Raw genomic sequence first — 144179 nt, forward strand, 5'->3', positions numbered from 1 at the left:
GGGGGGTGGCAACTACCTACAGCAATACCCAGTCAATAGTAGGGGTGGCAACTACCTACAGCAATGTCCAGTAAATCGGAGGGGTGGCAACAGCAATGTCCAGTCAGTTTTGGGGGGGTGGCAATTACCTACAGCAATGCCCAGTCAACAGTAGGGGTGGCAACTACCTACAGCAATGGCCAGACAATAGGAGGGGTGGCAAGAGCAATGTCCAGTCAGTATGGGGGGGTGACAACTACCTACAGCAATGTGTAGTCAATAGGAGGGTGTCAACTACCTACAGCAATGTCCAGTCAATGGGAGGGGTGGCAACAGCAATGTCCAGTCAATATGGGGTGTGGCAACTACCTACAGCAATGTCTAGTCAATAGGAGAGGTGACAACTACCTACAGCAATGTCCAGTCAATAGGAGGGGTGGCAACTACCTACAGCAATGTCCAGTCAATAGGAATGGATGCAACAGCAATGTCCAGTCAATATGGTGGGGTGGCAACTACCTACAGCAATGTCCAGTCAATAGGAGGGGTGGCAACTACCTACAGCAATGTCCAATCAATAGGAGGGGTGGCAACTACCTACAGCAATGTCCAGTCAATAGGATGGGTAGCAACAGCAATGTCCAGTCAAAATGGGGGGGCAACTACCTACAGCAATGTCCAGTCAATAGGAGGGGTGGCAACTCCCTACAGCAATGTCCACTGAATAGGAGGGGTGGTAACAGCAATGTCCAGTCAATATGGGGATGGCAACTACTTACAGCAATGTCTAGTCAATGGGAGGGGTGGCAATGACCTACAGCAATGTCCAGTCAATAGGAGGGGTGTCAACTACCTACAGCAATGTCCAGTTGATAGAAGGGGTGGCAACAGCAATGTCCAGTCAATATGGGGGGCAACTACCTACACCAATGTCTAGTCAGTAGGAGGGGTGGCAACTAACTACAGCAATGTCCAATCAATAGGAGGGGTGGCAACTACCTACAGCAATGTCCAGTCAATAGGAGTGGTTGCAACAGCAATATCCAGTCAATATGGTGGGGTGGCAACTACCTACAGCAATGTCCAGTCAATAGGAGGGGTGGCAACTACCTACAGCAATGTCCAATCAATAGGAGGGGTGGCAACTGCCTACAGCAATGTCCAGTCAATAGGTTGGGTAGTAACAGCAATGTCCAGTTAATATGGGGGGCAACTACCTACAGCAATGTCCAGTCAATAGGAGGGGTGGCAATTACCTACAGCATTGTCCAGTCATTAGGAGGGTGGCAACAGCAATGTCCAGTCCATATGGGGGGTGGCAACAGCAATGTCCAGTCAATAAGGGGGGGTGGCAATTACCTATTATTATTATTATTTATTATTATTAGCATTTATAGAGCGCAACAGCTACCTCCAATGGAGGTGTCCTGGCGCTAGCATCCATCCAAAGAGGGGGGTCAGGGAGAGAGACTACAGGAAGAGATTGTCGCTAAGGAAAGGGCATTCCTAAAAGGCAGTTCCGCACTTACCTGCTGAAGGTCATTGGGCAGTATGTTCCACAGGGTCGCAGTTCTCACGGAAAAAGCACGCCCTCCCGTCCTTGCTTTTTTGAAGCGAGGAGTGACCAGGAGATACACATTGTTGGATCTGAGTGTTCTGGTGTTCTGATATTTCTGGAGCCTTCACTTTAAGTAGAGAGGACCCACGCCTCTCAAAGCTTTATGAGCTAAAACCAGAACTTTGAACATTACTCTTTTCCTCACTGGGAGCCAGTGCAGACTGTGCAGATGGGGAGTGATGTGATAGCGTAGGGGCACATTTCTAATGAGCCTGGCTGCTGCATTTTGAATCCGTTGAAGTCTCCTCATGAGATAGTCAGGAAGACCAATGAAGAGGCTGTTGGCGTAGTCAAGCTGGGAGGTGATGAGAGCATAGACCACCATCTTCCTACAATTCATAGGAAGGAAGTGAAGACATCTGCGCAAAGACTTCAGTTTCCAAAAACACTGAGAGGAGATGTGCGATATTTGGGCCTTGCGTGTCAGCTGGGTGTCAAATCTAAAACCCAGATTCCTTGCCGAGTTAACCGGAATCGGAGGTGGGTTTAATTCTACTGGCCACCAAAGCTCGGTTTGAGGCGGGAGGGGCTGATTAAAGAATAGAATTTCAGTTTTTTCAGTATTTAATTTTAGGCAGCTATCTGTCATCCAGGAGGAAATATCCAGAAGACACTGCCTGAAATTCGTGAAGGCATTCTTGCTTTGTTCTTTAAAAGAAAAAATAAGTCGTGTGTCGTCTGCATTCTAGACAACACGGACACCTGATTTTTCAGCAATAGATGCTAGAGGGGCAAGATACACATTGAAGAGTGACGGGCTGAGTGCCGAGCCCTGTGGGACCCCTTGTGACATTGCCCTAGAACTGGAGACATGGGGATGTAGAAAGACCTGTTGAGATCTGCATCCTCTTTTTTGAGGATAGGTTGAACAAAGGCTTTCTTCCAGTCAGTTGGAAAGATTCCAGTTTCCAGAGAGGTGTTCCAAAGAGTATTCAAGTTGTTATTGACTATAGGGGCTAGAAGTTTAAGAACTCTGGCCGGGCAAGGGTCAGAAGGGGAACCGGACTTGACTTTCATAAGTCCCTGCAAGGATGCTTCCTTCTCAAACCGTCGAAAGTCTGACCATTTAACTGTAGTGACGTCTAACGCCAGGTCCAGCTTATCCGTAGTTGGAAAAATCGAATAGATGGTCATAATTTTATTGTGGAAAAACGAAGCCAATTCTTCACACAATGTGAGAGACGGTGGGACCGTACTTTTTAGAGACTGAGGTTTCATGAAGCTCTCAACTATCCTAAAGATCTCCCTTGGAGAGTTGTCTGCCTCCACAATTTGTTTTGCCATAAAGTCTCTCATGGTCCTACGTTTCAAGGTATGAAATTTCCTCATATCTGCCTTGTATATCTCTTTAGCTGATGCCTCATAGTCCTTTCTCCAGATTCGCTCCAACCTCTTACAATGACTTTTTTCTATCCAGAGTTCTGTATTAAACCAAGGTGCTGAAGGTCTACTCCTAGGCACTTTACAAGGTCTAATCGGGGCTATCTTGTCAAGGGCTGCCGTCATCCATGAATTAAAAAGGGAAGCATCAAGGGTTGGATTCCCGGAAGGGACCGGAGAAGTATTAACTAATTCATCCCTCATTGAAGCAAGTGTAACCTTCCTCCAAATTCTTCTGTTTTCTACAGTGGGCCTACAGTAATTATCAGAGCGCTTAAGTCCCATCATGAACGTGACCAGCATGTGGTCCGACCAGGTTACAGGTATATACTCTTCCACTTTGATGGCCATGTTATTGGTAAAGATAAGATCCAAAACATGGCCAGCAGCATGAGTGGGAGATTGTACTTTTTGGATCAAATTTAAACTTTTTAAAGCATCTCCTAATAAGGTGGCTGAGGAACAATTCGCCATATCCATATGTACATTGAAGTCTCCTAGCACGGTGAGATTGGAGTATCGTAGGGAAAGGTTTGCGATACAATCAAACAATAATGGCCAGAAGGAGGCCGCGGTGTTTGGGGGTCTGTATATCGGTAGCCCTGCCATCGAATGATTTTTAGAAAATTTGATATGGAAGGACATGGCCTCTATAGGCCCCAGGTCTTCGATTTTCTTGTGGGAGATTTCCCAGTCCTCCCTAAGAATTATGGCAAGGCCTCCCCCAAGCCTATTGTCTGCCCTGTTAACCGTAACCACTCTGTAACCCATGGGAATGGCTATACAGAAGTCAGGGCTTGAGCTTTCTCTCAACCATGTTTCTGTCACAAACAGCAAATCCCACTCAGAGGTTTTTAGAAGCAGCCAGATATCAGCGGCGTGTTTAGGGAGGGATCTGCAGTTGATCAGAGCAGCCTTAATTTGTTGTTCACAGTTGGCATTGCATGGAGAATCCACACGCGGCAGTTTTTCATGAATGCCAGGGCCATTCGTTTCCGACTGGGATAAACTATTTAGATTAAATTTGCAGGATTCACACTGCGACTTAAAGTGCCTTCCTCCTCCTATCAACAGCCTATCTAGCGAAAAACAGGTGGGCATTAGGCAGTCTAAATTTGCCAGATCAAGCAGTTGGTCTCTAGACCATATCCTTCTCACCTGGGGGGGATAACGAGCAGCGTGGCAGGCGCTGAGCGTGGCAGGCGCTGAGCGCGGCACGAGCGCGGACGGGCGCAGACGGGCTTGCCTTAGGCGCGCCTTTGGCGCGCCAGCGGCACGCCCGCTGGGCGCGCGCGCCAGCCTGCAGCTAAAAATGCCCCTAGTGGTGCGTGATTGGTCCTTTGCACGACACACCCCCTCAGCAGCCCAAGCGTCAGCGCGCATGCGCAAAGTGCAAACACTGCCCCCACGCTTCTGCGCTGTTTCCGGGTGGTGTTAGCGTGAAGACACGGAAAAAAAACACGCAGTAACACCAGCGTTCAAGGTAAAAACTTGATTTGTTAAAAAGATCTGTGCAAAAATACAAAGTTGTGGCAAGCAATACAGCGTCTCTCCCGGCTCACGCCTCAGGAGGATGCAGTGGTGCGCGCTCGCGCCAGCCTGCAGCTAAAAATGCCCCTAGTGGTGCGTGATTGGTCCTTTGCACGACACACCCCCTCAGCAGCCCAAGCGTCAGCGCGCATGCGCAAAGAGCAAACACTGCCCCCACACTTCTGCGCTGTTTCCGGGTGGTGTTAGCATGAAGACACGGAAAATAATACCACGCAGTAACACCAGCGTTCAAGGTAAAAACTTGATTTGTTAAAAAGATCTGTGCAAAAATACAAAGTTGTGGCAAGCAATAAAGCGTCTCTCCCGGCTCACGCCTCAGGAGGATGCAGTGGTGCGTGCTCGCGCCAGCCTGCAGCTAAACATGCCCCTAGTGGTGCGTGATTGGTCCTTTGCACGACACACCCCCTCAGCAGCCCAAGTGTCAGCGCGCTTGCGCAAAGCGCAAACACTGCCCCCACGCTTCTGCTCTGTTTCCGGGTGGTGTTAGCGTGAAGACACGGAAAAAAAAACACGCAGTAACACCAGCGTTCAAGGTAAAAACTTGATTTGTTAAAAAGATCTGTGAAAAAATACAAAGTATAATACATAAAAAAATACAGCAATGTCCAGTCAATAGGAGGGGTGGCAACAGCAATGTCCAGTCAGTATAGGGGGGTGGAAACTACCTACAGCAATGCCCAGTCAATAGTAGGGGTGGCAGCTACCTACAGCAATGTCCAGTCAATAGGAGGGGTGGCAACAGCAATGTCCAGTCAGTATTGGGGGGTGGCAATTACCTACAGCAATTCCCAGTCAATAGTAGGGGTGGCAACTACCTACAGCAATGGCCAGTCAATAGGAGGGGTGGCAACAGCAATGTCCAGTCAGTATGGGGGGTGACAACTACCTACAGCAATGTGTAGTCAATAGGGGGGGTGGCAACTACCTATAGCAATGTCCAGTCAATGGGAGGGGTGGCAACAGCAATATCCAGTCAATATGGGGTGTGGCAACTACCTACAGCAATGTCTAGTCAATAGGAGGGGTGAAAACTACCTACAGCAATGTCCAGTCAATAGGAGGGGTGGCAACTACCTACAGCAATGTCCAGTCAATAGGAGTGGTTGCAACAGCAATGTCCAGTCAATATGGTGGGGTGGCAACTACCTACAGCAATGTCCAGTCAATAGGAGGGGCGGCAACTACCTACAGCAATGTCCAATCAATAGGAGGGGTGGCAACTACCTACAGCAATGTCCAGTCAATAGGATGGGTAGCAACAGCAATGTCTAGTCAATATGGGGGGGCAACTACCTACAGCAATGTCCAGTCAATAGGAGGGGTAGCAACTACCTACAGCAATGTCCACTGAATAGGAGGGGTGGCAACAGCAATGTCCAGTCAATATGGGGATGGCAACTACTTACAGCAATGTCTAGTCAATAGGAGGGATGGCAATGACCTACAGCAATGTCCAGTCAATAGGAGGGGTGTCAACTACCTACAGCAATGTCCAGTTGATAGAAGGGGTGGCAACAGCAATGTCCAGTCAATATGGGGGGCAACTACCTACAGCAATGTCTAGTCAGTAGGAGGGGTGGCAACTAACTACAGCAATGTCCAATCAATAGGAGGGATGGCAACTACCTACAGCAATGTCCAGTCAATAGGAGTGGTTGCAACACCAAAGTCCAGTCAATATGGTGGGGTGGCAACTACCTACAGCAATGTCCAGTCAATAGGAGGGGTGGCAACTACCTACAGCAATGTCCAATCAATAGGAGGGGTGGCAACTACCTACTGCAATGTCCAGTCAATAGGATGGGTAGCAACAGCAATGTCCAGTCAATATGGTGGGGGCAACTACCTACAGCAATGTCTAGTCAATAGGAGGGGTGGCAACTACCTACAGCAATGTCCACTGAATAGGAGGGGTGGCAACAGCAATGTCCGGTCAATATGGGGATGGCAACTACTTACAGCAATGTCTAGTCAATAGGAGGGGTGGAAATGACCTACAGCAATGTCCAGTCAATAGGAGGGGTGTCAACTACCTACAGCAATGTCCAGTTGATAGAAGGGGTGGCAACAGCAAAGTCCAGTCAATATTGGGGGCAACTACCTACAGCAATATCTAGTCAGTAGGAGGGGTGGCAACTAACTACAGCAATGTCCAATCAATAGGAGGGGTGGCAACTACCTATAGCAATGTCCAGTCAATAGGAGTGGTTGCAACAGCAATGTCCAGTATGGTGGGGTGGCAACTACCTACAGCAATGTCCAGTCAATAGGAGGGGTGGCAACTACCTACAGCAATGTCCAATCAATAGGAGGGGTGGCAACTACCTACAGCAATGTCCAATCAATAGGAGGGGTGGCAACTACCTACAACAATGTTGAAGAAAATATGTGCTTTGGTTGGTGGATACACCATATATGTATATGCATATGTGGTTTTCTGTAGAAATACCCCTATACATGAAGATCCCAAACCTGATCTTGTGGCCTATCCCCCAATACATGAAGATGCCTATCTTGTGTTGTAGGTAAATACACCCATACATGAGAATACCTAACTTGATTTTGGAGTAAATATCCCCATACATGAACATGCCCAACTAGTGTTGGGGTAAAGACCCTCATACATGAAGATGCCTAACATGTGTTGGGGATAAAGACCCCCATACATGAAGATGACTAGCTTGTTTTGCGGCAAATACTCTCATACATGAAGAGGCATTCCTTGTGTTTGGGGTAAATACCCCCATATATAATTATGCATATCTGGTGTTTGTGAAAATACCCCTATATAATAAGTTTCAATACCTGGGTTGGGGGTAAAAAGAAAGTATTACAAATGGAAATGAAAAATAAAACTTCTCTTCCAAAAATGAATTCTCATATCAGTACATGTGGAGTACATGCTGCAGGTATGTCCACAAAGAAGAAGCTCACACAGTATTGTCAATGAAAGGTATTTACACATTGTTGCACAAAAAAAAATGCTAACCTTGAGGGATGGGTAGATTGGAGATGCAAATGCACCACAGGGTCACCTGCAGACCATGGTTATGTGGGCCTTCATAGACCAGCACAATGGACTCACACACTTACACAGTCCCAACCAGGACAATGCAATATCATGTCACAAACTAAATGGAATATCATCTGTTCTTTGAATAGAGGCTGCTTGTCAGCCTTTGTGACAGAACCACCATGGTGCACTGCCTTACATGAATTGACAGAGGTAGTATTATGTTGAACACACAAACTTCACTGTCAGCGCATGACAGGTGCAGAGATTTGGCCTCAATGTAGGGACCTTGCAGGGAGGTAGGTCACAACTGGTCAGTCTGACCTACATACCACAACATTGATCTGCAGCATTGTTCATTTAACTACAAAACATTTGGCCAGTAAAAACATACATGCCATGTCAAGAGATGATCACAGATTGTGCGTAAAATATATTTGAGTGCCTGAGCATCATTGTGATCACAATCAGAACATGGGTCAACAGCATATTGTGTATGCAGGTTGAGTGATTTTCATCATCAGGTAGTTACAGTCAGCATCCTAAATGCTAGGGGAATAGCACATTTGATGCTAGACCAGGAATATTGAGAAACACACATATGTGGGGGAGAGGAGTTGGCCTAACGGCTAGGACGCTCGACCTCAAATCTGGGGAACTGGATTCGAGTCTTGGCAATGGCGCTGAACATCCTGTGATTCTGGGTAAATCACATAATCTCCCCCTGCCTTTAAAAAAAATGAATGTGTCCTCATGTAATGCAACTGGTGCTATGTAAAGTGCTCTGATACCCGATTCGGGTCAAGTTCGAGTTATATAAAACTCTGTCAAAAAATAATAAAATAAAAAATGTGTGATCACACAGTGAATGCATAAGTCCACCACAACACACACAGAAACATTGCAGGACAACACCACTTTTATTTACTAACAAAAGTAAGACCTTGTTATGCATTTCACACTCTGATCCAAGACATAATTTGGCAATGACAACCATGAAATGCAGACCCCACATCTTAAAATACCTTCTGTCAAAGTGCACAAACTACATGTAACATATGCAAAACATGCCCCACTAATATCATCGTATATATAACAAAACAATTCCACTTGTCACACAGTCAACTCTGAAACAAGTTGTTGAACAATAATGTTTTTATTTACAAAAAAATTTGCTTTGTTCTGCAGCAAGATAAATATATCTCTCGTCATAAACAAAAGGCCATTGGCCAGTCCATCACTGGTTAATGTCCATGAGACTTTGACCATCAGGCCAAAAGATTCTTGCCATCACAATTCCTGCAAGGGGACACCTCCCCTGAGAGGGGCATCTTGGGGGTATGCCATGCACCAAAGGGGACAAACTATTTGGGACTGGGTTGTGTTTTGGGAGGGATGGGAGCAGGTGGGGTTTCAGGGTCTACTGCAGTGGTAGGGTATGATGGCGAGGTGTGGGACTCCACTGCAGTGGTTGGCTCTGATTGTGAGGGGGTGCAGCTGCAATGGGATGGGCAGTGTGAGCTGAGGATGGTGTGGCCTTAAGTAATTTAGTGATTTTAAATTTTTTGAGGGGTGAGTCTGCAATGGGGAGTGGAGGTGTCTTTTTGGTGGGTGTTTTAGCCAATTTGGATGTACTGGGCTTGTCTGGGGATCTAAGGGGTGTAGGAGTGGCTGCTTTGGAATGGGACCGGAGGGATTTTCTATGGGGAGTTGATGCTTTCTGTTCCTTGGAGGATGTGGTGGGGCTAGCAGATGCTACAGGTAGGACATCCTGTAGATACCGCCTCTTCTTAGGAGGGGGTGCAAGTCTGTGGAGGGAAAAATTAAATGGGAACAAGGTGGGGAGCCTGAGTTGAGGGTGGTACAGGAGTGGAAAGGGTAGGGGTTGTGGAGGCAGAGGTTTGTGAGGTATGCAGAGTGTCACTGGATGCATGTGTCTCGGGTGCTGTCACTTCCTTTGGTGTCTGTGCTGTCTGTAGCATGAGTGTGCTTGGGTGTGGCTTGTGACTTTTGTCTGTGTGTTTGTGTGCTGTGTGTGGATTTAGCAATGTTTAACTGTGTGTTTGCATGTGCTTGGGTCAGGGAGGGTGGTTGCGAAGGTGGATGATGAAGAGGTAGGAGGGGGAGGTACTGCTGGAGGTAGTGTTGAGGCCATCGCCTGATTTGATCTCAGTAGGGCAGACATGTTTGAGTGAATGCTCTTCATGAACAATGATATTTCTGTCAAAAGATTTGTGTGTGCATGGAGGACACTCAGCATTGATGTCTGCCCCACAGAGATCTGCCTCAGGAGGTCATTGGTCTCTACACTAAGGCCAGCAGGGGAGACAGGTGCCAGGGGTGAGGTGCCTGGCCCAAAGGATAGTTTGCCCCTAACACGGTTGCAGTCAAAGACAGTTGAACTGGGAGCAGCAGGTATGGTGGAGATGGTAGGGATGGTGAAGGTGGACTCTGATGTTGTAGATGCAGTCTTTGTGTCCTCCACCACCATATGGGAGTCCTTACCAGGCTGTGATCGGATTCAGAAGCTGCAGATGTTGTTGCAGATCCACTACCAGTGAGACTCCCCTCACCCTCTCCGTCACTGGGTCCCCCCTCCGATGACTCTTCACTGGACCCAGTCTGACGTTCTGCTCCCACAACATCCTTGGCACTCTCTGCTCTCATCTCAGCTGATGATGCTGTGATCAAGTAATACAATTATTTACATGAGTCATCCATACCTAGTGCACACATAGTTAAGACACAGATGTAACTAGATATCAGACATCACATTGAGTTGTGCTATTAGCACATGCTGCATCCACAGAAATGGTTCTTGTTAGCCTGCCACTTTCACATTGCTCAATGACACATGATGTGATCAGCAACTATGCAAGTATCACATCAAAGTACAGAACAAGAATGTTCACTAATGGAGTTTGTGGAAGGGGATGTTTTGTCCTGTGCCCATGATGGACTTGTGGAATGGTATTAATTTCTCCTCTTCTTCATGTGAGTAGAGCCATCAAAAAGTTGATATGAATCTCAGATGTCACTGAGACATGGTACACATCCTGAATCATGAGTCATCTATAGTTAAATCATGGCTCATATGTCACGGCTCACATGTCTACCTTGTCAAACATGCACAATACATACTCATTGCATGGGTCATGTGACACAGTTCACAGTGATAACGTGTTGAGTAGCTGTGCATACCCAATGTCAGTAGACACATCTGAGGGTCATCATGGAGACACCAAGGCAATAGGCATAGCTGGCCCGACAGGCATGTAGCACACTGTCCTGTGTCATCTATGCAAGGTGTCATGTATCAGAATCATATATATTTGAAGAATGAAAACAAATAAAGTTTCATAGATGTAATTAATGGTCTACAAAGGGCACGTCTGAAATTTTCAACTTCACAATGCCTCAGGCGGGACACCATTCCACTGGCACATCTGGGTGCAGTGACTGCATGGATTGTTGTGACTGAACTCATTTCCAGCATGAGTACAGTCTACACAGTTGAACAATCTTGCCTACACTGATCAAGTCCAACATCATATGGACAGAGTCTGACTGTCCTTCCCTTTGATAAAAATGTATGCACTCATTCCACTACTGAGATTGCACATGTCTTACGTACCATGTGGTTAACAAATTTTCAATTGGTGCACATTTTACATCTCAGAAACTGACAGTAATTCAAAATAAAGCTTGTTTACAAAATCATCATGTTTGAGTAATCAAGACCAGAAACATACATGTCAACAGTTGTAACTGTGTAGTTCACATCATACCTCAACAATCATAACATGTTGCAATCAGTGACAACCTGTGTTTGACAATGAATGGCTTCTGATTTCACCATCACATACTCCTACACATGTAGTCACTTTTCAAAATGTAGTCTGTATTTTTTGACATGACATCATGGGAAGGACATTGTGACATGTGGTCCGAGTCACCCTAGCTGTGAATGTCGCCTGGAATACATGTGGTCACAATGGCAGCATGTCAGTGAAAAAAACCTTGCACATGAACCAAGACGAACAAATCTATGTCTCTACATGGAGAAATCATTTGTCACAATAAGTTTTGCATGTGATTTGCAAAATTGGAATCACCCATTACAACACACTTCAATGATTTGTTAAAACCACTCTGAGAACAGGATCACACATCAGTGGATGTACAAACACTTTTAAAGCCATGGGATTCATCCAGAAACTCATACACACGTTTTGTGTAAATTACTAAGCAAACATGTGCATGTCAATACTGTTCAAATCCCTGAACATGACTAATTCACATGTCCATGACGAATAGGTCATTACCTGTCAACTATTGCTCCATCGTTTTTTTTAATAGAGTATGAAATGCCTGCATATTTGGCAGACATACAATCACTAAACATGCCATCAAGCTCAGATCACAAGAGCTGCTGGGATAAAGATAGACATGCAACATGTAAGTGAATCACCCCCTCCCTGCTTCTGTTGGGCCTTCAACTGCCCATCCAGGTCAGGGAAGACCACTGCTATGATGCGTCGCATATGGGGGGGTCAATCTTCACCGGCCGCCTTGCTTGCCCAGTTGTGACGGGCCCAGCTGGACCTTAGCAATCTTCTTGACCCAGCCACGAAGGTCCTGCCACCTCTTGCGGCAATGACCAAAACGACGATATGCGACCCCCACGTCACGCACCTTCTTGGCGATGGTCAGCCACATTCGGTCCTTCTCATGGGTGTTGACCTGTAAGGATGACATGGTGATAGTCCCTTAGTCCACATATGTCATGTGTCTCTATCATACACTAATATACCTAGCTCATTACATGTTTTAACAAATAAGTACGGGTAATTCATGTGGCATCATGTGCATCAGTTGTGTGTACAATCTAATCTCTGTTGCATTTGGGACACTGGTGACATGTTTGACCCAGGAAACACACCTCTACAGCAGTCTGCCTGTCAAAATCAGTTCCAGACACTCGGTTATGTTTTAAAATAACATAAATGAATATCTCGGATGGAGATTCCTACTGCCAGTAATGCACAGTTGTCACACATGTCCAAGGGCAATGCACTGTCAATCTCACTCATCTGCTCCTCTGGTTTGTGTCCAGCAGGGCCTGATTCTCCTCCTTATTGAAAGCTGGGGCCCTGGGGTGTGTCCTTGATATTGTGGCTACCAGAGGATGTTGTCATAGCAGCAGAGAGATGGGGAGGTGCAGGAATGAAGCAGGTAGTGCTGGCAAGTAAAGTCTCTAGGAAACAGACAGACTTATATTTAAACAGCAGAGCAGGTCTCAATACATGCATCAAAAGTGATAGGTTCGCGTCGGTCGCATTGTACGAATTGGGCCAATGCATGACTTTATTAGCAATTGACACACCTACTGCGACGTTCAAACACTCTACTTTTGAAATGGATACATTGGTGATGTGAGGTAACACAGTAGCTTTTCTTGCGCTGCAGAAAGGAGTCGAAACACACGTCGCTCACCATGCCAACAAACAGCCAATGGCTTTTAACGAATCATTTCGGATGCGGATGACGTGTCCTTTGAATTCTCACCTGTGTCACCATGACAACAAATGGCTGTAAACAAATTGTTTCGGATGCAAAGGACGCCTCCTTTGAATTCTCACCCACGTCTTTCACCATGACAATCAAAGGCTGTAAACAAATCGTTTCGGATGCGGAGGACACGTCCTTTGAATTCTCACCCGCGTCTTTCACCAGGACAACCAATGGCTGTAAACTAATTGTTTCAGATGCGGATGATACGTCCTATGAATTCTCACCCGCGTCTTTCACCATGACAACAATTGGCTGTAAATGAATCATTACGGATGCGGAGGACGTGTCCTTTGAATTCTCACACACGTCTTTCACCATGACAACCAATGGCTGTAAATGAATTGTTTCGGATGCGGAGGATGCGTCCTCTGAATTCTCACCTGCGTCTTTCACCATGACAACCAATGGCTGTAAATAAATAGTTTCAGATGCGAAGGACGCGTCCTTTGAATTCTCACCCGCGTCTTTCACCATGACATCCAAATGATGTAAACAAATCGTTTCGGATACGGAGGACAGGTTCTTTGTATCTTCTCCCGCATCTTTCACCATGACAACCAATGGCTGTAAACTAATTGTTTTGGATGCGAAGGACATGTCCTTTGAAAAATCTGTTGTCAGTGCACACACTGGTGTGGATGATGTATTTCAGTACAGTACATGTGTGTAATGCACCATACACATTAAAAAAATTAAATGTACATTAATGGAACATACTCCCATGAGGAGCTAACCTTAAGGGACACATGCCACACTATATGATTTGCATGTAAAGCATGTCTGGATTGGCAGTGCTGTTTTCTGCTTTGTATTGGTCACAGTAAGCATGATTTTATGTGTGGATGTACATGTTCAATTTTGCCTTGGCACTGCATTAGTGTCCTGTCTGAGCAATTGAACAATGTAAAAAAAGATTTCAGACTGTAGATGTCTGTGGTGTCAGTCATGGCTTTTACCATATGATGATTGGACAGTGAAATCATCATGCATGTTCTTCTGGTTTGTGCAATGTGAATTAGTAGTCCATCTGAGTGTCCCAGCCTGCAGTGCATGATATTGTTACCCATTTCTAAACCCATTACCTGGAAAAAAAATCATTGTATGTGAATTTATGTGTGAAGTAGACATGAATGAATGACAGTGTCCAACCTGTGACTGTGTTGTGCATGACTGTGTATTTGAGATGATGTGTATATCATGTGTTACATATCTCTTGAATGACATGTTCCTATTCAGTCTTATTAATGTACATGTAATATTTTAAACACATTAAAGTGACATATTTTAACTACTGATCCTTAGAATGTGTGCTGTTTGCCGACATTCATAATGTCAGACTCTAGTGACCTATACATTACACCACTATAATTGCTGTGTCACCATACCCTGATAACATGTCTGTGTATGCTACAGATGCTGGCATATGTATATAATTATATTTTTTTTAAATGAAATCATGTATTTGAAGGATCTGTAGGTTCAGTTGTGTTCACATTTCATGTTCCCTTTGTCTCTAAGCATGTTGCATGGTACATTATGACTTGACAACAACTGTGTCCATACTCTACACATAGGTATCGCAGACAACCTGCAGTCCACAGGCCCTTTCCAGACCTGGCAACCATGGAAGAATGTGACACCATCAGGAAGTGCCGCTTCACAAGGCCAATCATTGAAGACTTGACTGCGCAGTTGCCACCTCATCTATAGCCTGGTCGGCCATATCCAACTGCACTGACAGACAAAGTGAAGGTTATGGCAGCTTTACACTTCTTTGCCACTGGTACATTTCAGTACACAGTTACAACATCTGGTGGGATGTCACAAACCATGTTCAGCTGTGTTCTGCGAGATGTTTTGACTGCATTGATGAGTTTTCTGTACCAATACATAAAATGTCCAACACCTGGAGAATCAAGGGTGCATTTTATGCATTGGGGCACTTACCCCATGTAATTGGCTTCATTGATGGCACCCACATTGCATTGGTGCCACCACAGGCTTCTGTTCTGGGGTAGTGTACTGTGACTGCAAACATTACCACTCAATTAATGCCCAGGTGTTTTTTTGGCAGACATGACCGTCCCCCATGTCTGTGCACGTTTCCCTGGATCTGTACATGATGCTTACATCATGAGGAACAGTGCCATCCCCCATTTCATGACACGGGCACAACATGACTGTGCTTGGCTTGTTGGTCCGGTGATGTGACATGTGTGCTGTGTTGTGTGTAGATTGTATGTCTGATAATGCTCTGTTAACCAAACTACAGATCATATTTTTCTGTTTACAATGTAGGAGACTCCGGGTACACCAACTGGTTACTGACGCCACTCAATAACCCATTCACCACTGAAGAAGTGCTGTATAATGAGGCACATGGTAGGAGTTGGAGAGTCATTGAGTGGTGTTTTGGCCTCCTGAAGACAAGTTTCCGCTGTCTCGACCGGACGAGAGGAGCCCTACAATATGCACCTTTGAAGGTGTGCAACATTATCAATGCTTGCTGTGTGCTCCACAACCTGGCTATACGGAGGGAAATTCCACTTATACAGGACGATGTAGACCAGCATCTGCCAGCGCAGTAAGATTTGGTACTGGGACAGGATGACAGTGAGGACGATGAAGGCGAGGATTTGAGGCGACAGCTTATCAACAATTTCTTCACATGAGTGCAGGTATGCAATGAAAGTAGGGGAGTACCCCCAGGTGTCTGTTGTTGTGTTGCTGGTGCACAATGTGTATGTATTTTTGTGAGTGTATACAAATTGCCAAGATGTTAGTTGCATGATAAGTATTTGTGAGATGGAAAAGTTGAGATGTACAGTGGTACGGTGAATCGATAGTTTACACACTGACAATCTTGTGCTTCAGCTGACAATCTTGTCAAAATTGAAGAGGCTCAGTCCTGTGTGCCTAACTCTGGGGCATATTTACAAGCAGGCGATAAAAAATTATCGCCGCTTTTCCGGCCGTTTTCGGCCGAAAAGCGGTGATAAAATTATCACCTAATTAGTAAGGTCACGCTAACGCATGAAACCTTGCTTTAGCGTCAGGATTCCTAACGCCCAGCTTTGCATCTCTAATGAGATGCAAAGGGGGCGTTCCTGACCTATCATGACAGGAGAAATGTCGCTAAGCGACATTTCTCCTATCATCAAGCCCCACGTTATGAAGCATAGCGGCAGGAAAATTAGCGATAACCCCTGTTATCGCTACTTTCCTTACACCTGCTTCAGGACTGACTTAGCCATGATATCCTATGGAAGGTGGATATCATGCCTAAGTTTGTGAGTCCCTATCAGCAAGCTAACGCCACATTGCGTGAGATTCTCACGTTAGGCAGTTAGCGTGAGGATTTTTATCGCTGAGGAGATAAGCGTTGCTAATAGCAAGCTATTTCAGCGATAAAAATCCACGTTACCCGGCGATAATTATCCTCACGCTAAGAGCGCTGAGCGATAATTATCGCGGGGTGTTGCTGATATGCCCCTCTGTTCTATGTTTCTCCTTACCTGGGTACAAGGCTGTGTCTACCATGCAACTTGTGAGCCCATCAGACACCTGATGCTTGCACCTACTCAAACATTGGACCTATTTGGAATTCCAGGATACGCTATTACTTTTGGACTGATGGAACTTTTTATTACAGCTACAGCTTTTTCTTACGGTGTGACGTCCATTTAAATAGAGTTAATGTGCAAGGTTGTGTCAGGGAAAAAATATTAAAAATTAAACATGCTTCATGATGCACTGTTATGCTAACAAAAGTGTGTTTATTGTTATACTTAAAGTGGCGCTAGTATTTTGACTAATATACTTGCTTTGCATCTGTGACCTGTCCAATGGCTTGGGCCATGACCTGGTTGTGTCCCTCTATCATGTTGTGACAATGTACATATACTCACAAGACAGTAATGTACTCCTTCAAAGGGATGTGTTACCAATGTTGAGCACACTTGCTTCTTTGCCTTTTTCAACATCATTACAGTTATTACCTTAGGTCTTCAAAGTAACGACATTACCACTTTTATGGGTGCAGAGTGATTTATTTGGGTGCATAATGTGAAGATATCAGTGCACATCATGGGGGTTTTATCAACAAACCAAAATAAATTATATAAGTGAAGATAGTAGTTGGTAGTGTTTGTAGGTGAGGTATTCCGATATTCCGAAGTAGATGCACAGTTATGTGAACCCATTGTCCAATTTAGACCCTCCAGCCAATGTGGCAGAATTATGTGATAGTCAAAAAAGTGAATGGTTGGCACACAATGGAGGATATCAGGAGCAGTTAGTCACTTCCTGGGTGTGATGCGTAGACCTCTGTCTCTCACCCTTTCTTCTTTGGACGACCGACTCCATGTTTTTCAGGGGGACCCTCAGGTGCAGGCAGCTGCGGGGCAGGTGTCTCTCCACCAGAGTCCACATCCTTCCCTGTGGCCATTGCAGATGCTGTTGCAGTGGAGTTGGTAGGCACACAGGGAAGTGTGGAGATGTTGGTGGTAATCTTGAGGAGGGAGATGACAATGTCCCTGTACACCTCAGTCTGTTTATCAATGTTTGACGTAAACCTGTCCAATTTTTCATTTTAGGCTGCCTGCTGCTGTTGAATAGTCCTGAGGATCCCTATGACCTGGCCCATATGCCTTGAGGATCCTGGAGAGGTTTTGGATCTCCACATCATTGGCAACAGATGTTGATGATCTGATGTTGCAGATCCCCACGACATCTCCCACCACCTCTACCCACCCGAGCAGGACCAGTTGGTGCTGGCACAGTTAACACAGAGCCAACTTCATAGTTGACATTGGTGTTGTTTTGCAACTCCAGAGTTCCCTGTGTTGCTGTGGTGTTGTTGGTCTCCTGGGATGCTGTGTCAGTCCGGGTAGGGGTCAGCTGGGTGTTGGTAGCTGAGGCAGGAATGGTTGCAGAGGATCGCGGTCTTTCTGCCACTGGTGCTGTGGGGTGAGCCATACCAGAAAAGCCAAGTCTGCCGTCGTCATCAGAAGAATGATGAGAGTCATCAACACCGGAGGGCTCTTGGTAAATCGGAGTCTGTGCCTGGCTGTCCTGGATGGTTCCAGTGTTGTCCTCAGCTGGCACTGTAGGTACAAACATAACACAATGACTGATGTGAATGTCCATTGCAGCTTAAATCAAACACATTACATAGGCTAACTAAGCTCATGATCAGTAACTGAAAATAGATTGGACTCTTTGATCCATGATGCAGACATATATTTTGTGATGACTCTATTTTTCAGACAAGAGGGGTATTAATGGACATGTCCAGGTATGTGCATTAATGGGCCTGTTGTGTCTGATTCACAGAGCATGTTGTTCGACATTGACTAGTATTGATACATATTGAATGACACAGGTGTGTTTTGGTTGTCCACATATTTTCTTGCACAGTGAGATACATAAACTTTCTTGCCCTTTGTGCGTACTCTTCTTGTGCCTGTGTACAGGTCTTAGTACATGTTCCAGCAGTCACATTGGTGTGTCTGCCTACACAATCGCATTCTGTTGACTTAGCCTGATAGGTGTGGGAATGGAGTGATTGAGGTGCTTCTAGATTTCATCCCATTTTACACATGTGAATGGCTGTGAGTAGGAGAATTTTATGATAGTTTAACTTTGTGTCTACACAGATGATGTACTTTGTACATTGACTTCATGGTCAAATGATTTCACAATCTTACCTTTGTGCCATTTTGTGGCAAAGAACTATGATTAACTGATATTTGAGTGAGTGTTGTATATTTGTGAAAACTACTCCCCTCCTCCCACCCAGCCCCACCATGCAACACGGAAGAGTGTTATGCAGCTAATGTTTGTGAGTGTCTGTGAAAAGATATGTGTCAATGTTGGGTGGTCTTTGTGGCACAAAGGCAAATGTGGAGGTTGTGATAGGTTCAGACAACAGTCTCAAGTGTCTGCCATCTTGCAAGTACACTTGAACTCACTGAGAGATAGACATTGTCCACAATACAGTGGTTGTGATGTGTGTGTAGGAGTGTTTGCTGTTGTTCCAAGTCCCATCAGTGCCACTCCTACATACACCTTCATGCCCAGTGCTAACAGGCAATCAGAACATGAGCTTAGCTCACGTTGTGTCCAAATATAATGGTTGGCTGTCTAGCACTGGGAACTTGTTTCTGACTTGTACACAAAGTTGAAGGACTGGGTTTTCTTAAGACCCAGCGGTGCCAGGGGACAACACCTGAAACCTTCGTGGGTTACCTGTTCTGGCGTACAAAACACAGAGACACGGGACACTTCCAGCGACGTCAGAGATCAGCGTTTATTTACTGCAGGGATACAGAGGTCACAAGAAGTACACAGCGTGTAGGTTCTCGGAGACTGCTTCAAATTCGTAGAAGTGGGTCGCTCCTTTTATACACATTTTTGTCATAGGACAGTATGGCAAACAAAGGTTTAACTCAGTTCCCACAATAAACTTCAAAAGGGTTGCGTTCATGTTTCAAGAGGCCGGAACATAATTACAACAGTCCTTGCCGGTTCCCAACTGTAAAAACATATTCCCTCCGCAATAAACACATTTCCTCTTAACCATAAACACATTAAGGAAGGACGAAAAACAGAATGCGAGGAAAAGGGCAAGGATGCACAACAGGTTAGAAAAGAGTGTTAGGGTAATAAAGGAAACTCGATAGAGGGATCAAAGACCTCGTGTCTAATGTATGCGTGACTGAAACAATAGACCGGAGCGGCAAGATGAGCCTCGAGCGGGGCCATCTGCCTTACTCGTGTCATTCCCCTCATCGTAAAGTCACCTCAAAGAAACACGTGTCCTTCGTACTATCTTGGAAGTCCCAGGGTCACGAAGCGGACAAAAAGCCCGTTCGCTGGCTACTTGAGGGCAAGAAACAAAATGGACGCTGTATCTAAAATGGAACCCGAGGGTTCGAATGAACGAACACAAAAATGAGACGAACCGTACAAGGCTGCATAGCGAAACTTCGCACACCCACTGTACTCGTCATTTGCGGTTCATAGATACCACACTCGTCCATATTCGTCACCACTCAAAAAGTGCCGTCCCGTCTCACACGGAACCTCAGACGCTCCTTTTGCCCTCATGTAGGCAAGCACTAGTCTAGATCAGAATCTATATCGATATTCATCAGATCGTTCAGATGCTGCTGAAACATCATTCTATCCATCAATGTCTCCTTGGTAACAGATGGCCGCCTTATACACGTCGCAGCACATAGGCCACATAAGGCAGGACCACACTGCACACAAAGACAACACGTGAACAGAAACGCTACAACAGCCCCTACAATCATCAGGATACTCCAACCCCAAGTTGACATCAGGCCCCAAAACCATCCTAGAAGCGTCCAATTACCTTCGTCCACGTGTATGGACTCGGAAATCTTATGCAACTTCGAGATGGCTTGATATACAGTCGGAGCATTGTCAGGGATGAAAATGCAACAACTAGAATGGATAATTTTACACACACCCCCTCGATCTGCAAGAACAACGTCTAGAACCATACGGTTCTGCAACGTCATGAGTCTATCCGCCTGTAGTTCCGCTGTTAGATTACCAAGGGCGTTTGCCGTAATATTAGCAGTCGATTCCACCACACGGGTCAACTGTCTTAGGTTCCTACTATTGACCATAGGTCCCCAAAACGGCAGGAAACCCTTAAAGAAGTCTCCTGCTTCTTGACCAGCAGTATCCTCTTTGCTAATTACGCCTCTCACGACTCTGGTTTTGTGATAGTCCGAAGCAACTGTGAAGGTCGGAGGCAAGAGATTCGCAATATAACAGGTACCCGAGAAATCGCGGGGTAACCATGTATATGCGCGCTCATAACACACAAAATAGGTGCCCTTGGCGGTCAGAAAAACAGGGGAGGAGAGCATCGGGAGGACATACGTTTCAGTGCAAGCACTGTTCCCAAGTTGTGCTCTCGGGTTTCGACCCAAACCTTGCAAGCAGAAATTACCAAGGTGCGGTACAATCCATATCGGGGACGAGCTCTTCAACTGTCTATCTCCCACTAACGTACCATACTCAGCCTCACTCAGATCCTTATAAGCCTGCACTTCTTCGTCTGGAATGAGTGATGGATCGAAAACATCTCTGTCCAGATCTGCTATGGCTATCGCCAGAGGCTTGTGGTACGGGCCAGGACCAAGTACGGAATACCCCTATCCATGGTGTGTGGCATTAACCCACATACCCAACAATTTGTAGTATTCACCACTAACTGATGCTGATGTAGGAGTTGGACAAAAGAATTATTCCTAAATTCCGCACGTCTAACCTGTTCGTGTTGGGGCAAAGGATGAAAAGAATGTGAGGAAACAGTAGTGAGGGAACTTAGATTAGGAGACAAAGTGGGTGAAACAGAAGGCAAGAATTGCGATACCCCAAAATACACTCCGCCCACCAATAACATAGATACAGTTAGGAATAACAAAAACATCTGAACCAGAAAACATTTTGTTCGTGCGACCCTTAATAACTCTGATCTCTGTGACAATACCCTTTCTTCTTCCACCAGCTTCGAGAATGCCATCCTCTACAAACCGTCCGTGACGTTCTTGACGCACTTTGTTCTGAGCAGCGATTATCAATCCCCAGGAGTTCCCAGGAATCGACAAAAGTAACCAACCTAGTGTCAGAAACCTGCTAAACAGAAAGAAGTACCCGCACGGCCCTACGGTAACCCGGATGGAGAGGTTCAAGTTCGTTACAAGTCTCTTAGCAGTGGAAACACAGAAACTCACAAAGAAAGGATACAATTGTTCATAATATTCGTAACGTCAAAACCACTATACTATCAATTTTTATTAGTCCTTGAATTCCTTGGACGAAGAAAGTATCGACTTCTTCCAGGTTGAGTTTGCTCTACGAACAATTGTTCAGGTGGCGCAGCAGTGTTCAATGAGGCAGATGACGAGTCGGACCTTGGGTTTTCTGCTACTGATGACTCCACTTGTGGATCTGGCAACAACGAATCCTCCACAAGTTGAGCGTCGCTGAATGGCACGAAACGCAAAGGAGTCTCAGTCTCTTCTGCGGGAATCCCAGTTCTCACCCAACCGTCGGTTGGTAAGGGGATCGGTACCTTCTTTGTGTGACTGGCGTGGACCCAATGTCTACGGCCCTCCAGTCGAACCGCTGTCCTCGTTGTCAATAAGACTAGATGGGGTCCAACAAATCTTGGCTCCAGATTACGCTTCCGACCGAAATTGCGGGTGACTACCCAGTCACCTGGCCGGAGCTGATGTCCAGGACCCTCTGTCTGCGCCGGTAGAGCTTCAAAGACCTGTTGATGAATTAATCGTAGTTTAGTGGTCAAATCATACAAATAATCGATCAACATTGGATATTCAAGACTATCAAAAGCCCTAGGTCTCGGGACTCCCCAAATATTCGCAGGGCGACCGAACACAATCTCATATGTGCTGAGCCCTACTCGAGAGTGTACCGTCGCTCTGGTCGATAGGAGAGCCAGAGGCAAGGCATCCGGCCATGACAGACCAGTCGAAGCCTGAATCTTAGCGAGCTTCAGCTTCAGGGTACCATTGTACCCTTCAACCAAACCCGCTGCCTGAGGATGGTTGGCACTGTGGAATTTCTGCTTAATTCCAAGGCCCTTACACACACTCTGCATTACACTTCCCACAAACTCACTTCCATTATCTGACCACACAATCCGCGGCATTCCATACCTAGGGAAGTATTCCTTTAACAGGATTTTCGCTGTGGACAGGGCAGTATTATCCTTGAGAGGATAGGCCTCGATCCATCTGGAGAACGCGCAAACCACAACCAAAACATACTTCAGGTTATTGCATCTCTCCATATGGATGAAGTCTAGCCGGATAACCTCAAAGGGACAAGTAGGAGGAGCGAAATGACCAGGTGGAGTGGGGGTACCCTTTCCGGGATTGTGCATCAAACACACCATACAATTCTTAACCACTCGTTCGGCACACTTAGCAATACCATCATTCCTCCACACAGGAGACAAGAACTTGCATATTCCTTTCGCACTGATATGTGACAAACCATGAGCCATCGTCACAACAGCTAACACGTATGCATCTGGAAGCATCCATCTCTGACATTCCGTCAGATCAACCCAACATCCATGCATATCCAATTTCCCTGTACTTTCTTTCCACTTGGTCTTTTCGGCTTCAGTAGCTCCATTCTGAATTTCTTTCACACTTTCGACAGTGTTTTCACACATACCAGTCTCTTCCGGCCATCTCACTGAATTCGTAACATACATTCGAGTCGCAAGATTCTTAGCCGTTTCTTTAGCAACCTCATCCGCAAATGCGTTACCACGACCAACATCATCCGTCACTTTCCGGTGCGCACTACATTTGACAATCGCCACTTGTTTAGGCAATGTAAGCGCATCCAAAAGATCATTCACTAGTTGCCCATGTTGGATCTTCGTACCATGCGATGTCATAAATCCTCTCTCTCTCCACAGTCTTCCGAAATTGTGCGCAACACCAAATGCATACTGACTATCGGTAAACACATTCACACGCTTTCCTTTCGACAGAACACACGCTCTCGTTAATGCAATTAATTCTGCCGCTTGCGCTGAATTCTGGTTCAATCTCGCAGTTTCCACAACCGTGCTCAATGTCACCACAGCATACGCAGTCGTCACATCACCATTCGGCAACTTAAAGCAGGAGCCATCCACATACAGAGTACCATCGGGATCTGACAAGGGAGTGTTTCTCAGGTCCACACGACCTTTTGTTTCTTCCTCAGTTCGTAAATAACAATCATGGGACAGCACATTATCTGATTCCATATTAATCGGCAACAATGTCGCCGGATTCAGTACGTTACAGCGCTTAATCTGAATATGACTTGCCAAAAGGGTAAGCTCATACCCAGACAACCTTGCACTCGTTATATGTTGAGTCTTTGTCCGATTCAAGAGCGTATCAACTGCATGCGGAACCATTACTATGAGCATATTGTCCATGACCAAACCTGCGGACTGTCGAATAGACGCCGCAGCTGCCGCCGTCGCCCTCAAGCAACTTGGCAACGCTCTAGCTACCGGGTCTAAGGTCGAGGAAAAATATGCACACGGACGCTGCTTATCACCAAATTGTTGCGTTAAAACACTCAACGCACAACCGTCCCTCTCATGGACGTATAATGTGAAAGGCTTACTGTAATCAGGGGTACCTAACACAGGAGCCGAACACAGTGCATCACGCAGTTCAGAAAAACTTTTCTGACATTCCTCCGTCCAAGGCAAAGGAGTCGAAACGTCCTTGCACGTGAGAGCTACCAATGGTTTCGCTAGCAGTGAAAAATTCGGGATCCACTGTCTGCAGTACGATGTGATACCTAAAAAGGCACGTACATCTCTCTGGGTTGTCGGCACAGTCATTCGAGAAATTGCTGCAATTCTTTCAGGGGTCAACCTTCTTCCCGCCTTTGACAATAAGTGACCGAGGTAGGTTACTTCTTGACAACAATATTGTAGTTTGGAAGGTGACACTTTATGGTGCAAGTCGCACAGGTAACAAAGACACTGTAGCAGATTGACAAAGCTGTTCAGTATCAGCAGCAATTAGCAGATCATCAACGTACTGAATCAAGGCTGCACCAGCCGGTAACACAAACGCATCGAGCTGACTTTTAAGAGCTTGACTGTAGATTGATGGACTCTCACAGTAGCCCTGTGGAGCGCGTTTGAATCTAAAGCTACGCCCACCTAATGAGAAACCGAACAAGTCTCTGCTTTCCTCAGCAATCGGAATACTGAAGAACGCATTCTTCAGATCGATGACCGAGAACCATGACGCAGTGGCCGGAATCAGAGTCAGTAAAGCCGTAATGTCTGGTACTACAGGAAACTGTGGAACAACAACTTTGTTTACCTCTCGCAAATCGATAACTAAACGGTACACGGGAGGTTTGGAGGGATCCGTTCGTTTCAGAATAGGCAACACGGGACTATTGCACACATTACCTCGTGTCTCCTCAATAACATCTTTACCGATCAGATCGTAAATGATCGCTAACAATGCCCTTTCACCATCAAGGGAGATACGATACTGAGGTATACGTGGCAAACGCGCGCCCACTTTCAGTTGGACAACATAAGGTGGTATATCTAACAGGCCCACGTCATTGGGACCTGTCGCCCACAAGGAATCTGGAAGAGACCTCAATTCCGATGGGAGCTTGTCGATCGATAAATACATAGGGGAAATCACACTCTTACCCAACGTAAGCTCCACACCCGTAGGAGAACAGTACAAGGTCGCATGTAGCCTCTTCAACAGATCTAAGCCCAAAAGATTCTCACCACAACCAGTAGTCAAAATCAAAGGAGCTTCCAGCTCATGAGACCCAATTGTAAGGGGCAATGGGCTAGAGACCGGATTGCTAACGGGGGCGCCAGAAAATCCAACGGAAACATTCGTTAAGCCAGACAAAGGCGCGCCAGGGAGTTTCGAATGCATGATGGAGCTTTTCGCTGCACCAGTGTCCAACAGAAAAGGCTCAACAACACCCAAAGTGGCTACTGCAACATAAGGCCCTATCTGATCAACCGGAACTGATACTTCTCCCTTCCTTTGTCTATGGCTGTCCTAGTAGATACCATCCGTATCAACATCATATTCAACATAATGATCATCCACATGATACTGTGCCGACCGACCGGACGATGGTTCGCGTCGATCGAAACAATTTTGTGAATCCGAAGACGTCACAAAGCGTTCAGTCTGATTCTGGGCAACTCCGCGACCTCTACCACGAGAAGCCTGTTGAGGACCACCACGTCCTCCCCGAGCCGACACACCATTAGCCCTGTCACGGAGAACCGGACAATTGAACTTCAAATGGCCTTCCCCACGACAATATGCGCACTGATTATCTCCCAGCACAAAGCGAGGCGCAGGCGAAGCATTGCGCGACTGTGGTCTAGAAAATTGTGGCTGCGATCTATTCGGCTGCTGCGTATCACTAAAATTTGAACGAGGAGGATAAGCTTGCTGCAACAAGACCTTAGTTTTGAGATCCTTAGTTTTCTTTTCTGCACGCTCACTTTCCTCTTTTCCTCTATTCTCATAATATTGGGCCGTAGCCAATATTTGGGCAGTGGTAGAAACAGCCCACGCACTCTCAGAATTTTTCAGTTTGTTGCTCAAGTCGGGCAACAAATTCGATACAAATTTGTCAACGAACAACCGCTGGCCACCCTCAGAACCCATGTCCTGACCACTATGATCAAGGAATGCTTCTTCAAACCTAGTAAAGAAGTCAGACACGCTTTCATCCTTCTTTTGCCTACATGCTGATAATTTGTCCCAATTGACGCGCATCGCCGGCATAAGCGTCTTCATGAGGGTAATTATCCTCTGGGGCAAAGCCGCAATAATCTGCTCAGGTTTAGCCCCACCGACCTGTCGGGCATCTGCCGCTGTCAGGGCAGCCCAGTCACCGCCTAACTCGGCGACATGATTTTCCTGACGTATTTTCGCCCAAACTGGCTGAGGCACCACATTACCGAACAGCATATCAATATCGGCTAGGTTCATAACTGTCGCATCCACCAATTGGGACAGCTCCTTATAATAACCCGCAGGGTTCTTACGAGGATCGGGTAGAGATTGCTTCACCTGCAAAACCTCCGATCGTTTCCACGGGAGGTGTATCCACACTCTCTGGAAATGCGGTTGGACAGGAGGGTTAGCAGCAGCATCACCTGGCATCCACACTGGGGGAACTTCTCGCATTGGATACTGACCAGGTTGTGCCATCCATTCCGTGGTTGCGTCCTTAAACAGTGCACGCGGTTGCACCGTACATCGAAAGGACAACAAACGTTCTAAAGCTTCTCGGACTTTATCGCCTACAATAACACCCGTGGCAAACCGGAGCTGTAGCTCGGAGACCTCAGGTGGTATATCATCAGTCATATCATCATCCCACTCCTCTTTCAATGACTTACACAATTCTTCGAACACAAATCGTTGCGTGGGCGCATTGAACTGAGAAAATGTTTCGAACACTACACGTGGGGTGTATCTAACAGGGTTGCGAATCCATCTATGCGCCGTCTTTACCAACGACTCACGTTCCCTATCATCAGGAAGCTGACTGCGTCTTTGAGCAACATCCGAAAGAGTCGAGCCAAGTATCGGCCCAAAGAACGGAGAATAAAGAGAAGCAACAGCAGTCAAGAGACGACTACGAACAGAAGGAGAGGAGGAAGAAGATGAAGGTGTAGCAGCCATAGGGGCAGAAACAGTAGAGGTAGATGCAGTAGCAGGAGTAACGGGAACAACAGACTGAGGAGGGACTTGGAAAGGCGCAACAGGGAGAGAAACCGGAACAAGGGGATGTACGATCTGTGGCCCAAGGGGATTCGGGAGTACAGGAGGAACGGCAGGCTGACCAGCAGCCGCCAAAACAGAAGGTTGAGGAAGAGGGGGATTAACAAGACCCATAACATCAGGAGCATAAGGAGGTGGCGATTTCATCAGATAAGACAAAAGCGAATCTTCCACCGATTCTTCTCCTGTCTTATCGATCGCAGAAGGTAGCGACGGATAACATTTGTCCACCGCCATATGATGAAGCCGAGCACTAACTTCTTGCTCCTTCTCATTCTTATCTAACTGATACCGTTCTGCATTACGTATCACCGTAATGGCTCCTTCTCGTTTATTTTTCTTGTTCTGTTTGATTTCTTTCTGCTTGGCCTCTTTCCGCCATAACCGGAAGGAATCAAACATGGCCGGCCTAGCTTTCTTCTTAAATAATTTCGCTTCCAAGTTATCTAAAATGGCGGTCTCGAAACTACCATGAGGTGGCCAACTAAGGACACCATCCTTTTTAGTATAGCGAACCCAATATTCATTATATATGATAGGACCCACACCATGGCGACTATAGAGCTCATAAACCGGAGTTCCAACCGGAGGTATCGGGCAGGAATCCTCCAACCGGGAATCCATGCTGCAACATTTGAGAAACCCAAACAAAGTACTACGGCCAGGCATCGTGCACACTAGCCAAGTATACAAACTTCAAGGGTTATCGAATTACGATGTCCTCGCAAAAATGCAAGACCCTCGGTTTTTGGCAATTGCAATCGTCAAATAAAACCCAACAACTAAGAACCAACAACTAAGAACCACAAATGCAATGGAACCATGCAAACAACAAAGCAACACTGGGAGCGATCCACAAAATACTTAACTGAGAGAGAGCAATGGCGTCACCAGGAAGGCCCATCTATCGTCTCGCCGTACAAAGGACTACGCCAAGCGCCAAACAGGTCGACAGTCAGGGCATCGGTCCGTCGCAGCCGTCAGGAGGCGGGGGATCTTCGCGGAAAGGACGTCGGGCCACTTATTTCGACAACTGGATCGATGAAGCGGGGTGCACCTTCCCTCGGAGATTTCACACGAAGTTCCTCACGATCGTCGGGCTTTGGACCGGTACCGTTGATGTCGCCCCACGTTGGGCGCCAACTGAAGGACTGGGTTTTCTTAAGACCCAGCGGTGCCAGGGGACAACACCTGAAACCTTCGTGGGTTACCTGTTCTGGCGTACAAAACACAGAGACACGGGACACTTCCAGCGACGTCAGAGATCAGCGTTTATTTACTGCAGGGATACAGAGGTCACAAGAAGTACACAGCGTGTAGGTTCTCGGAGACTGCTTCAAATTCGTAGAAGTGGGTCGCTCCTTTTATACACATTTTTGTCATAGGACAGTATGGCAAACAAAGGTTTAACTCAGTTCCCACAATAAACTTCAAAAGGGTTGCGTTCATGTTTCAAGAGGCCGGAACATAATTACAACAGTCCTTGCCGGTTCCCAACTGTAAAAACATATTCCCTCCGCAATAAACACATTTCCTCTTAACCATAAACACATTAAGGAAGGACGAAAAACAGAATGCGAGGAAAAGGGCAAGGATGCACAACAGGTTAGAAAAGAGTGTTAGGGTAATAAAGGAAACTCGATAGAGGGATCAAAGACCTCGTGTCTAATGTATGCGTGACTGAAACAATAGACCGGAGCGGCAAGATGAGCCTCGAGCGGGGCCATCTGCCTTACTCGTGTCATTCCCCTCATCGTAAAGTCACCTCAAAGAAACACGTGTCCTTCGTACTATCTTGGAAGTCCCAGGGTCACGAAGCGGACAAAAAGCCCGTTCGCTGGCTACTTGAGGGCAAGAAACAAAATGGACGCTGTATCTAAAATGGAACCCGAGGGTTCGAATGAACGAACACAAAAATGAGACGAACCGTACAAGGCTGCATAGCGAAACTTCGCACACCCACTGTACTCGTCATTTGCGGTTCATAGATACCACACTCGTCCATATTCGTCACCACTCAAAAAGTGCCGTCCCGTCTCACACGGAACCTCAAAGTGCCTCATGGCCTTGCGCACCCCACAGCATGCCACAGTCTCTGGCATTTCATATTAGTATGGCCACTCACTATCAGGTAATCACGGTTTGTAGTGGTCTTATAGGGCTGTTTCTGCAGATGAGTGCTCACAATGGACAGACATCCCATCAGGTCATGTATTACGCACACTCTTTCTTGCATGCAAATGCCGGACACATAGAACAATGCTTTCATGCAAGTGTGTGGATGTGTACTGACAAACCTGGCGGACACTCAAGTCCAGTGCTTTGAGCACAAGTTAATGTGGCTATTTGTTCATAAGTCAGACACCAGTGCCCCGTGTCATGCATCCTGCTAGTAAAGTCAATATCACTATGTGTACGCTTAGTTCATGTTGGTCTGTTTGTGATGTTGATGAAGGTGTATGTTGTCCACTGCCTGATGTGATTATTAAGATTCAAAATGCTACTCCACCGAGCAACCCAGCACAGGCCTCTGTGACTTTGACTAACTGGTAGTGATGTTGCAGGGATTCTGCTCATGCACAGAACTATGCGCAGGAAACCAGGACCTCAGTGAATTGCGGTGTACCAAAAACTCACCTCAGTACCCAGAACCCCTATCCGACCAGCATCAGTGTCCCATTCGTTTTCCGTATTCTCTCATAGGTCCCAATGTATAGACAATCCAGAACAAGCGACTTAGAGTACTCTCAGGAATGGTGGGAATCAGAAATACCTGTTTGTTATTATTCTCCTATCAGTCCACAACAAGAGTAATCAGAGACACTGTAAAGTTTAAAAGGTTTATTTTATAAATTACGTGTCCTAAGATGCAGTACTTTGGCTAACATAAGCAGACAAATGATTAAAATTAAAACCATCAGCATTGTTACAATACCATAGAAAATGAAGGGAGAAATCATATTACAAATGACAGTGGAATACAACCACCTTCCTTTCACTAGTCGGCTAGTATTATTATACTAATAAAAGGTCTCTAGGCTTGAATGGGGAACCCCATACCGTAAAGATCAGCTTAGGTGAATCACATCACATGATCAGCTTTGCTCTGCGCCCGGAAATGTTCTTCTCCAGAATGTGTTTCTAACGCATGCAAACAGTAATATTAAAGGCTCTCGACATTCAGGTATTTGCAGCTGTGTGCGTATTATAGCTAAAGAGTGGGCCGATCAACCTGAACTCAAAAACATACATTGTCTGGCGGCTCATAGTGTTTTGCACACAATGTTCAGACCAAGGTCGCAGTGCACGTCTAGGGATGTGAACAACAGACAGTTCTAATGTGAAGAAAAGGCAAGCAATCAGTTTTCAAATAATAACATGTCTCTGCAGTGTCGTGTGCAAAAGCAGCAAAAGTGGCAAGATGGCTTTTCTAACATCTAACGTGCTTATGCTAACATAGCAATGTATGCATCTAAATTGCTGCCTTCACTACACCCCGCCTTGATCGGACCACGAACAATTAGGGATACAAAAAGGAACGCAGAGTTCAAGTTCGACAGAGCGGAACCAAGTGCATGTATTGGAAATACAAATAAAGAGGAGTGAAAGTTCGAAAAAAAACGTTAAAAAAAAACAAAATGAAGGGAAAAAAGAAAATGGTAAGTCAATACATCATGCTGAGGCTCAACGAGCCCAGATGTTGGAACACACAAAAAAATGTGTGGTTTGTGCAACGGAAGCTGGACAATAATCAAGTTAATCCATCAATGTGGAAGCACAATACGTAGCGACAGCTTCCAAGAGGAAGTCATTGGAACGATTTGCAAAAGTGTCCGCCATCCAGTCTAATAAGGTAAATGAACATACGTGTTCCTTTACAACTGGGGCCTCGAGCACAATCAGAGGACAACTGGCGTGTTCTTCCAGATAACTTCTTGCCAAGAAGTCATACGCTGCCGTTCCGATGTCCCAATTCCCTAGGACTCCATGTGCCGCTCCACAGGCCATAATCCTAACACCAGAACAGTCCAACTCATGAGCCACTAATGGACTCATCAGTCGATCATAATCCGGTGCAGGAGACACCGAGTTTGACAAGCGCAAATCCAGAGCCCATTCGAAAGGACAATCTAGGCAATGAAAAACAAGTTGTACGCATGTAAAGTATGCAAACCGGATAATCCATAGGCTATGCTCAGGGTAGCCAGTGGTAAAGTTCCATAATATTCAAGCATCCGGTTACGAAGATGGAGCAGCCGGGACAGGCTGTCGCGTGACACAAATTGTGCAGCCATTGCGCAGTACGCAGACCAACAGCAGCATGCCAGCCGCGAGTGCGAGAATCAACGGGAGCCCTCCAAAGACGCTGGAAAAAAAAGAATGAAAAAAGGCCGGTATCACACCAAAAATAGTTTGGAAGGAGGTCACGAGGCCGGAGCCCACAATTTTGAAAAAATGCGCCAAGCCAGTTGTTGATTAGGCGTTAAATATAGTTTGAATCAGGGCAACAAAATGAAGTGGGAGATCAGTATTTAAAAGCGCCTCGGTACAGGTATTGGCTACGTGAAGGACAAATGTTTCATAGGACGAAGTCAGAGCGACTTCTTTTTGAGACAATAGAGCCCTTATTCTGCTCATCTTGTTGAACTCTGCTTTCAAGGTTGGAATGGAAGGCCAGATGGATACATCCAGCCACCCATGCGGGGGTGGGAAAAGGACGTTTTTACAGCAGACTACTCTCTGTGATACAGTCACAATGTAAGGAATTCCCACTAGCATCCCACAGCAAGCCTCATTATTTAAAAGCAAATAACTACCGTTAGCTAACAACGTGAAAGAGGTTGTAATTGCTGGCACTGGAATTCCTTTCAGGACACATGCTAAATTAGGCGCTTGCACATTGCACGCCATGCAATTGGATGTGCCTACAGACTACAGAGTGATCAGGTGTGGAAGAGCATTCCTCACCCTTCAAATAAACTTCTTTACCTTCTCTCTTGCACCTGTATGTAAATGGGAGTGACCATACTTCATGCAGGAAAGCAGTACCCAATGGTTCATATCTGCCTGGGGCAAAATGTTTCATGCACAAACTGAATTTAAACAAAGGAAATGACAATGTGATAAACCCATGGATAAGCCACACAGCTGAGTTCAATTTGGCCACTGAGAAAGGCAAAGGTTATAACTTTTCAATATGCAGTAATGAGTATGTTGCATCTTTCTTGGATATGAATTGTTGTTTCGCAGTTAGATTAAAAGGAAGGAATAACGATGAAGTATTCATGTAGTCCCAGGGGACTTTTCCAGCCTTTAACGTTTGCAAAGTCCATGCAAACTGCATTATAGAACGCAATTGATTCTGACCATGATACAAAACAGACATATCATCCTGCACAATATCAACAACAGATGAAACAATATTATCTAATGTGTAAATTCTGGAAGAAAGGGTGTTAATGCTATTATCTATAACAGCTAGCACTTTTTCCATATTGGCTTGATCAATAGCTCTCAATCTGGAAGCAGCTTCAATCTGTGATAACTTCCAAACCTCGTTATAAATAGCATACACCCATCTTTCTGACCTACCACCCACAGGACCCTTAACAAAATCATTCAAATCTATTTTGTCATGTAATTTAGATAAATGAACTTTAACAGATGCCAAGGTGGAATGTTGCAGCCAAGACTGGCATAACTTCCCAACAGAGTAGGTAGTAACAGAATGAGAAGATTCAAAGCGGGGGTCTACACGAACCTGCGTATACCCAGGCTGCAGACCCAAAAAACGACGTTGATAGGAATCTGAGCTCGTCTGCCAAGTCAACCATCCTTCCGAATTTAATTTGGAAATATAGAATGATTTATTAGTAAGGTATGACTGCAACGCATCAAGGGACAGATCTGTATGATTATCCCAATTTGGACAAGCACCCAGATGTGGAATAGAGGGGGAATTCAGCTTTTTAGAAGTAGCCAATCCAAAACAGGTGGTCTGAAAAATAGTTGAATTCAAAAATAATATGTGGTTCGGGATGAGGCAGGCATGATGCAAAGCTTCTGTTCCTTGTACCTGCTATGGTTTAGAACCCCAAACAGATTTAAGATCAATAGTAGCTTTTCACAGATCATAACCCCTGACAGCTAAATCATCCATAAAGGATTTGGAATACAATAATTTAGGGTGTGTCAGCCTAACCTTCGAGGAAGACTAAAATAAAAGGCAGCAGGTTTTGAAACACTGAAATCAGTAAAATAGGAAAATGTGTTCACCAATGTGCTGGAGCTGCCTAACATTGGCGTTGGACAATCTTCCCATTGTGTATAATTCACAAAATTACGATACGTATTGGCTTTCTGTAGGAAATGATTGCCATAATGCTGATTGCAAAACTACTCCCCTTAGTTAGCAGTGTCTAAATACAAATCTTCAGCATCAAAAGCTGCATAATATTTCAAATCAGAAAACAGTGCTTCTATGGCCTGCACGTCCCAATCATCAGACTGGATGTTTTGTTTAACCACATCACCCATAGAAACACGAAATACATTCGGAACATTAATAACCTCAGTCGGTCCATGAATTTGAAATTTAACAGCATCCCACGCAATCCCATCTAACACAGGCCAGGCAGTAATATCCACAAAAGTCTGGTCTCTCTTCATGATGTGTGATGAGTAGTGCGGGGCCAAAGTTCCATCAATTAGTCTAATTGTAGATCTTTCTTTTAGGTAGTGTCCGTTCACAAGACGAAAAAATACCACCACAAATCCGATGGACATAAATCAAAAAAAATACATATGAGCATCAGCCAAATGTAAGTCCAAGGGGGAATCAAAAAAATTTCTTTTAAACCAAACTGCAAAAATAGAAACTTTTGATGGGGCCCTGGAAGTCATAGAGTTAGTATCAACGGAGAAACGTGACTGGGTAACTGCGGTTGATTGTAAAACAGTCGACATTACATCTGCAGGATAAGCATACTCAGTATCTTCAGGTAGACCATCAGCTGGTGGTAGCAACAAAAGATCAGCAACTGTATGCATCTCGATAGCAATATCAGGCATGGTGGTAGAAGCCGGAGCCAAAACAGAATTTCTCAGCATCGCAGGGCAAGAGACCGCTGGAGTCATACTAAAAAGAATCGGCCACTCGCTGTAGTTTGACATTATCAATGGAGATGTACCTGTTATCCTTGGGACCAGGAAGTGGAGGTAAAATGACTGTTCTTGTACCCTGCACGCCAAGCACTGGAACCGGGGCACGATAGGAGGGGCCAAACTCCTTCTTGTTCTCCACCTTCTCACGGACCAGGTCACCAACTCGAGGTAGCCAGCCGACTACCGGAATCTGAAGGGCAGCATCAGATGTGGAGGGCAAGTGTTCCTTCGTGAGACTGTCTCTGGTCTCTTGTAGACTCTGTAACACAGCACAGTGATCATCTACGTCAAAGGGTGCGGCAGATGCCGCCATGTCTAGACCATCAAGGTCCGGGACAAACATTTTTATGCCAAAGAGCATCATTTATGGGGTCCGCCCACCCAGAGACCTTCTAGGGAGATTATTAAGTATACGTTGAACGTTATACAGATGGGCAAACCTGTTCCGGCCAGTGCCTTACACCCTAGCTGTCAAGGATTGCTTTAAGTCACGGTTCATTCACTCCACTACACTATTACCCTCAGGTCGGTATGGAGACGAAAATTTGACTTGGACCCCCAAGGATTTCATGGCTTCTTTGTACGCCTTAGAGGCGAACACAGGGCCCTGATCAGAATGAAAGGTACCACAAGCAAAAATTCCCACAAAGACACGCAGATCCTTTATGACAGTACGAGCATCAGCACTCCTTTGTGGCCACACCCAAAGAAAACGTGTGCACGAATCCACTGCAACTAAGATATACTTATACGCAGTGTCAGAGGAGAAAGGACCGCAGTGATCTAGATAAACATACCCAAGTGGTTTATTAGATATGTACAACTGAGTTTGTGGTGGGCGCGCAGCAGTTGAAGGTTTAATCTGCTGGCAAATGTCACAATCAAGAACATAAGTGCGAGCCTGTTTATATAACCTGCTCCACCAGTAACGTTGTTGTAACAGAGTAACAGTTGCTGCAACGCCGGCATGGGCAGAGGCCATACCCTCGTGAGCCACTGTTATCAAGGATGGTCTGCAGTCCGCGTTGGGAATCAACCTGTCACCAACGTCGTTAATTCTCACTAATGGAACGTTATCAGGACTTAAGTGATAATGGTAACGAGAAGGGAAACCTCTCGGGTAATTACTTCCCCTCTCTGTAGCAGCAATAGCTGCCAAAATGTCATCATCGATCTTACTTTTGGATCTTGAAACTGCTGCTACTAGATATGTCGCCACTACTGTTTTTGCTGCCTCGTTAGCCAAGCTGTTGCCGACAGCGTGGACACCAACTCGCTGGTGACCAAGAGTGTGAATTACATTCACGAGAGGCAGATGTTCTTTAAGTTCTGCCACTCGAACCCAAAGCATTTTATGCTTAATTGTGCTACCTTTGGAATCACGATATTCATTTTGAGACCAAAAGAATAGATTGTCGTTAAAAGATTGAACACAGTAAAACGAGTCACTCACTATAAGAGTAGTAACCCGAGGATCAGCAAACTCCAGTGCAAGCACCAGAGCACGGAGCTCGGCCAACTGTGCGGTATGATCACCCAATGACTGCGCATGCACGGCATCAGACTTGAATTCTCCATTCTCGAAAGTACCTGCTACAATTGCGCAGGCTGCTGAATAGGCGTGCTTCGATTCCGTCACCAGTGGCGCCGAACCGTCAGTATAAATGACACAATGGTAATCTTCGAGCGGGCGCAAAGACAGAGGAGCCGGATGAACGAATTCATATTGCAAGTACTCCTGCGTCTGCAATGACGCATCAAAGATGTAAGTGACATCTGGCGATGTCAGAGAAGTGGCCCATTGTATCCAACGTGGATACAAAGCTTTCGAATTGGGTACACTGGCTTTCGTCACTGCCTCTAGGGCAGGATACGGTGTGACCACCAACATGCGTTTTCCTTGCAACAGCGCCCGTTCTTTAAGAATCGCCATCTGCACCGCAGTCAAAACTTTTTCGACTGAGGAAAAGCGCAATTCAGCCGAAGTGTACAAGTGTGATTTGTAGGCAATGGGGACTGTGTCGCCCTCATTGAACGTTAAGTACGTGAAACCCACTGCGCCTGGCACAATTCTTATTACCAGGTTTGTGTGGTTATCGCGTGTCAGTAAGTATTGCGAAGCAAGAAGATCAGCCTGCAAAGATTGCAAAATAGCTGAATGCTCTGGCAGCCAGCTCGATTTGGAAAAAGTAGGTTGTACCAAGGCATATAGTGGCTTGATACGCTGGGCATAATCGGGAATGTACGTACGACCGAAATTCAGAAAGCCCAGCAAAGACTGTAATTTTTTCAATGTTGTAGGAGCACGCAGACATGCGCACTTCTCCAGAAACTGAGGAGCTAATCCTCGACCCTCATTGTTGAGCTCGTAGCCCAAAAACAACACTGTATGCTCTGCAATGTGAGACTTCGCAAAGTTGAATTTGTAACCGAAGTCTGCAAACATAACAATAATGCGATCAACGCGACACAGATGCGGCCACAACTTGTCGTCTATGAGATAGATATCATCAACATACGAGTACGCATCAGGGTCAATGCTCTCTAACAGAGAGACTACACATGCGGCAAAGATGCCAGGGCTGTTTTTAGAACCCATGGCCAATCTCTTAAATTGTTTTTGCTTGCCGCCAGAAGTAAACGCTGTCCACTGACTACTAATAGAGGACAGGTTATGGCTGTAAAAGCCATTGGATATGTCAAGTGTGATTTTAAACCTTTTTCTCACGAGACTATCAATGAGGGCAGAACTGTGGGTATTCTGTACCGCGCACATGAGAGTTCAGATGCCGGTAATCCAAAACTAAGCGGTACGATCCATCAGGCTTCATTACAGTGAATAAAGGATTATTCATTGGTGACACACATGTTTCAATAACTCCCTGATATTCCAATTGCTCAAGGATTTCCGCGACGTGAGATCTAGCTTCACGGCGCATGGGATATTGGGGTTGTGGTTGAGGCATAGACCGCAAGGGAATCTCATGGCTGGGAGACATTTTATCCCAGCCCACCTGAGTACGATACAAAGCCGGTGCAAGCACCTGAGCCCACTCTTCGGCAAACCTTTCAGCGTGCTCCTTTGGCACTGCGTGCGCAAAGGACGGGAGGATTACCTCCTCCCCTCTAGGAGCATCTAAAATGAGAGCCGGGGGCCAGTCCGCCTCTGCCAAGAGAATGTCATAGGAAGAGGTCAGATTATCCCAAAAAATCCCTTGTATTGTACGTTGTATGTCACCTTCAATAAAGAGGACTATGTCATATAGTCTGTCAGGGGGAGCCACTCTAGTGTCAGCAGTTTCTACAGTAATGAACGTGTCAGTTGCTGTCGCCTCCAGAAATGGACGCAGTGCTTGCCGCACTACTGTAACCTCGGCTGCGCTGTCGAGCAGCGTTAGTGCCCATGTCAGGTTCCGAAGCTGCGTCCGCACTATCTGTGGCATACCTCGCTGTTAATGCAGCAACTTTCTTCTTCTGAAACGGGGGACGTTGACTTGCAAACTCGTCCTGCTTGCCTTTACCGTCAGTCTGACGGGGTTGTTCAAGTCCTTGTTGGGCATCCCGACCTTTTCCACGTTCTCCGCACTGGACTGTGAGGCCGATGTTTCCTGTGAAGAACGAGGAGAACGTTGTTTAGTAACCTGAAATCTATCAGGGGTCCTAATACTAGTGCGATAGCGCAAATCGTATGTGCGTTCACCAGTCGCCTGTATGGGAGAGGCAGGACGAGACCCCTGTTTCTGTTGCAGCTTCCCCTGTTTCTTTGTTCACCAATTTTGTTTAGGAAAAGTTGGACGATCGTCTTTGACAGACGAACTCACCTTAGTCTGCTGTATTAAGTCAGGAATGACTATAGTCGGTTTAATCCCTAAGCTACTGCGGCCAATAGTTCTATATGCTTCTGCAATAATTTTAGGCAACTCTTTGGGCTTGTCGAGCTCATCGACGCGGGCTAAGCCATTAGCCACTTGGAATTTCACCGCATCTCCCTTGAGATTACCAAGGACGAGAGAGGCAACTACGTCGAACACACCGACAAGTCGCATTCCCAACTCTATAGCCGCCTCCGGACCGTGGTTATCTTGAACACGTTTAATGACGGAGGGAAGCACAGCCATAGATGGGGTGCCAAAGCACTTCGAGTAGACTGCAGCAAAGACCTTGCCCCAGTTGTCACAATCGGACACCTCTGGGACTAAGTCCTTCTGCAAACTAATGGTGAGGATCCTGTGTTTCTCCACAGGGGTAGAATGCGGAAATACCGCTTCCAGTTGGTCAAATTTCTCAGCAAGCCAATAAGGCAAATCATCCTTATTCTGGGGGCGCTTGCCCATTACCGAATTAACCATGACGGGACTAATAACAACCATGGCTTGGCCAGTTGGTTGTCCTGCAACAGCAGGTGCCCCCACCTGCACGTTGCGTGAAACGTATTGCACTAAAGCCCTATATACTGTAATAAGGGCTGTATGGAGTTCACGCAACTCATCCACCGCAACAGTCAGATAGCGGGGGTGAGGCGTAAATCCGGCCAGCACCGGCCATGTGGCCCCTGGAATTGACAAAGGGCCAATTCTAGCCGGTGTATCCGCATGGGAAAGGGCGCCATTAAACCAAATGCGATGCTGCCAGGCTGAAAGGGAAATCTCCTGCGTCCTATACGGCGTATAATTTGCTGGGACCCGTGTGTGAGTATATGAGTGAAACGTATTATCATCCGCATTCATCGCCGGCAGTGTCATCCAAGAGTAAAACAAATCGTAATGGTAAGACGCATCGGCACTCACTACAAAAATAACGGCCATCCCATCGTCCGGCACCCCATACTGCATCAAATGACGCCGCAGAGGCGTACGGCTATGCGCTGCAATATCGACCACCATAAGGACACAGAGAAGAACAACAATAGATATTACAGTAGCACAAGGGTTCAGAAAGAAAAAAACCTTTTTAATTAACAAGCTTGAGGGAACCTATCTTACAAACAGGTAGGTTAAAACCGTTACTCCCGCTATCCGGAAACAAGAGTGAGGGTGTTGTGGACTAATATAAGCACTATTAAGGCGTTTCAAATCAAAAGACCAAACGTTAGGTGCGCCATGTTGCAGGGATTCCGCTCATGCACAGAACTATGCGCAGAAAACCAGGACCTCAGTGAATTGCGGTGTACCAAAAACTCACCTCAGTACCCAGAACCCCTATCCGACCAGCATCAGTGTCCCATTGGTTATCCGTATTCTCTCGGAGGTCCCAATGTATAGACAACCCAGAACAAGCGACTTAGAGTACTCTCAGGATTGGTGGGAATCAGAAATACCTGTTCGTTATTATTCTCATATCAGTCCACAACAAGAGTAATCAGAGACACGGTAAAGTTTAAAAGGTTTATTTTATAAACTACGTGTCCTAAGATGCAGTACTTTGGCTAACATAAGCAGACAAATGATTAAAATTAAAACCATCAGCATTGTTACAATACCATAGAAAATGAAGGGAGACATCGTATTACAAATCACAGTGGAATACAACCACCTTCCCTTCGCTAGTAGGCTAGTATTATTATACTAATAGAAGGTCTCTAGGCTTGAATGCGGAACCCCATACCGTAAAGATCAGCTTAGGTGAATCACATCACAGGATCAGCTTTGCTCTATGCCCAGAAATGTTCTTCTCCAGAATGTGTTTCTAACGCATGCAAACAGTAATATTAAAGGCTCTCGACATTCAGGTATTTGCAGCTGTGTGCGCATTATGGCTAGAGAGTGGGCCGATCAACCTGAACACAAAAACATACATTGTCTGGCGGCTCAGAGTGTTTTGCACAGAATGTTCAGTCCAAGGTCGCAGAGCACGTCTAGGGATGTGAACAACAGACAGTTCTCATGTGAAGAAAAGGCAAGCAAGCAGTTTTCAAATAATAACATGTCTTTGCAGTGTCGTGTGCAAAAGCAGCAAAAGTGGCAAGATGGCTTTTCTAACATCTAACGCGCTTATGCTAACATAGCAATGTATGCACCTAAATCGCTGCCTTCACTACAGTGATGGTAAGTGTTCTGACCAGGCTGCAGACACTGATGCATGGTGGTAAATCAAAATAACATAAAAGACCTTGTGCTGAAAACACCATGCACCAGTGTCAGACATCTTGGCAACACATTGCCACTCACTATCAGTTAAGAGGATTCCCATATATGCTCTTTTGGCTATCTGTGAAGGTGTGTGGAGGCCAGAGCATGATGGTAGATATTGTCATGGCAGATACTCCTCCTCACATCCAGCACAACCAGCTCATCTGTGCCAATGGCTACCTGACTGTGAATGTAATGTACTCACAAGATGGCTGACACGGTTGCATGATGTTTTGTGCACATGGCCTTGCTGGAAGTTGGTTTCAAGATGAAACTATACAGGAGTGTCAGCCACCTTGCCAGTACACTTCTCCTCACTGTGATGTAAGCATATGCCCAGGGAAGTTTGAATGGCTGGGTGGGTTGATGAGTATTTTCAATGTCTACAAGTAACATGATACCTTGGCCCACACACACCTTCCCTCACATCAGCAAAAGGCTACATGTTAGTTGTTACTCTGCTTCCCTGACAGTGAGTGTGAATGTACTTGCAAGTTGTCTGACACTGACAACTGGTGCCCATGTGTCCACAAACAGGGCGTAGTTGTACAGACATATGTCACCAGTGTCAGCCATTTTGTCAGTAGATTTCTATTCACCATCAGGTATGCATGATTCTTGGTGGTTTGTTTGTGAGGAAGAATGTTTGCCATGACTCCATCTGCCATCATGATTCGTAATCCACACACCTTCCTACTCATCATAAATATCTTAACTGTGAGTATACTTTCCAGACAGCGATTGGCAATGTGCTTCGGAGATTACTGACACTGGTGACAGGTGTCTGATTTGTCCACTACTCAGCAACAGTGCCTTGGACTCAAAACATCAGTGTGCAGGGCCAGACACCTTGCCAGTACATTTTAATTGACAGTAATGTAAGCTCATTTAAATGTTGTCTTGGTGTGTGTGTGTGAGGATGAGTGTTTGCACTGACTTCCCCACCCATCATGCCCTGTCCTACACACACCTTCACAGCCAGGACAGACAGCAGACCAAGATCTTTGCTATCCCTGATGCTGAATGGAAACTGTGCTATCAATATGTCTGACACTGGGTTGTGGCGTAAGGAGCACAAGTCCATGATAGGAGTTGTGGACTACTCTAACACCATGCACAAGTGTCAGACATCCTGCAAGTACATTTCCAATCATTGTCAGGACACCACTCTTCCTGATGGCCTTGTTGGTCTATATGTGATGGTGTGTATGTGGGATAGAGCCTGATAGGTGATGTTGTCAGTGCAAACACTCCTTCTCCCACACTACCCAAACAGGTCATCTGGGCCTATGTCGACCTGACAGTGAATGGAAGTCTAATGTAGAGTTGTCTGACACTGGTGCATGTAGTTTGATTTAACTACAACTCCCATCAGGCCTTGATCTCCAGACAGCATGAAGCAGTGTCTGCCATGTTGCTGGTACTTTTCCACTGACTGTGAGTCTTGCATAATCCTAGCATGTCTGTGTGGGTTGTGTGTTTGGAAGAGTGTTTGCAGTGACTACTTGCCCCATGCTGCCTGTGGCCAGACCCACCTTCCCAGACATCCCAAACAGACTACCTGTGACTGTGCTTTCCTGTGAGTGAGTGGAAAAGAACTGGGCTTGAATTTGAATTTGGATTGTGTACTCACCAGACTCTTGTGATCCTGGTATTCTGTAGACGCCCTCGGCAGAAGGATGTCACGCACCTTCTCCTTCCAGGAGGTGAAGTGGACAAGTTGTGGAGGAGGGCCACCACCAGTCTGCTGGCTTTGGAAATGTTCCCTGGCCATCAGCTTCTTGACCCTCCTTCGCACATCATAGTACCTGGTCCTGATATCTTCCATTGTTCGCAAGCAAGGTGCTTGGGCATTCACCTTGTTAACTATCCTCTCCCACATCCTATTTCTCTGGTCAAGGGGGTCTGTTGGACTAGGTTACCAAATAACTGTGGCCCTACTCAAGGTGAGGGTGAGGGTGGATGTGAGTCTGAATCAGTAACAAATTGTGTGCATATGTTTTTTTTGTGTGAAATGATATCTGTGCTGGGTTTGTGAGTGTGTGAGTGTGTGAGGCAGAGAGTAAGGCAGAGAGTAAGGAATGTCTGGTGCAAGCTGCTTGTGAGTGTTGGCATTTGCGGCAAAGGATCATGGTAATGGTTTTGGCCCTTTATGTAGATGCATTTGTGGGTGTGGTTTTGATTTTCATATTCTTTTTTGCCAATGCTTTATTTGATTGTTTTAGACTCCCCCGATTGACATTTCATACACGGACTGACACGTTTCTGTAATCGTTTCTCCTGCAACATCAACTCACTGCGTGTTGATACGAGTTCGACTCTTGACCGGTATGCTTATGTTGAATGTTTACAAAAGTGTGGTTTACAGAGCCTTGGTTCGGAATAATGGCGGTCCGTACGATTCGGTTGGGTTTCAAATGGTATGCATCGTACTACGTCGAACGGAGGGCTCGCGGTCGAGTTGTACAGAAAGCGTTACAAATCAGAATCGGTCGGGCCCTTTGTGTCCGTTCTCAGCCAAGTGATTCAAGAGTGCAAAGATGTCATTTTTACCAGCATTCTGTGTTTCTAAAGCTACAAGAAAATCATCTACATATTTAATTAGAGTGGATCTGTGTGGCATTACCAGCATGTCTAGGTTTCTTTGTAAAATCTGGTTAAAAATAGATGGACTTTCTGTATACCCCTGTGGGACACCATGCTAATAATTTCTGCTGGAAGACAAAAGAAAGTAAAAAATTGTCCCTCTTCATGCAATGGCACTGAAAAGAAAGCATGACACAGATCAATTATGGAAAACCACTCAGCAGTACATGACATTTGAAACAATATGGTGGCTGGATTTGGTACCAAAGGACAGCAAGGTACTACAATTTCATCTATCTTCCATTAATCGTGAAATATTCTATATTTTCAATTGGGTTTCTGTAAACCCATAACTGGAGAGTTAAAATAATTCTCTCATGATTCCTTTTTGTAACATGTCATCTGTCACTGGTTGTATACTTGCAGTTGTATCTGGGGTCAAATAGTGATGTGTTGTGTTAGGGTAAACATCAGTTGGTTTCACCTTAATTCATACTGGTTCTACACCTTTGATTAGTCTGATGTCTTTTCCTGTAAAATCCCAAACTTTGGCATTCCCAGTCTCTCTCAAATCTTCAGGTAATTCATCAGCAGTTAACAACGGAAACAGTCCTGTCTTGGTTTGCTGTCTGATCAATTTGAAATCCACATCCTCGTCATGTGTTTCGAATGCTTCACCAACTGGCGTACAGTAATGGTGCAATTTAACTTGCACAATAAATCACTCCCAAGTTACAGGACTTGAGTCGCAAATAACAAATTGGTGCATCTCTTCAAATGATCCTATTTTTACTGGTACCCATTCAGACACTGGATTATGAATTTTTATATTTCATACTCCTACAACTTGGAATGTTTTCCCCAAGAGCGGTAAGTCTGGGACTTCCATTGTTCTAACAGTGGATCCGGTAACACCAGTATCAATGAGAAAAGATACCGGGTGGCCATAAACCTCTGCATCTATATATGTGCCACTCTGGTCTACCTCTAAGGCTGCACCAAGTATGCAATCTTCTTCCTCTCACAGGTACCATCATTGTGAACTAAGGGTGGGCGTAGTTCGCGAAGTAGCACTTCGCGAAGCTACGCAAAGTGAAGTTCGCACTATGCGAGCTACGCGTAGCACTTCGCGAACTGCGTAGTAACATGTTCGCACTGTGCAAGATGTTGTTTTCAATGATTGCACAGTGCGGACAAGCAACCGGCACTGTGCAATCATTGAAAATGGCATCTTGCACAGTGCGAGCTGTAGTTTTCTGCTGTTCGAGTAGATTTTTACTCGAGCGGCAGCTTTCTCAACGCGAACTGGTAGTTTCTCATCGCGAGCGGTCGCGAGCATACGCGACCCCTCGCAATGAGAAACCTGACCTCCTCGCGTTGGGAATCTCGCCAGGAGGTTATTTTTCCATGCTCGCGATCGCGAACAAGGAAAAAGTCTCGCCGGGATGTCATTTTGCTTGCTCGTGGTCGCCAACTTGACGTTGAGGACCGCGAGCAGGCAAAAAATGACCGCAGCACTACGCAACACTACGCTACGCGTGTTCGCACTGTGCTACGTGCAGTTCGCGTAGTGCGAAGTAGCGCGAACTTCGCAAACTACGCGAGCGTAGCGTAGTGCTTCGCCCAGGCCTATTGTGAACTCTCTGAACCAGAACCTTCAGTCTCAAATAACGCAAATTGTTGCAAGGTATTCTGGTTTGGGTTCTGAAAAATGGCATGGCATTTTGAAATGGATTTAGAGTCACTTCTGGCGGTGTTGAGCCTGAATATCGAGTTGGAAATGTTGACTTACATAAATATCGAGTTGAAAATATCGTGATTCAGAAATATCGACAACAAGAATAATGTGGTCAAGAATATCGAATTTAAGGCAAGATATATTGTTTTTAAAAATATAGAAGTCATTAATATTGTTTACAAAAATATAGTTGTTTAAAATATCGATTTTATAATTAGTGTTATGTATTTTAGTTTATATTTTAAATGTATGTGATGTATGTTTTTTTGTATAAGTATTGTTTATGTTTTTTAATATATGTGTTACATTTTTTGTAGTTATCAAATACATTTTAATACAATTATGCTTTTTTTAGTTCTGTAGCGGATGTGGGTTTATAGGGGAATAGGGTGAGAAGTAATTTAAATATAATAAATTAATGATTATTGTTTATTTATTTAATTTTGATTTTATAGTGTTAACTGTGGGAAGTAATTTATATGTAATTAATTATTAATTGGTTGTTAATTAAAATGAATTAATTAATTGATAAGTATGGTGATTGTGTGAAACAATTTAGGTGTGGTTTGTGGGGTTAATAGGGGTAAAGGGTGGGAAGTTTTTTATTTTTGATTAATTGATAATTAGTTTTTAATTTATATTAATTAATTGATTGAAAATTAATTATGGAAATTTCGTAATTAATTTTAGGTGCGGGTTGTGGGGTTTGTAGGGGTAAAGGCTGGGAAGTAATGTATGTTTAATTAATCAATTAGTAATTGTCAATTTATATTAACTAATTAATTGATAATAAATTATGTAATTGTATGATTTTTTTAGTTGTGGCTTGTGGAGTTTATGGGGTAAAGGGTGGGAGGTAATTTATTTTTAATTAATTATTTAATACTTAGTTCTTAATTAATATTATTTAATTGATTGAAAATGTATTATGGAAATTGTGTAATCAATTTAAGGAGCAGATTGTGGGGTTTATAGGGGTAAAGGGTGGGAAGTAATTTATGTTTAATTATTTAATAATTAGTTGTTAATTTATATTAACTAATTAATTGAGAAATATGGTAATTGTGTGTGTTTTTTAGGTGTGGGTTGTGGGGTTTATGGGGTAAATGGTAGGAAGTAATTTAATTTGAATTAATTAATCATTATTTCTTAATTAATATTGATTATTTAATGGAAAATGAAATATGGAATTTGTGTAATTAATTTTAGGTGTGGGTTATGGTGGTTATAGGTGTAAAGTGTGGGAAGTAATTTATGTTTAATTAATTAGTAATTTGTGATCATTACTGTTAATTAATTGATATTTAATTAGGGTAGGTGTTTATATTTCGTTGTATGTGAGTTTAACTTTTTTAGGGGTAAAGGGTGGGGGGAAAATTAATTTTACTTACTTTATAATGCAAGCTACACCTCCCTGGACTCCCGTGGGTGACTAGTTTTCAACAATGTCTGTTTTTTTAGGTTCCCCTGGATGTCTGCAAACCCAGGACTAAAATTACAGGTGCTCACCTATCTATCACATAAGAACCTGTTTCTTCAAGGGGGTCACCTGCGAATTTTGTCCTGGGCTTAGTGGCCATCTAGGGAAACCTACCAAACCCAGACATTTCTGAAAACTAGATACCCAGGGGAGTCCAAGAAGGTGTGGCTTGCATGGATCTCCCAACATTTTCCTACACAAAATCCCCTGCAAACCTTAAATTTAGCTAAACAAAATCACATTTTCCTCACTTTTTTGAGTGGGAAAGTTGTGAGATCACCGGGCCACCACAAGTTCTTACTATCCAGTGTTCCCCCAGGTCCCCCAATCAAAATGGAACCTCAATTGTGTGGGTAGGCATACTGGACGCAACAGGAAATGGCCCAAATCTTACTGTGGAGACTTCAAAATTACCTATCATAAAACGACCTGGTTTTGCAGGGGGGAGGGTCACCTGGGTATTTGGTCCCAGGCTCGGCGGCCATCTAGAGAAAACTACTAAACCCACATGTTTCTGTAAACTAGACCCCAGTTGAGTCCAGGGAGGTGTGGCTAACATGGACCCCCCTATGTTTTCCTACCAAGAATCACCTGCAACCCTCAATTTTAGCTGAAAGAAATCACGTTTCACACATTTCTGCGTGGGAAAGTTGTGGGGTCACCGTGCAGACATAAATTTCCTACCACCCAGTGTTCCCCCTGGTCTCCCAATAAAAATGTACCTCACTCGGGTCAGTGGGTCAAGTACCTGCGACAAGCAAGGGCCCAAAATGCATTGTGGAGACATCTAAATTACCTATCACAAAACTACCTGGTTTTGCAAGGGGGGGTCACCTCAGTTTTTGGCCCCGTGCTCGGCGGCCATCTAGGGAAACCTACCAAACCCACACATTTCTAAAAGCTAGAGACACAGGAAAGTCCAGGGAGGTATGGCTTGCGTGGATCCCCCAACATTTTCCTATAAACCTCAAATTTGCCTGAAAACAATCACATTTTCCTCACGTTTCTGTGTGGGAAAGTTGTGGGATCACTGGACTGACAAACATTTCCTACCACACAGCATTCACCCAGGTCTCCTGGTAAAAATGGTATCTCACATGTGAGGGTAGGCATAATGGCTGCAACAGGAAATAGCCCAAATCATACTGTGGAGACTTCAAAATTACCTATCATAAAATGACCTGGTTTTGCAGAGGGGGCACCTGGGTTTTTAGCTCCGGGCTCGCGCTCATCTAGGGAAAACTACCAAACCTACACATTACTGAAAACTAGACACCCTGGGGAGTCCAGTGAGTTATTGCTTGCATGGATCCCCCAAAGCTTTCCTATCCAGAATTCTCTGTAACCCTCAAATTTAGCTGAAAAAATTGCTTTTTCCATACATTTTTGTATGGGATCACTGTGCCAGCACAAATGTCCTAGTACCTAGCGTTCACTCAGGTCTCCCGAGTAAAATGATACCTTACTTGTGTGGCTGTCCAATGCAGAATCGGCCAAAAACGTACTTTTTCTAATATGTAGCGCTCAGGATTTGCTGAGCTATACCATTAATCCCTATGTTTTTGGCCCTTCGCAGTCACAGTCCTTTGGCACACCCACACAAGTGATGTATCATTTTACTCGGGAGAACAAGGGGAATGCTGGGTGGTAGGACATTTGTATATAAGCACAGAAAGAGAGACCCTTTGCTCAAACCAAGGGAATAGAGTACTTTAAACAAGTTAAACGAATTATCCCGTGGACAGAAATAATAATAACAACACAGCCCAATAGTTACCAAAGTGTAACTTAAATTCAGCAAGAAACTCAATAGTATGCCTTGCCACAACTATGATACCAAACCACCCCCACTATCTATAAAAAATCATAAGGTTAATCACTCATTAAGAATCTCACAAAACATGTATTATTAAAATTAATTAATATATAAAAAAATGTAAATGTCATTATACAACATCGATATCCTGATCACATTAGTTACAGAGTTCATAAAAACCATACATTGACTAAAAAAAATGTTTTTTCACTATTACACAATACACAAAATCACATTGACCCCAACATAAAACGAGAAATAGACGAGACAGTACACTTTGGGGCCGATTCCGATCCTGTAATTTTTTTTCACGTACGACTCGTATCCGTATTTTTTTCCGTACGAATCGTACAAGTCACGTCCGACTCGTGAAGTACGATTCGTACGGGAAAAAGTACATACGGATCGGGCCGATCCGTACGAATCGTAGCGGGAAAACTTGTACGAGACGGACCCGGACACTTTTTCGTACGAACCGTAAAAAGACAGTCCGAGCGTACAAGTACGATTCGGACCGGCTTTCCGATTTACGATTCGTACGGAAAACGTCCCGTACACAGGGAATAAATGCAATGTCGGTGTACGCACCGTACATAAGCAATGGCCGTGTACGCACCGTATATAGCAATGGTGGTGAACGCACCGTACATAGCAATGGCCGTGTACGCACCGTACATACACAATGCATGGGGGGTGTGCCTGTACGACTCTTACCCCTGTACCGTACTGAACCACGGACACTGTAAAACAGCACAAGGAGGGTCTATTCGACTTGCACAACACCGCAAAACACGTCTACAGTGCACTAAAAATGGAAATGACTGACCTGGACACATCCAAACAGGCAAACAGAGGGGCAAACTCTCAACCACCCCTTATAACACACCCACCAAAAATTCAAATTGAGGCCCACCCACAAATGGACCAATAAAAAGGGCCCACACACACAAACCATGAGTCTTTGCAACAGACTCACTGCAGCTAGAGAGCACACACCAACAACTGCACCCATCCACCTTAACATATACACCAGCACACAACCTCCTTCACACATACCCCCTCTGCACATTCACACCCACACCGTCACATTCACACCCACACACCCACAACCATCCACACCCTCACCCCACACCGTGCCCACAGACAAGAATCCAAAGTTCACAAGGGAGGATCTGGAGATCCTTGTCAATGAAGTCATCAGAGTCGAGCCACAGCTGTTTGGAACATTGGTCAGACAGACCAGCATGGCAGAAAAATCACGCCTGTGGCAGAGGATCGTCGATAGGGTGAATGCTGTTGCACCCATCAGAAGGACCAGGAATGAATGCCAAGCCAGGTGGTACGATCTGCGGAGGGCGATCAAGCGCAAAATGAATGATGACTACGCTCAGAGCAACATCACTGGAGGTGGTGCGCCCCGCAGACAAGTACATTACCATCCCTGGGAGGAGAAGGTGATGGCCCTGCTTCCGCCGGTGGGAGTACATGGACTGCAAGGACTTCCAGAGCCTGGTGAGTACACAAACAACTTACGTAACATGGGGGTAATGGCATCCACACCCCAACTACACAAAATGCATGTAACTACTCCCAAGCCCTCACCGGCCAGAACCACACTCAAAAATAACGCTAATGCCACTAACATGTGTATGCTCCATTGAGAAAGCAAGGCCATGCTATGTCCCATGCTACACGAAGCAGCAACCCAAGAATGGATGTCCGGTATGCTGGGAGGGTGGGTGGCACAAAACACATTGTTGAACTCCAAATCAGACACAATTGCCCTCATCCCATATGGCCTGGTACATACCCATGCACCATGCGCAATGCACAGGGATTGGGAAAGTACTGACAAGATAGCTCACACTCGGCCTGGGTGTAGGCAGCACAAGGCCCTCCTGTGATCAGTGCAAACACAAACACCAAGACAACAAGGTCAGATATCTAGGACAGGAACTCACACTCACTGTCATGGCAGCATGCTCCATGGGGGGACAGCTACATCACCTGGGAGCCCCACTGCCAAATCACACTACACCCACCAGCAGGCCCTGTCCCTTACACAAGCAGACACCCCCGGGACAGGCAATGGATTTACACACTGTCACAATGGACATGTAACACAACAACACCAATACATAGCCAAAGAAACATCCAAGCCAAAAATCTACATGTCAAAGACTCAGGAGAACATATCAAACTGTCCCCCTGTGGAAATATGGATTTTTATGATCAGTTATGTCCCCTATCTTGGACCCCAACGGTTCCATGTGCATGTTACAAGTACATGTATGTTCCCTCCAGTTCCAGTTTTGAAGACGCAAACACATGTGCGTCCACCGTCAACATGTCCTCTTTCAGATCCGCCATGAATGGGCCGGATATTCCATTCCCAAATATGAAAGGCCACCGGCTTTATGTGGCTCATCTACTCCATTTTACAGTCCAGGCGAGTAGGCCCTGATTCTGCCATCAAGCCTTTCTCTGCTCTCTGCCTCTGACAGCTCCAGCCTGAGCTCGCATCTGTACCCATGAACTTTGTCCTACTTCCTTCGCGGCTAACGGTGCCTGACTCGACCAAGCATGCCTGCCAAAAACTGTATTCAGCCTTCAAGTTATCTGCTTCGCTCCGCATCCAATGCATTCCTGTCTAGTAGTTTAAATAAACATTCTTCCAGCTACTGAGCAAAGGGCCCGGCTTCTCTGTCTTTATGCAAGTAATTCATAGTCCTGTCGTTATGGAAGATTTCTGCCCTTGCATCTCATGTAGACACTTAGACGCTTGTACACGCACTCATAGTCAGTATAGAATAGATTTTGTTCGAGAGACCTTTCCTTTTGGATAACATAGTTCTTTAAACATAGGATGTTAGATATGATTTGGGATTAGGTTGACTTTACCCCCCAGACTTCTGTCTCCACATGTAGAGCTAAATGTCAAGTCCCCTTCACCCCCTAGTTGTACGTCAATCACACGTCATGCTGCTGCGCGCGCATCTATGCCAACTATTTCTGCTGACATTGCGAAATTATTTCATAGATCCACCCATTTGTGACATCACATCTAAATGACGTTTTCTAGTTACACCCAGTTACACCCATTTCAACTACGCATGTATGGTTTATCTATAATTATCAATTGTTACGCCTCCTGCATCTGCTTCACTGTAATGTCTGTTCTATAAAAATGATTACTTGTCAATAATGTGTTGCTCTTCACTTCCTGAACCTCCGTGGTGATGGAACTTGAAGACAACAATTCGAATTGTCCATTGGAATAAAGCCCGTTCCGAACCTCTAATACCACGGATTCTGCCTCTTATTTTACTGAGCTATTTATTTAATTTTCTGTATCAAACTAAGTCCCAGTAATTAAATTATTTACCACATAAATTGGCGCCCGAATAGGGACACTTTCTCATCTCACGCGCCGGCGGTGCGTTGCAGGCCCGGTCTCCTGCCACAGCTGGACGGACAACAACGCGTACCAGCAGGATTTCCTGTATCTCCCTCCGGTCAAGCGGGGGCGACTGAGGCTGCGATCAACACCCAGACGAGGCGGTGAGAAGTGCGAAGTATCCCGACCAGAGCCTAGCTGAGAGAGCAAGATCCGAGGTATACAGAGGCCCACCAAGTTCCGAAGTTCCGAGGTTCCGAGGTTCCGACGTCCCGAAGTTCCGAAGTTTTCGAGTCGAGTCTAGTCCGGTCCAGTTCAGTTCAGTTCCGTTCCGAGGCCTTCCGTTCCGAGCTACCCGGTGAGTACCATTACTGGGGAGGCGTTCTGACGTGCACACAGGTTGTGCCGGTCAAGACGGGTTTGGGTACACAAATCCGGTCTGCACTGTTTAGCAGTGTATCTGTACTGTTTAGCAGTATATCTAGTATGTCAAGTATATATTTCAGAATAATCCAGTTAATACCGAGTATTATGCTTAGTGACTAGTTCCTTAGACCATCATCATCATCATTATTGTTCAGTAAATGTTAAATGTTAAATGTGTTAATACGTTCTGCATATCATGGTATGAATGACTTTTCATTATTGTGTTTATTGTATTAAGTGTGTTTAAAATTAAGTACCAGATCAGTTGTCAATATGCCGCTCTTTTCGAAATTAAGACAGATCACAACTAGAAAAGGGGTACTCGAAGAAGCTGTTCCCATTCCTCCTAGGGACACTCCAGGGTACTTCATGTATCATAAACACGGCTTAGACGCCATATTATTTCTTGATTTATGGGTAGACTACACCAAGGAATTACCAGAAAGTCAGAGGTGGCCCGCAGCCGGGACCTGGGATGCAGAGTGCATCATGAAAGTAGAGGAAGAGTTATGGAAAAGGAAAGCTAGACAGTCACAGAAAGACGCCGTTGAGTTATGGCGCAAAGAATCCCATAGACGTACAGAAAAAGCACTCAGACAAGAAGAGAAAAGTAAGGAGAATTCAAATAGAGTCCGAGAAAATCTATTAATTGAAGAAGGTACAAGAGTAAAATCAGAACAAGTGGTTAGACAAAGAAATGCCCTCATGAATGGCATGTATCCCCTTCTGGCCGAAGGATTACCTAAGGCTACTCCGGAGATACCAAAAGACTTGCCACCCCCATTGTTTCCGATAAAAGTACACCCCAAAGGGCATCCCAGAACCGCAGAAGATGTTTTTCTTTCCTCATATTTAGACGATGCAGCTCCCGAGTATGCTAACCCCGTACCACATAGACCGTCTGCTGGGGGGGTTCAACGCCAAGACCCTGTGTCTGTACCTCAGCAACAACAAATTTCGACACAAGTTCCGGCAAGCACATCTGTTTCCGCATCTGTTCTTACAGCTGCTTCCACAGCTGTGCCCACACCCCTAGTTGCTGTATCGCGTTCAACAAATCCTTTCACGTCCGGCACCCCAGAAGGTGCTATCGGAGGTGCTATCGGGGGTACAACAATTCCCTCTTTGGTTTTTTCCACGCCACCCAAAACAAATAAACTTACCTTTCAAGACTCAGTACATCAACGTACGCCCAAACTCATAAATTCCCGCACACTTAAGGAACTTCTTGTAGATTGTAGATATGATCCTGTGCCCGGCAAAGACGACGAAATGATCCTGGCATCATTACGTATCCGACGAGCTGCGATGTATTTATGGAAGCTACCAGGAATGACTATACATTTAGATAATATATATCATTATGTCCAGTCAGGGCGAGATTCTGAATGTATTAACAGAGCTATGGAATACCAGAAAATAGAGATACAGGGGGAACTGTTACGTTTCCTCATAAATTGTGTGATCAGAAACCAAGACCGACCGGGGGTAGACCCGGAAACAATGCAAACTCTTACCAGATGGAGCCAGAATATATCAGACGGGAAACATGATAGACAAGCATGTATAGTAGCCATGTGCCGAAAGATCCGTAAAGAAATAGAACACATACACGAAGAGAGATTAGCGGTAGACCAGTTCGAACAAAACGAGGAGGAGGAAGGATCAGGACTGCCCACGGGACAGTCAGAAACCATAGCCTACGTAGGCAGAGGAAGATCCTGTAATAATACTAGATGTTTTACTGATCCGATACGTCCGATATGTACAGATAATAACAGGAATTTCCAAACACCTATAATAAACCTAGGCGTCCCCCACATGGGAGATACAAGAAATATAAGGTCTCCCGAGCATTCGTTCCAGGCCGCTGACAAATTACTCCGGGAACGAAGGGGTTATCATTTACTCGATTCTATGGATGAACAAGAATTAGCCAGGTCAGCCGTTCATTGGGTTGACAGTCCCGGAAAATATGGTGATGATACAGTAGCACACACGTTTTTGAACCTCACCCCAGATGAACAGCGTTTAGCTGGGATTTACATGATTCAACAACTCCTTATATTATATAAAAGCCAACATTCCGATCCTGGTCCTCTACCTGATATATTGACTGAATTACTCACGAATAGATGGAGAGGTTCAGGTACTAAGTTAATTAGAGAAATACTAGAATCAAGAAAGCAGTACATTCTTTTTGTAAGCCCAGAACATGTCTCACTGCCCATCAAGGAAAGACCGACGTATTACATGGATAGACAGAATCCCTTACGAGAAGTGCACCCAATAAAAGGGGAGGACAATGAGTTTAAACGTGTATTTGTATATACACCCATATCTAAAATAGAATTGTTAGAAATGAAGAAAGTGGTAGCCAGTCATGACAAAGACCCAGCGGGTTTCCACCGAGAAATTAAAGACATGTTACTCATGGGAGAATATACCTATCCCGACATTATGACTATATTAAAGGTATTAATGCCTGCTGGCATTTATGAAAAACTCAAGGAAAAAGACTGGGAGGTGGGAGATCAAAAGATAGATTGGACAGCATTAGAAACTGAAGAAAGAGCCCGAGGTCCAGGTTCAGGGCTCGGGCCAAAGACTAAAATGCTACCAGGTTTACTAGTGCAGGTACTGCCACGTTTATTAACTACGAAAAAGGAAGACTGGGGTGCAATCTCAGCCTGTAAACAAAAGCAAGATGAAGACACTAGTGATTTCTATGCCCGATTCGAAAAATGTTTTGGTATAAATAGTGGCATAAAAGCAAGTAGCGAATCATATCCACATCTGTTTGTGACTAAGTTAGTTGAAAATTCCTTGCCCCAAGTGAAGAGTAGAGTATTGAAATTTGAAAGTACCTGGCAAGGTAACACCCCGTCACAAATGTTACAAATGTTACAGTATCATCATAATAGAATCAGAGAGGAACAAGAACATGAACAAAGACGCATGAAAGACACAAAAATGAAAATGCTAGTTTCCCAGACAGTTCCAGCTGACAGTCATAAAAAGGGAGTGACACAGTCTAGTGATTCAGCAGGTTCTGTGAAAGGGACATGCAACTATTGTAAACAGCCAGGTCATTATATACACGATTGTCCAGTCTTAAAACGTAATATAGCCTCAGGTATAACAAAAGAGAGACCACGGCCACCTAGACAGGATCAGAATGAACACGGAGCTCCGCAGCATGCACAGTCCATGCCAGCTCCGCAACAGCCTATACAGTTTGTGCCGGCTGCACCACCGTTGCCTGTTGCTGCCACACAAACCACGACACGACAATTGTACCAGACCGCACAGTACGACTATCCTGATTATCAACGATACTCATGAAACAGCCTAGAGAGGGAAGTTGACTTACCCCTTATCGAGGTCCCTGTAGATCAAGAAGGACCTTATGTACACAGCGAACTATTAGGCCAAGATAGAAAATGTTTACTTGATACAGGGGCAAGCCGAACAACAATAAAACGTAGTGAAGTTCCAGGGGCACCCCTCTCAGGCTCACAGAATATTTCCCTTGGTTTTTCAGGAAAACCTATTGTTAATGAAGTATCACAGCCTCTTCCACTTACGATTGGACCCTTGACACGAACTACAGATTTATTGCTTACCAAATCATGTCCCGAAAATCTGTTAGGTATAAAAACATTGAAAGCTCTAGGAGCTATAATATGTTGTTCTCCGGAAGGAGTAAGATTGTTTTTACGTGATTTTAAAGGTCACTATGTGTCCCGAGACATGGATCACAGACTGCAGACTTTACCCACACATTTATGGGCACAAGGCCCCACTGATGTTGGTTGCATGAACATTACACCATATCGCGTTACACTAAAGACAGGAGTAGCACTACCACGAATGCGACAATACAAGTTACCCCCAGATGCTGTAGTGGCTTTACTGCAAATCATTGACGAGCTTATTGCCCAAGGAGTGGTTGTAGAAACAGACTCCAATGTATGTAACTCCCCGATAATTCCGATTCTTAAACGAACTGATCCAAAGTCCCCACCAGTATATAGATTGGTTATTGATCTGCGCGAACTAAACAAATGCATTGTGCCACAATTTCCTGTGGTCCCAGACATATCGTCATTACTGACAGCCATTGATTCCAAAGCAACGTTCTTTACTGTAATTGATCTCAAGAATGCCTTTTTCAGCGTCCCAATAGATCCGGAAAGCCAATACCTGTTCGGATTTAGTTTAAATGGACGAAGTTTTAAATTCACACGCGCACCTCAAGGATTTACAGAAAGCCCCAGCATCTATAGCCAAGCACTGAAAAGAGAACTTGACAGTATACACATGCCAGTCAACACTGCACTGCTTCAATATGTCGATGATCTGCTGATCACCGCCCGAAGCGAATCTGAATGTGAAAAAGCATCACTGACAGTTTTACAATTTCTGGCTGAAAAGGGGCACAAGGTGTCCCCTTCTAAGCTGCAATTCTGTGTACAGCGAGTTGTTTACCTTGGTCACTCGCTGTCCAAGGAGGGGAGACAGCTTACACCCGATCGCATCCAGTTAATTGACAACATGCCGATACCCAAGACACAAAAGGAGGTGCGGGCTTTTATAGGCCTCACTTCATATTGTAGGCAGTGGATCCCTCAATATGCATTTCTAGCAAAACCACTCATTCAGTTGACAACACAGGAGGCGGCCACATCGACTGTCCTCCCTTGGACTCAGGAACATACACAAGCCTTTGAATGCCTGAAGAAAGCTTTATGTCAAGCACCTGTTTTAGCAACACCATGTTACAGGAAACATTTTACACTCTTTGTTACAGAACGCGAAGGTACTGCTTTGTCAGTACTCACTCAGGAACAAGCAGGATCACGCAAACCATGTGCCTATTTCTCTAGTACATTAGATCCCGTAGCCCAGGCTTTGCCTGCGTGCCTGAAATCAGTAGCAGCAACAGCTTTAGCAATCAGACAAAGCGATGCCATAGTATTAGGACACCCATTGACAGTACAAGTCCCACATGCAGTAGAGGTTCTTGTGAACCGAACGCAAACACAACACCTGACCATAGCAAGACTTACAGGGTACGAACTGACATTGTTTCAGCCACATATAGAAATCAGACGCTGTAACACATTGAATCCTGCTACACTTTTGCCAGTAATCGGAACAGACCCACTAGCCCATGACTGTATTGAAGTTATTACTATCACGACGAAACCTAGACAAGACTTGACAGATGTCCCATTGTCAGATCCAGACCTAACATTATATGTAGATGGTTCATGTATGAGAACAAGTACAGGAGATTTAGTGGCCGCGTATGCAGTCACAACAGACACTGAAGTCATTGAAACAAACTGTATAAATACTTTGTCAGCTCAAGCAGCAGAGCTTACTGCTCTGACACAAGCTTGTATTCAAGCCACAAATAAGAAAGTCAATATATATACTGATTCACGTTATGCATTCGGAGTTGTACATGACTTTGGCGTGCTGTGGCGAGAGAGAGGTTATTTAACTTCTCACGGTGCCCACATTCAGCACGGACCCCTCATTCATGCTTTATTAGATGCAATACATCTACCCACTGCAATATCGATTATGAAATGCAAAGCTCATACGAAAGTTACTGATGTCATTTCTCAAGGCAATGATCTAGCTGACAGAACAGCTAAACAGACTGCTCAAACTCACACATCTGACATGACAAAGACAATAGTTCCGACACCAACACATTGTATGACAATTAAGGATCCCGCTCTTGACGTAATTTATTTATTTATTTATTTAAGGAGCTTATAGAGCGCGCAGCTACCTCCAAAGGAGGTGTCCCGGCGCTAAGATTACATAACTGTCCCCATGAGGAGTAACCAAGATCATATCTCACAGAGAAAATGGGAAACGGTGAGGAGTTGACAGTTCCAAGTCCTACCGCCTAGTGAACAGCCAGGTCTTGAGTTTGCGGCGAAAGGCTGGCTCAGATTCGCAGAACCTGAGGTCAAGGGGGAGGCTATTCCAGAGCTTGATTGACATACAGACACATGCTACACCAGACGAGATAAAGAAATGGACTGAATTAGGAGGGATCCAAACGGACCAGGGATGGATGACGAAGGAGAAATCTGTATGGTTTCTTCCTGACTCTATGGTCCAAGTAATCATAAGTACAATACACAGTCCAGCACATCTAGGAGGGAAAGCTATGCTAGACAGTATTCAACACATTTGGTTCAACAAACATTTACGAGCAGCAGCTAAACAAAAAGTCTGTACCTGTATGATATGTTGTCAGTTCAACCCAGGTAAAAGCATTCCCGTAGAACAGGGTGGATTTCAGCCTCCTGATCACCCTTTTGAAGTCCTCCAGATGGATTATATCCAGATGGAACGATGTCGAGGATTCAAATATGTTCTCGTAGTTGTCTGTGCTCTTTCTCGTTGGACCGAAGCCTACCCAGTTTCAGATTACACTGCCCCGACCACTGCCAAACAGTTAGTTCGAGAATTCTTCCCACGGTACGGTTTACCACGTGTTGTCTACTCAGATAACGGCCAGCCGTTCTCATCCGAACTGATGAAACATGTTTCACTTTTGCTAGGATATCAATGGAAGTTTCATTGTATCCGACACCCCGAGGCAGCAGGTCTTGTGGAACGACATAATCAAACTCTGAAAATCAGATTGTCCAAAATATGTAGGGAGAAAGGTGTCGATTGGGTAGTAGCTTTACCAGTTGCACTCTTTTACATGAGAATGGTAGCGCACTCTCGAACAGGGCTATCCCCTTATGAGGTGATCTTTGGCAGACCACCAAATATGTGGGGGACGCCTATACCCCGTAAAATAACTGATGTTGACTGTAATATGCTGACAGATTACCTGGCTTCCTTGATGTCTGCACTACAATCTTGTCGTTCACAGGTAGCTGCAGCCTTTCCTGACAACACTGAGGTGAAACCCCATGACGTAGTTCCGGGTGATCTGGTGTTAGTGAGGAACTTTGACCGGAAGACTCAGCTGGATCCTAGGTGGAAGTCGCCACAATTAGTCTTGCTTACCACGAGGACAGCCGTGAAGATCGAAGGCCGCAAAGGCTGGGTGCATTCAAGTCATATCAAGAAATTTCATGGACTACCATCGGATGTAACTGTTACACCTCGTGTATCTTCACCTATTGACTCAAAGCTTCCTTTGGTTGAACTGAACGACAAAGACACTTACAAATTAAAACTAAGGTCTAATAAGTCAGACAATTTGATTGTTTAAGTCCTCTCCAAGGTGAATCGGTTGAATTTGTCTCTGACATGCATCCCTTAGACCTGAATAGAGAACGAAATCGAAAAATGTTGAAGCAACATGCGTACTGTAAATCACTGCGTAGTCATTGTACAGTGACGTTATTAATTTTGTTTTTCTTAAGTCTTATGATAATTACTGCAAGTATATTGTTGCACATATATCATCCTATTTCTAAACATGTTTACAATGTTACTGCTGAACATTCTTTTAGTGAATTACCCCCGCATGAGTTGTCCTATAGATTTGCGCTGCGCAATAACAAAAGAACAGGAACTGATCTAGAAAATGAAGTATATAGATTAGGTAATTTTACACTTAATCTCATGATCCTGAATGTTGAATCCGAAGCTGCACCAATTTTGCCCGCTATGTCAGTGTTTCCAGTTAAAGGTGAATTGTGTGTAAGAAAGAATGGTTCCATACATATGGGCCATAGTAGATGCACCACTGTAATAGAATTCAGTGATCAAGGCAAATCTTCATTTAGAGCTTCTCGCCATTCCTATTTCATATGTGGTCAGACTGCATATATACGTCTGCCTCTGGATTGGGATGATACCTGTTACATTGGATTCCTTTTGCCACCTGTTTTTCTAGCTCCTCCTGATTATCATAGAAATATTCATTTAGTACACAATAGAGAACGGAGAGATCTCCCAATTGTCGATTACACTGAGACGGCATGGGAAAAGTATGTAGATTTTAATAAAGGCCTCTTTCCCTATATAGGTACAGTTACCAATAGTAAGCTGATACATAGATTAACTAGGACCCTTGAAGCCGTAGTGAATGCAACTATTTCCGCCTTAGGCAACTTGACAGAGGAGCAATCTGCGATGAGAATTGTTGTCCTTCAAAATCGTCTTGTCCTTGACGTCATCCTGGCCGATAGGGGCGGAGCTTGTAGGGTCATCGGGTCAAGCTGCTGCGTATTCATTCCAGAAAATTCGCCATCTGTATATAAAGCTATAACTCGCCTTCATAAGATCGTAAGCCAGATACACCAGAATCCAGGCACTTGGACTTGGTCCGGGTGGTTTTGGAGCGTGTTATCAGCCTGGGGATGGAGAGTTCTATCCTTCCTGGGTATTGGCCTTCTCATACTATTCAGTTGTTGCTTATGCCTGCAATGTGGACCAGCGATTTGCGGTCTGTGTGCCACATCGTGTATTCCACATCAACGCTTTCACTCAAGATCCCGAAAGAAGAAAGAAGAACAAATGATGCTACATGAACAGATCAATGGATTAATGAAGATTGATATTTCTTAAGGGCAAGTAGGGGACAAGGAGGGAATGTGGAAATATGGATTTTTATGATCAGTTATGTCCCCTATCTTGGACCCCAACGGTTCCATGTGCATGTTACAAGTACATGTATGTTCCCTCCAGTTCCAGTTTTGAAGACGCAAACACATGTGCGTCCACCGTCAACATGTCCTCTTTCAGATCCGCCATGAATGGGCCGGATATTCCATTCCTAAATATGAAAGGCCACCGGCTTTATGTGGCTCATCTACTCCATTTTACAGTCCAGGCGAGTAGGCCCTGATTCTGCCATCAAGCCTTTCTCTGCTCTCTGCCTCTGACAGCTCCAGCCTGAGCTCGCATCTGTACCCATGAACTTTGTCCTACTTCCTTCGCGGCTAACGGTGCCTGACTCGACCAAGCATGCCTGCCAAAAACTGTATTCAGCCTTCAAGTTATCTGCTTCGCTCCGCATCCAATGCATTCCTGTCTAGTAGTTTAAATAAACATTCTTCCAGCTACTGAGCAAAGGGCCCGGCTTCTCTGTCTTTATGCAAGTAATTCATAGTCCTGTCGTTATGGAAGATTTCTGCCCTTGCATCTCATGTAGACACTTAGACGCTTGTACACGCACTCATAGTCAGTATAGAATAGATTTTGTTCGAGAGACCTTTCCTTTTGGATAACATAGTTCTTTAAACATAGGATGTTAGATATGATTTGGGATTAGGTTGACTTGACCCCCCAGACTTCTGTCTCCACATGTAGAGCTAAATGTCAAGTCCCCTTCACCCCCTAGTTGTACGTCAATCACACGTCATGCTGCTGCGCGCGCATCTATGCCAACTATTTCTGCTGACATTGCGAAATTATTTCATAGATCCACCCATTTGTGACATCACATCTAAATGACGTTTTCTAGTTACACCCAGTTACACCCATTTCAACTACGCATGTATGGTTTATCTATAATTATCAATTGTTACGCCTCCTGCATCTGCTTCACTGTAATGTCTGTTCTATAAAAATGATTACTTGTCAATAATGTGTTGCTCTTCACTTCCTGAACCTCCGTGGTGATGGAACTTGAAGACAACAATTCGAATTGTCCATTGGAATAAAGCCCGTTCCGAACCTCTAATACCACGGATTCTGCCTCTTATTTTACTGAGCTATTTATTTAATTTTCTGTATCAAACTAAGTCCCGGTAATTAAATTATTTACCACACCCCGCAACATACCCATCCACAAGTGAACATTGAGGAGAATGCTAGGCACATACAACTACTTGGAGGAACAGTGCCAACTAGAATGTGTATGATACATGCATGTTGCATGAAACAGCATTAACATTGTCTGTCTCTCACACACAGGGCAACGTGATGAATCTACCCCCAACAATGAAGATTCACAGTCCCTGGCACGGGAGGAACCTGATCCCACCGGCAGCGACGCCTCTCAACATTCCGCGGATGACCCCGACCGACATGGACCCTCTGGTGTACAAGCCCCTGCAGAACCTGGTTCAGGACCATCTCTGCCAACCACCACCCCCATTCCTGCCACATCCCAGGAGACACCGAGGAGCCCTGCCCGCAGTGAACAACTGAGCCAGTCTGACCAGGAGGGACAAGGAGTGGCGGGCACCCAGGAGGAGGCAGACAACACTGGCACTGCCATCCATCAGGGTTCCCATAGACCTGATGTGCCCACAACGGCAGGCCAGGCTCGTGTGGGCAGGGGTGGTGGGAGTGGAGGCAGGCGGAGGCGAGAACCTGACCAGCCAGCTGAAGGGACCGGTATGTCACACATACACAACATCATGGAGGCATACCGGCGTGACACCAGGGAGTTCAGCCAGGTAGTGGTGACCCTCACAGAGATCAAGAACCAGCAAGCCGAGCAACACGCCAGTCAACAAGAACACCAAGGACGGATGGAGGCAAGACTGGCTGAGCTCCTGGCGGTGCAAAGGGACATAAGCCATTCACTCCGTCAGATCGCTGACAACATGGGCAACCCTCCCTGTGCCACCAGGCGAAGACCACCACCAGCCACAGGGAGGGAGGAGGAGGAGGAGGAGGATTCATCCGACGGAGCGTCCCAAGCATCGTCAAGGCCTGCATCTGAGGGTCCCCGGAGGAAGGTGGGTCATCCACGGAAAAGACAGTGAGAGGCAGCGGACCATCCACATCTCCCAGGTCACCTGGCCTGGCACCTGGCCTTCATGTGTGTCAGCATCACCTCATTGACTGACATCATCTGCCACATGGACCTGCTGGTCACAGTCTGACTAATGATGCCAAACACTGTGGTCTGGACTCTGATGACTTCAAAGGACAAGTATCCCATCTCCCCCTGTGAACTTTGGATTTTATGGTCCCTGCATTGCACCTTTTTCAGTGCACAAATCATGCCCCAGAGCTATAATTAAATAATTAGTACGTGAAATTTTATGTTGCAGTCATTTAGCATGAGTCCACAACATAAGTGTGGGGATATGTCAAAGTATGCCTGAGTGTGGAACTAACTCCAGCCATCCATACACTTGGATCTGAGTCTGGTCGAGGACACACATGTGTCTCAATGTATCACCAAATACAGACATGGAGCCCAATACTCACCCGTGATGGCCTCAAGCTGCTGAGGGGGGGCTTGCAATGCTGCTCAGACAGACCAATTTGGAAGAGTATCATGAAGGTGTACAGGTCATGGGTCATGTTGATGTGCCCGGGGAGGGAGTCCCAGGTCTGTTTGGCGAGGTGGGAGAACTATCTCCTGCATTCAATGTTTATGTGGATGTGATGAAAGATGGCCAGGGCAAGGTGGCCTGCACGGAGTTGGGCCAACGGGGTGTTGGATGACAGACGTCCAAGGTTTGTTTTGGGTCTGGGGTTGTGGACTGCCTCCTGAGTGTGGTTGGGGAGTCTGAAGGTGATCCTGCAGCAGACAGTGAGCCATTCTAGCTATCTCAGGTGGACAGTGATGTGGCTGGGGCCGGGGATGTTGAAGATGAGGTGTGCGGATGCACCCTGGATGTGGACAACTTCACCTGCAGTTCTGCTGTTGGTCTACGTAGAGGCTGATGCTGTAGTTGAGCAGGCTGGTGTCGTTGACCTGGGGGACGGTCTGTCTTGCCTTGTAGTGGATCTATCTGTGGATCATTTGCAGCATGCGGAGGGTGTTGCAGCATGAGCTACAGATGGTGGTGAGTTGCATGGTAATTGTCAGCGATGGGTCCATGATGAACACAAAGCTTGCATGCGTGGCCACTGGGTGCTGGTGCGGTGCCCAGACCAGCGGGACACAAGGAGTTGACCCAGCCGTAAGGGGACAATCCTCAGATGATGACCTCAGTCCTGTCCAAGTCCAGCCTCGGGTGGCTGATGTTCAGCCATTCGTCAACGGATCTCATGCCTTCTTGAAGTTTTGATCTGGCAATGGCTGGCTCTTTGGTGAGTTTGAGTAGCAGCTGGGTGTCAATGGCATTCGAGATGATGATGAGGTCGTGTACGCATGTGATGGGGGAGAGGGGGGTCATGGAGACATTGAAGATCATCACGCTGAGAGAAGAGCCCTGGGGCATGTGCCACATGACCCCAGTGTACTACATGCTGCAGGGTGGAGGCAGACTCCCTGGGCCTTGCTGGTGAGCTACTTTCTGTTTTAATCCTGGGCCCTCCTCTGGATACCAGTGTTGGAGATGTGTGAGCTGACAGTGTGGTAGCACATGGTGTACAATGCCGTTGAGAGGTCAAGTGGGATGGGCTCACCATTGTTGAGCAGGACAAAGTTGTCGTTGGTGGTGGCAATGATGACGGTTGCAGTGGTGTGATTACTGTGGAAGATGGTCTGGTGCCGGTTGCCTGGAGCTGGTTGCGTAGAGGAAATATGTCAGTTGCTTGTTGAGTGTCTTCCAGATGACATTTGCTGGGTAGGGAAGCAGGGTGATGTACCAGGAGATCCTGCTGTACTGCCGTCCGTTGTTTAAGAAGGGCCTGGGTCTCTGCATGCCTCCAGCACCCATGGAATGTGGCCAACTCAAAGGAGACATTCAGGAGGCGCTGGACGTGGGCTTCAAGGATGGGGAATAATGTGGTTGAGATGTTGTGTGGGAAGGGGTCTGATGGAGAGCTAGAGTGGATGGTGCACATGAACCAGGTTGTGTACTTGCTGCTGACGGGAGTCCAGAACCTGAGGGGGGTTTGTCCTGCGGATAATAGTGCTGTCTGCCTCTGTGTGCCAAGGCTGTTGTGTATGGCCATGAGCTATCAGTGGTACAAAGTTGCAAAGGATGTGATCTGCCTTGTAAGGGTGTGGTGTCTTGGATGGAGATCTGCTATCAGTTCACTCACAATGCTGATGAGCTCCTTGATGTTGTGTGTTTTGGTGTCTCAGCACTATCTGAAGGATCTCCACTTGTCCTTGCCGATGATATGGTGATGGCTGTGTGTGGTCTTTTCCAGGCCTGTAAGGTATATGATGGCTCTTTGTGTTGCAAGGTGTGCACAAGAGTCCGGCTAGGTCTGTAGGAGTCCAGTAGGTCTGCCTTGTCCCAGGTGCCTTAACTATTGTTGTGCTTCACAGGAAAGTCCGTCAATGTGGCAAGATTGTTGGATCAGTTGCTGATCCAGTGCGTGAGGTTTCAGGGTGTTGCGTTGGTGTTGTTTTGAGTGTCCCACACAGCTTGTCTGTGGTGACTTACATCAAGCATCTTTGGGGGATCGTTTGCAGGGTGTGGGGCAGTGTGTTGCTTGTCGGAGACGTAGATTAAAATGTTGATGGACCAATGATGGATGGTGGTGTGGTTCTCCTCCAGCAAGAAGTTACTGGCCCCCAGCCACATGTAGCCTGTGGAGGGGAGGGCGTGTGTGCAGATGTACGTGTTGATGGCTTACCGCAATTTTGGATGTAGGCCTGGATATCTGTAGATGAGTGTTACTCTGAGGGTTGCAAGGGAGTTGCTGCAAACCCGGATTTGTGACTCTGAGGGTGTACTTGTGAATCAATTGCAATTCATCCTCCGGGATTGTTGGTGCCGTCCCTGCGGGTGATCTTGTATCCGTCTGAGATGGCAATGAAGAAGTCGTGTGCTGAGGATGCTTATGTCCAGGTTACTGTCATGAAGGTGATGTGTGGCCCTGTTGTGTTGAGGAGGTAACAGAGTCCAATGGCGTGCTGGTGGATGGAGCGGGTGTGGAGTAGGAGACACATGACCTGGTTGTTCTGACAGGGTCTGGTAGGCTGGGCAGCGCTGTGTAGGCAGTTGGAGTTGCACACTCAGCATGCGAAGGTGTCGTGTGTGCGCTTAGGTGTTGCCTGATAGCAGGGGGATGATTGTCTGGAGGACATTGCTTGGAGGTTGGCTGCAGCATGAGCCTGTTGTGTGACGTGGGTCATGCAAAGACCAGAGGCTCGGGCACTGTGCACGTTGCAGGCGCACACGGTCTTGCCTTTGGCACGGCGTTGGCGCAACAGTGGCACAGACAAGCTGCTGGCTGCATTAAGAATGGGTGGAGTGGGGAAGGGAGGAGCATTTTGGAGGCGTGTGGCTTGCAGAATCATGGCACTCGGCGGGGCGGTGCCGCAGGTGAGGCAGCAGCAGGCGGAAGGGGTGAGAAACTAGGCAAAAAGTAGCACACAAAGACAAGGATGTCAGAAAGGCACAGTGCAACAGGTGTATGTAAAGGAAGGAGTGTCAGGTAACTCATGGGTCACTACGAGAAAATGTATGACCAATCACCAATAATGACGGGCACAGGGTCAGGCAACAAAATGCGGAGCTGCGCACAGGAGACACACCATCAGCATGTGTTCCCGTCCCGTTGTGTGGAGCAACCTGCACAAATACATACACAACCAGGGACTTCATGCACAATAGATATTATTAGCCATGAAGAACAGCATGCATGTTGCCGAAGTAGACATACACATATGCTCAATATTTGACAAGTATGCCATAGATGACGCATGCAAACTGGCTAGAGAGCTGCAGTGACAGAGATGAGGCACTTTGGATTGTGCTGAACACCTTTATTCCACATACACACACAAAGGGAAATACATCCATGTGAACAGACTCACAGGTCAGTTGACAGAACATGTGGGACATATACTGGACCCCCCCTTCAGGACACGGATGATGTCAATCCCAATGAACTGGCACACAATTCAAGGGGATGAGCCAAACAAATCCTGCTGCACACTGAAAGGCTGCAATTCCCCATAGAGCCTGTTGTTGTGATGTCCCACACTATGTCCACCTGTAGCATCCGCAATGTTTCAGAGGCAAGGTTTACACACATTGATGCCTTCATCAGACGCCACACTCCACTACAGATGACAGTCAAGAAGGGTGACACTCATGTCATGGGAGTGATGCTACATGTTATATGCTCCATGGTGAGAAGACATGTATGCATGGTACCACAACATGCACAGAAGCAGGCCCACACATTCCCAACCCGTACCACCACCAAAAAGCCTTGCTGCTATCCTTATCCAAACTGACATTTCCACATGTCTGTGCATGCAACGCTGATTCAGCACACGTTGCAATCCTCATGAGGAATAGCAGGAGGACAAAGATGATACGAGCGACAACAGGCGCAAAAACCTGGGAATGACAGACACACAAGTAGTCACCTAAAACAATTCTCGCCACACACATGGACATTTACAAAACATGAACAATGTTGGACACATGCAAATTTCAAAGAAAGTCTCTAAGCAAAACTGTGTGGCATGACATCATCACTCGAGTGACACATCAGTACACACATCAAAGTCACTTTGCATTCAGTCAGCTGGACACACACATTGCAACACATGCCACTCAATGCTACAAGCTTGCACACTCATACCCAGTGACTCACCAGTATGAGAAGAAGTTGCGTATGAGCTGACTTCGGATATCATCCTCCTCCTCCTCCTCATCACTAGCCTCGTGAGCAAGCCCTTGATCCTCCACGGGAGGATGTTCCTGCTCATCCGGATCCAGGATGAGTGGCACTGCCTTCTCAGCACACGAGGAAGATTCGGCAGACCTTCTCCGGGGCATAAGGGAGGGACCCACCTGTCTTGTCCAGGCACCGGAATCGGCTCTTCAGGAGGCCAAACGTCCTCTCAATTACTCGCCTGGTCTGCCCGTGTGCATTGTTGTACCTGTGATCTGCAGCTGTTCTTGGGTTGTGGAGGGGTGTCATTAGCCATGGCATGTTGGGATATCCAGAGTCCCCTACATGGAAACATCATGTAAAAAAGTGGATCAGGAGATGCCGTAAGAGCCAAAGATACCGCAACACACAGGACAAACAGAGTATACCCACAAACAAGACATGCTCGTTCGTTGTGCAGCCGCAGCATCATTTGTGGCACCCTGCTACGCCTCATTATGTAGGCATCGTGTGCTGATCCTGGAAAACGTGCACAGACATGGGAAATCAGCATGTTAGCAAGACACACAACAAGGACATTTATCGAGTGGTAATGTTTTCTATTGCGATAGGCTTGTTCCTGTGCCTGTGGTGGTACCAAAGCCACATGCGTACCATCAATGGGCCCAATGACATGGGGCATCCCTCCCAGGGCATAGAAATCACCCATGACATCTGTAAACTCCTCAGGAGTAGGAAATGTGATGAATTCATCAAGGTGCTCCAACATGGCTGCTAAAACATCCCGCAGGACACGGCTGAACATTGTCTGTGACATGCCACCAACATCAGCTATGGTGAATTGAAACGTACCTGTGGCAAAAAAATGTAGGGCTGCCATCACCTTCATCTTTGGGGTCAGCGCAGTAGGATACCTGTGTTGCGGTTGGAGGTGTGGTGCCAGCCTGTCAGTCAAGTCCTCAATCAACTGTTGAGTGAATCTGTAACGTCGGATGCAGGCACGTTCCCTCATGGCACCCAAGTCTGGCATTGGTCTTGGGACAGGCGGTGCCCTGCAAGACATTGTTTGTAAGAATGAAGATTGAGAGTCTGCCAATATCAATGTCAATGACCATAGCACATGCTACACTGCTAATACACATCAGGTTACTATGGAGTCGGGTGTGTGCAATACATACAGGACACATATGCCAGCTTGCTGGCACTCCTACAAAAAGCCAGATACACCTGTTGATTGTCAAGTCTACATGACATGCCCTGAAATGAGTTGGAGGCCAGTCTGAGTGAAGAGCCACAGATATCACCGGAGTGACACACAACCACATAGCTGCATTGGAAGGATGTCATCTCATCCACACAGCTGACTGCAAGGCACACGTACAGGTCACAAGGAATGTCAAATGTACATATTGCGATGAAGGGGTACACGTGACAAGAGAAAGACACAGCCATTGAGACAACGCAGACATGTATGACTGGGAATATATGATGTCCGATGCACACAGACCCAACAGCGGTGGGAATCCACATGTGGCAAAGTGTGCGTAGATGTGTCCCATGCCCATCTCCACACAGACCCATGTTGGATGCACCAACAGCAGATGCAGTTGACGGAACACTGACATCAAGCTCATGGGAACACATGACACACACCTGACATAGTCAAAAAGGGGCACGCAGATCGTAACATGTCAGTTGATAGAGTGCCCCTGTCCCTGGCATCAGGATACAGTTGCGGGTGGTGATAACTGTGCCATCCCACTGCTGCTTTGCATGACACAGTTGGCCTACAGACACACGTGGCAAGTGGCAAGGTGATGTGTGCCACATAGTGCCCCATCATACATGACATGTGTCCAGAGGTCATCACACATCAGTTGTGCAACTAGATTAGATGACCTGTGCAATATCACTGACTGCCACACCTAGGGCCTGCACATAACAATATGCAATGACAAGAACTTGATGAACATCCTTGTGCGACTCGTAGCCCTCCATTCCTGGCATGTGTGCGCCTGTATTACCATTGTAAGCATGTGAAATGCGTACCCGTAGGTGTCTAATGCACTGTACTACTATTGCGTACCCATACGTGTGAACTGGTGCGTACCCGTAGGTGTCTAATGCACTGTACTACTAGTGCGTACCCGTACGTATGAACTAGTGCATACCCGTAGGTGTCTAACGCACTGTACTACTTTTGCGTACCCGTACTTGTGAAACGCACCGTACACCCGCTATCATCGCGTGTGTACGCTTCGTTTCACCATTATACTTGTGCTGTAGGGGTACGTTTGAAACGCACCGTACATCCGCTATCATCGTGTGTGTACGCTTCGTTTCATCATTGTACTTGTGCCGTAGGGGTACGTGTGAAACGCACCGCACCTGTGTGTGGATTTCAACATTACATAGGGGACACATAAGGGACAAGTATTAGGCCCTAAATGCATCCTGGTTGTCATGGAGACAGAGTTTTCAGTTGAAAAGTGTCGATCAAGTGTCTTGGAACAGTCAGTTGGCCACAAAATACAACGTTGCAAAGTGGTTGTTGACTTCACATGATGCTCAAAATTTGAACGATGCGAATGCTGTCATTGGTGTATGTTTAAAGTCATTGGTGTATGTTTAAAGGGACTGGAGTAAACGTAGGATGCGAATGAGTCTGACCAATCACTATGTACTCATCCAAATGAATGCCCCTCAGTAAGACAGATATAAGGCAGCCAGAACCCATGAGAGGGCACTTGCCTGCACAACTTTCCTGTCGACCACACTGCTGCTGTCTCTGCTTCCTCTGGACCATGTCACGTACTGTGGAGAGGGCCCAGCCATTCACCCTGGAGGAGAATCAGGCCTTGCTGGACGTCCTCCTCCCACAGTACACCAAGCTGTATGGGAGACCAGGGGAGCACGTGAGTGCTGAGTCCATAACTTTGCCTATGCACCTGTTGTGTGAGTGTCAATATTATGTCCAGGTGGGACAAACATGCAATGTTGTTTAGAGTGGGTCCCAGGGGGAGACATGCTGATGTCTCTCATGCAGAGCATGATGTAGTTCCTGTGTGCACTCCTCACTTGCATTGTGCTTACTGTGACTTTCACTGCATAGTGCATGGCACTTTCAGCCTGGCAAATCCTTGGTGGCTCTTTTTTCCTATTGTCCTGAGGTGATTAAGTGGTCCCCCTGGTGTGACAGGTGACTGTACCCACAGATGTATATGAGTTGAGTGGCCCTGTGGTGAGAGTGTCCAAATGATGTGTAGGACCTCATGGACATTGATGTGTGTGAATGTTCCTTGTCATGTGGGTGACTGACTATGTGAAGTGTTGCACCACAGCTGAATGGAGGAGGCAACAGATCAACCCATCTGATGTGACAAGTAAGCCATGCTGTGTGTCTGACTTGCAGAGCTAGCATGACACCTGTGACACCCCACTGGCAAGTGGCACATGTGCAGAGTGAGGGTTGAATCCGCTGTTGTCAATGACAGGCGAGTGATCTGTGCTTGGGTGTGGCTGTCTAGTATGCTGATGGTGCATCAGTGGAGTGGGACATGTGACTGTTTGGCACGTGCTGGCCTTCAGCCTGCTGTTGCATGTGCTGCACAGTGTGTGGCATGATCAGTGAGTGTGTCGCACCCCTCATGGCAACATGTTGACTTTCAATGCCATGTAGTGCATTGGGGCTTACACACAGGCCAATTTCTTATTGTGTATGATGTAATTCCTGTCTGCATCCTATGCCCTGTGCAACATTTCAATGATGTTCAAATGTGTGTCTCTGGGACATGGAGCAGGTGTATTGATGTTGTGTCACTTTGTCATCCTGACAGGTAACTGCCTACGAGAAGGGCGTGATCTGGAAAGACATCGTCAGGGCTGTGAGATCTGAGGGGGATCGTCGTCGCCAGCTGCCCCAGGTGCGCAAGAGATGGCAGGACATCCGGTGCTGGACCCGGCGGATCGCCCGGGTCCAGCTGGGGCTCGACAGTCCTCGCCCCCACGGCAGCTGCCGACGCCTGACCCCCCACATGAAACGTGTCCTGGCGGTGGTATTTCCTGAGCTCGATAGGCAGTTACAGGAGAGACTGCAGCAAGGAGGGGGTAGGTACATGGCTGTTTGTCGTGTTATGTGTCACCAGCTTTTGGAAGTGCTCTGTAGCCTGGATACACTCCCAGAGTTAATATGTGCAGTGCATTTTCTGTTCCCCAATGTCACCTGGTGCTCTTTTTCATCCCTTCCCCTCCATGACATGTGCCCCCTGGTGTGTGTGTAATGCACATGGTCATCTAGGGTCCCAGTAAATCTAAGTGCACATTGCTTTCAGCATCATGTGGGAGGGTGGTCTGTGACTTGTGTTGGTACCTTGCCTGTGCCATGACCTGTTCACTATGTTGGGGGCCCATATTTGTTGTCACTGATGATGATTCTCAACATAGGAGTGTGAGCTTTAAAATGAACACCCTTGCAGCATGCATGACCAATGTTGCGGCCTCAGACATGATATGCATGAGTGGGAGATATGCATATTGCCATGACGGCTGAACATGGTACAGTCAGCTCATTCCAGGACCACGGAGCAGTGTGCCCACTACAGTCCCCTTAGAAACCCTGACCTCCTAATCATGTGTGTCATGATTGTCATCCAACACTGTGCACATTCTCTGTGTGTTCAGCATAGTTCTGCCTCTGTGGCATTGTTCCCTGGCCTAGTTAGTATTTAGCAAATTTGTGCTGCATGTGTCCACTGGAAAGGGATACACCATGTTGCTTGTGCATACTCACACTGGGCAGTGCCTGTGTGGCTATTGACAACAATCTGTTGATGGTTGTTTGTCACAAATATGTGTTGCCAGCCCCACAAGGTGATGTTGTGTAAATGAAGCTATTTTTCCAGCACAGTTATTGTAACCCTGAATAAGAGGTGTCACTTCTTGATCTGTATCAATCACATTGACTCAGGCATGGGGTGGGGTGTGCAGGAGAGGCATTCATGTGTAACCCTGATTTTTCATTGCCAGGTCTGACTTGTGTGTGATACTTGGCTGTACAAAGAATCACCGTGCAGTGCCCCTGTGATGCTGGCCAGTGCTTAATTTACCTGCTTTGCAGCCTGTGTCAGTTTATTATAAACATGATTCCTGCTCATACATTTTTAGCACCTGTGTGTGGTTCAGATGCAACGCTGTTTAGACTTTGTGTGATGACATCTGTGTGTACATTCTGGCTTGCCATGAGGGTGTCCCCACAGTACAGCTAGGCTTTTTTTCTACCCAATTGCAGGCACATTAGCTAATGCATTGTCCCGGTGTGGACATGTGTGCCACTCCAGATAACAGGCAGTAGGTCATATGTGTAGCCAACTGTGTAATCAGGTGACGGATGGCCATGTGACAACTGACATAATTCAAGTTGTTACTCTTACAAAATTGTACCTTGGCACTCACAGCACAACAGTTATTCATGTTTTAAATGTGGGAATTTGATGATTTGTGTTGAGAACACTGATGTGCCTGCATGGAAAAAGTCGCCCAAGGAAGTGCACACCAAAATACATTTCCACTTTCATGGAACACATTGGCACATTTTCTAGAAGCCACTGTTAGAATTAAATGGTGTTGCTGATTCTCCATATACATGTTCCCACAGTGCTCTTGATTTTGTGAGACTCCTTTGTTGTTGGTGATACAAACTGACGAGTCTCAAGACATCCAGACCTCCGTGGTCCCATGTATATGTACTGTCTGCAACACCATTAATTTCTAACAGTGGCTTCTTAGAAAAGGTTAGTAGTTACAAAAAAAGGGGGTGCACTCCTAAGTGCATCAAAATTATTCAGACTGTTTGTGGTGCTGCAGCAAGCATGAGTTGTCCACTAATGCTGTAAATGATTCAGTAAATAACAAGTCTGGAAACTTGTAAATGTTGCGCACTATTCACCTGGTGGGAAAACACCGCAATTTAAACATGAGTTAAAAAAAATAGCTTAACTGTATTCTCAGAAATACTTTTTTAATTCATATAATCCTTATTTTCCTGTGTGATTTTACAAAACATTTTTCACTGAAACATTTTTGCTTACACAGAGAAACTTTTTACATCATGCATCTATTACTTATAGATGCTAATTTCCAAAAAGATATTTCACATGTACATTTGTATACACAATGATTTGATAGAGCCCAATGCATTTCGGAACCACACGGTTCCTTCCTCAGGGGCAGTTCTGAAAAAACATGAATGAGACAATACGTTGTTATATATTTTTTGTAAACGGGGTCTCAAAAACACAATGTACCGTAATGAGTGCTGTGTCATATTTAAACTAAGCGTCAACAAAAATGTACCCGAGTAAATTGTTTTAAATCGATCAAACAACGTGCTGCACGCACTAAATTCATACCTTAAAGTAACGATCTTACGGCAATCTAGTTTTCTTCGTGAAATCGATCGGTGACGAAGACCGTGAGTGCTTGCATTTTTCAACGGACGAATATGATACTCGATATGAACATAAACGAGGGACTCAATCTGCACGAGTTTAGTCTAAAAAGCGCATTGCTTAAGCGCCAATTTGACATGGATCTCTATATCTAAAAATAATAATAATAGTGAGAAATGCGTAATAAGATTCGTGAATACCAGCGTTTGAAACAGCAATAAGCACTCAGAGTGTACAGTTCAATAAAAATATAAATGTATATGTGATGAAAATCTGATAATGTTCTTGCAGCTAACTAGTATTCTCCATGTAGTGGATCGATAACAAAGACTGCGACTACTCGCGTATTCCTACCAGGCGAGTTTGATACTAGACATGAACATAAAAGAGAGACTCAATCTGCACGAGTTGGTCTGAAAGCGTATGATTTAAGCGCCATTTTAACATTGATCTCTGACTTTAAAATAATGCTGAAATATGTGAAGTGAAATTCGTAAACATCAGCGTTTTTAGCAACGATGAACACTCAGAGTATAAGGTTCAACCAGAGTGTTAATATGTGTATAATGTGGAATCTGGTTAAATAATGGTGAGATATGTGCAATAAGATTCGTAAACACCAGCGCTAAAAACAATGATAAACACTCAGGTGCCGATCACGATCCGGTAAAAACCGGGTACGAACCGTCGGTCGGAGCGTTTTCCCCGTCCGACTCGTACCCGGTCGTAAAACTTTACAAACATGGAATTACGATTCGCACGGAAACACCATTTCCGTACGATTCGTACAAAACACCGACCGACGAAAATATACATACGAATGTGATCCGGGAATGCTGCGACGTGACGTCGGGACGCTTTCAGGCAGCGTTTCACGACCCAGGAATTACGATTCGAACCGACAGCAGTCCGGACGGCAATATTTTCACGGCACCCAAAAAGTGCCGCAAAAGCGAAGTACGGCGCGAATCGACCTGAGTAGGTGGCCCGGTACGCGCCGTACCCCCCCCCAGCCCCCGTAGGTACGCGCCGACCCCCCCCCCAGCCCCCGTAGGTACGCGCCGACCCCCCCCCAGCCCCCGTAGGTACGCGCCGACCCCCCCCCCCAGCCCCCGTAGGTACGCGCCGACCCCCCCCCCAGCCCCCGTAGGTACGCGCCGACCCCCCCCCCAGCCCCCGTAGGTATGCGCCGACCCCCCCCCAGCCCCCCCAGCCCCCGTAGGTACGCGCCGACCCCCCCCCCAGCCCCCGTAGGTACGCGCCGACCCCCCCCCCAGCCCCCGTAGGTACGCGCCGACCCCCCCCCAGCCCCCGTAGGTACGCGCCGACCCCCCCCCCAGCCCCCGTAGGTACGCGCCGACCCCCCCTGTGTGTACACCCTTGTACGCGTCGAACCCCCCGTGTACGTTCGAGTCGAACCCCCACCCGTGTATGTACGGTGCGTACCCCCCGTGTACGTTCGAGTCGTACCCCCACCCGTGTATGTACGGTGCGTACCCCCCGTGTACGTTCGAGTCGAACCCCCCCGTGTACGTTCGAGTCGAACCCCCACCCGTGTATGTACGGTGCGTACCCCCCGTGTACGTTCGAGTCGTACCCCCACCCGTGTATGTACGGTGCGTACCCCCCGTGTACGTTCGAGTCGAACCCCCCCATGTACGTTCGAGTCGTACCCCCGTGTACGTTCGAGTCGTACCCCCACCCGTGTATGTACGGTGCGTACCCCCCGTGTACGTTCGAGTCGTACCCCCACCCGTGTATGTACGGTGCGTACCCCCCATGTACGTTCGAGTCGAACCCCCCCGTGTACGTTCGAGTCGAACCCCCACCCGTGTATGTACGGTGCGTACCCCCCGTGTACGTTCGAGTCGTACCCCCACCCGTGTATGTACGGTGCGTAGCGCTGGGGGTACGCACCGTACATACACGGGTGGGGGTACGACTCGAACGTACACGGGGGTACGACTCGAACGTACATGGGGGGGTTCGACTCGAACGTACACGGGGGGTACGCACCGTACATACACGGGTGGGGGTACGACTCGAACGTACACGGGGGGTACGCACCGTACATACACGGGTGGGGGTACGACTCGAACGTACACGGGGGTACGACTCGAACGTACATGGGGGGGTTCGACTCGAACGTACACGGGGGTACGCACCGTACATACACGGGTGGGGGTACGACTCGAACGTACACGGGGGGTACGCACCGTACATACACGGGTGGGGGTACGACTCGAACGTACACGGGGGTACAACTCGAACGTACATGGGGGGGTTCGACTCGAACGTACACGGGGGGTACGCACCGTACATACATGGGTGGGGGTACGACTCGAACGTACACGGGGGGTACGCACCGTACATACACGGGTGGGGGTACGACTCGAACGTACACGGGGGGTACGCACCGTACATACACGGGTGGGGGTTCGACTCGAACGTACACGGGGGGGTTCGACGCGTACAAGGGTGTACACACAGGGGGGGTCGGCGCGTACCTACGGGGGCTGGGGGGGGGTCGGCGCGTACCTACGGGGGCTGGGGGGGGGGTCGGCGCGTACCTACGGGGGCTGGGGGGGGGTCGGCGCGTACCTACGGGGGCTGGGGGGGGGTCGGCGCGTACCTACGGGGGCTGGGGGGGGGGTCGGCGCGTACCTACGGGGGCTGGGGGGGGGGGGTACAGCACGTACCGGGCACCTGTTTGGACGTCTCCGTGGTCGTTATGGGAGTTCGGTGCGGACGGTCTTTTCACCATACGGTTGTACATTCGGACGCCCGGGATGGATCGTGATTCCCCGGTCGGACTTCACCTTTCGCGTTTGTACGGTGAATCGTACGAGGACGTGTCGGACACATTTTCCGACCCGAGGACGTGTGGGGAAATATTCCCAATGCGGTTCGTATGGACTTTTTACCATGCGAATCGTGATTGCCAGTTCGTACGGCACTTGTACGATTCGTACGGTAAAAAGACCGGATACGAGTCGCACGGGGATATTTTTTACCGGATCGTGATCGGCACCTCAGTGTGGAAGGTTCAACCAGAGTGTTGATATATGTATGATAAAGAATCTAGTTGAAGTACCATAGTTCTGAATAACCAGTAAAAAAAAATTCTCTAGAAAAATCCTAGTTGTATCGTCTTACGCTAGTGAAACCGCGGGAGAAGAAATGATACCAAGAAGTGTTATCAGTAAAATGAAGTAAGTCAGTCTGCAAGGTACTAGGTGCTCTAAAAAATATGAACAGTCCTTCTATCTGCAGTGTGTTGTTTGTACTAAATTTGTTTATGTGCAAACCATAATGTTATGGAGACCCATGTGACAATAAGATAATACATTTAGTAATCACAAAGTATCCACCTAATTACTAAAGCACTCACTGTGTGTACTTGCTTTTATTACAATCATACTAATGTGATTATGCTGACCCCCACATGGGTCATGATCTTATATAAAACATGAAATGTCTAATCTGTCATTCATCCCTTTTGGGGTCATGGTATCCAGAAATTTAATCCAATATACTTCTTGTTGGAGTAATTTAGTGTTATTATCTACTCCTGGTTGTTTTTTAACTTCCTCTATGATCTGAAATCTGAGTTGAGAAATTGAATGATTTGCTTCGACCCAATGTGCTGCCAATGCGGAGCTTAGATTTTTGGTTCTTATTCGACTCTTGTGTTCTGTAAGTCGGATTTTCATTTTGCGCTCTGTTTTTCCAACATAAAATTTGCCGCACGGACATTTTATACCATATATGACATTGTTTATATTACAGTCACTTGTGTGTCTTAATGATATAATTTTGCCTGTAGACGGGTGTGTTAGCTCATTCCCCACTATTACATTATTACAGTGAGAGCAATTAGAACATTTAAGGGTTCGTTGTAGGTATATCTTGATCATTCATTTGAGACAATAATTCTCGCAGGTTTCTCCCTCTTGTGTAGGCATGTAATGGTGGTTCTTGAAATATGTTGTTGAAATCTGGCTCGTGAGCTAATAGTTCCCATCTCTTGTTGATTATTCTTTTAATGGCTGGAGAACTTGTCGTGTATTTGGATACAAATACGATGCTGTTAGTTTTAGTCATTGGGTTACTGGTGAAAAGTTCCTTGCGATCTTTGTTAGATGCTCTTTGTAAACATTCTTGCAATGTCTTTTCAGGATAACCTCTTTGTTCATATTTCTTTTTATATTCTGCTATCTTGCCAGAACATACTTGGGGGTTAGAACAGATTTGTTTAATTCTGATGAATTAAGAATATGGGAGGTTTCTGATGAGACTTCTGGGATGGAAACTGGAATGTTCTAAGGCGTTGTTTCGATCCGTCGGTTTTGTATAGATTTGAGTCTCTAATCGTGTACCATCAGGTTGTTTGGTGATTGTAACATCAAGGTATTCAATCGTATGCTCATGGATTTTATGGGTAACTTGAATTCTAGGCTCAATGGAGTTAATCGTAAGTATCATTTCTTCTAATGTGTCACGAGTGTCCATCCAAATCAAAAAGATGTCATCTATGAATCGACAATATAATTTGATTTTCGACCACCAAGTAACGTTGCTCATAATGTACTGATGTTCAAATTGAGCCATGAAAATATTGGCGTACGTTGGGGCCCCTGAAAATCCCATGGATGTTCCTGAAAGTTAAGCATAATATGTTCCATCCCATTTGAAGTAAATGTGATGTAGGCAAAAGTGCAGTAGTTGTAGGAGGAATACCTTTTAAACATTTGTGTCTTCAAGTTGTAACAGTGCCCACTCAACTGCTTCTAGTCCTGCCGTATGCGGTATTGACGTATATAGAGCCACTACATCAATGGTACAAAGTAACCAGGTCGTTTTTGTGTCAGACTGTATTCTCTCTAATTTTATTAGAAAATCAGTTGCATCTTTAACGTATGATGTCCAATTTTGAACAAATTTTTGTAAGTAGTAATCAAGATATCTTCCGATTTTTATGGATCTTCGGTATCATATACAAATGCGGTCTACGCGGGTTGTAAGTTGTAAGAAATTGTCTAGTGGGTACATCGATCCATTCCATATCTAGTGCATTCTGTAAGATTTTATCCAGAAGGCCTAATAATTCCACTGTGGGGTCAGTCAGTAATGGTAAATATATGTCTGGATCCATGACATGTAAGTTGACTTTGCGTTGATAAAATGCTGTATCCATAATAACTATGGCTCCCCCCTTGTCTGCTGGTTGAATGGTAATCTCAGGATTATTAGCTATTGCTTTAATAGATCTGTCATGTTTGGACAAGTTATGACGTGAATTATTTTTCAAATCCAAAGATGATATGTCTTTTTTGACCATTATCTCAAACGTGTCCAGCATTTTATGGGAAATAGGTGCTTGAAATGTGCTCTTAGGCTTAAACTTCACATTTTTGTCTTTGCGTTGAGATGGTTCATCATTGACAATGTTAGTGAAGAAATGTCATAACCGGAGTATGCGCATGAACTTGAATAATGCTATGTCCATAGTATTAGTGGTACTCGTGGGCACAAATGAGAGGCCTTTGTTCAAAATTTGAGTTTGCTGAGATGTTAAATGCACTGATGAAATGTTAACTATTAAGGTATGTCCTTCCCGCTGCGCAGCGGTTTGCCCACCCTTTCCTCTCCTCGTGGGTCGTGTGTGCTTGTTGTCCCTTTGTGTGCCTCTGGTGGTAATCCTTGATCGGGAGTTTGCGACAAAAAAGACACCGCTCTTGTTGTTTGTACCTGTTCAACTAATTCTGTTGGTGGTTGTGGTAAGTTAGTTGAAGTACCCCGGCTGTACTGAAGCCCTACTGGTAGAAATTTCCTTGACATACAAATTGTTTAAAACAATTTACTCGGGTAAATTTTTGTTGACGCTGACTTATTTAGTTTAAATATGACACAGCACTCATTACGGTACATTGTGTTTTTGAGCCTCCATTTACAAAAAATATATGACAACGTATTGTCTCATTTATTTTTTTCAGAACTGACCCTGAGGAAGGAACCGTGTGGTTCCGAAATGCATTGGGCTCTATCAAATCATTGTGGATACAAATGTACATGTGAAATATCTTTTGGGAAATTAGCAACTATAAGTAATAGATGCATGATGTAAAAAGTTTCTCTGTGTAAGCAAAAATGTTTCCGTGAAAAATGTTTTGTAAAATCACACAGGAAAATAAGTATTATATGAATTAAAAAAAGTATTTCTGAGAATACAGTTAAGCTATTTTTTTGAACTCATGTTTAAATTACGGTGTTTTCACGCCAGGTGAATAGTGTGCAGCATATACAAGTTTCCAGACTTGTTATTTACTGATTCTTAGAAAAGGTGCCTGCTTCTTCAATGACAGTGTAAATGTACTTTTGTGTGCACTGCCTTGTGCAACATATTTCATGCAGGCACATGAGTGTTCTTTTCACGAAATGGCGAATTGGCTCATTCAAAACATGTAGATTGTGTAAAGTATTGTGAGTCCCAATGCAGCTACATTTGTTGGTTTTGTGTTCCAAGGTACTTGCAGGTCTCTGAGTGTGGTGACACATTGAGTATTGAGGTGGGTCAGTTTACAATGGGTGCACCACTAATGTTTATTTCAGGTTAAACAAGAGGTGGCATGACTTCATTGTATTGTTGTGCTCACCGGTTCACAGACACTAGCTTCTCAGTGTATTTCTCAGTCAAGTTGTGGCCTACTGTGTTCTTTTTTTCCTGGTCTCCAAGTGGCATAGTGGGTCTACCAACTGGGCAGTACAGGGCTTACATATGTGCGGAGTTATCTAGCTGTTACTCATGATGCATTGCCTGATATGCACTGTGACCAATTGTTCTTGTGCTCATGTGTCAGAGGTATACAGGTGACTGATGCATTTCGGTTTCTTCTCCTTGCCCACAGCATCATCATCCGCAACCGAGGGAGACACCTGCATGGACCTGGAGGAGGGACCCAGCAGCAGGGCCACCAGTGCTGTGGAATCAGAAGGACCCAATGGCACGGAGGGCGATGGGAGTCAGTCGGAGGACCTGTCTGGACACGATACCAGCTACAACGCCGACGAGTCCAAGGCTGACCTCCCTGAGGAGGCAGAGGCTGCAACACCAACTGGCAGCATCCCCACATCTGTCCCCGCCTCCTCCATTACCATCTCCGCCCTCCCAGTTGCTCCCGTCCCTTCTGTCCGTGCAGAGTCCCACCATGTCTCCTTCGTCCCAGGCACTGCACCCCCTGCCCCTGTCACCCCTGCTGCCCTCAGTGAAGAGTCAGTCGACATACTGCGGCAGTTGCAGATTGGGCAGGCATCGGTGCTGACTGTCCTCCATGGACACACTAAACTGCTCACACAGATGGTGTCGTTCATGGAGGGCATCTCAGCAACAATGTCTGACCAACACAGGTTTCTGCGGTCCATGGACTCTTCCCTGACGGCAGCAGTTTGTCTCCTGCAGTGCTCCGTCCCCCCCTACCCCGGACCCATCCACACTGCCCCCTCCCATGCCAGCCCAACGCACACCCAGACAGTCACGGGCACGCACTCCACCAGACACATCCAGCACACACTCCCAAGTAAGACACAGCGCACACCTCCTGGCACGCACACTCAGGGGGATGTAGGCACACCCACAGGGGCTCGGGTCAGACGACATACTCGCAGCCACAGTCGCAGTCCGCAGTCCTCACAACCCTGTTCCTCAAAAACCACTCCCCTTATCTCCCCTGCCAAACTGTCACCTAAGGAGACCTGTATGTTTGAGCTGGGCCTCGCCCCCACTGAGCCACCACCCCACAAGCGGGCGAGGAAGTCCCCGGGCACAGGAGTTGACTCCCCCACCATGTCCACCCCCTCCCCCAAGAGCGCTGCACACCATCCCTCAGCCACCACACCCTCCGTTGGCCCTGGGGTATCTTCAGGTGCAGGGGTTAGGATGGAGGCCCTAGCAGCAGTGTGCAGCACCGTGTTCACCTCCACCTTTGTCGCTGCCCCACCCCCTGTGGTGGAGACGTCCACCCCTGCACCCACCACACCTCCCCCTCCCCCTCATGTCCCTGCGGTGCCTGGTCCTGCCACAGATGATGCCCCCCCGGTCCACAAACCTTGAGGTTCCTTAGTGCAGGCAAGGTAGGGGTGGACATGGACCCCTACGTCCACCATTGGACTTGAGAAATCGACTGGCCATTGGCCTTTGTACATAGTATCTTTTACATTAATTTATTTTTGGTGCTGAATAAAGCCTTTTCTTTTACTTTCAACACTATTGCATTTCAGGTACTTGATGTTGGTGATGAGGCTCTGGGAGTTGGTGTTCTGGTAATGTGTTAGGGTTCTGAGAAATGTTTTTGTATAATGGTCATGAGGTGGACCATGGTATCTGTGTGCCATCACAATGTCCCTGCAAAGATTCAATGGTAGTGTGTGTTCATTCAGTTTGAAGACATTGTCCCAAGGAGTGTTCCTTCCTCTGTGGCACCTGACATCTTCCCTGCAAACAGTTGCACAATTGTTGTGCTGACCTGTGTCCACATTTCCTTTGTTGGTGACGGATCCCTTCAACAATGGCCATGCCTGCTCACCGATGTTTCCTGCTGAATCATCTGTGCCATCCTTGCTAGTCACTGTACTTGTGTTTTGGGTATGTAGGAATGCCTTCAGGGACAAATTGGCCCTTTTCAGCACTATGCATGTGTGTAATCACGGCCTACTACACAAATGGTACTTTTTATGCAGGGTATTTGGGCACATGACTCACAATTGTGGGCATTGTATGTGGTGGAATTGAACCCTATTCCTTCCATGAGAGACAACATCTTGGTGGCTGGACCTCCACCTGTACATTCCTTATACTCCTGGGATGTGTGTGACACTGTGTGTTCCCTTTGGCTATGTTAGTTTTGTATGCAGGTACATGACTATACAGTCTGTTGGTATGAAATCAGGGTGTGTTGTGCTGCATCCGCCATGGATGGGTATGCATGTGTTATATGTCCTCACACCCACATGTGGTATGCCATGCAGTATGTGACAGACATCCATCGTCCTGGGAGTGGGACCCTGCTGTCAGTGATGTGTTGTAATAGCACTAGAATCATAGTCCAAAGTTAGGGATGCGTCTATACAACCATGTAGGTGTGGTCATCTGATGATGGTGTACACCCCCCCATATCTATGAACAGTGCTGGTAGTCATATGCACCCACCCCTCATATCTCTGTCCACTGCTGGTAGTCATATGCACCCACCCCTCATATTGCAGGCCACTGCTAGGAGTCATATGCACCCACCCCTCATATCTCTGTCCATTGCTGGTAGTCATATGCAGCCACCCCTCATATGTCTGGCCACTGCTAGGAGTCATATGCACCCACCCCTCATATCTCTGTCCACTGCTGGTAGTCATATGCACCCACCCCTCATATTGCAGGCCACTGCTAGGAGTCATATGCACCCACCCCTCATATGTCTGGACACTGCTAGGAGTCATATGCACCCACCCCTCATATGTCTGACCACTGCTAGGAGTCATATGCACCCACCCCTCATATGTCTGGACATTGCTGGGAGTCCTCTGCACCCACCCACACACCCCCTTGGAGAAGTACACTGCTGGCCTGGACCTACACACACCAATATGAAGGTAACATGCTGGGCCAGTCCTCTAAGCCCACATTCCTGGCGTGTTTATGCCTTGTATTAACGGGGTACGTGTGACACGCACCGTACCCACGCATTAATTGCGTGTGTATGGTCCGTATCACTGTTCTACTATGTTGTAGGGGTATGTGTGACACGCACCGTACCCACGCATTCATTGCATGTGTACAGTCCGTATCACAGTTCTACTGTGCCATAGGGGTACGTGTGGTCCGCACGTACCCACGCATTCATTGCATGTGTACAGTCCGTATCACAGTTCTCCTGTTCCGTAGGGGTACATGTGGTACGCACCGTACCCACGCATTCATTGCGTGTGTACGGTCCGTATCACTGTTATAATGGTGCCGTAGGGGTACGTGTGGTACGCACTGTACCCACGCATTCATTGCGTGTGTACGGTCCGTATCACTGTTCTAATGGTGCCGTAGGGGTACGTGTGGTACGCACCATACCCACGCATTCATTGCGTGTGTACGGTCCGTATCTCTGTTCCAATGATGCCATAGGGGTACGTGTGGTACGCACCGTACCCACGCATTCATTGCGTGTGCACGGTCCGTATCACTGTTCTAATGGTGCCGTGGGGGTACGTGTGGTACGCACCATACCCACGCATTCATTGCGTGTGTAAGGTCCGTATCTCTGTTCCAATGGTGCCATAGGGGTATGTGTGGTACGCACCGTACCCACGCATTCATTGCGTGTGTACGGTCCATATCTCTGTTCTAATGGTGCCGTAGGGGTACGTGTGGTACGCACCGTACCCACGCATTCATTGCGTGTGTACGGTCCGTATCTCTGTTCTAATGGTGCCGTAAGGTACGTGTGGTACGCACCGTATATGTCCACTTCCGTTGTTGCAGTACGCAGGGGTTGCTGGACACACCCCCCCAAGTGACCAGACCCTGGTGGTAATGAATGGGCTCCATATTATAGGTTTGGATTTGGGTATGGGGTATGTTTCCTGCCCCTCACCCCCACCCTGGCCCCTGGGGGTTGTTCTCACCTTCTGCGGCATGTGCGTCGGGTCCGGTGCACCAGGTCATGGGCTAGGAGGACCGGGATGACACGTACGATGGGGTTCATGGTGTGTACGTCGCGTACCGGGGCTCTGTTGCGTAGCGGTTCGCGTCGAACTCTGCTTTTCCGGCTGTGTTTGACTCCTGTAAAAAAAAGAGCCGTACGGAGTGACGTAGGGATGAATCGTACTTGCTGGGCCGGAAACCGCTGCCTGAATACGTCTGGACGTCGCGTACAAGCTGTTCCGGATCAGAATCGTAGGTATTTTTTCCACATACGGTCTTTGTACGATTCGTATGGAAATAGGCTTTCTGTACGAATCGTACTTCCTAGGTTGTAGGGACAGTTTACCGGGTACGAGTTGTACGGAGAAAACGCTCCGTACAACGATTCGTACTGTCTTTTTCCAGGATTGGAATCGGCCCCTTTGTCTTTAGAGAAATGTATCCTAGGTGTCAATCCAATAACCTGCCCTGGATACAATAATCAATCTAGTATCTGCAGGTCGGGTTCTACCCAGGATTCCATTGTAAATAGCGTTGACGCGTTTCGAGGGTTAATTTATTATTACATCTTTTTCAAGACCAAAATGTTTGAATTCTAATTTATGATGTCAGGTCTCTATGTCCTTTTTAGGAGATCCCATATAGTGTACGATACACTTCTTGTTATAAGGAGAAAATCTTCCCGTTATGGAGATTCAATTGCTCCTATATCCTTATTATGTAGATCAATTGACCTCTGTTTCTACAGGTCCTTCCAAGACGAAAGATACCACAACTTCAGCCCATTGAAGTTTATTGCTTAATCACAGTGCTCGTTTTATGTTAATTTTTTTCCCCTTTCTTCTTACCGCCAAAAGTTTGCGTACGCAAAGGGGCTGTACAGTCTATCGCCTTCTCTGTCCTGCCGCCCAAGAAGCCCTTATTCAAATGACGGGAAGTATACGGGACATCCTCCTCTCCGCTATTGTGTGTTCGAGAAAAAAAGCATTTGTGCCAGGGATCCACGCAAGCCATGCCCTAAGTGCCGGCAGAGCTAGGGTTTAAAATCTACAGCTAGGCACTTTGCAAAAAGAGGGTCAGTTTTCACTGTGAAAATGTGTTGTGTTCACGTTGCGTTTTGGGCTGTTTTCTGTTAAGGGCACTAGGCCTACCTACAAAAGTGAGGTACCATTTTATCGGAAGACTTTGGGGAATGCGGGTTGGGTGGAATTTTGTGGATCCACGCAGATTCCAGAACTTTCCATCACAGAAATGTGAGGGAAATGTGTTTTTTATTTACAAAGTTTGAGGTTTGCAAGGGATTTTGGGTAACAGAACCTCTTGAGAGCCAGACCATTCACCCCATCCTGGATTCCCCTGGGTGTCTAGTTTTAAAAAATGTATAGGTTTGCTAGGTTTCACTAGGTGCCGGCAGAGCTGAGGTTCAAAATCGACAGCTAGGCACTTTGCAAAAAAAAAGGGTCAGTTTACACTAAAAATGTGGTGTGTCCATGTTGTGTTTTGGGTCGTTTCCTGTCGCGGGCACTAGGCCTACCCACACAATGAGGTACCATTTTTATCAGGAGAGTTAGGGGAACACAGAATGGTAGAGCAACTGTTATTACCTATTGACTTTTGATGCATTTCCGCCTTCCAAATGAAAGAAAATGTGTAAAAAAGAAATCCCTTTGAAATCACTTTGAAAAATGTCGTATAATTCACATGAGTACTCACAATTTCGGATATGTGCAGACAGCTACTCTAGATTTTATTCCCATTTCAGAAATACATAGCTGTCTTTCATACCAATTTTTCACTGTTTATACTTTCCCAAATGAATTGCTATATACCAGGTACACAATAAAAAAACATTGCATGACGCTGTTCAGTTATTGGCTCTGGGTTCATCGGGTCCTTGGTGAACGTAAAAAGTCCTGTATATCCCCATAACCAGAAGGGTCCAGCAGATGTAACGGTATATTGCTTTAAAAAATCGGTCATACTTAGAAGAACTTACAGGTGAAACTGTTGGCACAAATGGCTTTTTTTTTAACTCATTTTCAATTTTTCCTATTTTCAACTGTTAGTTTCTATAAAAAACCTTGAAAGATCTACACAAATGACCCCTTGCTGAATTCAGAATTGTGTCAACTTTTTTTTAAATGTATAGCTGTCCAGGATCCATTATTGCTTTCATATCAATTTTTACCATTTACTGTAAGGAGGATGAAAGCACAAAAAAATATCAAAAAAAGGCTATGTCCCAGTAAAATGCCAAACCTTTGTAAAATATTTTGGTTTTCTGACAAAAATCTGTAAGTCTCTGGAAGCTGGGAAGATGGTGATTTGAGCACCACAAATCCTTTGTTGATACCATTTGCAGGGAAAAAACACAGACACTTTCATCTGCAGCACTTTTTTCCCATTTTTCCCTAAAAAGAAAAATTTGCTATATTTTGGCTAATTTCTGGGTCCCCTAAAGGGGAATCAACAAACCCTGGGTACCTTTAAAATCTCCATAGTGTTTGAAGAAAAGGAAGCAAATTTGGTGTGGGTTCCCTATGTGGTCAAAAACTTACAGGGGTCTAAGCACGAACTACCCCATATAGCCAAAAAAAAGGCTTAACACATGGGGGGAAAGGCCTAGCAGCGAAGGGGTTAAATATTTTTGTTGTTAATATTTTGTTTGTTTTTACTTTCAAACTGACTGGAGTGAGAATATGAATTGTTACCCCTTTGCAATCCAACATTATCCCTACTATTGCACTGATTGGAGTGGGAATAGTACATTTTATCTTGCCACTATCCAACACTTTCCCTACTGTTGCACACACTGGATTGGGAGTAGTAAGTCTTACCCCTCTGCTATCCAATACTTTCTCCTACTGTTGCACTGATTGGAGTGGGAATAGTGAATGTTATCCTGCCACTATCCAACACTTTCCCTATTGTTGCACTCACTGCAGTGGGAATAGAAGTTTTACCCCTTCACTGTCGAAAACGTTCCGTACTGTTGTACTCACTAGAGTAGGAATAGTACATTTTACCCCTCTGCTATCCAACACTTTCCCTACTGTTGAACTCATCTGAGTGGGAATAGTAATTTTTACCCCTACGCAATCCAACACTTTCCCTACTGTTGCACTCACTGGAGTAGGAATAGTAAGTTTTACTCCTCCGCTATCCAACACTTTACCTACGGTTGCACTCATTGGAGTGGTAATGGCAATTTTTACCCCAATGCGATCCAACACTTTCCCTACTGTTGCACTGACTGGAGTGGAAATAGTAAGTGTTGCCTCTCTGCTGTCCAACACTTTCCCTACTGTTGCACTCACTGGAGTGGGAATAGTAATTTTTACCACTCTGTTTTCCAACACTTTCCCTACTGTTGCACTGACTGGAGTGGTTACTTTAAATATTGTTAAATAGTTTAATGTTTTAATTTATAATATAATGTTTTTTTCTAATAGATTTTATGTTACTGGTGAATATATAGATACATAATATATATATTCACATGTGTGTGTATTTTTTATTAATTTTTAAATTATAAAATTAATAGTTTACATAAATTAAATATGTATATTGATTATTATGTATGTGTGTTTATTTTTTTAATTAAGTTTATTTGTTAAAATGTATATTAAATCTACTTTATTTGTTTAATTCATTCTATTATTTAATGTATTTATTATTTATGTTTTATTTTATATGTATATATATATAAATCGATATTTTGGACAACTATATTTTTAACATCAATATTTTTTTTCGATATTTTCGAACTTATCTTATTAAGTATAGGAAGTTGATATTTTTGCATTCTACATTTTTTCATCGATAATTTTTACTTCTATATTTTTTACATTTGATATTTTGTCATTGAACCATTTTTGGCATCTGGTTTAAATAAAATACAGGATTCTCCATCTGTGCAGGTGCAACTGGCATCATTCGTACCTGCTTCTGTGTTGACAGTTGCATTCCCTGACCGGGCACATTTTTTCATTTGCATACCTTGTAGCTTTATCACGTTTACTCCAGAATTTTCAGGATTATATTGGCATTCCCTCTTTTAATGCCAGATTTTACGACAGATGTGTCAAGTGGTAATCTTTTTCATAGCGGCAATATCTGATTCAGATCCTGTAATCACAGACACACCTCTACCTTTTTCCTGTGACAAGGGCATTCCTCCTTGACTTCCTCGGAAACCCATTTGCGGCATCATAACATCCTCCAAATATCCTTGGTTCCCTACAAGAAAGGTTTTTGAAAACCCTTCTGAGCCATCTTTGTCTGTGCCAACATTAACTTTTCTTTGATCATTTTCTGCTTTATTTCCAATTAAACGCTACAATATTTAGCTTATCTAAGGATTTCGTTGAGTGGTTTATTCTGCCAGCAAATCACTCTTTGGGTTATGTGTGAACTGATTTCCGGTTTCAGCCCTGGTACAAACTGGGACACAAAAATCCCTCTATCCTTTTCCTCAGGATGCTCACGCCCACTATGCTGCTGGAATACCTGCAGCAATCTCTCATAATATTCATGTACAGTCTCCTTTGACCCATGGGTATTTGTTTTAATTTTGAGCCAATCCAGGTCTTTCAGAGGCACTCTGCCCTTCACAAAGGTAAAAGCGTCTTCATACTTCTCCATCACTATGTGAGATGGCACATTTGTCCCAGACACTCTCTCTGGTTCATCTCTAGGCTACTGCACTGCAGTTTTACATTCAGCCCATAAATTGGCAGGCACTACAATGTAAAAATATATATTTCAGTCTGTCTACAGTACCTTTGAAGTTTTTAGGAACTTTTCCACCTGTGCATACCACTACACTGGCTTAACTCTCAATTTCTCAATGTGATGTCTAAGATTCAGAACTTCAGATTTGCAAAACTGTATTTTAGTTGGTGATACATTCTGCCCATTTTATGGCAAATGATTAAGTTGGGAAATAGTATCAATCATGCATGCTTCTTTTGCGGTAGATGCCACTAATAAATCATCAATGTATTAAACCATCACTGAATGATTCGGCATCACCAGACTCAAGATTCTTCATAAGGATCTGAATAAAAATGTATAGACTTTCTGTATACCCTTGTGGGTCTCTGCACCATGCCAAGTCACGACTGCCGAACCGGAACGCAAATCCAAACTGCCTATCTTCATGCAAAGGGATCAAAAAGAATGCTTGGCAACGATTGATAACTGAAACCCATTCACCTCCGCATTGAATTTGAAATAAAATTACAGTTGGCTTCGGTACTTCAGACAACAAGGAATTACAATGGCATTCATCTTGAGCAAATTTTGCCCAATGCAATACTTGCCATTTGGCTTCAGCAAACCCATAAGTGGAGAGTTATATTGACTTCACATTATTTCTTTCAATATTCCCTATTCGATCATCAAATCAATTACAGGAGTAATTCCAGCAATTGTTTTTGGAGACAAATTGTACTATAGAATTCTTGAAAAATGGCATTTGACTTGATCGTAATCTTGCCTGGATTAACACCTCTGATTAATTCAATGTCTTTACCTGTAAAGTCCCAAACTACAGGTAGTACTGTGTCTCTTAGTTCAATGGGTAAATCGTCACTTTTCAGGAGAGGATACAGCCCAACAACTGATTGCTTGTGTGCAAGTTCAAAAACCACATCCTCATCATTTGTGTGAACCTTTCATTCCTTGAGGAGTGCAATAGATTGAACAGTTCAATTTACACAGGAAATCCTGTCCAAGTTTACGGGACTTGTATCACATACCACAAATCGAAGCCAAACCTTAAAGGATGCTAGTTTAACACTAACTGGTTCTGAAATTGGGGTAGGCATCTTTTTATTTTCACACTGACAACTTGGATTTTTTTCTCCCAAGAGGTGTAGGTTGGGGACCTCTACTGCTCTTACTGTAGAGCGGGTAGCACCAGTGTTGACAGTGAATGAGATAGTATTCTCATTCACTTCTCCATCCACATAGGGACCACTCTGGTCTACCTCTGGAGCTGCTCCAACTACGCAGTCCTCCTCCTCTCCAGGCACTGTCATGCTAACGGGTTCTGATCACTGTCATTCAGATTGATTAAATATTGCTGTTCCACATTCTGGTTCTGGTAAGTATTCTGATTCGCGTTGTACCTTTGTACTTGAACGTTCTGTTGGGGCATTGCAGCTTGCAGGATTTGCATTTGCTGAGATCCATTAGAATTTTGTATTCTCCATCCTTGTACATGCTGAGTCTGGCCAATGTTGTTCCCCTGAAATAATCTATATTCTGCATCCGTTTCCCCATGTTATTCACAACAGCCTTACACTTGCGCCTCCAATTTCCAAACTTTTCACAGGTTTAACATGGATTTGTCCTTTTCAGCAGTGACACTTCCTAGGATCTAAAGGGTCATCACGTCCTCTACCTTGTGGCACACAATCCTGCTACTGATATCGATTAACACCCTGCATCATTGACACCTGATTATAATTTCTCTGTAACTGTCTGATGTTCTCAAACCCCATTGGGTTGGGACCCTTCTGCATCAACTTTATATGATCAATTATCAGCCTCTCCTTAAGCTTTTTTCATTTTATGCCTGGTCATCTGCACAATATTTAGCAAAACACAGAACTTCATCCACTGATTTGCTCTCCCAAGAAAGAATCTGCTACTAAATCCTTGGTCTCAATCCCATGACAAATTTGTAAACAAACTGTCCTACATATCTTTCTGCAAAAGTATCTGATTCACTATACTATTTCAAAATCTGCACCAATCTTTCATAAAAGGCATGCACTGATTTCTTTAGCTCCTGGGTTATCCTGTCAATGATGATGATGATTATGAATTTATAAAGCGCGACTAATAACCTGGGGTGTCTAGGCGCTACCTACAGTGCATTCGGTATAGAGGGGGTAAACCAGTTACAGCGAGAACAGCCAGGTTTTGAGGCCCTTCCTTAACTTGAAGAGACTATTTGCATTTTTCAGTGTGATGGGCAATGAATTCCAGAGACTTGCTGTTGTTGCTGTGAAACTCTTTTCCCCCATTTTACCTTACTGATTCTAGGTAGAGTTATGTTTCTGAGTGAGTCCGATCTAAGGGTTCTCACAGGGGAATAGGGTTTCAGAAATTTCATGAACTGTACTGGCCCCATGATGTTAAGACATTTAAAGGCGATACATAATGATTAAAATTGTATGCTCTTGTCCACTGGAAGCCAGTGTAGTCCAATCAGCGCCAAGGAAACTGAGACAAACTGCGGGATGCCTAGCAGTAGTCTAGCCGCGGCATTCTGAGCCGTTTAAAGTTTGTTAATACTGCGGCGTGGAGCACAGGAGAGGAGGGCATTGCAATAATCAAGTCTTGAGGAAATAAAGACTAATACCACCGTCTTCCTTAGGACCATCGGTATTGCAGGGAGGACTTTCCTCAAAATCTTCCGAATGAAAAAGCATGCTGAGGTGGTGGCTTAGATTTGATTTTCAAAGGTAAGCTTTGTGTCAAAAAGGACCCCCAGATTTTTTACTTTAGATACAGGCTTAGGCAGCATAACCAATTGGTCAGGCCACCTGCTGTTGGTCCAAAAGGAGGGATTATTCCCCAATAGCAGGACCTCGGTCTTGGAAGAGTTCGATTTCAGACAATTGTCTGACATCCACCTAGCTATGTGGCTCATACATTGATTGAACCTAGTGGCCGTCTGGCTAGTCGAGCTAATTACTGAGACGATGATCTGTGTGTCATCTGCTAATGACACAAGGGTGAATCCAAAGCTTCTCACTAAGTTAGCTAGCGGGGTGACATAAAGGTTGAATAGTGTTGGGCTAAGGGAGGAGCCCTGGGGTACCCCACAAGGCAGAACAAAGGGGGGTGATATCATTTTACCCATCACTACCTCCTGCGACTGTTCAGACAAAAAGGAGCTTAGCGGAGACAGTGCCTTGCCTCTGATCCCGATGGTATACAGCCAGTCCCGCTGCAGGCCATGATTTACCGTATCAAAGGATGCTGACAGGTCCAGTAGGATCAGCGCCACGTTCCCACCTGTATCCAGGATCAGTCTGAGCTCCTCAGTAGCTGTGATGAGAGCTAATTCGGTGCTGTGCTGAGCACAGAAATCAAATTGGGAAGGATCTAATAGGTTCTTGTCCTTAATGAAGGCTGGAAGTTCGATATTTATAGCCTTTTCTATCACTTTAGCGGAAAATGGGAGTCTAGAGATCGGTCTGTAATTAAGTGGCTCCTTAACATCCAGATTGGGTTTCTTTAGCAGCTGAAGTATTGAAGCTTTCTTCCAGTCCACTGGAAAGAGTCCTGTTGTGAGCATTAATTTAAAAATCTCAGTTAGGGGAATAGCTATAATTTCTGGCAAAATATGCAGAATTTTGGAAGGACAGGGGTCTAAAGGAGAGCCTGATTTGGTAGCGGCAATAAGTGAGGTAGGGACAAGGTGGGGATATCTGGATCGAGGGCTCCTTGTGGAGTAGTGGGTGCAGCTGACTAGGTTATGTCAGCGACACTCGCCAGTTGGCCTGGGCTTTTGTCCTGCTGAATGAATAGGTCCAAAACCGATTTTACCTTTTGTTGAAAGCATTCTGCTAGAGCATTGCAAAAGTGTTGACTCATACCAATGTCAGGTGTAGCTGGTAGTTTAGCAATATTTTTGACTGTGGTGAACAAGGCTTTAAGAAATCTGTTATCCGCCAAAAGTTTCTCGGAGAAGTAAGTAGCCTTTTCTTTAAAGCTTTGTTTTATGTAAGTCAGCAAGGATGCCTTATACTCGAGTCTGGTGGTTTTATCACCGTATAGTCTCCACTTTCTCTCGAGTTTGCGGCATAGCTACTTCTGAACTTTTAAGGTATCAGTGAACCAGGGTTCTGAAGGAGTTCTTCTAGATTGTCGTCAAGTTTTTGGGGGTGCTAATGATGTCAAAGCTGAGTCAAGCCAAGAGCGATATTGCTCTGCAGCCTGATCAGGGTCCCTAGCCAATTTTGGCATTGTTTTGTTTAAAGTGATGGTTAGAGATCTTGCCTCTACTTTCTTCCAAGGGCGAATAACATAGTATCCACTGGGGATCTTATATTTATTTTTTGGCGGGCGAGTAATTTCAAATAGGACTGCCTTGTGATCTGAACAGATCAAGGGTGTCACTCCAGTCCAACGTAGCATGGGGGTGTCTGAAAAGATACAATCTAGACAATTCCCAGCATTGTGAGTTGGAATCTTCACAATTTGGCACAACCCTGCACTATTCATAAGATCCAGAAGTGATTTAGTATCAGGATCATCAAATTTTTCCAGATGGAAATTAAAGTCGCCCAACATGGTAAAATTGGGGAGATCAGTTTTATGGGCTAACAGGGTGCCCAGGTTATCTAGGAAGGCAGCCTTGGATTTTGGCGGGCGATAAAGTAGAATTCTATTAAAAAAACATTGTCCGAACAGTTCAATTTTAAAAACAAATGCTTCAGAGTCTTCACTTTCCTTATTTATTTCTATACAGAACGTGAAACTGGATTTAAGGATGAGGGCAATGCTCCCCCTTTCTTCCCTTCCCTGTCCATTCTGTGAATTTTATACCCTGGTAAAGCCAGTAACAGATCTGAGTCAGAGGAAGCCTCTGCCCAGGTCTCAGTGATAAAAGCGATATCAACGTGGTTGACCTCCACGAACTCTCAAAATTCAAGCGTGTTTTTTATCAATGATCTTGCAATGATCAAGACGCATTCAACTCCACTAACTTGTGCCTTTTGTTTGACATTGTTTTGATTACTAGGTACAGTACATAGTGCTTTCAGGCCGCATTTTATACATTCTGCCCTCCCCTGAATTTTGAATAACTCAAAGATCGGTTCTGAGCAACTCTTACCCGCCCCTTGCAGATTGATGAGTTCATCACGACTGTATTGTAAATTAGAATGCTGTTTGGAGGAGTCTGGTCTAAAGAGCGCATTCCGAGTGCTGACGGGCGCAGACTGGCTTGCCTTAGGCGTGCCTTTGGTGCGCCAGCAGCGCCCCTGCTGGGCGCATCCACTGCGTGCCCGGATACAGCCCAGCTTAAGTAGTGAGCAGGTGTCTTGCGATAGGCTGAAACATCACCCTCTCACAATATGGCGGGACCTGAAGTGAGGTGAGCATTCTATTCTATGTTTCAGCTCTCACCGCAACAAACGGGAAAAATACCCGGCGGCGGACAGGAGAGTTGATCCTGCTGGTAGGCGCAGTGCAATCCTGTATTTAACAGTTGGTGAGTACACAGTGCTCTTAATGCTTCATTAAACAGTTTTTTAAAAAGCATACACTACTTCCCCCCATTGATTCCCATTAGCGTTTTCAGTGAAAAAGGACTTACAGCCCCTCTGAAAATGAGCAAGTCCCAAAATGCTGAGGCAAGAGAGCATGCAGCGTAAGAATTTAAACTAAGTGTGTCTGTAATCAATCCATTTCTTTAGGAGAAACCCTTGTTATCAAACATGTTATTACCTGCTGATACTTTCTCATTACCTCTGGAGACTGTGCTCCTGTTCTTGAATCCCTTGGTGGCTCTCCATCCAGCCATTCCACAGAAATCCTGCACTCAGCCCACACATCCACAGCTACCACTGTTTCACATAAAGTATTTAAATCAATCCACAAAACTTTTGTAATTTTCACAAATAGCTCAACTTGCCGATACCATTCCGCTAGCTTTTCTATCAGTCTAGAGAAATTGTTCATAAAGGACAAAATATTTAGCCTATTCCATGACACATGGACATAGCCATCCCCTATACAACCACCAAGCCCAATTGGTGATAGCTGCTCTTGAACTTTCTTTGCCTCCTTCTTCTTTGACCACCTGTCTTCCCATTTCCCTCGGTCTTCCCATTTTCTAATTAATCCCAATAGCTCCTCTATCTGTTGTTTCTTTCCTGGTTCCCTCATGTTTTCAATGACTTTGTCAGTAAAATCCATCCTATAAGATCTCTGCACACTCTTTGAAGTTTGCAAGTCTACATCAATCTTAAATATATTAATCTTGCTATTCTGGTAATGTCTTTGCAAAGGAACAATAGTTCCTCTTCTTTGTAGGTCTCTAATCTTGAAGGATTAAGTGTCCCTTGAATTAATTCTTCTAACTCCACTTTTAATCTGCTCACATCCATGTACGGCTTATATTCCGGAACTGAGTTTTGGATTAAAGTAGGGCCTGCAATTAAATCCTAAGGAAAAACTGGACGAGGAACTGAAATGAGAAGGTCAACTGAATTTTGGCTATTTGCAGTAACATACCTCTTGAGGAATTGATCCAATTCTTGAGGAGTTATCTATGAATGCTCTCCTGCATTATTTAAATTCAGGGACCCATTCACAACATTGGCATTTGTTCTGGGTTGAACATAGATGTGAAACTTGTTTGCTTTGTCAGGTCATTGGCATTATTACCTATTGCAAGTAGTTCCATTGGCTTAGGGCAGAAAAATTATGGAAGCCTACACATCATGCTCTGCATCGGCTCAGTAGAGTTTTGATTCTGATCAATATTAGCATTTGCAGTATTCTCATTTTGCATCGAGACCATAGGTGCAGGAATCACAGGTTTCGCTATCAAATGTGGAAAATTTCCAGGCACTGTGTTTATCCCAGTAGGTACAGTCAAATTATAAGCAGTGTTCACCTGTAATCCAGACTTGTAAAGAGGAACAGGTCCGATCGTGGGTACATGGAAGGTGATTCTTTTGTTGAGGTATCGGGGTCCAATGTTGTGGACACATTTGTATGCATGGGTGAGTATCTTGAAAGTTACTCTCTTCTCTACAGGTAGCCAGTGGAGGTCTCGCAGGTGTGGGGTGATGTGTTTGTGTTGGGGGATGCCAAGTCTGACTGCGGTGTTCTGTATGGTCTGGAGGTTGTGGAGCAAGGATTTGTTGATCCCGAGATAGAGGGCATTTTCGTTGTCTAATCTGCTGGTTATGAGTATGTGGGTGATGGCCTTTCTTGATTCGGGGGGGATCCATTTGAAGGTCTTGTGAAGGATGCGGAGGGTGTTGAAGCTGGTGGAAGCGACGGCGTTGATCTGTCGGTCGTGGAGAGGGAGGAGTTGAGTATGATGCTGGGTTTCTGGGCATTGTCTGTGGGTGTGGGACGGCTGCCGAGGGCGGTGGGCCACCAGGTGTTGTCCCATGCAGAAGGAGAGGGCTGAGGACTTCTGTCTTCTCTGAGTTGAGCTTTAGGCAGCTGCTGCTCATCCAGGTTGCTAAGTCCTTCATTTCTTCCTGGAAGCTGAGTCTGGAGGTAAGGGACTCCTTGGTGAGAGAGAGGATGAGATGGGTGTCGTCGAAGTAGGATACTATGCTAAGTCCATGCTGTCTGACGATGGCGGCGAGAGGGGCCATATAGATTAGGCCTGGGCGGTAAATTCCGTTCCGCTCGCGGAATTTGCGGAATTTGGGTAATTTCGCGTTCCGCGGAGAACGCGAAATTGCCCAAAATTCTGCTTTCCGCGACTTCGCGAAATTTTTTGCTTGTTCGCGTTCTCAAAATGCGTGTTCGCGAGATATTTCTCCCCGAGCACGCAAACAGCGATTGTGAACAGGAAAAAAGCATCGGGAACAAGCAATTCCGCATGTTCGCGGAATTTCTGCGTGTTCGCGGAGATTTTTTACCGTTTCGCGGAGATTTGCGTAACGCGATTACGCAAATTCCGCCCACCCCTAATATAGATGCTGAAGAGCTTGGGTCTGAGAGATGATCCTTGGGGTACTCCAAAGCTGATGTCTGTGGGTTTGGAGAGAAAGGGAAGAAGTCTGACTCTTTGGGTTCCGCTGGTGAGGAAGGAGCGGAGCCAGTCAAGAGAGGTCCCCTGTATGCCGGCGTCGTGGAGACTGGCAGTGAGAGTGCAGTGAGAGACGGTCTCATAGGCTGCAGGGAGACTGAGCAGGATCAGGGCCGAGGTGTGTCCTTGGTCGAGGAGCGTGCGGATGTCGCCTGTGGCAGCTAGTAGGATGGTCGTGGTGCTGTGGTTGCTGCGGAATGCAGATTGGGAGGAGTCAAGGATGGAGTTCTCTTCTATGAATTTTGTTAGTTGGACGTTGACGATCTTTTCTGTGACTGGCTACGAAGATGAGGAGAGAGATGGGTCGGTAGTTCTTGAGGTCCGTAGGATATGTTGAGGGCTTTTTGAGGAGGGGCTTGACTTCTGCACATTTCCAGTCATTGGGGAATGTGCGGGCTTCGAGGGAGGCATTGATAGTGCATTGTAGCTCCGGTGCAATGTCGGCCGCAGCTCTGTGGAAGATGTGTGGAGGGCAGGGGTCTGTGGGGGATCCTGAGTGAATGCCTTTCATGGTCGATGCAGTGACTTCGGTGGTGACTGGGGTCCAGGAGGAGATGGTAGGCTGACTTTCGTTGCTGGGGGCAGAGTGGGTTTGGTGTCCTGTGTCTGTACGTGTCTAGCCGGGTCTGGTGGCGCAGTGGACACATGCATCCACTGTAGGGGCCTGTGTTAGACCTCATGGTCACAGGTTCTAATACCGGCGGGTCCACTCAGCCTTTCATCCATCTGAGGTCGATAAAATGAGTACCATTGAGTTGGGTAACAATATACATCTGTTATTCAGCGCCTTGAGACATCCGGGTGATACGTGCGCTATACAAAAGTACATGTTATGTTATGTTATGTTATGTACGTTGCTGACGTTATCGAGGTAGAAGTTGAGATCTCCAATGAGTATGTTGCCCATGGAGGCGATGGGGTGGGGCGTGATGAGGTCAGCGATGGTAGTGGTGAACACAGTTCGCGGTCTGGGAGGTCTGTAGGCGAGGGTGCCTCATAGGTCGTTCTGGGGCTGATCTAGGCCTGGAAATGTAGGTGTTCGGTGGCGGACGGGGAGTTGCTCGTGCTGGAGGTGGTGAGTCAGAGGGAACTCTTGTGTGCAATGGTGAGTCCTCCTCTTGGGCGGTTGGGGTGGTCCTTCCTCTGGATCTTGTATCCGTCGGGGATGGCAGTGGCGTTGTCGAGCGGAGGTGGGGTCGGTCCATGTTTCTGTGAAGAAGGTGACTTCTGGCGAGAGGGTGTCAAGGGGGTCCCAGATCTCTACTGTGTGTCAGTGCAGGGAGCGCATGTTGAGGAGGATGCATCTCAGGGCTTCGGGGCTGCTGGCGTCCTATGTGGGGACGTCGGCCGTGGCAGTGCGTAGTGTGGATAATGTCTGTCTGCAGTGTTGGCAGGAGAACTGGCTGTCGGTGGTGGCCAGTGTAGACAGCTGGTAGCTGTTGTTCCTTCTGGGGTTGAGTGCGAGGAGGGCAGTGGAGTTGTAGCGGTGGGTGGTCGGAGAACCTGGGACCCTGGTCCTGGTCGCGGTTGGGTTGCGGACAGGTGCTGACGTGCTTGCCTTTCGAGCATCAGAAACACGGCTGCGCAGCTGCCACCATTAAATAGGGAAGCGTGGAGGGAAGCGCAGCAGGGAGGCAGGAGCAGGAACCAGCAGAGGGGAAGGGCAGCAGCAGTGGGGAAGAGGACGGCATAAACAGGCACGGAGGACAAAGACAAGGGCACAAACAACATGCAAAATAAAAACAGGCAAAATAAACAGAGGTACAAAATTACAAGAAAAAGACAAACAAAAAACTGAACACAGGCACAAACACAAGACAGACAACAGCGGACCAGCAGAAGAGCAAGGCTCTCCCACTGGACCACCAGGGAGGAGGTGCATGGAGGGGCCTGTGGGTAGGGGAGGACCTCAAACACCTACCTGCACAGGGCAGCTGCCCAACAGCTGAGCTGCTGGGGGAGAGAGCAGGTCTCTGACCAGGAGGTCAGTGGTCTTGATCCTTTGTCCTATTATACATTCCTTGGTATGTTTCTCTATCTTTCTGATGTGCGACATGTTCTCAAATCGTTAAAGTTTCGAGAACTGTAGGTCTGCAAGGATCTTTCATTCGTCCTTAAATTTTCTAAAATTCTCTAATTAAATGCTCTATAACTAGGGAACTGTAAAGCCAACTCTTTCTTGCTAAGTGTGCACAAATACTCGAGCCATAGACATGTATGTAATCCTTTGACCATCAGGACAATGTGTCATGGTGTACCCTCAAGTGGTACTTCCACCTTTGTGTTAGCAAATCCTATGTCCTTCCTTTTAACTAATTTTCGTAATGTCTGAAAGAACCTAATTTTGTCTATATTTTGTGTTCACAAATGATTTCCATACACTGAAGAAATGTTCTCCCACAATTCACTTTGGGGCAGTTTTATGAGGTTTTGCCGTAGGGAAGTGCAGCAGGCCTTCCTGCTGCGCTTCCCTATGGCAAAAGAAAAGGGCAGGGATGCGCCATATCTATAAAATGCGGCGCATTCCTGTCCTTTTCCCCTGCGCCGGCGCACAATGGGCTGCCTGCGCCAACGCAGGCACCTCTGCACCATGGTGCAAGGGTGCCTGCGTTGCGGAGATGAATATTTTTGTACAGGAAGGGAAACCTTTCTGTACAAAAATAATCACAAGAGGTTTTTCCTCTTTGTATGGGTGCTGCAGAATGCAACACACATTGAAAAAGGAAAAACGAGGAGAAATAAAGATATTTCTCCCCGTTGCGCCTCCCTTACGCCTCCCCTGGGGAGGCGGAAGCTTTTGGCGCTGCCTCAGATTTACGATCTCTCGTAAATCTGGGGCAGTGTCAAAAGGCCATGGGTGTTGCTGGGAACGCCCCCAGCAACACCCATTGCACGCCCCTTTAACGCAGAACACTGCGTTAAAGGGACTGATATTTATGAGGCAGCATTGAGCCACAAAAAGTGGCTCAGTGCTGCCTGATAAATATCACGCAGGCTTCTGCGCCACGGAACGTCACAAAAAGTGACGTTCCGATGGCGCAACGGGCCTCATAAATCTGCCCCTTTGTTTGTCAGTATCAACCAATAGCAGCACAAAACTAATAACGTAGTCAACCAATTCCAACGTGCCTTTACACTAACTGACCAATCACATCGTGGCACACTGTGACATCAATCTCACTCCTCGCAGCAGCTCATCCTCTTTCATAATTCACACCTTGTGCGTTTTACTCAAGGCAAAATGACAATACAATGCAAGCAACAAATAAAACAGCCTGCTCCACTAAAGGATATCCACTCTCACAAGGTACCTAAGTTTCTTCTAATCATTTAACGCAACAAAATCTCAACCAGCGGGTTTTCACTCTTAATTGGTATTGTTATTCCCCGTGCACTGAAGATCAACTATGCCAATCATTTATAACTAACACACAAGAATCCCTTAACAAGCAGTGGTCAACAACATCTCAAGACCCACAGCACAAACCAGCAGACAACTTTCTCAGTGTCTTCTACACTGAGACAACCCGTAGGCAAATATCTCAGGATCTTAGAGCACAGCGGATCCGTTTACAACTTCAACCTGGCACAAAGCATCACAATTATACATGGACTTTAATCATGTCAACTTTTATTCAAGTCAGAACATGCTGCATTTCCTCCATTTCAGTCAGCTATCTGATAAAGCATGCAGGTAATTCAGTTTTACCACTTTTGAGGGTGTTGAACATTAGAAAATGTAGGTCAGCTTTGCTCCACCTACAGCTACTTCAAACAGAATATATCTGCGAAATGATATATAGATTTATTTCTGACGTAATTCGCTTAAGGAGGTTAGTTGGAAAATGACTGCTTCATTCTAAGATTGTATATTGAATCTGAATCTCTTAGTTTGTCCAATCATATCATCTGCAACCTTTGGAGAACTTTTTTCCGGCACTTTTAAAAAGCATTATGCACTTTAAAATTGTTTGTTCATAAGGTAGCATGTTGTGTCTGAAAATCTTAATTTGTATCTGATTTATTTAGCCCTGCATCTCAGAAAATCAGGAAATACTTGCAAGATCTTATAACTATCTGAAAAAAGGATAATGGATCCCATTTGTTCTGAACCTGCTTGGCACTTTGAAAAGACACTATACACTTTTTTAGAATGTCTTATTTATAGGGCTGTGTGTTATGTTTGAACACATTTGTCATTTAGGAAAGTCCTGTACCACAGTAACTTGCAATTACCTGATTGCGTATCTTCTTATTCTATCTGTACGGTTTTTGTCAAAAGGAATTATGCATTTTAAAGAATGATTTATGGTTCTGTGTTGTGTCTGAAAATGCTATTATGCCTTGCTTAAATTCGCATATTTATACATCTCTGAATGATCATGGCTTTATTGTGTCTGAATAATAATAACAAATTTCTATTGACTTGATTCAGATGGCCTTGATACGTTCTTATGAATTTCAAGTATGCTATGCAGGTTTTTGCTAGTTGTATGTTTTCCAAGCATTTTATGATTTATTTTTTATATGTGACTTTTATGGTATATTACAACCGAAAAAAGTTTTTCAATTCATTCATTCATTCATGTCAACTTTAACCACTTCACTCCGCGCCAAGCACAGCTGTTTTAAAAAATGCCGTCTTATGCAAAGCAATAGCAACGTGCATCCCTAATAATACTCACTCCTCTGCTGCTACATGGCGACTCTACCCAGAGTGATACTCCATCAGCTATCCAACAATCTGTATTTTTGCAGAACCAAAAACTCCTTGAATCTTTGGACTTGGGAATAACATATTTCTGGTACCCTAGATTTCAGTTCACTTGGCAAAACCATCACTCTGCTACCAGATTTGTTAGTGTGCAGAAGCGTACACTCTCTCCTACCGCTACTCCAACTGCACTGGGCCGTCCTACAATTAGACTAATCTCTTCCTCATCTTCTTCTGATGCATTCTCAGTCTATCTAACCCTGAAGTAACGGTCCTCTGATGTACCTTGTTCAACTGATAGGAGGGGTGTATTCTATGGTTCCCAGACATATCTGCTCAATGAGGACCATTAACTGTCTGCCAACTTACCAACAAATTCCAACCTTAAATCTTTCTCTAATTGCACAGTTTCAAGAGACAACCAACAGGACACAATAAGAGTCTCAAGCAAGTTAAAGTCTGTTAGTTATTGGTTTAAAAATTCAAAAATCATCATAAAATGTAATTTCTTTAGCAATTCAGTTAAAAATATCATGACTTTAATTAAAGCACCCAGCATTTGGGTAAGCATGGTTCTGAATCCACTTACAGAGTTACAAAGTCCTTCTACCCCTAAGGTTGAAGGCTGGTTCTCCAAACTAACAGAGTTGTTCCTATCAGGTGAGGGGGAAGTAACATTTATGAGTCTCTAAGGGTGAGTCCATTTACCTTAAAGCTTAAGCAAAAGAGGAAAGTTCTGGTTTGGCAAGAAAGATCTCAGCCCATCAGCTACTGAATGTAGCATTGATAGAGAGTTCAACAACAAAAAGTTGGTTTGAGATCTCAAAATCAGTCAGAACAAAAGGTTGTCCACATCAGACAACAGTGCGTGCATCAATGTTCCAGGAACCGACAAGTTCAAAAGTTCACACCAGTTATTTATAGAACTAAAGAAACATAATAGCAAAACACAGAACAGTCTTTCCATGAGACTAGTTTTCAAAAAAGTAAAAGAATATACAATTGTGGTACAGGGAAAAAACAATATACTAAATCACTGAGCCTTTGTTAACATTGGGGAAAATGTCAATATTAAAACACGTCTCAACAAGAAGCCCTTAAGTTGACTTCACATTTACTTCGCTTTATCCATTCTAAAACATTGCTAAATGAAATAAAAATCATAGTATCCATGAGAAATTACATTTAATGTTCACAAATTATTTTTACATGACATTAATTATCGCTAGAAATACCTTATTACTGCACAATTCATTACTTTCATGTAAGTGCTTGTTTTCTAGGTTTAAGAGAAATAAAATCGTTTGGTAATACTCATAAACTATATAATTTCTAGTAGTAATCTGCAAAGTTTCAGACTCATATCTCATTGTTTACAAGCTCTACCACCTATGTTTCTATACAATGTATTCTCTACAAATACATTTCAATAGCAATAGGCCACTTCCTGTATAGCATCAAGTCTCAACCTTTTTATATGTGTTAGTGTACATTTGCATATGTATCTCTATATTATGTTTTAAAGCACTCTTTTATGGTGCTTCTTCTACTCTTGTCTCTTTCACGTGTTCCTATCTAATGTGTGCAACGTGAAATTTTCAAATTCATGTTCTCAGTTCTGCATCTCGTCGTTTATTATGTTTATTCATTTTTGTGGTCTATTAGGGGTCACATCAGGAAGATATTTTCTCTGTTAGACTTGGCATCCTTGGTATGGATTCCCCTGTCATTTTGCCTCTACCCCTTGCCTTTTTAATTATATGCAGGCATTCATTTTTCCTGGTTTGTGTACTCTCAGCACTTTATCACTGCTGATCAGTGCAAATGTTCAAGTGCTCCCTGTGTAAATTGTGATTATGATTGGTTATCTATAATTGGCATATTTGATTTACTGGTAAGTCTCTAGCAAACTATGCTGTGTGTGCCCAGGGCCTGTAAATCAAATGCTACTAGTGAGCCTGCAGCACTGGTTTTGTCACCCACATGAGTAGCCCTGCAAACTTGCCTTTGACCTGCCATTGCTGTGTCTGTGAGTGCAGTTTTACACTGCCATGTCGACCTGGCAAGTGCAACCGCTTGCCAGGACCATCCCTTCCCATTCACTACATGTAAGGCATCCCTAGGGTGGGTCCAAGGTACCCCCATGGGCAGGGTGCAGTGTATGTGAAAGTAAGGACATGTACTGGTGTGTTTTAAATGTCCTGATAGTGAAATACTGCCAATTTTATTTTCCACTATTGCAAGGGCTATCCCTCCCATAGGTTATCATTGGAGCTGCCTTGTAACATCTTGCAAGTGTAACTTTTAATTGGGAAGAGATAGAGAGTTGGAGTATAGGCCCACGGAGCTCAGAATATAAAAATACATCTTTTAGTGAAGTTGTTTTTTTAAATTGTGTGTTTGAAAATGCCACTTTTGGAAAGTGGGAATTTTCTTGCTTAACCATACTGTGCCTCTGCCTGCCTGTGGAATTAACGGCTGGTTAAGACTGACAGCTGGATTGCTTGTGCATTCACTCTAGACAGTCACACAAGGGGAGCTGAGGTGTGCCCTACATATCCTGTTGACCCATCACCAGTCTGGTGGGCCTTCCTGACCTAGAGTGGTGGGAGGAGGTATCACTGACACCTGATTAGGGCTATGCCTGGCTTCTCACAATGCAGACTCTGCGTCCCTGTAATGTGTATGGAGCAGCAAGGCAGGATCTAGTGTAGAACAAAGACGCTCCTTTAAAGTATGCCTGCTTCAAAGGCTACAAGGGGTATAAGTATTGGACCTATAACCCCACATCTTTAGAACACTTCTGGACTGAGGACCCTGCCAAGAAGAAGAGCTGTAGAGCTGTCAGGAAGAGTACTGCCCCTTTGTTGTGTGTTGCTTTGCCTGGTTTGCCTGCAGTTGCTGCTTCTGTCTGTGGGCAGTGAAAGAACTGGGCTTTGCTATTGAATCCTGCTTTTCCAAGGTTCTACAAGAGGTTGTGTGTGCTTGCCTCCTGTTGAAAGTCTCAGCGCCATCAAAGACTTCACCTGCAGCATCCCTGAACTCCACTGCTGTGAGTTCTGACCGGCCAAATGGTGCCAATTCCAGTTCTGGGCCCATGAAGGTGGTTCCTGCTGCAAAAGGACTTCAAAATTGACGCATCACCCTTCCAGTTCCTGTTTCTCCAATGCAGCACCGCGGTGCAAGAGAAATTTCCACACACTGCCACCGTGCAGCAAAAGAAATTGACACATCGCCTGTCCGCAGCTGAAGAAACCGCAGCAGTCCAAGTCCAGAGCACCAAGTCTCTGACTTCTGAGACACCTGCACTGACTTCGGCAGAGGCCCTGCTGTGCAGCTGAAAGAATTGAGGTAACACCTGTCTGCGACTGGAAGAATCGACGCAGTGCCTGCGTTGCCACCGCCGCATCAACTCCTGAGCGCCCGGATTACAACACATCGCACCTGCGCACCAAGTTTTCCACCGCATCACCTGCTGACCAGAAACTTCTTGGGATTTTAGTGCACAGTTCAGAACCAATCCAACACTTCTTCTGAGTGCAGCAGAACTGATGCATCACTTCCCCAGCAACCATAGAGTTGTATGGACAGAATTGCTTAAACCTTTAAAAATTGATATTTTGAGTTTTGTATGTTGCATTTTTGTCAATTTGGTCCTGTTTTGTTTAAATAAAGATTGTTTCTTTTTCTAAACTGGTGTGTGTCCATTTGCAGGGTTGTCACTGTGCTACTGTGTTGTTACAAATACTTTACACATTGCCACTGAGATAAGCCTGAATGATTGTGCCAAGTTACCAAGCGGGTAAGCAGGGGTTGTCTTGGGTGTGTAACTCCTTTACCATGACTAGAAGGAAGGGTACCTACTTGGATGGGGTGCAAGCCACTGCCAACTAGAGATCCCATTTCTAACAGGCTCTGAGAATGGAAGCCAAAGTATGTCATCATGCTAACCTTCGTATCGTTGTTTGAGAGGGTGTACTCTCCTCTGATGAAGACCCTTAGGAATGTGAGGAGCTAGTGAGAGGGGACCTATGGCCTTCCTGCCATGTTCCTTTGGAGGGGGCGTCACTGCCATTTTTGTAGGTCGGTTAAACTAATGGGGTTACCTGCTGCCCCATGTTTAGACCGCATACTGCTGAACAACATCGGCTGGCTTATACTGAAGCTTGATTGCATAAGGAGCAAGTTCTGAAGGCCAGGTGATAAAGCATCTGAGCCATTTGGTGAAAGGAGGTGCATCCCGCTGAACAAGTCATAGCATTGGAGAGGGAAGAGCATTTTGATATGGGGTTTGAGTGCAACAGTGTATTTGGGGGAACTGAAGATAGTATGGCATCCAACAAAGAGTATGAGGGGGGTCGGAACTTGGCTCACAATGAAGATGGCTGCTTGAGCCTCTGGCTCTGGCACGCAGAACATTAATCCTGCAATAATCCTGCATTCAACCGCTGGTTACTCGATGCAAACGAGGTGACCTGAGCACTGGGTTCGGTGCGTGGTACAACGTTGTAAGTCCGGAGCTCGGGACGCTGCTGAGGCTGTAAGAAAGCCAGCGGAGCACGGAGCAGCGACAGGCCGCCGATCCCCTGGCGCTGGTGAGCACAGAGGCGGAACGACGTCACCGTGCGTGCGGCTCGGACGCTGAAGGGAACTCGGCCCTCCATATCGCCCCCACTGTAACAGCCCAGACGTGTGCAATGCAACAGGTACGACGTAGCAGGGACAACGTGAGCGAAGCGAGGGAGGCAGCTCCTGGAAATATAAGCACACACACGCCTCGTACTTTATCTGCCCGGGAGGGACCACTGACGCGAGTGCCTCTGCTTGATTGCTGGACGTGCAGGGGGCTGCCGGAGCCACAAAAAACTCAGAAGAGCGCAGGAGCGCAGCATACCGGGCGCATTGAAAAAGCGCGCCAAGGAGCGGTGGGTTGCTGCAACATCGCGGAACGGCTTGATGTGCTGGGCCAGCGCCTGACGAGGCCAGATGCACCAATGATAGGAGAGTCGCTGGATTCGGTCGCCGCTGGCGGCCCCAACTCGGTGCGGTAAGGGGAGCCCCAGTTCTGTCAGAGGTGGCGACGGGGCAAGGCCAGGCGGTGCCTACCGGAGCAAAGTTTGGTTGGCCCGGGCCGGTCAGCATCCCATTGCAGATGAGACAGACACAGCAATTGAGGGGCAGCGTTTCTGGGGCTGCCCGGCGCCGCCACTGTGTGCAACAACAGGGTGCCGACTGCGAAGGCGAGCTGGGGCACTGGTGAGAGGGGCACAAAGTGCTGTATGAAATTGGACGCTGGAGCGGTGGTGTGACTGCAGTGGTGGCACAGAGACGCTGGACATAAGGCCACAGTAGAAGAAGTGAAGTTGGAGACCTCAGTCGCGACCCCCACGATCAACACGACGGTTCCTCTAGGGGGGCGGCGAGAAGTATGGCGTGATCCTTAACGGTGGCTGCGGTACGGTGGGTCCCCAAGCTGAGGCCGGGTTACGACTGAGTCTTGAAGTTGCCTGGTGATGACGGGATCCTTGCATCAAGTCCCAGCAGCGTGCAGAGGGGGTGCCTCTGAGACGAGGAGCTCCCTAGCGCAGAGGTTACTCAGCCGAAGTATCTACCTGAACGTGTTGCGTTGGTCAACAACAGGAGTCAGTGCTGAAATGGTGTGAGGCCTGGGAGTGCGGGCAGTAGCAGGCACAGAGGCATAGGTGGGGACCTATCAACTACGCTGCTACCGTGTAACGTGCGGAGCCGCGGGATTGACAACTTGGGAGGCCGACTCCGGGTGAGGAAATCTACTTGTCAACTAGAACTATTTAGCTCTGCTGTGTGAAGTTGTGGTCGCTGTGGGTGACACCAAGTGGTAACAGAATCCACGATGGGCAAGTCAGACAGCACTCAGTCAAAACTAACATTCGAGCAGAAGTGCTCTAAACCTCAGGTCCCTGTTGAGGGGGCAGAAAGTAGCACAGCCCCGCCGCAGGATGAAGGACAGGATATCTGGGGCTTGCTGCTCCCCATGGAGAGGGGATTGCAGAACGACATTACCTCATTAGGTGCAAAGATTGACGCCCTCTCATACAGAATGGATCGGATGGGGGAGCGAATTGACAAACATGCAGAGCGACTGGACCAGTCGGAACAACGGCTTGCAGAAGTTGAGGAAGCGCAAACTTCGTTGGATACAGAACACAAGAAGCTTGGGCGCATCATGCAGGTGCTGCTGGATAAAACTGAGGACCTTGAGGCCCGTACTCGTCGCTGCAACTTGCGCATTACGGGCCTGCCGGAGACGACGCCAACCGGTAGAATGGAGTGCTTCGTGGAGACGCTGCTGGTCGAGCTGCTGGGTCAGGGAGTGTTCTCAAATATGTTCGTGGTGGAGAGGGTGCACAGATCCCTGGGACCTAGGCCCCCTCCAGGGGCACCGCCGCGGCCAATCATAGCGAAAATACTGAACTACCGGGACAGGGATGCGGCCCTTCGTGTGGCGAGGGAGAAAAAGACGCTGACCTATGAGGGGTCGACCATCTGACTCTATCTGGATTTTACTGCCCGTGTGCAGGAGGCCCGACGGCAGTTTATCCCGATAAAAAAGCAGATGCGGGAAATGGGGCTGGATCACACAATGCTGTACCCTGCCAAGTTGCGAGTGAACAGGCAGGGGAAAACCCATATCTTCCTGGACCCAAAGACACTGCAGAAGACGGTGAAAGACTGGAATAAAGAGTGGAAGCTGAGCCCAGAGAGGCAGCTGCAGGGAGCAGTGGCGGAGAGTGCGCTGGAGCACCAAGACTGAACCTGGACAGACGGCAAGCATGTGTTGCAGTTCTCTCATTTCTATAGGGCTAAGGGGGTGGAGGTGGAGGGGCAGATTATGTGGACAAGGTGCATTTAGTTGTCGTCAGTTGTGTGCTCACTGAAATATTGACATATAGATTGCAAAGCAGTTGGCAAAATGCCACTTTGGTGGCGGTCTAAGGAGGGTGGGCTGGCAGACAGGTTTAGGCCTTGGCTGCGATCCCACCACGCAAAGGGTATGGTATACACATCAGTAGGGCACACGGCTGGGGGATGCGGGTCGCGCATTGATGCATAGTGTTAAATCCTTACTTAGCGGTGGGGCAGTGGACTGGGTGCATGGTGATATCCCTTTATTGATTAAGAACTGAGCAACCTCCGCCCGCGAGTGCATAACACAGTTTTGAGGAGTTAATTTGTTGGGGGAGGGAAGCGGGAGGTGTGGGAAGTCCCTAAATGGGATGCGTCATGGCTGAGTAGTGGGTTGTCTGCTGTGGGAGGGGGGTGAGGGGTGGGTATCGGTTTTTCATTCAGAGGTTAGTCATGCAGTATACATTATTGCACATTTTCCAGTCTAAATGCTATATACAGTACTCAGTGGGAGACGCAACGCGTAACAGACAGGATAGTAATGACTAGGAACACCGCTATCCGGGGACCGCTGGACTCCATAAGAGTGGTGACCTGGAACGTCAGAGGCCTGAATGATCATCGGAAGCTGCGTAAGGTGTTACACTACCTCAATAGACATACCATTGATATAGCCTTCCTACAGGAGACGCACCTCCCAAACCAGAGCCCCATGCTGCGCACTAGAGGGTTGATGGGAAATGCTCACGCAGCCGGTTTTACAACACGCGCCAGGGGAGTAATGACTTGGATTAACCCTAAGTCGGACTACAAGGTACAATTGCTGTCAGCAGACAACGGGGGCAGGTTTGTGCTATCGCGCTGTCAGGGTAGGGGCCTCGACTAGCTGTTGGTTAATGTTTATGGCCCAAACTATGACTGTCCAGAATTTTACACTTTGCTAGCCAATACAGTGAGGGATAGTGGAGTGCCTCAAATTTTGTGGGGAGGAGATTTCAATATGGTCATGAACCCGAGCCTAGACAGATCGGCAGGACCGGCCAGAGCACCGGCTGCCGCAGTTAAAATAGTGGATAAGACAATGATCCGTATGGCACTTACTGATGTGTGGAGAACACTTAACCCAACTGTGGGGGGCTTTACGCACTACTCAGCTTACCATAACCTACACACGCGCATTGATTACTGGCTTGCGTCAACTTCTCTTATGCCACAGGTGCGTTTGTGCCAGATTTTGCCGCGTACCCTATCAGATCATTCCCCTATGTTGTTGATCCTCTCTACACCCAGGAAGACCATACCTCCATTTACATGGCAATTTCCCCCATACTCTCTGCTGGACCCCCTCTTTAAAGAGGAAATGGCGGAGGCGATAACGATTGTTGACACCAATCTTGGTTCAGTGGATAGTTTCCAAATGGTTTGGGAAACCTTCAAGGCCTACATCAGACGGGTGGCCATAACTAAACACTCTGGGGTGCTTTGTGATATTCGGCAGAGACTGTCGACCTTGGAGAGCAAATTGGGGGAATTGGAGGTCAGGCAGCTGACGGATGCGGCGGAGGGCACTACAGAAGAGTTGAAGACAATGTTAGCAGAATATCATGAGGCAGCAGATGCCGAAGTGAAGCATTTAGGGAAGTTTGCTACGGCCAGGGTGTATAGCGAGGGCGAAAGGCCTGGCTCAGTACTGGCTAATATACTAAAAGCCCGGAGGGGTAAAGCCACCATTACCAAGATTAGATCGGACGGTGGGGAACTGCTAACGGAGGATGCAGACATAGCAGCAAGCTTCAAGTCGTATTATTCAACGCTCTATGCTTCACGACAGACTGATATGGACGAGAGCATACGAGATTACCTGGATCATATTCAGTTACCCTTCCTAACTAATTCACATAGGGAATTTCTGGCCCTCCCCATAGAGAAGGATGAAATTCTAGAAGCATTGGCTGGCATGAAGGCGAATAGCACACCGGGGCGAATGGCCTCACGGTCACTTTCTACAAAACCTTTATAGACCTATTGCTCCCACATATTTCGGAGCTGTTCGACGACATGTGTGTTAAGGGCCAAATGCCACAGTCTATGTGTGAGGCCATCTTGGTGGCTATCCCCAAACCAGGAAAGACCCTTGAGGAGTGCAGCTCTTATCAACCGCTTTCCTTGCTAAACGTAGATACTAAGCTATTTGCGAAGGTCTTAGCCACGCGCCTGGCCCTGCTCACTCCGGAGCTGGTTCCTCCGGAACAGGCGGGGTTTGTGCCCGGTAGAAACCTCACTTACAATTTACGGATGGTGTTTGGCACTATGCAGCATGTCCGGCGGGACTCTAAAGCACTCGCTGTCTTCCTGGACATGGAGAAGGCATTTGACTCGGTCGAATGGCCTTTCATGCGACAGGTTTTGACTAAAATGGGACTGGGGCCAGTCTTCTTACAGATGATTGGGGTGCTATATAAGGAGCCTACTGCGAGGATACGGCTAGGTGACCTAGTTACGGACGCTATCCCTATCTCCAGAGGAACGCGTCAGGGTTGCCCCCAGTCGCCCATACTATACGCCCTGATTGCGGAGCCTTTAGCGTGTGCTCTCCGGGAATATCACAACCTTAGAGGAGTCAGTTTTCCTACCTACAAGATAGTGGTCTCTACGTACGCAGATGACACCCTGCTTTATGTCCTATACCCTGAGAATAACTTGTCACCGGTGCTGCGGGAGGTGGTGCACTTTGGGGCGCTTTCTGGCCTAAAGGTCAATTGGACTAAGTCCATCGCCTTTCCGTTGACCCTGTCCACTACACCATTCAAGATGGAATATCCGCTTCAATGGTCGGACGACTCAGTCAGATACCCTGGGATAAGGCTGCATGTGGACTCTGAAATAGTACTCAGGGAGAACTATGGCAGGGCCATTGATAAGCTAGAAGAGGACATGGAGACTTGGATTGGGCTACCTCTGTCACTGGTGGGCAGGATATCAATTATGAAGATGGTCGTACTGCCTAGATTTCTATTCCTGTTTACTAATGTCCCTATTGTGCTGCCGCGCGCCTTTTTAGCTAGGCTTAATAAATCCTTGTTGCGTATGGCGTGGGCGGGCAAGCAGGCCTGTGTTAGCTGGCGAGTACTGACATTGCCTTATTATATGGGAAGCCTAGGGGCACCCGACTTGGAGCTGTATTAGAGGATAGCACAGGGAGCTCAGGCGCACAGTTGGATACACGGTGAGGAATCAGTCCCATATCTTAGGCTAGAGAGATTGTTCGCTGACCCTCTCCCGCTTCCAGCGATCATCTTTGAACCGACTGACCGCAGAACTGGATTTTTAGACTCACTCAAAACAACTCGGCACGCATGGCATTACATACTGCAGCAAACGGCGGGGGCATTATTATACTCTCCGGCAATGCCACTAGACTGGGAGGTATGGTTGGCCCCTTGCAGGGATCGTGGGGTGGTGCGGGCCCTTCAAGCGTTAGGAATCCACACGGTGGGGGAACTGTTCACAGATGGCATTGCTAAAACATGGGATGAGGTTGCTGCCACTGCAGCGCTTTCAATTCCACAGGGTGAGGGGGGCATGGCGGCAGCATCTAGGGGACGATATGGCTGAACCCCCTGAGGTTCCGAAATTAACGTACCTCATCAAACATAAATGTCCCCGCAGGCTGATATCCAAACTATATAGCATAGCGATGTCACAGAGAACCCAGCAATACACCAAGGCCAGATTGGCCTGGCAAAGGGACCTAGACACTGTAATAGATGATGACATGTGGGCGTATTGCTGTTCTGGTACGCGTCGAATATCACTGCATGGCAAGCACAGACTGATTCACGTTAAATATATAAATAGAGTCTATTATACACCAGAGAGATTACACAGGTATGGCCTATGGGAGGGGTCGACTCGTGATAGATGCGGCCACCCAGCTGCAGACTTCATTCACTTAGCATGGGACTGTCCGGGTGTTTTTAAATTCTGGGACGCCATCTTTCAGAAGATAGGAGAAATGGTGGAACTAGAACTTACCCCAGACCCAGCAGTGGCACTGCTGGGCTACTCTAGAGAACTACCTAGGGCAGCACGTAAACTGGTGGATATGGGACTGATGATGGCGAAGCGTAGGGTAGCAATGTGCTGGATGCGGGGGCCCTTGCCTACAATGGCGCAGTGGACGCGAGACATGCTCTACTGCTGTACGCAATCAGAGACTTTTAGTGAACTGCTTCCACCGCGGAGCAGGCCAAAGAACTTCTGGGGACTATATGCAGACTATCTTAGAAGGGGCGGAGCGGCAGAGGAGACGAGGGCGGGGACAAACAACGAGACGGACCCTGGCAAAGCTGCTCTCTGAGCAGACTGGGAGACGACCTTCAAGAGAACGATGGGCTCCATAGACAGATGTGTAGGAATGCTTCTAGATTAGAAGGGGACTAGTGGTCGGGGGGGACACAAAGGCCATTAACTGACATACACCTGTCTGATATGGGAATCACGGAAGTGAAGTAGCTTCTGAATGGAGACTTCACAGCAAGGCAGTGAGTACGAGTATAAATCTCAGGAGGATTACTGACTAGAACCCTCAATGGTTACAGGTGGGGGAGGTGAGGGTGTTGGTTTTATGGTTTAGTTTAATAAGAAAACTACGTGTTCCCAGAGGGGAAGTGGCTACAAGAAATGACATACAATAATGCAATATTTGTTAAATATAACGCACTGCACCTTCTGAACACAGCGATGCCCGTCCTCCGGGACGTGGGTTAAGCTGTGATGTGATGTGCCCTTCAGAGTCATGACAGCCGGCCTCAGGGTTGGAGGCGCTCAGCTATGTATGTCACCATGTGTTATCAGTTATAAAATAAATAAATAATAAAAAATAAAAAAAAGAGTATGAGGACATGGCACTTAAAGAAATCATGATGAGAGCGGGGTCAACTAAGCTACTGGCATTTTGGAGATTACATATTTTCTCCACAGAATGGGGAATACCTGCAAACCATGTCTTTCCACTTCTGTGAGACATTTTCTGCCTGCTCAGAGCAGTAGGAATTACCCATCAAGGGGGCTGGTGGAAGATGGGAGCAGGGTGAAACACTGGGAGTCATGGCAGGCTTCTGCCAGACTGGGAAGAGCAATGCCTGTTCCCCCCAATACAGCTACAGGGGTCAGGAGATCAAGGAGGTCTGTTGTGCGGCACACAACCTTTGAGCAGCCATTTGTAAACGTGTTGAGTGTTTCCAAGTACAGGATTTTCGAATTTGGAGACACTTGTAATTGTTAGGGGCCGATTCCGATCTCGGTCGGAAGGGCACCGAATCGAGTTCGGCCGTAGCGGATCCAATTCCGATGCTTCTTTTCCGACCGATCCGTACACAGGTCCGGACGACGAAGTACGATGCGAAGATGTGCGAATTCTCCGACCGACTCGTTCCCGGCTCCGACCCGATCCGTCCGACTCGGTCGCACGCAAACCGATGCGCGCAATGGAGACGATTCTCGACCAAACGAGTACGATGCTCGAATTGGACAACTTGACCGAGTAGGAGCGTTCGGCTCGCAAATGCTCCCGGAGTCGGACTTCGGGGGTCTGCGTCGACACCCTCAGCCGTACAACTCGCACACAGGGGGAGACCCATGGCTCTCCCCCTACACAGGCATGTACATGCCGTAGGATGGCACCGACGCGTACCCACTGTAGGGGGCGCACTTGTTCGAGACGTACCCATTCAGTCAATGGGAGCGCATGTACGCATCGTACAACTGGCTCCCATTGACTTCTATGGAAGTCCAACCGAACCGAGTCCGACAGAATACGTGCGCATCGTACTCGCTCGGTCGGACTGTAGGGGTCCGGCTCGGTCGGAAAACACTCCGGATCCGACTCGGTCAGAGTGCTTTCCGACCTGAATCAGAATCGGCACCTTAGTAGGAGAATTCCAAGTAGAGTTATTGCTCTGGGTGAAACTGTATCCCTCTAAATGAGGACCAGAGTCTGTTCAGCTGGATGAACCTGAGCAGCACAATCCCTCTCCACTGAATGGGGCCAATGTATGGGTAATTTTGCCATCCCCATGAGAAGAAGAATTTTCTCTACTACCCCTTTAAACAAAGAGCACTCACATTTGTTCTTGTAGGGCCTGCATTACGGATGCTGGTGCCCCCCTATCCATTCCCATTGTAATTAGTCTCTCCCACGGAAGGTTTTTTCTAAAGGCTTGTCTATCTCACATACCACCCTCTTTCTTAAAATCCATTTTATCATTCATTACCCTTCCACTTCTTACACACAAAAGCCTCCAATGTCATACATCTACACCCTTTTCTTCCAGCGCAAATGCCCTTTTAACTAAGCATCTTTTCTTACACCATCTTTTTTCACACTCCCCGTCTCTCTCCATACTGAGGCACTCTGCTCTCTGCCCTGCCCACTTTCCTTCCACTCACTCCTCACTCTTCGCACACCACACTCTTTTTTCGTCCCCCATTCACAACTTCCTATAGCACAACTTCTAGCCATCTCTTCTTCTCATAACCGTTCACTCTTTGACATACTTTACATCTTTATCATCCTCTCTCTCTAACCCCATTCTCTCTTTCGCATTCTTCTTACAGCTTTTCCCACTCTTTTACCATCGACAGCCTCTTTGCTGCAGAAAGGATAGGGCGGGCTCAGGAGGAGTGGTACCTGCAGGCGGAAACGTTGTCCCGAGAGCTCTGCTTACTTCATTTTCCATCTCCAAGACCAGTGGTAGCAAAGAGCAAGAGAGGAACCGAAGCTGCTAGTCCTCACTTCCCACAATTGACGTCCATGGTTGGCAGTGAATACTGTGATATAGAATAGACTACCTCAATTATTTGAACATTGATGGATGCATGGTCAATTTTAGAAATAGAAAATCATAGTAACTATCTACGCTGTCGACCGTCGCTAGCCTAGAAAGTCTCCGTGCAATCTTAAATGACAAATACATGGCGCTGCGTTATTACTGTAGGAAATGCTTTATAAACTGTTAATGATGTTCTGCCCTAAAAATACATCTTTACACATATTACAGTGCTGTTTCTTACGTGTTTTGCGCTGTCATCTGCTTTATTAAAGTCCTGTGGGGGGCCCAAGACTTTTTCCGGCTGGAAATCGTTTTATTTGATTTTCAAGGATCATTTCTATGCAAATACGGCTTGAAGGGCCCCTTCCATATGGGTGAGCACTCCTCTGGGGCTCTCTGTAACCTGCACCAGACCTCCAGGGTGCCACTCAAGCCCCAAACAAATCACTCTGCAGGAGAAGCGCTAATGATAATTAAAGTGTGCTGCACCTGCTTTGGCCTCGTCTGATGGAGCGTCCCAGGGATGCTGAGGTGATGGTTCCAAGGTGGGCTTGCTTCGTGCGTGCCAGGGGTCCCATCTGCGAGCGCAGGTATCTCATAACACACACGAAATGGAAGCTGTTAATTTAAATTAGCTGCAGAAAATAGCTCTGTTCAGCTGTATCCTATTTTTAAGTGCCAGATCCACTCGGGCTCTTTCCTGCCTCAACCAACTGAATGGGACAAAATTGCCAGGAAGCAGAACCGCTCTCGTGTGATTTGCAAGACAAGGGCACAATCATTTTCAAACTGATTACTACATCGCTCCCAAAAAAAGAGCTGACAAGGAAAAGTGTTGGTTCCTTTTTCTTTTGCTGATGTTCACAATCTGGATTTTATTTTTGTGAAACTTAACTTTCTATATTGATCTTTTTCTTCCTCTTTCTTTCTGTTTTCCCTTTCTATTTCTGTCCTGTTCACTTAATAGTTCTTGTCCTCTTTTTCTATTATGCACATATTTTCAGGTTTACTTCCTGTGTTTACGTTGGGATAATGTGTCATGCAGTTGCTACCTCAGAAGAATTTATTTATGAGACCTTACACCCTTGGTTATCACAAGTTCCCAACTACTTTGTTAATAAGATTAAGACCCCAATCACATTTTGGGGCAAATTCAGTTTCCCCATTTTGCGACTAAAAACTCAGAATGTGTTGAATTTTCTGCACCTGATAAATTCTGCAGCTTCTGCAGTATAGATATTTTTACTTACCATCCCACTAAAAATCAGAGCCTAAATCGAATAGTGAAGGTCATTCCAAATTTGGTTTCTAGGTTGTGGACCAACAGCACAGGAGCTGAAAAGCTGTCTCTGTGGGGATGAGAGGTCACTTATAGGCTGCATGTTTGTAGCCAGAATGCAATGTTGGTTTCATGTTAAGCTTTAGTTGATGACGCTGGGATATCCTATCAGATTGCAGGCGGCAGATCAAGTTCACATAGAGTCTGGAGAGGGCATGATGGTGGTCCTCGGCTTTGCTGTATCCAATTGTTGAACTACATTATCCCATTATGCACACCATGTGCAACGCAGGCTCTTTTCAAAGCACAACGGGTTCTGGAAAATATTATGTAGGGTTGTCAAATGGTGCCAAAGCATTTAGTAATCCACATTTCAACTATCTGTGATCTAGCCCTCTCAGCCATAATAGAGATGACACTGAAGCAAGCCTTCCTAACATATCTAGACATGTAGGCTAGTACAATAAAATGTGTTCCAATGGAACTCGAGCGTTTTAACTAATGTAATAATACTCATTTTAGCCCACATAGTAAACTGTCTCTGTGCCAGTTCAATTACTTGACATTCCTAGGCCATTTAAAACGAGGAGTCAAAGATTGAAAACAGTGACTACATGAACTTAAAAGCGAGGCGAGACCATTGCTCTGTTGCATGGTTATATATTGTTATGTAAACATCCCCTTTAATAAACGAATAAAAACTTCCTGTGAATAACAGGATTAGTCCATGGTGCAGTTCGCTTTCCAGGTTCAAATGGCGCCCTTTACCGAGCCTGACCCCCCCTGCACAGTTAACATGGAGAATGCACATACAACTGACATATTCCAGCAGCAGATGGTGGTGCTGGTTAAAAAACCCATCCTCATTTACACCCTAAAACTGTGATGTCGAAACTTCACAGGCAGCCCATGCTTGAAACAGCAATCCTCTTTACGCTTCCCCACAGCTGCAGTGTGGTGTTCTGCATTCTTTCCATTTCTGTGTTGTATTTAAATTTCTTGGCATCCATTAATACTTCTTGTTTTGACGAAATCCCTAATTGTGTGTTTTTGACGAGTCATTGGGGCATATTATCAAGCCAGGCGATAAAATTATCGCCGCTTTAGCCCATGTTTGATGTGAAGGACATCTAACATGGGCTTCAATTGGAATTCCATAGAGCATATTATCAAGCCCATTATCGCCGTTTTAGCGGCAGTTTTCTGCCGCTGAGGCGGCGATAATTGTATCGCCTGGCTTGATAATATGCCCCATTGTTCGAGAACAGGCTCATTAATTGACCCCTTGGCAACAGGCCCTTCCAATCTGTCAGTGCTATGCTCATTCTAGTAATTTTTTTGTTTTCGCTACTTAAATAGTAACGCAGCTAGAGACTGTTCACCTGTATATCCTGTTTTCAAATGCTGTTCTCTTATACCCTGACTCAATATTTTTATTTTTATCATTGCTAAAAAGAAGGGCAATTTTATAATCTGTGGTATGGATAAATAACGTGAGAAATTACTGCTTACTGCTTCACAGATTCCAGGTCAAAAATCACTTTACAGACAAAAAGACATGAGCACATACTCAGATCATCATCATTATCAAACAACTTTATTCTGAAGTACATAAACATCCATAAAAGCACAAACTCAGATGTCCTACTTGATAAAATGTTATGTCACTCCATTGCACAGCTTAATATGTTGAAGTGGTTCTATATATATGCCTTTGTAAGTATGGTACAAGCCATTTATGCACATCCTCCAGGATTAGCACGCTATTTATCAAAATTAATAAAAGGTAGGGGAGAGGCATCATAATCCATGTAAGAAGTCATGTTTTGGGAATAATATTCAAATCACTATGCTTCATTTCTATGTATCGGTCAAATCCTTAGAATTATTGCTTTCTCATCACTTAATTTCACCTTAAAATCTGTCACACTTCTCTAATCATGCCACTTGTTCTCCCCCATTTTTTTTTTGCTCTCTCCTTTACTTTCCCGCTCACTGTCAGTGACAAATGTCTTTACTTCTTTCTTTCTCTACATATATATTTATGCAAGTTCGGATTTTGGAGAAGTCTTAAATGTTGAGATCTGATTTCTAGCTACAGTTTTTACATTATTTGGTATTGACTTTTGGTTCAGTCTTAGTGTTTGATTTATTTTTCTGAAACTGTAGCGCATATGTACAAAGAAGTCGCAGAGTGAGGTGTTAGCCCTCATGGCTTAACGCCTCATTCAGCCACTTTCAAAAAGCAAGGCTGCACCATATTTACAAGAATATGGTGCAGCCTTGCGTTTCCCTCTGCACTGGTGCTACTCTTAGCTGCCTAGTGCCAATGGAGGCACCCTTCCACCATAGTGCAAGGGTGTCTGCGTGCAGGAGAAGATTGATTATGTGTAGGAAGGTGTCCCTTCCTGAAAATAAACAATCTTTAAATGCTGTTTTATCAATTGTATGTGTGCTGCTTAATGCAACACACATGAGAGTTACAAAATGTCATTTAAAAAAAAAGTTTATTTATGTGCAGTAAGGGACACCTTCCTACACATAAACAATCCAAGGTGTTTTTCTTTTTCCATGTGTGCTCCCTGCCACTCTTCATTAGTGGAGAGCCTTTTGAGAAACTAACTCTGTAATGACAGGATAGAAGATGATTTATCAAATCCTATTATAGTGAAACTGATAAATCAGTATTACAGTGCTGGTAGAGGACTTGCAGAATGATAGGATGATTCAAATACAGGGGTGACTGAATGTGCCCAGAGAGTTGAAGAGTTCTAACATTTAACTAGATTAAGGTAAAAGCAAACTAGAATTTCATACACATCCTTTTTTGCGATTACCCTATTAATTAGTTAGGATTTACATTTTCCATTATAAAAATCAGCTTACATCAAATAGACTGTGAAGTCAGCTAGAGGATCTCAATTTGAAGAAGTAACACTACTGAGAGAAATGTATTTTCAGTTATAATCTTCACCTCTATGAATCGGCGAAACAATTTGTGATAAGATGGTTTATATTTTACAGGGCACCAAATGGCACTTTAAAGTAGTTTTCCTAGGTAATTTTATCCCTGTCACATAAGCAAATAACTTAAAAGTATTCAACCTTCATGACTGTGGAAAAGTGAGGCCCCTCTGCTATTTGACATCACAACTCAGTCACCTTTATTACTGCCTGTTGGACTGGGTCCTTTTTGCACGGTCATCCCATAACCTTTATGCCTTCCTCCTGTATTGTTTCTGACCTGTTTTTGTTGGTTTTATGACTCTGGACACTTTACCACTGCTGATCAGTGCTAAAGGGCATTTGCTATCTTTTTAAATTGATGTTATGGATTAGTGATTCCATGAATGGCATATTTGATTTACTTGCCAGACCCTAGTATAGTGCACTGTGTGCCCAGGGCCTGTAAATCAAATGCTGCTAGTGGGCTGCAGCACTGATTGTGCCACCCACAGAAGTAGCCTGTAAAATTTAACTCTGGCCTGCCATTGCAGAGCCTGTGTGCAGTCTGGGACTGCCATGTCAACTTAGCAAGTGCACACACTTGCCAGTCCCTGAACCTTCCCTTTTCTACATATTAGTCACCGCTAAGGTAGGCCCAAGGCACCCCTGTGGGCAGGGTGCATTGTATGTGATGTGGCATGTCTTGATAGTAAATTACTGCCAATTTCGTTTTTCACTATTGCAAGGCTATCTGTTCCCATAGGACAGAATGAGGAGTTTGTTTATAACATCTTATAAACATAACTGACCCTAGGAACAAGATGGAAAAGTAACGTTTAGTTTGCCTGAACTCAGAATGTTAAAGTGCATCTTTTAGTGAGGGTGATTTTTACATTCTGTGTTTGAAAATACCACTTTTAGAAAGTAGGTATTTTTGTGCGTGACCATCCAGTGTGCCTCTGCTAGGTTTGTGTATTGAATGTCTGGCTTTTGGATGACAGGGGCTGGAGAGGGGCAGTTGCTCCAGAAGTCTGATGAGTCAGGGCTGGGCTGAATAGGCCTCGTCTTCATTTGAAGTGGTGGGAGGAGTAGCATCTGCACCTGAATAGGGCTGTGCCTGCCTTCCACAATGATGGCTCCGCCCCCTGTGGTGTGTCTGGAGCCAGGGCTCACACTGACAATGGAGGTTGTTGTGCACCTGCAAAGTGCCCCACAGAACTGGTTTTGGCTGGTTACAGACACACTCTGCCTTCAGAGAACAAAGGATTTTGGTGTATAAAAAGAGGGGCCCAGACCCCAGAACTTTAGATCACTTCTGGGAATCAAGAGGAACCTTTGCCAAGGAGAAGAGCCAGAGAAGCTGAGGAGGAATACTGCCCCTGTGCTGTTTGCTATCAGTGGTTGGCCTGCAGTGGCAGCTTGCTGCCAAGGACAGGAGGAAAGGGACTTTGCTCTTTGCTTTGTCACTTGCTTGAAGAAAAGATCTCCATGGGCTTGAAACTGAGATTGCCTTCCGTTCTGAAGTCTCAGGGACACAACGACTTCACCACTAGCTCCCCAGAATTTGCTTGCTGGGAATTCTGACCTGCCAAGAGGTGCCTGTTGCGGACCCTCTGAATCCTCCACTAGTCATGCTGTCACATTACCCTACACCTCATCGGTTACTGACACAACCAAACCAATTTTTAATTTATCTAACCATTCTTTATCCACCGATGAGATCTCCCTACTCAGCAAGGGCCTTTCCTTTGTCCCAACTGTACGTAGCGATTTTTTCAAACTACAGGAAGACTTACTCCTGTACTTCAGACGCATTCGCCTAAAACATTTTTTCTCAGACAAACCTGAAACCAACAGGTCTGTTGAGACACAATTCAAACCTGCCTCTACCTTCCTGCCACACTCTTCAATGATGCCACATGAGATTTTAACCTTTGAGAAACTTGTACTACACGAAGTTAAACAATTACAACACCAACCCGAATTTGTACCCTACAATTTACCACTCACTGAAAAATTAGCTATCAGCCGTTTGAGCGATAACCAAAATATCATCATCAAACCGGCCGACAAAGGTGGTGGCATAGTGGTGATGGACCATGAGAAATACGACATCGATATCCTTCGCCAGCAGAGCAATGTCACACACTACCGTAAGCTCAAATCTGACCCACTGATTACCATTCAAAACAAAATTTCCACCATCACCTCTCAGGCACTTCACCAAGGTATCATCCATAAGAAGGAACATGCTTTCCTCAACAACCCACATCCCAGAACACCGGTGATATACACCTTACCCAAAATCCATAAAAACGCCTCTACACCCCCAGGCTGACCAATAGTATCTGGCTGTGGCTCTGCCCTTGAGCCATTGGGCAAATACATTGACTCCATTCTCAAGGTTTTTGTCCCACTTACCGATACCTTCGTCAAAGATAACACCCACCTGATCAATATAATTGAGGATCTCCCGTTTCACCCAGAGACAGATCTCATGGCAAGCCTAGACATTGAATCGTTGTATACCAACATTCCCCAGACTGATGGACTCAAAATAATGGAGGACTTACTTAATACACGACCGAGACCCACACGCATGCCCACTGACTTCATAATTCAACTACTAGACATAGCCTTGACTAATAATGATTTCCTGTACAAAGACACTTATTATCTCCAGACTAAAGGAGTCTCCATGGGTGCTTGTTTCACCCCTAATTTTGCTGTCCTTTACGTCCACCACCTGGAAAAGACACTCATCTTAACTATCCAAAACCCTTTCCTCAGTAACATCACTCTATGGCGACGGTACATAGACGATATCCTCCTACTATGGCAAGGTACCCAAGATGCCTTACTCTCCTTTGTCTCTTGGCTTAACAATGCCCAACCTCACCTGAATTTTACCTCTGACATCCGCCAAAACGATCTTCCACTTTTAGACCTCACTCTACACGTAGAAGATGGTACGATTGGCACCACCCTATACCGCAAACCCACAGACGGAATACCCTCCTTCTGTACTCTAGCAACCACCCACGTGGCCTATGGGATGGACTACCGTACGGACAATTCCTCCGGATCCGTCGCAATTGCAAATGGCATAAGGATTATTTCCGGGAAGCTGCGATCCTTTCCGAAAAATTGATTAGTAGGGGGTACCCAAAAAATTTGGTTAAAAGAGCTCTAAAACGCGCTTGGTACAGCCACAGGGAGGTTATCCTGGCACCCACCATCAGACGCAATAACACAGGCATACCGTTTGTCTCGACCTACAGTCCGTCTAGCAACAAGGTTGGGAAGATAATCAAAAGGAATTGGACTTTGCGCCGTACCTTCCCACACTTTTCCGACCCCCCCCTATTATCATATAAAAGGGGCGACAACCTTTCGGATAAATTGGTTCACGCCATCACGTGGCCCTCTAAAGAAAGATATGACCAATCAGTAACTGCTCTGTGGGGCCTTCCACCTGTGATAGGCCACTTTAAATGCCAAAACTGCAATGTCTATGATCTCACATGTAACAACAACGTTTTTGTCACCCCCAGAACACACCTATCCGCTAAAACAATTTTCTAATTGTCGCACCTACAACGTCATTTATGCGATCCGCTGCCCCTGTGACTTACTCTATATAGGTCAGACTACACAAATGATAAAGCAACGTATCTCACAACATAGGAGTCGCATCAGGTGTAGTGTTACTACCGCTCCACTGGTAGCACACTATAGAGAATGCAATCACTCGGAGAATGACATGACATGGCAAGTCATAGACCGCCCACTACTACCCCTCCGCGGCGGAAACCTTCAACTGCTACTTAACAAATGTGAATGCAGATGGATTACCCGTTGTAATTCTGTGTCCCAGGGTTTGAATTCCCTTGATGGGTGGAACACAGTTATTGCCTATGCATAGATATCAATTTCCTTTTTACCAGACCAGCATTCCCTGCTTGCTCTCACACCTTTCAATATATCATCCACAAACGCTTTACATATCTGGAACATTGTTACCCCCATGTTCAATATTTATGCATGTTTTAAATCCATGTGACCTAGCATCGCAATTTGTTATTTTATGTTTCTTTCTGTCTCCAAATAATGTCCACAATCTCTATGAAAATATCGTGTTGTACAATTCTTGACTATATTGTTTATTCTAATTCGGCTTCCATCTTTGATCCTTCTCCATGATTTCTATGTAAATATTCCTAAATGTATTGTTTTATTCAATTCTGTTCCCCTTTCTTCGATCCTTGCCTCAATTGTACTACCCATAACTTTATTGACAAGAGATCATGTTACTTTTCTGCCCGTCCTAATTTCTACTGTCGGCCATCTTTCTAAGGCCGTTTACTCTTTTATCTATCCCCCCCGGAGCACCAAATCCGTCTTCACACTTTCCAGTCATGCCTCCACGTTTCCGAATTGACCCGCCCATTCCGTACGTGACACTTCCTACTCTTAGTTTAGCTCACTTCCTCTTCGCTCACCGCCAGACGCCTCATTTGTTTACCCCGATACCGGACTAAACCCGGTCTTGCCTGAAACCCGGAAATCATTTACCGGCCTTCATCTCCATTCGATGGACCACACCACTCCGGTAAGCCCACACTCACTGCAGCGGTCAATCCTTTTTGCCCGACGCTCGATATTTCCCCTCCCCCGCTCCTCTCCCGAGCTCCCGCCTCGTTTACTTACTGAGCCCACTTTTCCTTTCAGAGCGCCGTCGACACTAGTCCACTTATTGGCCTGTAATCCTTCGTATTGGTAAGACATTTAGTACATTATTTGCACACCTCGAGTGCAGTTTTTTGGCGCCCCCCCCCTTCACTTGCCATCATTGACCTTTCTGCCTCTCCCCCCCCATAGATAATTCTACAGTAATTCTTCCATTGTCGCATGGACGCCTCTGCCCTCCATTGATTGAGTCATCGTGAATTTTCCTCCTTTCACGTTATGAGGTACCCTCTGTTTCACGTTCCCCTATATAGCACGCACTCCTCCGGGTTCCACTATTTATTCTCCTTTCTTCTCTTCTTATCTCCATAGAAGTACTTATTGAATCAATTGTAACCTTAGTCCTGATGATGACCTCAAATTAAAGAGGTTGAAACGCCGTCGACTCTTCAACGCCAATTGTGGCATTTGAACAGGGTTATTCTCTAACTATGAAATTATGTCTGTAATTGTTAATATTTGCAAATATTTTGTTTGACCCACATTGTTTATTTATCCTGCACCGCCTCACGTTGTTCTCTCACACTTGTGTCACTGCGCCGTTTCACTCAACACCACACCCCCAGTGCTCACGTTTGTTATGGTTACTGTAATTTAGTTGTGCTATGTACTTCTAGCTACAAATAAAAACCATTTACCCTCTCTTTGGTCTCCCTTGTTCCTTGGCCTGTTCGCTACGATCTATTCCAAACTTAATGGTCCCTTTGCATGATTAACCAGTTGATACATTGTCTTTTTGCTACTATACTTTCCCGGTCTCAACTGGGATAACGGGTTCACTCCTGTTTTTTGTTCCCCCTGTTGCTGAGTTGGGCCTTTGGAGGTTGTTCCTGCTGTTGGGAGATGGAAAAGGGATGCAGTTATGAGAAGCGTGACACATCCACACCCGTTTCTGACACTTTGCCACCATGCAGGAAGAGTTTCCACGCATCGCCATTGTGCCGCTGAAGAAACTGATACAGCGACCTCCCGCGGCTGGAGAAATCGCCGCACACAGAATCCTGTGCACCGATCTCCGAAGTCCAAGATCACCGCACCAATTCTGACACAGGCCCTGCTGTGCGGCTGCAAGAACCAATGCATTATGGGACCGCGGCTGGAGATACCAACACAACGCCATTGCCGTTACTGCCACATCAACAACCGATGCATCCCCGATCCTCACGCATCGCACCAGGGTGCCAAGTCTACAAGAACACCGGGGCCACAGTAAGAATCCGGCGCATCACCTCCCCTTCAGTAAGGAACTGAGGCATCACCTGCCCAGCGTGGCAGTAAGGAACCGACGCATTACCTTTCCTGCGCATAAGGAACCGATGCATCACCTTCCCTGTGGCTGTTTCTGCTTATGTTTTTGATGCACCCAAGGTACTTGCGTTGAAAGTGTTGCATCTATAGTTTACTATGGACATAACTGTTTTTATGTTTTAAAAGCCATATCTTGATAACTGTATTGTGGATTTTTGTTGTTTTTGTCTTGTTTGGTTTAGATAAAGATTACTTATTTTTCTAAACTGGTGTGGTGTCCATTTATAGAGTCTTCACTGTATTACTGTTTGTGTGCAGAAATGCTTTACACACTGCCTCTGAGATAAGCCTGTCTGCTCTTGACAAGCTACCAAGGGGGTGAGCTTGGATTATTTTAGAAGTGTATCCCCTGACCCTGACTAGAAAGAAGGGTCCCTACATGGACAAAGGTGCAAACCATTGCCAACTAGAGACCCCTATTTCCAACAGGAAGTTCCAGATTAAGGTCTAAATATATTACAATGGATACTTTCCCCCATTTTACATCATTCCTAACCTCCTGGAAATAGGCAGACAATAATGACTGCAACTGCTTTCTGTTGATGCCAGTACAAGATGTTGTATCAGTAAAAATCTGAAGAAGACCAATCTCAACTAATACGTTTTTAACAGGCATTAACCATGGAATCATTTTACCCCTGTCACTTATCAGACAGTCCTAAATTATATCCCTAGTGAGACCCACCTCCTCCTTCTTCCATATGGATAGCCACAATAAACAGGGCTTTATGCAAATACGGTCACTGAAGTAGTCAACTCCGAATTCTTTGTGGCAAGTATAATGGGGGGTAGATAGGGGTTTTCTAAGAAAGAATTTTTCTTCACTCTGAAGTGTTTTATAATCTTTTAGACCGCAAATCTCAGCCCCGTATGTCACTTTAGTGATACATTGGGCAGCATAAATCTGTACCACTGGGGCAAGTGCCTTCCCTCTCGGCAGACAGGGGAGACTAAAAGAGAACCAACACACTAGTTGATTTTAATTTACAGTTTGACATATGTGTGGCCTAGCAGCCTGATGAACTAAAAGATACTCCCAGACAAGAAAAAGTGTTAGTACTTGCTAAACAATGGGTACCTGTATGTATACTCATTAGTTTGGTATTCTTAGGGCCGCAGGTCATAATAAAAAAAAGTTGCAAAATTTGCCATAAAAGAAACAAATGAATGCCCTATCAGACGTAACGCTTGTGTTATAACATCTCAGGGATCAGCTTGTGAATGTAAAGAATGAATAGGTGGTGAGAGTAAGCAACATTGGCGGACTCCGTGACCAATGCTAAATTCATTCGAAACCTTCCATTTTGACCTAACATAACCCTTAGCTTGATGTTAATATGTAGCAATATCAGTAAGAGAAGACATTTTGAGTCCAAACCCATTTCAAAGAGCAATTTCCATAATGAATAATTTGAAATGGATTTGAACTAAAAAAACTATGTTGGGTACTAGTTATCGTAAACCATGTTTAGAACTTCTCAGACATTATCTTATACAAGACCCAAGATGCTGATCCTGGAAAACAACTGAAGGAAACTGAAAGCAATTTGGGTAAAAAGCGTCTTCAATCTGCTAGATTAACTCATCCAGAACATGAATTGTGTGGTAAATAGGCTATGATGCCCACTGGTTACTGACTTAGGGGCAGATTTATGTTTCCTGGCGCATCCCTGCAAATCAGCAGGGATGCGCCAGGAAAGATGCATCACGAAAGTTTACCCTTGCGCCACAATAGATGCGCCGCATTTACAATGCAGCGCATCGTGGCGCACGGATAAACAGATGCGTGACGTATCTGATGGCGCAAGGTTGGTGCATTGCTGGAGTTGCGTCGCAAGCGCGACACAGCTCCAGCAAGGCTCGGGGGAGCCCTATTGTTACAATGCTGCGTCAATCCTTACGCTTGCTTCAAGCAGGCGCAGGGTTTTGACGCAGCATGGCCGGAAAAGTGACTGAGTGAAATCTTGTAGATTTCACTCAGCCACTTTTCTGAGGCGTTCCTGCGCCGGAACGCCCACCCCTGTGCAGGTACGCCCACATGTGGCGCAAGCTTTACAACGTGACGCATCTTCCTAGATGCGTCACGTTGTAAATGGGGCACAACATGGCGCAGGGTTTACGCCGCCGCTGCGTCACAAAAGTGACGCAACGGCGGCGTAAAAGTGGCGCAAATCCGTTATAAATCTGCCCCTATGGTTTTTGCAAATTGTCTGCCATTGAGAATTCAGGAATTGTCTGCCATAGAGAATTCGGAGAGGCGTGGCTGCTGAGTTTGTTCATTTGCTACCCTTCTTCTGGGGACTTCATTAGGCCAGTGCCTCAAAAGCCCAATGAAAGGCACTTCTACATAAAAGCTCTCAGAATTATAATCCCATTCACCATTGCCTTTTGTTTCTTTTAATGTCCATATACCAGCCTTGATGAAGTAAGTGTCATGTACTGAAGACGCCTTGTTGAGTCATGCCATGACATTCCATAGGAGTAGTTGTGAACTGTGAGGTTCCATGGGAAAGAACTACTCCCAAGTGTGTGACACTTTGACTCACGGAAATCATTTCCTACTTCAAATCAACAAAACTTAATTCACCTTAAAAGCGCATAAAATGACATAGAATTTCATTACAAACAGTTATTGATTCATTAGTTCCTCCTTTTAGTTTTCGGTCAAATATGGCACATTTCCTACTTCATAATTGTACAATTAATTTGACCTGCATGCCTGCTTCTTACAGCTTGAAACGTGCTGATGATTATACAGTGATGTTAGTTGAACTGATCCCTGTGAGCTCTATGTTTGCACGGCCGCCATCTCTCCAGTACGTAAATGAGGCGCTGGGTATTCTTCTCCAGTCGGCGCTTCTCCCGGGAGAACCTGAATGATCCGAAACAAGATCAACAACATTTCAAAAAGCCGCGGCCAACGAGGGAGGCCTTAAAGTACCTGGAAATGCAAAGTGATTTGTAGGCTGTCGAATGATCTATCGAGGGCTTGTGGTTATCAGACGGTGAGCTGGCCCATGTCCTGCGTATTGATCTTCTTTGCGGGAGAATTAAATGCACCATAAATTCCCGTGGTGGCCATCGCTTGCAAACTCAGCGAAGGGGCGGGTGGGAGAGTTTTGTCTTTTGTTCAAGCACATCCGGTTTTCCGAGCTGCGCCCAGCCCCCTCCCTGAATCCAACAAACGTTTTAAGTGCATTAGCACAGTAATTAATGGCAGAGATGCTGCACAATGCTCTGGAGCCCGAGAAGACAGGGCGTCCATATTAAAGAGGCACCGCCACCAGGAAGGCAGCTCTCTTCTGCATCACGATGAACCCTGTGATTTGTCTTCGTTGAATCTCTTGTCTTTGATTTTTACACAATTCAGATTTGCTGTTTGTTGTCTGAAAATCAGCAACAACTTGCAACTGCAGTGTGCATTGGATTTAAATACATAAAGACTTTGATAGCCCGGTGGTTTTTGAGTTCAAGTTTCTTTGTTATACATTTTAAATAAAACAAATTAAAGGCACCTCAAAATGCTAAACTCACAAAAATATGAAGACAGTAGACGCAATAACCTGGAAAATACATACATTGTCAAGCCTTCGTTGTCATAAGTCATTGTAAACAGTAGGAAAGTTTACATGTTCTTAAATTATATTAGAAGACAATGGTTTGAAATGAGCAGTATATTAAGATGATGTTGTCCGCTGAACGGAGGAGGGAATAAAAACAAGCAACAAACTTCAGATTTTCAAAGGACTCTTCATCATGAAAGCAGCATTATATCTTGATTTATGGCAGCAAATGTCTCGAACGAAGCTTTTTTTCATGGCTATCTGTAAATTATTCAGGGAAATTTAGAGGCAAGTTAGGAGTTAGTCATACCTACCTATGGAAAAATCCTCGTGAATTGGGTCCAAAGTGCATAAATGATGACTGCAAGTAACATATATAGAAGTATAGTTCTTTATTTAAGTGTCTGAAACAGGTGCCACAGCGGCAACATCGAAGGGTGGGGGCGAACTGGAAGAGAACGTAGGCGGTATATAACAGATTAAGGGCCATATTTATAGCCAAGTCAAGCAGCGCAGCAAGTCACCTCACTGCACTGCATGACAGGAAAAGGGTGAGAATGCCCTGTATTTAAGTAAATGCAGCACCTTTCTGCCGTTTCCCCTGCACTGGTGCTCTTTTGGCTGCCTAGCACGAACACAGGTACCCTAGTACCATGGTGCAAGACCTGCGTTGTAAGGAGGATTGTGTTTGTGAAGGGAGGGGCACATCCCTGCACAAAAACAATCCACTGAGGCTTCTTCCTCTGCGTGTGCTGCAGAATACAGCACACATAGAAAGAGGAAAAAACAAGCAGAACTAAACATATTTCTTCTCGTTACACCTCACCTGTGGCGGCATGGTTTGTTGGTGCATTCCCAGGTCTACCACTTCTAGTAAATCTGGAAATGTGTCAAAATTCATGGATGTGCGTTTTGGAATATCCATGCAACGCCCACAGAAATGCTTCCCTGGTGCAAAGTAATGAAATGCAGTGATTTGCGCTGCATTTATTTATTTAGAAACTTATATAGCGTGCAGCTACCCCCTACGGAGGTGTCCCGGCGCTACAGACGGTAAGCAGTTGTAAGTATCTCAGAGCGTCTAACGGTTGGAAAATGGCCAGGCTTTTAAATTGCGTCAAAATAAGCATTCCGATTCTGTCATATGAAGGGACAGTGGCAAGCTGTTCCATGATTGAGCGGTGATAACTGCGAAAGCTCTGCCCCCACATTCTAGAACGATGAAATCGGGGAGTACGTAAGAGGCAAAGATGATTCGATCTAAAAGAATGGTTGGACTGAGCATGCTTGAGACTAGCTCTGAGATAGGCAGGCCACTGACCCTGCATTGCTCTAAATGCCAGGACCAGGGATTTGAACTGAATGCGACTAGTCACGGGCAGCCAGTGTAACTGTTTCAAGTGTGGAGAAATTGAGTGACGACAAAGGATGTTACAAATCATCCGTGCTGCCGCATTCTGTACAATCCGTAGACGTTTGACCAGATAGGCTGGCGCTCCAACATACAGGCTGTTCGCATAATTCAGGTGTGATGTTATAAGGGCGTGAATAATGGTCCGGCGAGCGTTCAAGGGAAGAAAAGGGAGAATTTTACAGATCATGTGAAGTTTACCAAAACACGCAGATGTGACCTTATTTATTTGAGCCTTGCACGACAATTCGTTGTCAAATAGGAAACCAAGATTCCTAGCAGATTCCACCGGCATGGGGGGGGAGGTTCAACTCAGGTGGCCACCAAAGTAGGGGTGGAGGGGGATTTTTTTGATTAAAAAACAACACCTTGGTTTTATCTGAGTTGAGCCTGAGAGTGTTGATTGACATCCAGGAAGAGATGTTGCTAAGGCATCGTCTGAAGTTAGAAAAACTAGCATCAGAGTGATCTCTAAATGAAAACACTAGTTGTGTGTCATCAGCATATGAGATCACTCTTACCCCACAGGATTCTGCCACCGTGGCTAGCGGCGATAGGTAAACATTAAAAAACAGTGGTCTCAGGGCAGAGCCCTGAGGGGCACCACAACTAAGTGGTTTCTTCTCAGAGACAAAAGGTTGAAGTGTTGAAAATTGAAATAGCGGTATGAGTAAGCATTCACTAAAGACATCAATTCTCCTCCCAGAGCAAGTTTCTTCCTTTATGTTAACTAAAGCTAGGACTCCATTTTGTATTGTCATGCCTCCACGTGCGTAGCACGAGAAGAGTCCTACCTTCGTGTTAGTTGCTCTTGTAATCTGCCTAGTAACAGTCTATAAATAGCTCCTTTGTCCGTCTGACGCATGCCCAGACTTGACCACATCTGTTATCAGTTAGTTCTTACTTGACCATGTTTTCGCGGGCTCAAGGAGTGTGTCAACTCCGCCCACATATTGATTCTGTATTGAAAATGTCCATAAAAGGCAATATTCCTTGCTTCATGTTGTATCCACCCACTTATGAGCCCCTCTGTTGTGTATAAAAGGGGACCGTGTACGCAAGTTCTTTGTGCTACTCTATGCAATACTGAAGGGTGTTGTATGGATTGTAGGACCACCCTTAAGGGTTAATAAACTTTGTCTTTGTACTTTGCAGTTTCCGTGCCAACTTCCTTATAGATTCCATTTGCAGGAGAGCGAACCCTTGTGTCCTGCTGGCCTAGCTTGGGCCTGTATCATCAATTGGCGCCCGTCACGTGGGGCTCATCGACGACTCGGATGCTCGAAGGACTGGTCGTGACGAAGGTGAGGAATTTGGCCGGGGATGTGATCACTGCCAGAGGCACTTTAGTCCTGGCATCCCGAGGTTTTCTTCCTTCCCTTCCGAGCTAACCATCTGGGTGGCACCGGTCCTCGACTGAGACCTCTTCTGTCGGTCCTGCCGTGACAGCCGTTTGGGCGAATTTTGGAGCCTGGCAGTTGGAATCTGGACACTCTTGATTGGTAAGAACCGCTGTACGGTACTTGCTCCGAGTTTTTGAAGCCTGGTTTGGCTATTTGAGTTTGATTTGTGATGACTGGTCATATCTTGTATTGGTTATTGTGAGAATATATGCGTTGCAACACATATAGGCAGGTAATGTGGAGATATTTCTCCGGAGCTGTGTAACTTTGAACGGCACAACGTTTAAGTGCCATTTTTGATAATACTGCATATTTTGCATTATTTTTGAGCATGCCTGCTTTTAGCGCACTCCGTAAGTGGTGCTGCTGCTTTGGAAACCGGTTAAACCTCGAGGAATCTGCTCCAGCTCCCCCAGAGGGGACTCCTAATAGGGATATGTCTGTGAAGCATGGTCTTTCCTCTATAATGTACAGCACAGTGTGGAGGAAATACACCAGAAAGGATCCTGAGTTACGATGGCCTTTGTATGGATCGTTTGATATGCGTAAGATTGAGTATGTGGAACAGTGTATGTGTAAACGGCGTGCTCGTCAAGATATGTTTGAGTGTGTCCGGTTATGGGTGAAGGAAGTGCGTGAGCGAGAGAAACGTGAGAAAGCGCTGTTTGATAAAGAGCAACGGAAGAATGATCATGTGCGAGCACAGGAAGCGAAGCGTCGGGAGGAAAGAGAACAGACGGAGAGGCAAGAGAAAGAGCGCAGGTTGCAAGTCTCGGGTCAATATGCTGTTCGTCAACCACTTTATCCTGTCCTTAATAATCCTGACGATGATTTTTATTTATTAGATCGCTCTCCGCCCCCTTACGTTGGCGCGTCTGCCCCGAGGTCACAGGATTCTGGATCGGCTTCGGATAAGGTAGACACGCGGTCCATGTTATCGGTTGACCGAATGGCTGAGCTTCGGCAAGTTTCTTTTCGTGCACTCAAGGGCAAGTTATCCCTTGCTGAGTTGTTGACTTCTTGGGAGAAGTGGCAGGATAGAGAGAAGTTGTATTTTTTGGGACACTTTTCTGATGAAGTGATTACTGTCTTCCGGAAATATTCCAAGGTTTTTGAGCCTGATGATGTGGTATTAGATGCTAAAGCATTGCGTAATGGTGTTTTTTCTTCCTCTAAGGCGCCTGATGCGGTTCGACGGCTGTTTGCATTACGGGACGCGGCGAGTGACCTTAAAGAGAGGGCGCGCCAAAAAGCAGAGGAGGAAAAGCAGTCGGATTCGCGTACCGGTGATGGCCACTCACCCACCTCCCACTCAGATAAGAGCGAACTAGTGCATGCTAAACCAATGCGAGAGGCGGCACCCTTGTATGTTCCCCCTAAGGGAGCGGGAACTAGTGCGAACATTACCTCTGCTGATGCTAAGGGATATTTTGTGTACAATTGGGTTTATACTCCTTGGCATAGGGCTGATGTTATGGCATTAAAAAATGCATTGCCTGATCCCCGCAAGAATCCAGCGGCTTTTTACGAAGAAGTCGAGGGGGCCTTGAATTCTTGCACTATGACCTTAGCAGATATAGATCTGTTCTTTTGGCTTATTTTACCACCGGATATGTGGCGATCCGTGCGGAAGGTGGACGATGTTGCCGTTTTTAAGGCTCGGTGGTCTGAGCTTGAGGATGAGGATAGGGAGAGGAAGCCCGCGCAGAAACCACCTCAGATTATCTTAGATCTCCCTGCTGCTATTCTGACTAAGTTGAAAACAATCATTCCCCCTAAAAAGATTGACTGGAACATGTTAGCCTTGTGTAAGCAGAAAGTCGATGAATCAGTTGCAGATTTCTTTACGCGCTTTGAGGAGACGTTTCATGATTTTAGTGGTCAGTCACTTACGGATGATACGGGTCGACACCTCTTTGCTGATAAATATGTGGCGAATTTATTACCGGCAATAGCAGCCCGCCTAAAAGCGAGTGAAAGTTCTTGGTCCACCGCGTCCCCGACAGCCCTCCTGACTATAGCTGAGTATTATGAGCGTCAGGAGCAAGAAGCGAAGGGGCAGGAGGAGAAGAAATCGAAAGATTTAAAAACAAAGGTGATGTTAGCGCAAGTGTATGGTCCGCCCCGTCGGGGTGTCAATAGAGGAAGGGGACGATTTTATGGTCCTCCCTCGGGCCGATCTGATTTGAATAGGAATCAATGTGCGTATTGTAAACAATCGGGACACTGGGCCAGAGATTGCCCGGCGTTGTATGCTTCGCGTCAGGGACATAATCAGGGTGGCCCGAGAGGTAGAGGGGGTTCCTCGAATTTTAGAGGGAATTCTAACGATCACGCTCGTTTTGACCCTGCCGGGCAGCAACAAGATAGACCTAATGTCTTTGATCGACAAAACCAGTATCGAGTGTCAGGGACTGACCGCTCTGGGTACCATGATTCACAGCATGCATAGGAATGCGTTGGATGGGGGTTAGAATCAGTTGAGGTGCCGGTTGATCAGAAGGGTCCTTATGTATCAGCGGAGGTTTTGGGTTCTACTGATCAGTTCCTAGTAGATACAGGAGCGACTCGTAGTGCGCTGTCTAAACAATTGGTTCCGAGGGCTCCCCCATCTGGCTTAATGGTTACATCGGTAGGGTTTGACGGTACACTCTCCCGAAGCCCTCTTTCTCGACCCCTCACATTTCACATTGACTCTTTTTCTGCACCCTGTCCGTTTTTGCTTGCCCCGAACACGCCGGACAACATTATGGGTCTTGATATGCTAAAGCACTTCAGAGCTACGATCCGCTGCTCCCCTGCTGGAGTGCGGGTGATATTAAATGATAATTACCCTCGGTCTGAACGGATGTGTGTGGTTGCAGAGGATGCTGTGTTAGCGACCCTCCCGCGTACTTTGTGGGCCACTTCGGATACCGATGTGGGACAGATGGTGATTCCGCCTGTTCACATTTGTGTCCAGGAGGGGGCGGTGTTACCACGCCTTCCGCAGTATCGTATTTCCCAGGAGGGGGAGGAGGCTCTTATACAGATTGTGCAGGATTTGATTAAGGTGGGAGTAGTGGAGGAAGTTCCCTACAACGTCTGTAATAGTCCGATTCTACCCATTTTGAAAAAGGATACGGATGCCAAAGTTTATCGATTTATAATTGATTTGAGGGAAGTAAACAAGATCGTGATACCTCAGTATCCAGTGGTTTCTGATATCACGACGTTGCTTACTTTGGTCCCGCCAACGGCGACCACGTTTTCGGTTATTGATTTGAAAAATGCTTTCTTTTCGATTCCTATTCATCCCGATAGCCGATACCTTTTTGGTTTCACTCTGAATAATAGGTCTTATCGATTTTGTAGAGTTCCTCAGGGCTACACAGAAAGCCCTAGCATTTACAGTCAAGCTTTGAAAAACAATTGGACTCCTTTGTTCTGCCCGAGGGTGTCGCCCTCATTCAATATGTCGATGACATCTTGTTGGCGGCTGACACTCCGGAGGTGTGTGAGAAGAGTACGTTATCCTTGCTTTCCTTTTTGGCATCCCACAATCACAAAGTATCTCGGAAGAAATTGCAGTTCTGTAGACCAAAGGTGACTTATCTGGGTCACCTTTTGTCTAAGGAGGGGCGTGCACTCACACCAGATCGTATCCAAGTAATTTTGGACACGCCAGCGGCTTCCACGCAGAAGGACGTGCGTGCATTTTTGGGTCTTGTTTCTTTTTGTAGGCAATGGATATTAGGGTTCTCACACATAGCCAAGCCATTATTAGCCCTTTTGACAAAAGACACACCTATTCCGCTTCCTTGGTCAAATGAGTGTGACGCTGCTTTCCAGCAATTACGACAGGCCCTTTGTTCAGCACCAGTGTTAGGGACCCCTGATTATACAAAACCTTTTTCGCTGTATGTGCATGAGAAAGATGGATGTGCATTATCAGTTTTAGTGCAGATGCACGGCGACAAGCAGCGCCCTTGTGCATATTTTTCGGCTGTACTTGATCCTGTTGCCCGAGCATTGCCTGGTTGTTTTCGCTCGGTTGCGGCGACAGCTGTGTCAATACGCCAAAGCGAGGGAATTGTGTTATCTCATAAGTTGTTGGTATTAGTCCCCCATGCTGTTGATGCCCTGCTTAATCAGACAAAGACGCAGCATTTGACCAGTGCCCGTTTAACGGGATATGAGCTGACGCTTTTGGCTCCTCATATTACGTTAAAGAGGTGTGTAACGTTAAATCCGGCCACATTGTTGCCGTTCCCCGAGACTCAGTCTGAAGCACGGAAAGCACATGATTGTATTCTTGTGACTGAGGAACAAACAAAGGGTCCTATTGATCTCCAGGATACGCCCTTTCCAGATGTAGATGGAGAACTGTGGGTGGACGGATCATGCCTGAAGCTACCAGATGGTACGACTTCAGCAGCGTATGCAATTACCACACTGCAAACAATAGTGGAGACAGCACGCATACCACAGAAATCAGCTCAAGCAGCGGAACTGATAGCATTAACACGAGCATGTGAGCTCAGTACAGGATTGTGTGTGAATGTTTATACAGATAGCCGTTATGCCTTCGGAGTAGCGCACGATTTCGGCCTGCTCTGGAAGGAGAGAGGGTTTCTAACGTCGCATGGAGTACAAATAATGCATGGAGAGTTAGTTCACAACCTTTTAACTGCATTGACATATCCGAGGAAAATTGCTATCATTAAATGTAGTGCCCATAAGAAAGTAGTTGATAAGGTTGGAGAAGGGAATGCGTTAGCAGACCGGGTGGCACGGGGGACTGCGACGCAGCCCGGTGCTACTGCCATGTATGTAGTGAAGTCGCAGGTAGAAAGATGGCACGACGCGAAGGGAGAAGTGCGGGAAATACAGAGGACCGCTTCTGATAAAGAACGGGAGCAATGGTCCAGTGAGGGAGAATTGGATGATGAGGGTTGTTGGAGAAATAAGCAGATGGATAGATGGAAGTTACCCACAGCTTTTGTACAACCTATGGTTCAGATGGCACATGGGCTAGCACATGTTGGAGCTTCCGCAATTGTAAAATTGCTTACCCAAGTCTGGGAGCATCCAGAGATTGCTAGCACGGCAAAGAGGGTGGTGCAGACCTGTATGATTTGCCTGAGGTACAACCCAGGAAAGGGTACTCGAACTCCAGCAGGAGGATTTGCGACACCTACTGCACCCTTTGAGGTTTTGCAGATGGATTACATCCAGCTTGAGCGCTGTAACAATTTGAAGTATGTTCTAGTAGTGGTATGTGCCTTTAGTAAATGGGTTGAGGCATACCCTACGAAAGACAATACTGCAATGACTACCGCCAAGATGCTATTGAAGGAGTTCTTCCCTCGATATGGCGTTTGTAGACTGCTGTGGAGTGATAACGGGCCCCACTTTATAGCGGATGTTATAAAGTATGTTCTGAAGGGTCTGGGCATCACCCAGAAGTTTCACGCAGTGTTTCACCCTCAGTCTGCAGGACTAGTCGAGAAGTATAATGGTACACTGAAGCTCAAGATCGCTAAAATCCAAGCTTCGACGTCTTTGACTTGGCCAGATGCTTTACCGCTGGCATTATTGTCAATTAGATCGATACCGCACTCTCGAACCGGTCTTACACCGTACGAGATTGTTTTTGGACGCCCAATGAATATTTGGGGTCCACCAATACCTAAGGCTGTGTACGATGTACCTTGTGTAATGATGAATGATTATCTGGCGCAGTTAACGGATAACTTGGTTTCTATTCATCAACAGGTCCGGGAGGCGCTCCCTGATCGGTCCACCGGCGAAGGTCACAGTCTCCGGCCTGGAGACTATGTTATGGTGAAGATTTTTGAAAGGACGAACAGCTTGGAGCCGAGATGGGTTGGTCCTGAGCAGGTCCTACTTGCAACAAGGACGGCTGTGCGGGTTTCCAACAGAAAGAATTGGATCCATTCCCTGCACTGTCGCAAAGTACCGCCCGGAATGGTGGAGCCTGCTGTATTGACCGACCATCGAGAAATTCTGACTGCAGAGAAAGGCCGTGCTGGGGAACCGAACGATACTGAGGAGCTCTTTCCGGACCACGCGACTCCTGGAGGAAAGCGATATCATCTCAGGCCAAGGAAGTGAATTCTTCAGTATCAGGACACGTTGTCAGAACGGCCCTTGGGTTAGTGAAACGGAGAACCAATGAGGCAAGGGGGGGGGATCAGCCCGGCATTAGTGTAGCGACACCCGTCTTGGCCCGCTGGTGAAGAAATCGACCGCTGCCTAAGGGGAAGAGTTCTGACAACCTTTTAGTTTCAGGAAGATATTGATTTTTTTTATTCTGACATGGAGAAAAAGAAAATCCTTTGTGCATCAGGTCTTATGTTTACAGTAGCTATTGTTGGGATAACCACATGGTTTGTGGAGGATGTGACTCCTGCTCGAAAGTTACTTGTGTTGACTACTCCAGTGCCTGAGGAGCACTACTTTTATACACTACCGTATCAAGAGTTGAAGCAACGTCAGTCTTATTTGAATAACACTTTCATCCAGATGTTGCATCACACCCATGTTGCCACCAATGCTACGAACTGTTGGATATGTGGCATGATGCCTGCTCACCAGAAGAAAGGAGGAACTCCGTTCATACCCCTTCCTTTCTCTCATAATGGCTCCTGTAGAGCATGGTACACTTTGCTTTTTGCCACCCGGAAACCTACAGTGGGACGGCTACTCTTCAGACTTAATAGGGAATGTCATCAGGATAAAGATGGATATCCGCAAGCGAATGGGACAATTTGGGAATGGGAAGAGTATCGACCAGACAATGAATCGATTCCCTATATTTTCACGAACACCAGAGACACTGTGGGGAAAGACCGATTTGTGATTCAAGTGGCACAAGCTCAAGCGGACCTGTGTGTCCAGAGTGTGGGTTATATTCCTGTTGGTGTTAGTGATTGCATCACTATTTTAAATATCGACGGGTTGAATAACAGTACCTTCTTAGCATCCCATAATACATACTTCGTATGTGGAAATAAAGGTTATTACCGTTTGCCAGCCGGTTGGTCTGAAATATGTTATGTGGCATTTCTATTGCCTCCTGTATTCTTGGCACCTGCATCTTATCATAAGGATTTGAAGTTGTTAAATAATGTGACTGTAAATAGGTATAAACGTACTCTATCGATTGATGACGTGGATCAGACTGACACTAGTTTGCAGCAGTATATTGATTTTAATTTAGGATTGTTTTTCTTTGTTGGAGCTGCCCTAAATAGTAGTAAAGTTCGAAGGTTAACAAGAGTGGTAGAGGCTGTGACAAATCAAACCGCTGCTACTCTTGGGAATCTTACGGAAGAATTACAGATTACTAGAATTGTTGCATTGCAGAATCGTATGGTGTTAGATGTTATGTTAGCTGACCGAGGTGGAGCTTGTAAAATTATCGGAAGTAGTTGTTGCGTGTTTATTCCTGACCACACACCATCAGTTTATAATGCCATTAATAAATTGCATAAAATTGCAGCTGAAATCCATACAGAGAATGGTACTTGGACCTTTTCTGGATGGTTTTGGGCGTTGATCACCACATGGGGGTGGAAGGTCCTAACTGGTCTCTGTATCATTGTAGCAATTCTGTTTTCCTGTTGCATTTGTATTCAATGTGGCCCCTTACTCTGTTCCCTATGTGTGTCACTCTGCATTCCTGATAAGAAAGCTATTGCCAATGTCACCCACCAGAAACATCTGACTAAAGAAATAGAAGAAATGATGAAAATTGATATATACGATGATTATCCTAACAAACCGGATGTCTTCAGTAAATGCTGAAAGGGTCGTCTGTTGAAAATTGAAATAGCGGTATGAGTAAGCATTCACTAAAGACATGAATTCTCCTCCCAGAGCAAGTTTCTTCCTTTATGTTAACTAAAGCTAGGACTCCATTTTGTATTGTCATGCCTCCACGTGCGTAGCACGAGAAGAGTCCTACCTTCGTGTTAGTTGCTCTTGTAATCTGCCTAGTAACAGTCTATAAATAGCTCCTTTGTCCGTCTGACGCATGCCCAGACTTGACCACATCTGTTATCAGTTAGTCCTTACTTGACCATGTTTTCGCGGGCTCAAGGAGTGTGTCAACTCCGCCCACATATTGATTCTGTATTGAAAATGTCCATAAAAGGCAATATTCCTTGCTTCATGTTGTCTCCACCCACTTATGAGCCCCTCTGTTGTGTATAAAAGGGGACCGTGTACGCAAGTTCTTTGTGCTACTCTATGCAATACTGAAGGGTGTTGTATGGATTGTAGGACCACCCTTAAGGGTTAATAAACTTTGTCTTTGTACTTTGCAGTTTCCGTGCCAACTTCCTTATAGATTCCATTTGCAGGAGAGCGAACCCTTGTGTCCTGCTGGCCTAGCTGGGGCCTGTATCATCAGAAGGTAGACCTGTTGGGTACGACCGCTAAGAAAGATCTAATCCAGGCCAAAGGGGTGCCCTGAATCCCAAGACTGTACAGTCTTTCAATCAATATGGCATGGGAGACCATATCGAATGCCACAGACAGGTCGAGGAGCACTAGCATTGCTGCATCGCCTACATCCACACATTCGCGGATAGTCTCTGCCACCTCCAGAAGTGCAATCTCGGAACTAAAGCCGGATCTAAAACCGGACTGCGAATGCATGGAGAAGATGTCCGGACTCAAGGTAGTTAGAGAGTTGTTCTTGCACTACTTTCTCCAGGATTTTGGGTGGTTTAGGTAAAAGGGAAATGGGCCGATAGTTGCTAAACACCGATGGGTCGGCTACAGGTTTTTTTAAAATATGGATAAGCATGGCCTGTTTCCAAGACGAAGGGAAATGACCAGTTTGTAATGAGGTGTTCCCGATCATGTTCAGCAGAAAAATGATAAGAGCTGTGAGTGAACTAAATAGTTGTGTCGGACAAGGGTCCAAAGGGGAGCCTGATTTGCATGCCAACATCTTTTGCGAAGTGGTATAAATTGAGATAGATTTAAAAGACGTAAAAGCCTCCTCCTTGGTTACCCTGGAGTCAAGAACCGGGGCATCCATGGACAGATTGAACGTAGAAAAAATGTCTACATTTTTTGCAGGAAAAAAGTTAGATAAACCATTACAGAGCCCTTGGCTTGGGGGGGTCGAGCTAGATAATGCAGTTGGTTTGGAAAACTCTTTCACTATTTTGAACAGAGTTTTTGAGGAGTTATCAGCAGAGCTGACTTTCTTGATGAAGTACTCTCTCATTACGGTACGTTTCAGTTTGTGGAATTTCTTAATGGCAGCTCTATAAGTAGCTTTTGCCTCAGGATCATAGGATTGTCTCCAGCTCTGCTCAAGCTTTTTACATAGACTCTTCTCAGCACACAAGGCGGGGGAGAACCAAGGAGCTTAAGGTTTTAATCTAGAGGAAACTATCAGTTGCATAGGGGCAATAGTGTCAATGGCTGAGGATAGCAAGACATTAAACTTTGAGACATCAGTGTTTAGATCCCCTACTGACTGCCAAGAAGAATAGGAAAGTGCGGGGGCCAGCGATGAGCAGGCGATTTTGAACCATTACTACCATAATCCCTGGCTTTAATTGGAATGCCAGAGAGAGGGGTTAAAGCCAGGCTAAATGGGATTAGAAAATGGTCTGACCAGGTGAAAGGAAGGGGAGATGTTGTGGTCAGATTAGGATTATTGGTGAACAATAGGTCCAGCGTTTGGCTGGCTAGATGAGTGGGGCCACTAACCCGCTGGGTCAGATTGAGGCCCTCCATGGTGTCCAGGAGCAGCCCCGCTTTGGTGCAAGAGGTGTCATCCACATGCAGGTTAAAATTACCTAATATAGTGAAATGGGAGTGTTTAAGCGATACGTCAGCAGCCGTAGTATAAAAATCACTGGGATATTGGGGGGGGGGGGGGGGGGTAACCGGGAGGACTGTATAAAAGAATACCTGCCAGAATTGAATTTGTAGCTTCAGAGATAGTAAAATACATGGCTTCTAAAGGGTCAATGTTAGCGAGTTTCCTAGAGAAGATCTTCCAGCCTGAGCGTAAACTCAGAGCAATCCCGCCACCCACCTTGGTGCTAGTACGATTAATCCCCACAAAACAATAGTCAGGGGGGATGGCATGGTTAAGGTCAGGATTTGAGGAGTCTTTTACCCAAGTTTCAGTTAGAAACATTAAGTCCCAAGAATGAGTTGTGAGGAATAGCCAGATATCTCCCGAATGGCGGGGTAGCGATCTACAGTTGAGTAAGCACGCCTTGATGTTTGTAGAGAGGCCCGTGCGCTCATCTACAGGTACGGCAGGAAAGGGAAATAGTCTGGATAGCGCATTAGGGCCTGGCTTAAAAGAGAATGGACAAGTGACACAGTTAAAATAGGCCTGGAAAGACCCTGAAAACTTACATAGCGACGGGGCATTGCACCATTTGTCTTTGACTTCCATTAATTGGGTCCTGGTCCAATGAATTTGTGCTTCGGCGGGGCAACCGGCAGCATGTCTGGCGCTGACCGCGGAACAGGCACGGACGGGTGCAGACGGGCTTGCCTTTGGCATTATTTGAGATTTATGGAGCCACTCGTGGCCATATAAAGTGGCCTTGCGTGCCTTCATAAATCTAGTTTTGGGTTTGCTTGCATTTGCCCACATTGTGTGGTGCAAGCACAACACAAGCCCCTTTATAAGTATGCCCCTAAGTTTTTGCACGGCTTGTTGAGCATGTGCATTTGTAACGCACATGCCTATTCAGGGGTTTCTTTGTACTTCACAGCAGATCTCTTGCTGGATGTGGTAGGGTCTGTTTGGCTACATCCCTGTTAATGGCAAAGGTTTAAAGGTATATTTACTAACATTTTGCATTGTGGATGCAGCACATTTCTGGAGCAGCAACAACAAACGTTATTTGTAATTTACAAAGCCACGCATGATTGGCATGGCCTTGCAGGGGACTTTTCCCAAGAAGTAACACAAGATAGCACATAGTGCTGCCTTGCATTACTTTGCTTCATGTATGGAGCATGGATGTTCTCAGGCTTCCACCAATGGATTTTGGCACATTGCCAGCTTTTCTAAAGGTAGTAAATCTGGGAATGTATCAAAATATGATGGCTGCCTTAACAAGGCATAACAATGAGAAACATTTTTATTTCTCCTCATTATTTCCTCTTTACACGTATGCTGCATTCTACAGGACACATAGAAAGAGGAATTTGCTTTAAGGATTGTTTTTGTGCAGGAAGGTATATTTTCCTGCACAAAAATAATCCTGCCTGTAATGCAGGCACCCTTGCAACATGGTGCAATAGTGCCTGCGATGACATTAGGCAGCACACGGTGCGACAGAGCTAGTAAATAGCAGAAATACACCATCTCTTAGATGATATAGTGAATTTCTGCTGTTTTCCTTTCATGCAGCGCAGCAACTTTGCTTGCAGTCCTGCATTGTGTCAAATGTAAGTAAATATGCCCCATAATTC

Source organism: Triturus cristatus, chromosome 9 (genome assembly GCF_964204655.1).
Source record: "Triturus cristatus chromosome 9, aTriCri1.1, whole genome shotgun sequence".
In the NCBI taxonomy this organism is placed as follows: Eukaryota; Metazoa; Chordata; class Amphibia; order Caudata; family Salamandridae; genus Triturus; species Triturus cristatus.